At 37.1% G+C, this 144,179-nt stretch overlaps 2 protein-coding genes across 5 annotated transcripts; both read left to right on the top strand.

Moving 5' to 3' along the window:
* The first annotated feature begins 4,686 nt into the window (after nucleotides 1-4,686).
* On the top strand, nucleotides 4,687-9,962 carry nkpd1 (NTPase, KAP family P-loop domain containing 1). 2 transcript variants are annotated; one of them, XM_043251371.1, is made up of 6 exons: nucleotides 4,687-4,846; nucleotides 5,224-5,286; nucleotides 5,699-5,833; nucleotides 5,936-7,764; nucleotides 8,205-8,471; nucleotides 8,572-9,962. In XM_043251371.1, the coding sequence occupies exons 2-5, from the start codon at nucleotides 5,271-5,273 to the stop codon at nucleotides 8,451-8,453; spliced, it is 2,229 nt and encodes a 742-aa protein (XP_043107306.1). In that variant the 5' UTR covers nucleotides 4,687-4,846; nucleotides 5,224-5,270; the 3' UTR covers nucleotides 8,454-8,471; nucleotides 8,572-9,962. The 2 variants fall into 2 exon arrangements, with proteins under 2 accessions (XP_043107306.1, XP_043107305.1); XM_043251370.1 differs by having other exon boundaries at nucleotides 8,205-9,962.
* Nucleotides 9,963-70,798: 60,836 nt separating this feature from the next.
* cntnap5l (contactin associated protein family member 5 like) lies at nucleotides 70,799-136,207 on the top strand. 3 transcript variants are annotated; one of them, XM_043251273.1, is made up of 24 exons: nucleotides 70,799-71,024; nucleotides 87,045-87,155; nucleotides 93,284-93,477; nucleotides 109,441-109,588; nucleotides 110,010-110,213; nucleotides 110,827-111,011; nucleotides 112,675-112,818; nucleotides 113,946-114,216; nucleotides 114,593-114,742; nucleotides 115,382-115,553; nucleotides 116,992-117,098; nucleotides 118,275-118,394; nucleotides 120,673-120,873; nucleotides 121,729-121,885; nucleotides 123,082-123,209; nucleotides 123,381-123,551; nucleotides 123,911-124,129; nucleotides 125,635-125,871; nucleotides 126,776-126,994; nucleotides 131,244-131,377; nucleotides 131,659-131,746; nucleotides 133,511-133,723; nucleotides 133,844-133,918; nucleotides 135,017-136,207. In XM_043251273.1, exons 1-24 carry the CDS (start codon nucleotides 70,946-70,948, stop codon nucleotides 135,211-135,213), a joined length of 3,924 nt encoding a protein of 1,307 aa, XP_043107208.1. In that variant the 5' UTR covers nucleotides 70,799-70,945; the 3' UTR covers nucleotides 135,214-136,207. The 3 variants fall into 3 exon arrangements, 2 of the variants coding, with proteins under 2 accessions (XP_043107208.1, XP_043107209.1); XM_043251274.1 differs by lacking the exon at nucleotides 110,010-110,213; XR_006252030.1 differs by lacking the exons at nucleotides 133,511-133,723; nucleotides 133,844-133,918; nucleotides 135,017-136,207 and having other exon boundaries at nucleotides 131,248-131,377.
* The last annotated feature ends 7,972 nt before the right edge of the window (nucleotides 136,208-144,179 follow it).

Raw genomic sequence — 144,179 nt, 5'->3', positions numbered from 1 at the left:
TCCAAAATTAGTGCAGAAAATCCGGAAACACAGATTACCACCACACATAACAGAAGCTGAAACACAGCTTAAAATGTCAAATGTGCGCGCGCGGGCGTGTGGCAATTTTATATGGACATAGCTGTCCATGGAATAAAATAATAATAATAAATAATAATCTTTAAAAGAAAGCTTTTCTTCAGATTCTCCCATATATTTTAAAAAGTGTGTGGAAAATTGCGACTTAAATTAATAATAAAATAATTATTTTTTAGGCCTATTGTTAATAAGGCATAATTAAATGTGACCCTGTGTTCCTTGTGACTGTGACTTTTTTTTATAACACTTGAAATTTTGACTGGGTTAAAAAATAACAAAAATAAATAAATAAATAAAACAGCTAACTAACACAATAAAAAAAACATGATTAAATGAAAGATGTATCTGTTTTTGCAAATAAACTCTTTGCATATATTAGTGATGCGCCTTTTCGTGATTTTCCATGGTTCATTCCGATACCAATATTTTTTTACCTTTTCTCGTGGCATAAACGTACCTTGGTGCACTTTTTAGCGAGACGCGAAATACGTACCAATAAGTACATATCGCTTCAGTTTCCAAATCAAATTAACACTAGTGGTTCAATTAATAAAGAATATAAATATAAAAATAAAAAAATTGGATTAACAAAACAAAATCCAAACGAAAATGATACACACAGCACAAGCAGTTGCTTTTGAATATGAATTAGACACAGTGTACTTTAAAGAATTAAGGTAAAAACAGAATGATCTGACTTTAGGTATGAACTTAAGCTACGTAAGACATCTTCACAAAAACACAATTCACTCTCTGACGGCAAGAAGCAGCCTTAATAGTGTTTCCTTGGTTACTATTGTAAACAAAACAGCTCTTTGCTTCCTTTGTGAATACAGAATACATCTAAACTTTTCTGAAGATAATAAGTTCCCTTTCAGAGAAACATTCATATCAACCCCAAAATCAAAATGTATATTTCTTTCAGTATTTAATGCATTGTGAACAGTGATCTTGTTCTGTCTGCTACAGTATATTCTACCCTTTATGTTCACTTTTGGTGTCTTTGGTATCTTAGTAACACTAAGACACCAATATATATATATATATATATATATATATATATATATATATATATATATATATATATTTTTTTTTTTTTTTTTTTTTTTTTTTTACATTTTACTCATTTTACAGCTACTTTTATTCAAAGCGATTTTCTGCTGTAGCCAAACACAGCTTTGGACCCAAAAGCAGAACACAGACTAAAAAAATTAGTTTATTGCCAGAAGTCAAGCAACACAATCCATTTCTCATTTGCTGTTTAAGATTCTTGGCTGAAATGAGCTGAAAATCAAAAGAGACCAGAGATAGGTTGGTACAGCAGAGAGAGTAGCTTGTTGATCGGGCGTGGCAGGCAGAACACAGGCAGAACGCAGGCAGAACGCAGGCAGAACGCAGGCAGAACGCAGGCAGAACGAGATCACATCGGCAGACTGAATGATCTGGCAGAGAATGACTGAAAACCCAAGGTTTAAGTACTGGAGGCTGATGAGTTGACTGGCAGCAGCTGATTCACATTCAGCAATCAGCCCCAGAGTGCATAGCCATGCCCCGGGAATACACCGACTCACAAAAAAATTAAAATTTGAATAATAAGTGCTAACGTTAGAGGGTCCAATAAATATGGAAGAGATGTTTTTAGCCAATTCTTGTTTTTAGCTGCTCAGATTGAGTGGCAGGTCAGGAGGGAACGTTTAATGTAAAAGTCTGTGAAAGTGATTTTGTTCCTCTTACAGAACGTAATGTTCTAGAGGGGACATAAGTCTGAAGAAATGAATTTAGGTAAAGGGGTGCAGAGCCAGTGGTGGTTTTGTACACTCTCAGAAATAAAGGTACAAAAGCTGTCACGGGAGCGGTACCTTTTCGAAAGGTACACTTTTGTACCTATTAAGTTCAAATATGTAACATTTAAGTACTAATATGTACCTTTTAGGTACAAACATGTATCACCCAGTGACAGCTTTTGTACCTTTATTTCTGAGAGATTAGACAAACATTAATGCCTTGAATTTTATGCATTATAAGACGTTTTTAAGCCCACCCTGTCAATGTTTAGATAATACCCTTAACTAGAGTCTGAAAGTGGAATCTTTACTGTATTTTTAAGTTCTCAGCAAATGTCACATATTCTCAGCTGCACCGGTACAATTAAGAAAAAGATGCACATTGAATGTTGACCACTGGAAGCAGTAGCTCTTGTCCACACATCGCATCCATTCAGACAACCTTTTGTTTTGAACGCTTTAATGCCACTTTGGCATGCAACGTTTTGCAATGCTGAAAGTGTACCAGTGGAAACCAGGAGAAGAATCATTCAAGAAAAGAATAAAAACATTATTAAAGTTATAATGTCTCATTTCAGCCTATAATTGAGAGTCACGAGGCAGAACGAAGCAGAATAAAGCCTTAATTTTGTAATATTGTGGCAATTACGGAGGAAAGCTATGATGGAAACAGCAATCTGATTGTCTCAGATGATGGATGGGCTTATTTCAGAGTGATCTAGATTGTGGTAAACCTATGATTAAAACCTAAAGCGTGTAAAGAGACCTTTTTTAAACAAAAGTCCAAAATGAACAGCACCTCTCTGGTATGACTTTGTTCGATGAATAATAATATGCTCTTGATTCTGGACTGAAGCACCTTTTTCTTCAGTCACTCATTCAAGTGATTCTTTACTCATACCATTTTTTCAAAGAATGATGTTACTTTAAACACAAGTCTTTGGTTCGCATGCACAAAAGACCACTGGTCCCGTAATGACCCATTCAGGGAACATCCTCCGTATCTTACGCAGCAAAAAGCAAGCAGGATAGATTGTCCCTGCAGTTGTAATTAATCCTAAGGGAAACATTTAGGAGAGCTGTACTTCCAATTATCACACTTAATTTAGCCCAGGGAATCTAATTTGGGAAATCTATTTACAGAGATGTACAGGCTACTACAAGGGAAATCCAACACCTCCAAAAAAGACATAAAAAGCAAAAAATGCAAAAATGACTTTGAAAGAGTCATGAAAGCACAGCCAACTGTTATTAGCGCCTGACAAAGTACAGTCATTCATGCATTTTCAATATAAAGTTCGTGTTGAATAGAGCTGCGGTGAATTGGCTTGAGGCGTTTTTAAACAGGGTCTTCCAACAAAATGCAACTGGGGCTTTCAAAATGGTAATACCTTCAAATTTCCACATGATTTTGGACCGACCAGCAGGGTGGTGTGAATTGAGAATATACTGTCTGTCATCTAATACAATGTATTACAATGTATATAAAATTTTATTTATTTTAAAATGCCACAGAGCTGTCACTGAACATAGCACAGCATAAAAAAAGAGCGTTCAATTTTGTGCGTTTAGTTTGTGCTAAGCTTTATTTTTCTGATCTGTTTGTATCCCAGACAACTATGACTGATGCTCCTTCAAGGAAAAAAGGCATAAAAATGTTCCTTCGGTATATTGTTGTATTATATTCTATGCTGCTCTATTGCATCATGCTGAAGGAAATACGACACGCAGAAGCAAATGCAATTGTAGACTTACAACAAAATAGCTTTGAAATTGTTGAAATCATACAGTGATTAACATACATCAAACTATATTCATGAAATAATACTCATACTAGAGCTCCCAGACAACGTGTGGCGCTGAATTTTCTACACTGGCATGCTTTATCAGAGCCGATTGCAGTATCACAAGTGTCTCCAACAAGTTAATGATTCAGGTTTACAATATCTGAGCCTGATCACTTAGTTCAAAGTTCAGCATGATTTTTTCCAAGACATGATCTTGGATATACATCTTTTGTTTATGCTGGGTCAACATTACTGATCAAAAACATAGACAACATGAGGGCTACTCTTTTAAAATCATTCAAATCGTGTTTATTCGGAAGCTTGATCAAGCACGAACAGTTAAGTTACTTGAGTAACCTGACAAAAAAGAAAACTGTAAAGCTTATGAAACCCTTAAGAAATGTTGGAGAATGGAAAGCAGCTCGGATGTTGTTATAAAAACTATAAAAAAAAAAAACACATTCCGGCAATGGTCAAGTTTGCAAGGTACGCAAATCTCTATACAGTACAAAAGTACATGAGCAACATATCTGACATGCAGAGGCAAGGGGTAGATCCATCAGCTGATTTCAAACTCTGGCTTCCATCCTTTCTGAAGCCTGCTAAATAAGAGTAGCATTCATAATTGAAGTAAAGAAAGCCATGTTCGAGCAAGTAACATTAAAAAGTATCTCAAATTTTAATTGATAAAACAAATAAACAGACTAGAAAGGCAGACAGTGAAACAGGAACTAAACAAAAGAATTGGAACAGAATCAAACAACAAGAAACAAGCAGAACACAGACTGGGATTGTGGCAGCCACAATAGTGATCCACTTTATTTTATTATTATTTTTTTTGTTTCATTAATTTATTTTTTCAAATTTACTTAATAATTAAACTAATGTGATGAGATCACTAATAAACGTAGCAATAAATACATAAAAAACAGTTATAAATTACATTTCAGATATAATTACAGCGCCAAATTTAAGGTCTAGCTCAAAGTTCATCTACAACACCTCGGTTAATGTTTACACTACAGCAAACTCTCTCTTCCACTTTCTCTCTCTTGTATACTGCACCTGGTAAAGCAAAAGCAGTTTTCTTCTGTCTACATGAAATATCACTGAAAACGGAGAATGCATATTAGTGTACTAGCAATTTTTTCTGCAAACTGTGCCTGAAGGATTGCTTGCTAATTCTGCTTGGAATAGGTGAGACATTCTATTCCTCATTATCATATTTTTCATAGCGAGGGATTCAAAGAGCTTTGTGTGGTGGCTTCATTTCAAAAGTGCAACACAAACTTTTAAAGAGGTATATTTTATATACATCCTAATATAATACATTGCTGTCAGAATGTGCATTGGTATGCATTTGTAATATTTTTTGGTTTGCTTTTAATTTTTGATAATCGCTTATTAAAGTGACATTGCATGCCTATAGCGGAATTGGATCAAGACATCTATTGCTTCATTGTATTTGTTTTCATATATTCAGCTAGAATAAATTAGTGCTCATTTAAATCAACCTGAATGTATTACAAAACATTTTTTAAATGTAATTGCTTGTATTTTGGTTTTATTTTCAGGAAAAGTGGTGAACAAACAGGTTTTTAGTTTTGTGAATAGAGGACTGATGGCGATTGAAAAGGGTATGGGACACACAATACAAAAGGAAGTACAAACTCAAACCTCAAGTAGTTGAACATTCTTGAGTTCAGTCGTTTCATAAACAAACATTCTTTACATTCAGTTTTCCAAGCACTATCTGAAAGTCCTTCACCTATTATTAACGTAGAAACCATTATTCATTCTTTGTTTGAATGAAACAGGCACTTGTCTTCTGTGTATTTATTGCACTGTATTTAGTCGATTGTCTTATCTACATTTATGCAACCTGTTTCACGCACATGTACTAAATACTGGCCAAAATAGTTTAGGTATAATTATTCTTTGTGGTAGTAAAAGACATAAATCATTACATTTTTAAGATAACAGGAATATCTGTTACCAAAAGTTCAATCATTGAAAACTTTACAGCTTTTAACTGTGTTTCATTTCCAGTGACAGATATTCCTTCTGATAATGTGTATGCTTATGCATTATCAAAAACCCTCATGAAGGTCTCTTCTCCTGTGACGGTGGGATTGTATTCAGATTGTCACAACAGAATCAACATGGTCCTCAAGAACATTGAGGGTATGTGCGCGCACCTGTCAAACAATTTTAAATGATTGACCCTCCCAGATGTCTGCCAAAACTCATTTGACGTCTTTTCCGATTTATCTTCCTTTTTTTAAGTTCATATGAATGAAGAGGCCAAAAGAAGAGAAGAGAAGTGCAACAAGAAACCAAGGCCTCGCTCAATTACTCCCTCTATTTCTGATGTGCTTTCTCTGATCTTGCGACTTCTCTTCTATCGGCCTGTGTGGACAGAGCAGAACCAGAACATGAAGAATATTCGTTATTTGTTTGTGAGGTTCAGCGCTTGGCATTTTGCAGGCAGCGACCTTCTCTGGGCTGGACTGATAATGCAATTGAGCAAGGCTATTCAAAACAGCTTTGGTAAACTCCAGCTGGGCCTCTTTCGAATCGTCCAGCATGATAAGGAGAAAGATGCAGGGAAAAAGAAGATTGAGGATATTCCCAAGAACTGGAGATCCAAAAAGTTGGGCTGCATTCCCATTTGGGCGCTAATACTTATAGGATTCATTGGCTCACTTGTTCTTTTGGTTCCTCTCGTCATGTTTGGATTTCCTGATCTAAAGGGACACAATGAAGGAGAAAAGGTTGAGGAGTCCAGTGGTTATGGAGTGCTGGAAGGTTTCGCCATTGCTGTACTTGGTGTTCCTGCAGTCGGGGCTCTACGATTTATATTATTGTTGTTGAAGAACCTTATCTTTAACCAAGACCTCAAAATTAGACAAGGGCTGGACAACAATAAGGTAAGTCAGCAGCTGGGCCTAATGCATGAGGTTCGGTTGGAGATGAGACTGCTGTGCTGCTTCATTCACTTTATGGAGATATTTGAAAGGAGAAGGATCAGGGTGGTGTTGGAGATCACCAGTTTGGATCGTTGCACACCAAAGAAAATCGTAGGTGTTTTGGATGCTATCAATATTCTCTTATCTGATTCAGAGAGTCCTTTCATTTCTGTTCTTGCTGTAGATCCAGAAGTCCTGGTTAGACAGGTTCAGCAGGCAGAAGACTGTATAACCAAAAGAGATTCTGCATATGACTTTCTAGACCGTATAATCACACTGCCCTTCACTGTGCCTCCACTGTCTAATGCCTCCAAGTCCAGTGTTTTTGAAAACATTGTCCTCGGTCAGTCTGAGATCTCTGAAAATATTTCTCTTGTAGAGGCTGAAACATCTGCTTTAGGAGATCAACAGAGGACATCATTCTCTGTTGAAGATGAGTGTTCTGTAAAGTACAGTGAGCCTGAAGAAGAACAAGCCATTCCTTTCATTGCAAAAAAAAGAAACACTGAAACCTTTTCTGCAGCAGAACTTAATTTTGAAGAAGTGGATAAGCTGACTGAGTCTGCATTTTCCTACATCACCTCAAGAGATAAAAGCAAACTTTCAACTTACATATCTGGAGACACTATGTCGATGAGAAGGATCATTAACTCCATTCGAGTAACCATTATGATTATGGAGACCTCGAAATTGGAGCCTCCACATCCAGAGAATATTGCTGCATGGGTGATTTTGGTGGATCGCTGGCCTTGCAGACTAAGTTGGATTCTTCAATGTGTTGAAGATGACCAACAGAGTGACGAGATATGTAGACCAATCTGTGCTGTTGATAATACCAAGAAATTATGGGATGTGTTTAATTGCTATAGTCTGGAGCTCTCCATCATTGCATATTCAGTAGAGAATTTTCTGGAGAGAGATGGGGATCCTGAGCTCTTCGAGATGTTCTTAAAGAATCATTTCAAATTCACCGTAGAGGATTTGGAGAAGTTTAAGTTTTGCACAATGAACTTAAACTACTCCATCAAGAATGAGCTGGCCAGGATCCGTGGGAGCCGCAGACTCAAGAGGGCAGGGAGGAGTGCTTTCCAGTCACTCTCAGCACGAACTGTAATGAACATGGAAACAAAAGACATTTGTCAAGAGGTAGTAATATCTTTTAAGAAAAATGTCATTTAGTTTCAGTGTGTGTGTGTGTGTGTAAGTATGTGTATGTGTTTGTTTCCTAATTTATACATCCACCATTCAAACGTTTTGGGTCGGTATAAGATTTTTAAAGCCTCATAGTCTCACCAAGGATGCACTTATTTGATCAAAAATGTGTGCAGCTTAATATTTTTGCACAAAATATGAGAGTTTTCCATGATGAATAAAAGTTAATCTATTTGAAATAGAAATATTTTGTAACATTTAAATGTCTTTCACTTGATAGATTTAATGCATCCTTGATGAAACAAAATATTCATTTAATTAAAAAAAATTATAATTAAAAAAACTTTAAGGAACATTTGAATACAAAGTATATTTATTTTACAATTTTACAAATTATATGTACTTATATTTGTGTTTCTTTCCTTTTTTTGTAGCTGTCAAAGCTAAAATTTCCAGAGAAATATCTTGAAACAGTAAGGGAAAATTTCATAGATGGAAAAACGATTCTCCTCAGCGACCCCAAAGACCTCAGGCAAGTCCTGCAAATGACTCTGGGTGAATGGACGTCTTTTAAAATTCATTTCCTCGGGGTCATACCTTCTAATCATCCAGCACAGGCAAAAACTCTTCCAAACGCCACAAACCCTGAAGTGGTCATATGTCTATCTGGCAAAGGGCAGTAAGCAGTATCTGACCTTGAGGTTTGCATCACTGCATTTTCTTGTGCATGCTTTCAGTGAACTAAGAATGTTTCAGGAAACAAAACTGCATTTCTACAAAATACTATTCTTTTACGGCCAGGTTGTAAATGGACACCAGCAAATCAAATGCAACAAATGATGACACTTAAAAATGGAGCTTTGCTGCGCAGAAAACAAATCAGTCTTCAAACAGATCAAATTTTTTTATATGTATAATTTATATTAGGAATGAGAAGGTTTCTTCATTTTAAGCATTAAAGGGCTTTTTCCAATGATTCTAAATAAAATAAAGTACTGAGTGTTATTTCTGCATAAATCAAAATAAAAAAGGAAGCACCATTACCTTTTAAATAGCATAAAATGTAATGCACCTACATTCAAACTTATGTAAATATTAGTTTACTTAATCTTGATTAATTTAGCGATTCTATCCATTGAATCTATTGACTGATAATACAAACCTTATAGGACTGTGCAACCAACTAGGTTTAGCTAGTTTACACTTATTCCCAACACATCCACACCTGAGACACAGCAGGTCCAATAATAACACCATTCATCAGGTTAATACTGTCAGACCATTGATCCAATCTGTGAAGGAAAAAGAAACATAATTCCGTAAGACATTGGACTTTACAAAGCGACATTTTATGTTTGTAAATTGTAAGGCTTCGGTTCATGAAAACTGGTTAAAATCTAAAAAATCTTCCCCTCAGACAAAAAAGATAGATTTTTTTTAAGGGAGACATAAAGTCTAAAAATAAAACTGTATGGTATATTTCGAAAAGTATCTCAGAGGTCATTTGTACAAGGTTCATATCTACACACATAAAATGTTTATGGGCACCAAAGGTTCCTCTCGTACAAAAAGGTTTGTACAATAAAGCATTGCCACAAAACATTGTGCAACAGTCAAACAGCCTCATATTCCTTTAATTTACAATAAAAAATACTAGTATGTGCCATGTTGCACATGAACCATTTCTCATGGAATTTCCATGGCAGCTCCAAAGTTTCCGGTTTCATTAGGGCTATATCATTCTGAGTTTTTCCATACAAAAACTTTGGCAGTGTTCAGAATCTGTACTTTGACACTTTAGTTTTACTTTCTATAAAACTTTAATATAGGACTGAATGACAGCGTGCAGATGTTTTTTTAATCGCACTGCCTGTCACTGAGTTTTACTTTATGCTCTGTGGGAATGGGGCTTCTGAGAAAGCGGAGAAAATATATATCTCCCATGCAGCTCAGCGAAGACCTCCCACGGATCTATGGCGGAACATAAGACTAATGCAAAAGTTTGAATTATAAGTTATGGTAGTCAAATATGCACTACTGTGCAAGCAACATGAAACAACATCCTAGAAAATCTGAAAAAAATATTTTTTATATATACAGTCATGGTTTGTATATACATACATATGTTAGTGATGTCAAATGAGTAATTGTGATTAATCGAATCCAAAATAAAGGTTTTTATTTACATAAGATATCTGTGTGTACTGTATATGTTTATTATGTATATATAAATACACACACAAACAGGATATATTACAAAAAATATTGAAATGGATAAAAATATTTACATTGCATAGTTTATATACAAATATATATTTATTATATAAAATATATATGTATATAATATACACACACACACACACACACACTAATATAGATATATAAGAAAAAAAAATATTTATATATTAAACATATATTTGTATATAATCTGTATGAATATAAATATGCATCTAAATATATACTGCTTGTGTGTATTTTATATATATATATATATATATATATATATATATATATATATATATATATATATATATATATATATGTTGCTGAAATGAATCACATTAAATCCTGAAAACATTCATTCTGAAACTGCTTGAAATGACACCTAAATGCATAACAAGACGTGATGCTGAAACTGCATGCAGTTATTACAGTTGCTTTTATTGAATCTTCTCCTCAAGTACAGTCAAGACAAACCAATCGACAAAGAGAGGTCGGCCGGTGTGTGCAGGATTGAAATATGACTCTGAAATCGTGAACATCAAAGTGGGGGTTCATATGAAATCGATATCATGCAGACATATTAAGGGAATTTAATGGGCCAGGAAAGGGGGGGATATTCTTACCCCTCTCATTCAGAATCAATGCAGGAAAGCGTCCGTGGTGTAAGCAGAGGAAATAGCTACACAGTACATGGCGATGTGATTTTAAAATAAAATTGTATCGATGGATTCTTTACATGGAAAATGAAAACAACAAGTTCTGCTGAGAGTGCATGGGATAACATTTAGATGAACACAAAGAAAAGCCTTAAAATACGATACTGCATCATGCAGCATTTTTTCCTTTCAGGCTGCTTTCCTGGCCGTTAAGCACATAATGTGCATTTATGTTGAAAATGCTTGGGAACAATGCTCGCGTAACATATAGCTGAGCGATAATTTTTGTAACTAACAATAACGTCAACAATATTTGATATCGGAATGGATTAGATGCGCAATGTGACTGTGCCGGCAGGGCAAAGAATAAGCTGTGGCACTGATTACGGAATATGACGCATAGAGATGGATGGTAAACCGCCATCACATGCCACAAGTGTAGTGAGTTACACTCGGGCACGCGGAATATGGCTTTATGGCTTTTCGTTGTACAGGAGCTTCCATTTACATGTGGTTTTAAGAGCTATAAAGAGTGTTTTATACTGAAATTAGATGGGATTCCCTCATGTCAACCAATTTAATAGGGATTCTCCCCTCTCGATTCTGTGCAGACCACTCGGCGCGAACCCCATAAATAAGGGAAATTGCTTTTGATGGTGGACTTTGGCTATACAGAGAAAGGCTAGACAGCAGAGCCGAGCGCAAGCTCTGATTATATCATGTCTCCCGCCGTGAAGGCTGTAGGCTAAGGGTAAAACTAATGAGGAAGTATTTCCTTGGCATTTGCAATTTCTCTCCGAAGGCCAAGGTCGACAAACGCAGCAGCTCAGCTAACAGAGACATCGCTCTCAGAGCAAACCAAGCTAAACCGGGAGACGAACATTAAACTCCATGAACAGACCGACTGGGGAAGAAACAGAGGAGAGGCAGCCATTCAACATAATCATAGCTGTAGCTCAAATGAGGTTTTTAAAGCTAAATGGATTTTGCGATGCAGGAAATCCCAACACGGAACATACCGTGGCGCATTGACCGTGGATGAACGGCTTAATTTGTGCTAGTGTGAAATTATAGATCACATTTCTCACTGGCTGGAATGTAATTAAACATTCACAGCTGCATTGACTTTACTGATGGATATTCGCAGTTAATAAGCCACTTGTGGCTGACACAAATTCAATATGGGTAATATCTCTATTCTGGAAGAGATGGTGTAAGGGTCGTCTGTCACATCTCTAAACAAAAATAGCCGTAAACAATCATTCCCAAGTTCACAATCCTGATCGATCTGATTGTAGAGTACATTTAAAGGGAAATATAGAAGAAAAAAAGGCTCTAATTATTCACCCTCATGTTGTTTCAAAGGCAATTGATGTTATTTTGTCTCATGCAGCATTTGATACAAATTCGGCAGCTATTTTCCAAGCAACGTAGTGACCACAGAAAATATTCAATCTTTTTAAAAAGCACTGTAAGTACTATACAATATATTTAATTCTTCTACTGAAATAAAAATACAAAATACTTTCATAATTTCTTCTTTGTGTTTCAGAAAAAAAAGCAGCAATGCCATAGAAAAGAGGAACCAGTTCCTGATCCACACAGAACCAATCCGTCAAAGGTTCTTTAAAGAACCATCTCTTTCTTACTTTTTTACACCTTCTTTCACCACATCACCTTTGTGAAAAGGTGAAAAATTCTTTAGATGTTAAAGGTTCTTTATTAATAACATTCTGTACGAGAAAGAATAAAAAAAAATAAACACATACGTACAGACAGCCCAAGCAGACCATACGTTTTCAGTATTGATAATAATAAGAAATGTTTCTTAAGAACCAAATCATCGTATCAGAATGATTTCTCAATGATAACTGAAGATTGGACTAATGATGCCAAAAATTCTGCTTAAATGCTATTTTAGAATATGTTAAAATAGAAAAGAGCTATTTTAAATTGTAATTATATTTTTTTTTGTTCAAACAAAAGCCTTGGTCTGAAATCTAACATTTAAATGGTAGTGCAGATTTGGCTGTGAGAAAATAAAAGTAAGTGAATTTTTTTTTAATGCTTTTTATCAACATGTCATCAGGCGTGATAAGGAGCAGGCATTTTTACACTTGGAAAACAGAAACTACAGTTTCTAATTCAAATTCTAGTTTCCGATAAAATCACACATTGAAAAAAACCACACACTGGAATAATTATTTTCTCAGATTAGTTTTTGTAAATAAATGCACTTGAGAAGCATGAGCATAGCTTCCTTGAGATTTGCACTCTTATAAACAGCTTTAACCGAGCCTAACCATGCAATAGCTGTACAAGAAGCTAAATAATAATAATAAATCTTCTAGATCAAAAAAGAATACGCGGGTAGTAGACATTCTAAACCTAATAATAATGCACCCATTGTCTTAAATGAACTTCAAATATACGTTTTTATGACAGCAAGACCAACAGGGTGCGCACACTAAATAAAGCTGTGACATTGGATGTGCGTAGGTTGAGGGAGGTGTAATTTTAGATATTCAGTCAGGGTTTGCTCTTTGAGCTTTAGTACAACCAGCAACCCAAGCAAATAAGCCAATCAGATATGTCTGACAGATGAGAGGTATTCGGAGCAGTTTGTAATTGGACCGTTGATTGACATGTGGAGGAGGGGGACCTTAAGATTAGTCTCAAAATAACGGTGGTAATGTGTTTGCTTCCTGTTGCGTGTTAGTTGACACCTAGCGTCTGCAGCTCGGCAACACGAAAAAGACTGATAGGAGCGCGATCGTCTGTTTAGAAATGATAGACTAAAACAATCCCTGTTTGCCTGCAGCTCCCACGAATGATCGGAAACAATAGCTTCTTGATTGGCACATTGTGTGCTGTGAAATTAATGTCAGGTGCACAGGTGAATGTTTGTGTAAATGGTGTGTGTGTGGGGGCGGGTGTTTGTCTGAGTTTACCTGCACGCTGTGTGTATCCTACACAAGAGATCCACAATGCCATTACACAGAAACCTCAATCAGAAACACTCCATTTGAAGGTTAAACAGAATTTGCCCTGTATGTCAAAACAGAAAAACATAACGTGAACATGACAATAAAAACAACAGTGCATTGCATTACATGTGATTAATAACATCGCATATACATATACATATATGCATATACATGTTTAAATAAATGTGATCTTAACTCATTATTTCATCTGTGTCTGATTTGAAGTGGGCAGAACGCTAGCACTAACAAGCCATAACTGATGAAAACAGCCATCATTTTTGCATTTTTGGACAACATCATTAACAGCTTTAACTTGTCAACGCTGGCACATGGCCACTGTATAAGTGGCATAATGCACGGTTAGCAGTGCATTAAGCAATTTTAATGAACAACGTGGTGGCCAAAAACCACCCAACACAAAGCGGATTACCCCTTACTTATTATTTGAATAAATATTTGAAATAAAATTAGAGAATGAAAAATTGTTACAATAATAAATATTTAAAGTAATAACATTAGGAACCAGAATATAACTTTACAAAGTCTAGAATTATTTAAAAGAAAATGGGCAAAAATATATAATGTCATATAATATAATACAATATGTAAAGTCTAATATAATTATTATTGAACACCTTTACACCGTAAACATTTTAAAGCTCATAAGTTTTGGAGGAAATTGTTACTGAAGCCTGCATTTGCAGTTATTTGCGGAATTATTGGAGAGAACCCTTTAAAGACACACCTTAACCTTTCCTATATTATTCATAATTTTATTGTGAATTATTGACTTTTTTGCTATTCTGCATAGTTAAACTGTTCAGCTGTTCAGATATGAACATCTCACACATTGACCCAAATTAGCGAGAATGACCTCATCACTGCAAGTCATTGGCATCGTTAGCTTCAGGTTATGGTTTTATTATCTCACGTTAACGAGCCTGTTATCCCATTAAACTCAAATTTAGCTCTGGTCTCGTGATGCTTATCTGTACTTCAGAAAGCAAGAGCTGTCTCTCACTTCCACTTAAGTCAAGAGAAGCCTTTCCTATAGGACACAGACCACATATTAGCAGATATCATAAATGCTGACGAAAAGATCGGTTAGAAAGATAGCAAAAGCTTTTACTCCTTCAGTCCTGTAATACTGTATGATTCATTTACTGACAGATGCTTTTAAAAAGTGGGCAGATGCCAGTTATCAGTGCCAAAAATATGTGATTGTATGTGTTTGCTTCCAAAAGCTGCTTCTCAGGCTACCGCTAAACAGTGAAATGACTTCATTTATTATACAAAATAAGCTTGGTGATGTATGTTTGCTACACAAAATATCTTCAATAATATAAAACGACAAGTTTGCGAACAGAAAACTACGTGGTATGTCTAACTCTCTCTCTCTCTGTTGTTACTCAAAGCACTGATTGTGTGTGACTGAATTAAAGTAGTATTTTTTTTTTTTTTGACGTGTCAGTCATGTGCAATTACTGGTTAAGCTTTCGGTGAATGAAAGAAAGTGCCGCAATCCAATAAACAAACTAAAATTATCCTTAGTGCAAATAACACCTACAGTACGATGCTCTTATAGGCAATGTGCAAAAAAAGAAGCCATTTTCTAGGCAGTACATGGCAACAAAGCAGGTCTGAATGCACTGTTTATGTCACATGCTGTCAACTAACATACCTTCATCTGGCTAAGTTTTGAAGGGAGCACAGGTGTATCTTTCACTGCTTATTATATTCCACAACCCTGCTTGAGCGAATAAAAATGGCTTCTGAAAGAACAGTTGAAAGGAGTGCATTCATTTATAAATGTCAGTTGTTTCATATAATGTAACTCGCTCTCCCTTTTTCTTTAAACAAACGAGAAAGGCTTACCTAAAGTTGGTTTATCGCATTTATCACGATTGTTACAGTATAAAGGATGTAGTGAAAGTAACATCGTTGACATTTGGGCCTGGTATCACAGACAGGCCTTAGATTAAGTCAATGTTTGTGAGACTGCGACAATTACTAATCATTCAGATTTTGTATTGAATTCTTCTTTTATTTCACTAATTCTTCAGGGAGTTATCAAAAGTGTCAGTAAAGACATGTTACAGAACACGGTGCTTTATCGCAGACAAAATCAGTACTTCATGTGAGATTTTAAATATTGTACAGTCGCTTTAAATTGAGATGAGTTTTTTTGCTAAATTACAAAAAAGTGCTGCTCTTTTATATAATTTGTACATTTTTTATAATATTTCAGGGGAAGCGGTTGTTCACGTGTAGTTTTAAAGGAAATACCATTGAATTACTTGCTAAAAATGGTGAATAAAAGATTTTTTTTGCACTTGGCAGATGTTGCTCGGCTATGAAGACATTAGTAGTCATGGCATTGATACGGTGAGACTTGAACAACATGAGAACAGAGCAGGGTGTCTTTCTGGTGTCACCCGGAGCTGCATTGCTCAAGGGTGCTTACTTGCGGTGAAAAAAAGAAAAATAAAAACAGGAAAACAGCGAGGCCAGGAACCAGTTACGCATATCTGCTTTCTCATTTTCTCAAGGGCTCAAATGCCTCTGTGAATTAATCTGAGAGATTAGGCGAAAGACTCCGACCTCCAGGAAACGCGATGTTTCAGGAGGTGGAATGAAAAGCAATCCTGCGTTCCTCTCCTGTCAGGATTGCTAATTAAGCCCCCGTGATAATGATGAAGGAGATTCATTTGGCCAAAATGTCACCACACTTCATCCCTCTCTCTCCTCTGCTAATTTGAGATTTATTTATTTTCGGTTTGGGTTAAAGCTACTTAAACACAACTCTTAATAGACTAGCCGTCATAGCGCCCGTGATCTCCTTCCTCGCCACCCGAGTGAGCGAGTGACTCATTTACGTATATTTCTTCTGAGACTATGTACAGTCCGTTTAAATAGCTTCGAGAGAAATAAGAAGTATCGTTGAGGCAGACATTAGCATTTGAAAGCTGATCTCAAGGTCTGCTGGAACGGAGCCTAATTGGTGGCTCTTGGTGACACAGGTGTCTTAATGACCAGTGATGACCATGTGCTGGGCTGTAATGGAGCTAGCTGGCCAGGATCCTAATTGACCATTTCACTTTTGCGAGCTCTGATGATGCCAGAGAACCCTGGTGTGTGTTTGAGAGTGTGTGAGGAGTTTGTGGCCTCACAGTCATTAAGAGCACTGATGATCTTACTCGAAGACGCACGCTACTAATGGTGGCCATTTTTGCCATGGAGACAGTGTGTGGGAGGCAGATGAAAGGCTGTTGTGGTATCTGTGGTGGTGCTTTTCCCTTAATGAACACGGCCGGCCATTAACTGTAGGTGATACGTGAAGAGCTTGTTTGGAGAGACTCTAATGCAAAAGTAAGACCTCCATCGCCAAAGGATGAGGACAAATGAATCTGTCCATCTTCCCAGAATCTATAACATCAGGGCAGGGTTGCACCAGCCTGAGGTCTTGATTAAATTGGTTGAAAAGTTTGCACTGGTTAGTATGTATAACTATGTACTTTGTTTTGGTTGCAATATTTGGCAGCTTGTAGGTTATAAAGAAATACCCAACCAACTGGAGAAATGTACACTACATATGAAAATATATACACTCTGAAAATGTACAACTGTACAAATGAACAAAAATTCTCCTTTGTCCTTATATTTTCATTAAAAAAATGAAAAAAATCAGATTCTGTGATATGGCACTTTGCCTATTGCTATAATTATCATTACTTCGTTTTTTTACTAAAATTGTGACAGATATTGTTGCAGACATTCTTGATGGACATCCTTTATTTCGTAATGTAAAAATCAATCAATATGCTTAAAAGATTAAAGTCAATCACACAAAACATGAGCTCACTGATGTAATCCAATCAGCTTGTAAGTTTATTCCAATCGATCGAAAGCTTCGGTAAATATTTAGTTTATGCATGAGGTTGTGTTTCAAGCGATTTTAATAGTTCATCTCAACAAATATTTATTAGCATGCAAGTTTGGCTCAACTTGGGATTTGGAATGCCATACTATCAACTACTCTTACTATTTCTGCAGCATGAGTGCTGTGCATAGTATGCATGGAACTACTATATTTGCCAGAATCTGTTAAATGTAAGTTCACGGAAATCTGTACAGAAGCTGTGTTCAAAATGGCATACTACTATGCAGCTCCTACTATATTGCAGTGTGGTGTGTGTATAATTTGAATACTGTAGTATGTGAATTTTCTGTATGCACGAAATGGACCGGATTACTTGTTATATTGGCTGAAATTTGATGTATGCATCTGAAGACAATGCGTGGGAGACTGTTTCCCAGAACGCATTGTGCTCCATGTGATTTTCATCTTTTGTGAAAAGGAGACGGGGAATAGTATTAGAAATGTAACACTTACATGTACATATTGTATATCATTGGTAGAACACAAAATGTACTTTAATCTACTGCACATTATATAAATATATAAATATATTAAATTAATCCTAATATTGCTGAAATGTAATATATTAATAATAATAATTATAATAATTATATAATAATAATAATAATAATAATAATAATAATTATTATTATTATTATTATTATTATTATTATTATTATTATTATCATTAATACTATTTATATTTATTATTATATTTAAATTATGCAAACAAAAGAAATTCTTCTAAAAAGGAACATACTCCTTTTTCCATTACAAACCAGACCAGAAAGGCATTTATTTTTAATGAAAGAAATTGTAAATATTTGAAAAGAGGAAATAAAAAGTCAAACAAGTATGCTAAGATGCAGTGTTTTTGCCCCAACAAATTGGCATTCATCTAATAAAATGTATATGATAATTTACACTTAATATGCTATTTTATAATGTGCTACAGTACTGAAGTATAAATATCTAAATAAAATCCTGCTATTTTAGTGTAAACAGAATTTAGCATTATTTGCATTTAGTGCAACTTAAACATATCACTTTTTCCAATTAGTGAAGTGGAAATATAATTGTTCTTTTAAAGACAGCTCAGTGTTGATTCAGTTCTGTGAAAAAATGTCAAATTGATCAATTATGAAATTATTTCCAATTTGGAAATATTGCATTGTTTACTACTAGATTTTATTTAAGAAGCCTTTGGAAAAAGAACGGTGAGCACATTTGCTGTACTGATGTTTGTGTTTGTTATGTGATAATTAGGCATACTACTCTGGAACATTCATGTTGCTTATTGTATCCTGTTTCACACACTATTACTTAAAAAATATCAGGCAGTATACACTGTGTACTGGGCAACAAGCAGCAAGCAGTGAGCAAGTATGCCATTTCGAACACAGCCTTAGAAATGCCACGAGTAGGCTAAGCTTTAAATTACACACAGCTGGTGCAATCAGGCCCCACGGTTTTCTTGTTTGCTTCAGAGACTTACTCCCTCTATGAGAAGACAATATACTGAAGGAGCTTTAAAGATGTCAAGAAGGAACAAGCAAAGAAGAGAACATCATAAAAACACATAAAGGATAAAAATACAACACCTTGAGGGACACCTGTGCTTCAGATTCATGTCTGTAGCTGTAGGGTCCCACAGGTTTTGCCTGTCTTCAGAAGATGAGGTACATGAGAGCTTCTGAGAGCTCTCAGCTGCTTGAAGTAGGCTATTCACAGATCTGAAAATCCTCATTCTCTCTAAATACAACCACTGCCCACAGTGTGTACAATGCCAGGTTTTTCTCAAACACAAGCTGCCCTGCCGGTCAGTTAGTCAGAGTGGCTTTCAAGGCTTCGTTATGTAGCGACTTATGAGCCGTGAAAAATCACGTGAGCTTTAGAGATATCCAAGTGCACAAGGGTACATTAAACTGTACAGAGGTTATTAAAGAAATAATTCTTTTTTTTATTATTATTTTGCTGAAAACGCCAGGCTCTCAAGCTATCCAAAATACAGATGAGCTTGTTTCTTCATCAAAATAGATTTCAGTGAAATTCAGCATTACTATACTTGCTCACCACTGGGTCCTCTACAGTGAATGGGTGCCGTCAGAATGACAGTCCAAACAACCGATTAAAACATCAATAATATACAAGTAATCCACATGACTCCAGTCCATCCGATAACTTCTGGTGAAGTGAAAAATAGGTTGTATGTTTCAATAATTTTCATATTAATACTTTACAATAACACTTTTATTCAACATGTTACAACTAATTATTCAACAAATGATCTAATGTATTGCAAACAAACACAAATTAAGCGTGAACAAAAGTATATTTAGAATGAATCGCATTCATACAGATTACTGTAACGTCTCTGTAGAGTTTAGATCCATCTGCAGGTTATTGACAACAGAGGTGATACAACAGAGAGACAAAAGGCAGCAGTCGTGATCCAGTAAACGGGCAGATAGTCAGTTCAGGCAGCAAACAATCATAAACAATAAACAGGCTTGAAGGGTCAGGGCAGGCAGCTAGTATCAGGAATCCAGGTAACAGAATCGAGGTCAAAACACAGGCAGTCAGAAAAACTGGAAAAAACGCTCAGAAATGATCACTGCGGCAAAACAAGACTTCACAAAGCGTAATCTGACTGTGGAGTCTACAAACTGGAGAAGATGGTCGTGGTAATGAGCTTCAGGTGCAAGGTGATCAGTCCCAGGTATGCAGGCTTATGGGAAATGGCTACATTTTCTGTAGATCGTTTTCTTTGCTTCTCAATGGTGGGCACCATAGCGGCAAGTGTCTTATTGTAGAATGCTTTGGGCATGCATGGATTTCAGCGCTGAAGTTAAATTCTCAGTGTTAAATAATAAAATAATCTGTTAAAATGTGTGTTCTTATCATTCTGTGGACAAAATCTCGTGAACTTCGCCCTGACCTGTTTATGCAGATGTGTGCTCATCTGTTTTCAATGCAGCTCCTCGAGTTGCTTCAGGTCATCTTCTAACTCATTAAATTATGACAGGTCCTTTACTGCAAAAAAGACTGTCACTGCGACACACTCAAATAATGAAACTATGATGCCATATATATATATATATATTATTCAACAAATAATCTTTAATGCCCTTTACCCAACCAAAGGGCTAATAAAAGGTCATTTTCCCTGAAATGCACATCAGAAGCCCAAACAAGCCTTTGGTTTCCCGGCAACCAACTGATAACACTGGTTTATTGCTTAAAGAAATGTGGACAAAGCTGCTCTAACTCAATTTCCACTTTTTGGAAAGACACATAATGTTCTCAACAATAGACTTTTCTCTAAATAATTCACAGGAAAACCTTTCTTTAAATGAAGACACATATCCCTCAGGTCACTGTGTATATTGTGGATATTCTTGTATATTGTCTTTGGCATTGTATACTGTTTTTAAATCGCTAGTTAATGTCACCTCACTTTAGCCATGTTTGATCTCTATGAATTCATCTTCATGTAATCTAATTGAGAATGCATATTATATGTTGATACCTTTGCAACTATTGTTCTAAGAATCTCTTTGACCCACAAGAGGTCTGACCTCAATAGACTTCAAAAGGCCTCACTTCTGTGACCCTCCTCAGTCTTCTATTGTTCTGATCTCTTCCACGTCTCATTACTTCTTGTCTTCTAGAGCCAGCACAAAGAGCCTGGCAGGCTTGGAGACAGCCCCAGCTGTTGTTCTGTAGGACAATGACAATGTGAGAATTTGACCACCTCTGTAACCCTTAGGTTTTTGTACCAGCCATTGTAGCCTTGATTTTCCAACCAAAGATTGTAGGATCTCAGCAGATCTCTGGCTTAGCTCTTTTCACCTTCTACCTTGGAAGAAACTTCCAATCATCAGAGTCAGGGCATCTTTGGAGTTCATCATTATTCAGACTGGAAGAATTGCAAGTCCAAAACCATTAACACCATCAAGACTTTCATCTGAGACTGCATCTGGATCCTCACCAATGAGGCAATGCAAGTATTACACATTTAACTAAACTAAAGAGAGGCTGAATATGAGTTATAGACCCCGTTATAAATCTCGCTAATGGTTTACAGGTGGTTAACTGACTTTTCATTGCTTCACTCTTTGACTTTGCACTTTTCCCATGTATGAATGTATTTACGCTTGTGTTTGTGTTTTTTTATTATTATTATTTGACATCATGTATGCCATCCATGCCTCCTTATTTTCCTATTAATTTTGCTATTAAATGCTATAATTTTTAGAATGATTTGTTCTTCATTCTTTACTGATTCTTAGGTCCATTAAAACTTAAAAACTTAAACTAAATTTTACTTGTTTTTTTTTATTATTTTATATTAGGTATAGGCTATAGAATGGTGTATTTTTATTCGTTTTGCTAATTAACGTTCTATGTTCTGCATTGATGGCTGAATTGGATTCAAGCTATTTATATCAAATTGCTGCTAATGAAAAAAATAAAAGTAAAATGCAGATGTTTTTTTTTTTTAAACTGGGCTATTTAAAAGCAAATGAAAGGAAAATAGGGGAAACTCAAATTAACTAAAACCAAACAACTGCTTTTTACCGAATTGCTGTAAATTTAAAAGCAAAAGTAAAACACGCGAGGCACTTAAAGGCTATTTAAACCTGAAGGAAAAAGACATAAAACACAAACGAACCCCCACTGCAGTGATACCAGTATAATGTGTTGGTCACAACCCTAGTTTATATAAACTTATACTGAATGTTCGCTGAACGATTAGTTAATTGTAATTATTTATGTTATTATTTCCCTTAATGAGCTCATTTGCTATAACTCATAAACAGCTGAAAAAAAATTAAATGTATCAGAATTAAGCTAAAATTTTAAGAGGCCATGCAATTTTTACAAGCTATTTTAACTTGTCTCTCTTGATGTTGTGAGACATTAAGGGTATCGCATTAACAGCTTGGCCTCAAAACTCAAAAAGCATTTACACAGCACTCTCTCTTTTCTATAAAATAACCAAGAAAATGCCTTCAAAGCTGAATGTTTCTCCATTAGTTTGTGGAGACATATAAAAACTGCATCTCAGCAGAGAGGATGCACCACTAACATCTGATTTGGGGTGAAATTTTAGAACACACACCCTTTTTATTTAAAATGGGCCTGTCGTAATGCGGGCTGTGAGGATAGGTTAGTGTTATGTGATGTGCTGAAGTCTGGTAGTGTGGTGGATTTCAGTGGCAGTATTTCTTTACACTGAGGGACAGACTCCGGTTCTGGGAACTGTTTTGTTGGCAACACTGAGCTATTGAGGCTGAGGGAAAGCCGATGAAGAAACCTACCTGACAAGGCAGATAAGCGAGCGAGAGAGAGATTGTGAGAGAGGTGGGGGAGAGGAAGAGGAGGTGGAGAAGGAGGAGGAGGAGGAGGAAGGGTTGAGGTGAGAGGAGGCTGTGGTGTTTGGGTTGCCACTGTGATGGGAGATATTCAGCCTGCAGCCAGAGTGATCTGCAGGCAGGTTGGCTGTAGGCAAGACAGCTCTGCCAGGTTCCTTCATCTACACACACGCACACACACACACACACACACAATGTGTTTCTATCTTCCCTTATTTTCAAAAATTCCCTTGAGTGAGTCAGTCTGCCATACCAATGCACAGAGAAAAACAAGAGAAACAAAGAAAAGTAGGAGGAGAAAAAAAACAAAGAGCAGTGTTAAGCACCAGGCTACAATCCTTTGCCAATATATTGTAATTACTGCAAACAAGTTGGCAGTATGTATAACAAATATGTTGCTTAACAGACTTTATTTCAGTTAAAACTCAAATTCAATATAAAATTACTTTGACGGCATTACTATTACTAATCAAATATACTGAAAAAAATTCCTACACTACGTTAATATGCCATATTTTTGCAACAAAATAACATTTTCTGAAGCAAATACACATATTGAAGGACTGATACATCAGAGGATTGTTTTGAATTACTGTTTAATTGTAAGAAGTTACATTTTGATCACATTTGGGAATTTTTTCTCTGACAATTTCTCCTTTTTATTTAGTTTAACTTCAGCTTAAATCACACAAACACACACACACACACACATATATATATATATATATATATATATATATAATTAAAAATATTAATAAAAACTATAACAGTAACTGCAATAGTGGTGATGACTGCTGTAGCCTCATTCTCGCCTCCATTCAAAGTTTTACATCTCTGGAATCGATACTGTATTTCTAACCCAAATGACCCTCGTACCATCCCACCGACCTTAAAATCTTATGTTTGAACATGGAGTGTCACCAAAGAGATTACCTCTGTCTGACATTGCATCCTTGCAGGTCCATTAATCAAAGCGGCAGGACACCTCTGAATAATTTAAGTGCTGTGTGGGACCCATCTCTCTTTTGTTTTATTAATTAATTTAAGAGGGCAATGGGAGTGTTCATTTGCTTCCTCTTTGCCCTATCATTGTTAAATCTGCAGATTGATGGCTCAATTTGCCGAAAGATAGCAGGGGAGGTCGTTCCATTTGATTCAAGACTTAAATCATTGTGCTTTTGAATGCTTTTTGAAATTGTCATCATTCTGCAGAATTATGGTGGAATGCTCTTTATATGTGAAGCATGCATGCAGAGTTCTGTAAAATGATATACAAAGAAAAATGTTTTACTATTTGTTCGGCATTATAACTAGTGCTGGGCAATGATTAATAGCAATTAATTGTATCCAAAATATTTTTTTTGTGTACATAATATATATGTGTGTACTGTGTATATCCATTTTTTATATATAAAATAAATTATATGAATATAAATATACATTTAAATATTATATATATATATATATATATATATATATATATATATATATATATATATATATATATATTTGTATGTCTTTATATATACTTAATAAATATGTATTATAACTATGTACACAAAACTTGTATTTTTTATACGATTAATCACGATTTGTCTTTGCCTAGACCTACTCATAACTACATATTGCAATATATATATAGCAAAACAACAAATAAAAAAATTGATATACAAATAAAACTGATTTGAATCAACAAAGGTGCATTTTTCGGTGCAGCAACTCCCATACCTCATTGCGAGCATAAATAGGTAGCTTGTCTATATGTAAATATGTTTATCAATCTTTCGATTTTTCTCTGAAATGCACGTCACAACTATTTTAACGTGACAAGCATCTTAAAAAACGCAGTGCACCTGAAGTGAAACACTGCTACTGCCGAAAGCGTCCATTTAACGCACATTTACATGCTACAGTAACTATCTGCAAAGGCAAATCAACCGAAAACAGATTTCAGTCGATGCAACAAAGACAATTTAACTTTTTACGCAAATGAGCTATACCATGTGATGCTTCAATTACCGGTAAATGTGCAGACCGTGATCTGCTGCCTGATACAGCTGGATACAGCACTCAAGAATAAACACCTACTACAGACCAACAGCACGGACACTTGGCCACCTCCAGCAATTTAATCACTGTCAGTGTAAACACCCCTTTAGAAGGCAGCTGTCTATGCAGGCACAGATATAACTGCTGACCTTTCTGTACTGATGCTAATATTTATGTAACCATATTTACTTGCAGACATTTGAAAATGCTGTTACAGAGATTTAAACATAAATGAATTGGATCAGACCATGTACAATCAGGTTACTGTTATCGTTATGAGGAAAGACATGGATCCAGGCATGTCTGTCTCCTCCCCTAATAAAACAAACCATTGATCTCATTCCAGGGTTTTACTGTAAGCTATTGTTTAGCTACAGTTATATTACTGCAGAGCCGAGGTGCCAGGAAGTGCTTGGAACACATGCTGATAGATTGAAAGAGAAGGAAAGGGAGAGAGAGAGGGCAAAAAGTGAGTGTGTGAAGTGAGAAAGAGCGATAAAGGCACTTGCAAGAGACCAGAGAATAAGGGAGAAGCAATCAGGAAGGAGAAAAATGACATTGAACGGAAAGGTTTTGACTTTTAATCAGCACTAGAACTGATAATGACATAAAAATGCTTTCATTAAATATTACTGAATTATATACTTGCTGATGAAAGCACTGTTTTAACGCTGCAGGTCCAAGTAATATTGAGTGGTGTTTCATAATGGGTAGTGCACTGGTTAGAATTGAACAGAAAATGCATTTTAAATTCTAATTTGAATCCAATTTGAATTTAAGTAACAGACAGGATGCGGGTTTGCAATCTGAATGTAACTAGAATAGAATGACAATAATGTGTATTGCAATATCTTCATTTGGTGCACTGAATTAAACCGATGCTGCTGACATCAAACAGACGTCAAACTTCCACTGATGAAATGGAAATATCCTTAAATGCTAATACGGCACGAAACAGTCAAATATATAAATTAATTGGAAATGACTATGGATGATTTCAGAATATCTCAACCCATTTTATATTGTATAACCAACACTATGGATCCAAAGAGCATCTTGTATGTCTCGATAATATGCTGTATCCAAAGGACAACACTAGAGACATAACCTAGCTATCATGTTTCCTTAATAAAACCTTTTACTGGCAACCTACTGTCTTCTGTTCCCACGCTTTGTGTTTGTTAGCTTCCCCTGCTGCAGTATCTGTAGGTAGTAAGTCATCCTCTGCCTGTCTTCTGTACAGTACATGTGTGATGTATGTTACATGACTTGAGTTCGGGGTTTCCCTTCATCCAGGCCTTCGTAGTCGTGTTTGTGTGGGCAGGGAATACAGATTATGTAAGAAGCATTGATCATATCTGTGCTGCAGGAGTTAATTCTGCTATAGTTTTACTAACCAGAAGGTTTGGATCCCGAGGGATTCTGGATGGGTTTGGGGAATACTAATGACTAAAGGAGGTGTGGATTATATAGGCTTCCAACTGCTTGAAGCCTTTGACCAGATGCTAAAGTATGGTGAGCCATTTTAGAATGTTGTTATGCTTAAGACAGATATGTCTGATCTACACCACTGGTTTGGACATGCTCAACTGAATAAATATGGTTTTGTTTAGTTTTTTTATCTGAAGGTTTAGAATTAAATGTTTGAACTGAACAATGAATTAGACATACATCCTAATCTAATGAAACTAATGAAGACAGATAAAATACAAATTTCTATGTCTATAAACATCTAGTCTGCCTTCAAACATCTAGTCAATATTCAGTGTTTTTCTTGACAAGTTTTGCATTTGCAGTAAGACGCAATTATATACATTTCTTTGAATGTCCTTTTAAAGAAGGCTCAGTAGCGCAACACAAGGAAATAGCAACAACACTGCACATAGGACTAGTTTTATGATCATTTTGTTCTGAATGTTTCCATTGCGTTGAGGCTTGTTTTCATTATGAGAAGTGGTTCGTTTTTCATTTTGTCTTCGTTATGTTGAGGATTGTTTTTGTTAAGAAGTGGTTAATTTTTTCATTGCATTGAGGCTTCTTTTCATTGGGTTGTGGCTTGATTTTGTTGTGTTGAGGCATGTTTTCATTGGGTTGTGGCTTGTTTTTGTTGTGTTGTGGCTTGTTTCCAATGTGTTGAGGCTTGTTTTCGTTGTGTTGATCCATGTTTTCATTGGGTTGTGGCTTGTTTTTGTTTTGTTGAGGCTTGTTTCCAATGTGTTTAGACATGTTTTCGCTGTGCTGAGGCATGTTTTCATTGTGTTGTGGCATGTTTCCGTTGTGAAGTGGCTTGTTTTTGTGAAGTGGTTGGTTTTTCCATTGTGTTTAGGCTTGTTGTTTTCATTGAGTTGAATCATGTTTCCATTGTGTTGAGGCTTGTTTTTGTTGAGCTGTTCTTTTGTGTGTGTTGGAATTTGTGTACACTGCATTTTGTAGATTTGTACTGCCACTGTAACGGACATATCATTCATCTATAATCATTAGGTGCATCTTCTATTGAGGTTCACTACATGTATGGTTTTCATTCATTATCTTGCTCACTTAATCCATTCTAGTAAAATTTAGATTTATTTATTTGGTTGTTCGTGCCATATTAGCATTCAGTGATATTTTATCATTTGGATTCTGACCCGTTTGATGTCACCACATCACTCTCATTCAATAAAAGCATTGAAATATCTTTTCCACAGTCAGAACCGAATGGACACTCAGGTCTGAATCACGGCTAACACTTGCTTAATCTCACCTCCTTTTGAAGTTGGACTTGCTTCAGAGGGCCAGACTAAAGATTGTGCGTCAAGGTTAAACGTGGCTGTAGGATGATGAAAAGCAGGAAATGGGCCATGTCTGCCTTTAGTTATTACTGAGGTAATGTATGTCGCCCTGGCAACAACAGCTTTTAAGTGAGGCTCCATTAAAGAGAAGTGCTTCAGGTGAATTCGGAAAGGCGGACAGAGCTTCAAAACTATTTTTGAAAAAGTTACAGTCAGTAAAGCAAGCCTAGACTTCTTTTGTGTTTCTAAGAAGGTTGTCTTGGACCAAAATTCTGGCGTCCAGCGATCACGGTAAAACGAAGCTTCCAGAAATATCCATTGCTTGCAGGAGAGTTGTTGTTATCCTTAGCACTTAGCTCTTTGACTTAAGGCTAGACCCAAGGCAGACAGGACCCAGCAAAGAACTCAAGGCAGTCACACGTTAAAAATATAACGATAAGGAGAGGCTGAAGTCAGACAAATAAATGCATCCGAAAGCCTGAGTTTGCTCACAATTGTGACCGAAATAGTATGTGTCAGCCATGAATTGCGTGGTGACAACTCAGCTTAGATTTGTAGCAGCTTTTCAAGATAAATTCCTGGTGGAGTTCAGACTAGTATGATCGCGAATGGATTTTTTTTGCAGCTCAGAGGTCAAAAGTTCACACTTTTGCTTATATCTTTTTCTCTTATAAAGAATGTGTTGATGAGAGCTGAGAAAAAAAAAATGTCGAGCAACGGCTAAAAGTGGAGGAATGGAAAAAGCACAGGGGGAAAAAAATGGATAAGGGTGGCAAGCGAAGATGATAAATTTGTCTGACGCATTCCTGCTAATCTTGTAATGCCTGTGGTTGACGGGCCGCCCGTCATATCCCTCCGTGCATTGCTGTGGGGTCAGATAAGTGCTACACGTGAGGGCGATGACTGACAGCTGTGCCGGTGCTGCGGGGCACTTAAACAGGCTCCATTAACATATGCAGGCTTTGTTATCGCACAAATTCTCCTCTCAACTTGGAGAGCTCAGGGAGTGTGTGCGGACAGCTGATACCTGCTCTGGGGGGTTTAGATCGAATTATTCTCAACGCAATTACTGTTTTTAGTGGTAACAACGAAAACAAGGACCGTGTAGGGTCATAGTGAGGTATAAACAGAAATTATTTGATTCATGTGGGCATTTTATGCATGGAAAAATGTCCTAGGGTAAAAATATCCCTCGCACAAATATTGTAGATGCGACATGGTACCAACAAACTCTCTTAAAGACAAACCAGCAAAATCTCCTACACCGCTGTAATCTTCCCCTTTTGTCATATTCAATTAATTTTCTAAGGGTTACTGTACACCTCATCTATTTGTGTCAATAGATTTCAATTACAACACATATTTTTAAAGGCCATTTTCTCGAAATGAGTTTTTTTCTCCCACACTGAGCCATGACGTCGCCCTGGACGTTATTCACATATTCTTATTTACATTATGTAATGTTTCTTTTGTAAATTGCTGGCATTATTTTTAGAAATCAAAAAAGGTTTTATTTACACAAGCCTATGGAATGCAAAAACATTGAAGCTCGATATCTCAAAACTGTTTAGAATGCGGATAGAGCCTTATAATTCTAAGGCGACAATAAATCTCCACTTCAGTAGCACTTACACAAACCAAACTTTAAACTTTTAATACAAAACAAGTTTGCAATTATCAGTGTAATCAATCAGCTGGGTAAGTAAGGCGATATCTATTAGTTTTTTTTTGTTTCGTTTTTCCCCCACCTTTTATATCTACATTGTGTCGCCTTTTAATGTTACAAGATCCTTTGGAACCGATTTTCTGCTCCAAAACTTTTTTAACTCTTATCAATAACAATTTATTTTTTTCAGTATACTTTGTAATATAATAAAAATCTTTACTGTCACTTTTGATCAATTTAATGCGTCCCAGCATTGTTTTTAACGTAAGTATTATTTATCCTATTTCAAAAATCCAATCAATCAATGTTGTTGAACATAAACTTTTTAATGCACATATAATGTACATTAGGAAAAACAGGTGTTCAGAGATATTTGAGATGTGCTAAATATTAAAATGAATATTTCTATTATTATTGATGTTTTCAAAGATTAATAACTGAGTGTTGATGATGTCAGAGGTAATCTAAATGTAAAAGTAATGGAATATGAGCATGCACAATTAAATGTGAAATATAGATTGACACCAATAAATGAAGTCATCTCATATATCAGGCAATAACCAAAATATTGTGCATCTATGCAACTAGTGTACTATAATATTTAAATATTTCAGACACTTTGACAGAGCGGTAATTAAAGTAATAGCGTAGCAAAAAAAGCCTTGAATTTCCACAACAACCGTATTCACATACAGTTCCATGACACTAAGACAAAAACTTGATATTGATGCTTTTATACATTTATATTGTATCTAATTTCTCTTTTCCCAAATGTCTTCTCACCTGTCCTTTCTCTTCACTTCACTCCTCCCTTCTCTTCCTCCTCCTTCGTCCCTGATGACTTATCGATCACCTTCTGTGGTTTTATCCGAAGTCTCTCAAAACTCCCGGCTCTGTCTGTCATGCAGCCTGCTGAGGGATTGTTTTCGAGGCCGCCGCTCTGTAATTGAAAGCGTGGCCAGAAAGACGAATGGTCCCACCGGCAACTTCACTCTAGAGGAAAGCCGTGACCAGTTGTGTAAAAACAGTAACACACACCGCGTACCCGCCTTGGGGTTTCATAATGCCAAGTTAACGCTAGCTCGCTACATCGCATGTCAAGGGTGGCATTAGAATGTCATGGGACAGCCTGACAGAAAAAAAAACTGTCAAGTACCTTTCTAAATCCCTCAGTGGAGCTTGATGGAGAAGGTTTTCATGTGTCTCAAAGTAGACATCCCATCTGCTGGGTAAATCGGAGCAGGGGGAACACCAGTGGTGGGTTAGATAGTGCATTACGTAGTAAAAAAAAAATCACCTTTTTGTCCTCCACTGCTGTTTTTGAAAGAAATTATCTACTTTTCTCTTGTCTAAGATGCTGTCTTGTTCACAGCATATGTGAGGTATTAAAGCATGGTCTTAATGCATTCTCGGTGACGTGCTAACTTCCATCTTCACAGGCCTGTGTTGTTCAAACTCTAGCAGAAGCTTTTTCGCCACTCACGCGGAACTAATTTTTGAGAGCAGAAAGTTGTCATGTTCTTTTTTTTTTTTTTTGCAGCTCTTTACTTCTGTTCTGTGCTTCAGTATTCTGTCAGGCGTCTAGAGAGACCGTGCCAGTATGTTTTGTATTTTTGCAATCCTGACTGACTTGATCTGACACGAACTTCACATGCTGACAGCATCTGAATAAAGGCCATTTACCTCAGTCACTAATGTTTTTCTCATTCAAAGAACGCACAAGGTGATGTATACAAGTAGATCTACATCAGCGACCTTGGCAAACTGAAAACGCGATACCATCCATATAACAAAAATGCCACTGACCAGTAATTTGTTAATCAACGCTGAAAATAAAAATACTTTATTGTAATGCACAATTACGATTAAGTTAAATTTTAAGTGCGGAACAATGAGTTTTATGGGTATCAAATAAATATAGATGCTGAGTGAGGTACTTTGCTGAAATAAAATAGATATCTACAAAAAGAACAAATTTCAATTCAGGTCTCAACATTATGGATGATTCATCCAAAAGCCAGTGTGAAAGAGCTTGGGTTAAAATACAATTACCAAACAAAGCCCTTGCTTGATCAACTACAATTATTGGTCAGCACAGATTAGCAAAAATTGCTATAATTTGAGAAAATCGGTTGCCCTCCAAGAGCATTATTATATCTTTATTATTATTATTATTATAAATTCTGTGAAAATGTACACTATTTAAATAAATGTGAAAACTATTTTAAAAAATCTACATAAACTTTTACAAAAATACATGATACATTTTTTTTCTTTATATTTTGTATTTTATATTTTAAATTATTGGCTAACATAGATGTCTAAAATGCAAGTAAAAAAGTTACTGTGGTGGATTGCAGGACGTTCACTCCAAACCTGTTTGTCGTAATTTCATTAAAATTAATTTAAAATAAATTAAATATAAATGTATACTTTCATCTGAGTACCTAACCCCTGAACATACTCACTTCTGAACAATATAAACACACGCATGTCTCATTCAAAACCGTACCCCAGTCCCGTATAATGATGCAGTCGGTCACGGGACATACAAGAGCCAATCGCATTTCACAGCTAAAGGCTGACATATGGCTTCTTCTTGCAACATTTTTTTTTACATTTACACACAGAGACTGCAGCACAGGATGAGCTTCACGACGATCTCACAAGAGGAAGACTTGTAATATTAATACTTTTTGAATAAATTATCACCGTTGTTATATCAGCCTGTTATTTTTTAGCATTTGTTTTAATGGCAAATGGTAGGTTTAGGGCCAGGGCTGGGGTTATGTGTAAATAATACAATATAAATCAAATTGAAAAATCACATGCCAGAACATATGCAATATTGGCAATATTATAACCCAATGCATAATTTAATTACGACAATAAAATTCACAGTACTTTTCGCGTCACGGAGGAGCCAGCACGTCAAAAATTGATGCCATAGTGACAATATGTGATGAGATGAGAGTGAGAACGTGTTGCAATCGAGAAAAAAAAAACAAAAACTACTCAGATAAAGAAAACAGACTATGGTTTGCGCGACACAACAAAATCGCGATGCATAGGACAGATTTCATTGTGTTCCGGCTTGTTTCCATTGTGTTTTCAAAGTGTTGTTTTCTGAGTTTAGTCTCATTTTTGCATCTTTTTTTTCATGCCTGTCTATAACTTCAATATAATACTAATTGGACGCAAAACAGAACAAACTCTGGTTGGTTACTTTACCGTATTTCAGTCAGATCTTGACCATATAATCTTATATTCAGCTTATATATTCAGCTAACGTGGCTTTATGGGACTAACAAAGCATGTTGATCAAAGAGCACAATCTATTTTTGTAATTCAAATTAAGCATCAAGAAAATAACACTATCAAGTGTTTTTACATTACAGCCAAAAATACCCATTTCGTTTATTAGCTATTTTGAGCCCAGTGTGCATGACTGACACAGAACAGACAAGAGCGCCCAGCAGGTGCGTGCCTGCGTAAAAGCGAGCGAGAGAGAAAGAACCGGAGATTCTTGACAAGATAAATCATCAACAACCACATGAGCCATCTCTGCTCTAGCCCAGCCCTGCTGACTCCGAAGAAAAGCTAAGGTTGAGCTGTTTGCTGCAGCTCCTTCACCACATAGCCGTTTTAAGGGAGCCTCTGAGGGGCGCCCATCTGTATTCATCTGTCTCCATTTTCATTGTTTCCCCATGTTGCGGTAGAGAGACGCTGATGCAAACTGTACCAAATGCCAGCCATATCTCTGAGACTGCTGATGCTACAAAAACCCACTTTACCCAGAAGTCCAGTGCTTTGTCACGAGCGACATTCTGACAGAGGCCTGTAGATAACAAAAAAAAAAAAAGGTTATGTCACTACCTTTACCATGACCTCCAGGGTAAACAGGAAAACATCGCAGCGGATGCCAGGTTTGCCAGGTAAGAAATTTATGGATGAAATGACTGCAGCATTCATCTATCACAGAGCTCTGTGTCATTTTACAGCACAGCGTAGACATTGGCGGAGAGTTATCGCACGGAATATTTCCAAAACAGTGAATGATAAGGTAAAAATGACCAGGTGTGTGTGTAGGCTATGCTATTTCTCTATTTCTAATGCTTTCCTTCTCCCTCTCTTTCACCCAGACAAAAACGCTTTTCCCACCAGACTTTTCTCACGCCAGTTCCTACCTCTGTAAATGGTAGTGAAAGCGCAGTCTAATTGAATTCTGTGTCAAGCGTCTGGGGTTCGGCCATCTCATTAGCCTGCGGTTACTCGATGTCCCAGGACATTAAGCCACGGCCTGAAGTACTGAAAGAAAAAAAAAAGAAAAAGACAAAAAAGTCACCTTGTGAATCCCAGAGACAGAAATATCTCGCACAATGCTTTCGCTTCTAAATAAGTCCCAAAGGGCTTACATGTGTTCTTTAAAAATGAGATATTAGTGAACTTAGGGGTGGGCAGTATGACCAGAATCTTAACACATTTTAATTGCATCATGGTATCAACTGTATACTGTAAATCATGAAAGTGCTATTTTTGCTGCTAATTGTTAAAAGTCTCAGATTTATAATTTTTTTTATTTTGACACTGAAGACTGGACTAACGGCTGCTAAAATACGAGCACAGGAACAAATGACATTTTAAAATATATTTTAAATGATAATATTTCACAATACTACTCTTTTACTGTATTTGTTATTCAAATAAACTGAGCCTCTTTGAGCGTAAGACTTTTAAATGGTAATGATTTGCCCATATATAAATTTATATTACATTTTAAAAGACAGTTCAGTAAAACCGAAAGTTGCCAAATTGCACCGTTCCTCAGAATCCGTAATTAACTGTCTCAAAATTTACCACCCAGTCTTAAGTGGTTGAGTATGTTTGAGGTTATTAACTCGCATAACGACCGTGAATTCAAATCAACTTTACAATGCAAAGGCCAATTTATTGCCACCGTAGTCAAGAATGGACTGAATGCAAGGAGGAATCTAACTGTGCAGAAGTATTTACAGTTCCAGAAAACAAAAAATAGGAGACTGTTGAGAGTTGACAGATATACTGTGGTGTAAATATTGTAACAGAATACCGGTGTACAGTTTGTGCCATCATACCACCCAATGGTTCAGTCTTATGTTTGAGGCTATTAAGCCTTGTTCTGATGTCAGATCAGGGAGACTCTGCTGGCAGTAAAGGGGTCTTGCACCGTAAAGTCAGTTTGAACTGATGGTATAAGAGGACATCAGTATACGTTAACAGCCAATATGATTGCCTTTTAAGTGGCCCAAGAGCACTACACAAAGTCCGCTGTTTGTGTTAATAGGCGCCATTGCCCACCAGGAGTCGCCGCTGAAAGGCTCTGAATAAGTAATACTGCACATATGAATAAATAAAGAACAGTGTCAGTATGAGATTGGCCATCAGAGACAAGCCATTCCAGGTAAGCACTGCAGTCAAAAGAGTTTTGATTATTTATTTAATTACCTGCATGATCCCATATCCTCCGAGCACGTCCTGTTGCCCGCAGCAGAAGGAGAGGCCTGCAAGAAGCCACTTCCTGCTTTTCAACCCAGCAGGAAGAGTTGCATTGTGGGTCAGTTCCCATCACGAAGGCTCTGGGGGACATGAAAAATGCATCAGCGGTAAGAAAAAAAATCTGAGTGGAGGGGTAGATGAGGAAATGAAAAGATGTTCGAAATTATCCCTTGATCCTGTTTGTAAACACGGTTTTGCCATTTAGCTTGTGCGCAGCTTGCACAGAGGTGAACTCTTGGAAATGCTGTGGAGCTGGACCGAAAGGGTACGTATAGCACAAACCGCAATCACTTCATTCTGTGCTAATAAGCATAAAGGCTGTGAATAGGCTGTGGCAACGTGCCAAAAGTCGACAGGCAGTAAATAATTCAGCAGAGCTCAATAAAGTTTTTTTAATGATTTTGAATGAATTATTGAGGGAGCTCAAGCACTAGACTCCCCAGTAAGCAGACTTTGAAACATTGGTGCAGTTTTGGCCCCTTTTGCTAAGGACCCGACCAGGGTCAGACCTCCCAGCGAGAAAGTTAACATCAAGGTGCTTGATTGGCAGGATCAATGAGTAACGCTTGTGTGACTTACAAGGCAGAGGCAGATTCAGTTTCAAGTCGTCCCCGCAGTAATTTCTCTTACCTTATTTTGACGTTCCTGTCAGAGCTTCCCTTCAGTCTTGTTTTCTGTGCCGCTCCGACTAGATTGCAACTTCAATTTACCGTGGCTCCGTGAGCTATTCGGTGCTGACAGTAATGTGGAACGCAGCTCCAGAATGAGCCACATGGAGCCAACTAATTTCAATTCAATCTACTGTTATAGGCATTGCGCTTGTTCTCCCTTACCTTAGACAGTAGGATCTATTTACTCCATCAGCGGGATATGATCTGAAAACACACATACGCATGCACACACATGCACGATTCTACAACAAACTGTCACGTTTCTCACAACGCGCTCGCTCTCTGGGGGAGCGACTGCATATTGATCTGACGGCAAACTCTGTACACCAAAGGGCCATTAGGGCGACACATTACTTCCTGTACATCTCACTCTCCTTTTTTCCCTCCTTTACTTACAGCGGAGGCCTGAGTAAGAGATCCATTGTGTGAATGACACACTCGTGCTGTTTTGACTGGAGCTGTCATTCATAGCGCTGTCTGTCTTCAGCATCGCTGCTGTATGGGGTTGCACATAGCTCAGGTTACCAAGGACGGGGGGCAGAGACAGAGACAGAGACAGAGATGCACCGCGATCCTCAAGGCTGAATGAGATGAATGACTGGCACTGGGCAGGAATGGACTGAATGCAGGAAGGAAGCTAATTGTGCAGAAAGCATTCACAGTTCAGAATAAAATATGTCTTCTAAAAATATATATAGGAGGATAGTTGTCACCGCAGAGAGTATTCCACTGCTTGAAAGTTATTTTGTAAAGGCACAAAACAAAATTAATAGGCACAAAAAAATATTGGTAAAAAAAAAAAGCCAATTACTTTTTCCAGATTGCTGAGGTGGATGTCAAATTGGAGAGTCTATATGTTTTTAAGCTAAATTTTAAAATCATTTCAACTGTTCTGAGTTTGGGTTACTTAAAACTTGAATTTAGAAAAGCAATATGCACCAAACTTGTAATGGGAAGTACTGTAATGAGAAACCGGCTGTTGTCAACAAAAGAGAAGCTTTAAAAGCTCCCTGCAGTTTTCTGACAAAATAAAGACTTGATGGTTTAACTTGAAGAAAAGTCATAAAATGTTAGTACAACTATACTACATGGTTTTTTTAGTAGTGATGAAAATTCTTCTTCTTATTATTATTATTATTATTATTATTATTTTTGTTACATATTATTGTTATGATTTAATATATTTATAGATCAAGCCAAACATTTTGACTAAATTCTTAGAATTCTATTTGTATGTACACACACACACACACACACACACACACACATATATTCAACAGAGTCTCAGGACCAATTTGTATGTATTCTACAAGGTGGCTAATTCATACAAAATCGTACAACCTCACTCATACAACTTTGTACGATTATTTGTACAAAAATGAATTAGCAAAGCATAAAATATGTACGATTTGGCAAACTGTATGTATTTGTGTGAGTGATGTTGTATGAATTTGTGCGAATGGATGAATTAGCCACCTGTACAAACTGCAGTGAGATCAGGCTTATAAATTGTATGGTCAACCATCAAGCTTATTACCCTTCGAAATCGGAAGATGTCCAGCAGTGCCATCAGCTCAGAAGTGGCAGAAACCAGTAAGACCCAGAGACATCCATCTACTGTCCGGAGAAGTCTGGCCAGAAGTGGTCTTCATGGAAGAGTTGCAGCCAAAAAGCCATACCACAGATGTGGGAACAAGGGCAAGCGACTCAAGTATGCATGAAAACATAGGAACCGGGGTGCAGAAAAATGACAGCGGGTGTTCTTGGTTAGTTCTCCAAGATGTTTGGAACAACCTACCAGCCGAGTTCCTTCAAAAACTGTGTGCAAGTGTACCTAGAAGAATTGCTGCTGTGTTGAAGGCAAAGGGTGGTCACACCAAATATCGATTTCAGTTAGATTTCTCTTTTATTCATTCAGTGCATTTTGTTCATTCATGAAAATAAATGTTTAACACTTCCATTTTTGAAAGCATTCTTTGTTTACAGCGTTTTTCAAACCTGCCTAAAACTTCTGCACAGTACTGTGTGTATATATATTGTATGGCCCTGCATGATGTCATGAATAACTCAATTTCTTGTATGTGCACGCGCTTGAGGAATATATATATATATATATATATATATATATATATATATATATATATATATATTATTGTAATTGTTATTTTGCTCCATCCATGAAACGCCACCTGGGCTGTATCTGTCTTTTAGAAATCTGATAAAACTAAAGACTCTTCAGAGAAATTAGGTATGCAGTACTACTCTGTAGGCACTCAAGAGTGACAAGAGATAAACTGTCATATTCTTTAACCTCAAATCTTTGGCTAAAATGTTACATTAAACACCTAATGCTAAGTATGAAATGTTATGCTAGAGAACTGAACAATCTCTCTAAACTGCAGCTTGCTGAGTGGATGTGGTGTGCCGTTTTCTAAATGATATTTTGTAGGTATTTTACATAAAATGTGGTTATATAAAGTGTACTTTTTGTGTTCACTTTTTTACAAGCGCTAAAACATACAATACTGACATGTATCCGTCATCTAAACGTACAAACACTATGACCATACAAAACTGACATATTGACAAAATGTAAAATGAATAGGCTACTTGAATTTTGAAATCGCTGCATTCATTTTATTATTGTTATTATTTGGCTTCAGTTGTCATAACAATGAACTTAATTTCAAGTGCATTATTAAATTGTTTAATTAATATGAAATGATGACACTTCGTTCTGTTTTGTGTGATTTCTGCTGTAAGCTCGTCTTTAAGAATAGGCCTACATAATGTTAAACATGACTCCTTAAAATAAATAATATTTCGGCAAGCATTTAACCTTTGCTTCTCATGTAATTTACTTTGCCATGGGCCACAAAAGGCCTTTTCTCAGGAAACTGTTAATGGACCAGATGTGCAAAGCAATTTTAACCCTTCCCAGCATAAATCGTTAGATAGATAAGCACAAGCGTTTGATTTACAAACTCGATTGGTCACCACAAGGATCTTTTTGGACCTTGAGTGTTCTCTTTGTTCTCCCGCTTTCACATTACCAAAAGCGTGCCTGTTCTCTATAACAAAGAGAAACACGTAAACCTATATGGCTTGTATATGTTGTATATGTATATGAAATCATGCTATCTTTATCACATGCATAACTTGTTTAGAGAGAGCGTTTGTAATGTGTGAAAGATATTTGCAGTTTGGTGTTGATTAAAAAGCTTATGACATTTGCTGTTTGATTTGATTGTGAATGAGTGTTCGAGTGGTAGGAAACATTATGAAGTTTATAAACTCTTCACGTGGGACGGGAACACCGTGTTAATGTAAGGTAATTTATGCAAGAAAGATGATCCGTGCTGGGCGGGAACACTCCCTGCAGCACCCCAGTGATTGGAGGACCCCCTCGTGGGTAACTCCCAAGTCACTGTATTCTATGATAAAGTGTAATAAAGTGTATTCTATGAATTTTGAATTAGTGTAATCAAATCAACTCGAATCCTTAAGATTTGATCCCCCAGATATTAATTAAAGAGCTAATTCAAACCCTACATAATAATAATAATTAACTTAATTAAAATAAAAACTCATTCATGAAACACAAGAGGAACAATTTCTGTGTAAATCGTTTTTAAATCCATTCTCATGTAAATGACTCGGCTGAACTGAATGTGACTATTTTTTCAATAAAAGGTGTAAGTTATTCACGCAGAAATTTGCTCCGCTTGTGTCGCATGAATAAAAGCCAAGGTTTTTTATATAGAAATGCATTTGTTTTAAAAGAAATTAATTAATTTGTTTTAAATTCAAACCTACGCTGAATATGCAAAGCTCTCTATTATCAGCTAAAATACATCTATGAGATCCTTAACAAAGGAAGAAGATCAGATTAGCCGGAGACCTCCAGTCTCGCGAAAAGGTCTTTAGCTATACACCGGCAGCTGAAACATGCATATGTGTGATTATAACATTTTTTTTGATTGCAGATGAAGGGGTGGCTATGTTTAGACCTCTTTGAGAAGAAACATCTATTTCCCCCGCAGTTGGTTCCTATCTTGAGCAGATGGCTTCATTTGCAACACTGGAATATATTTAAATAAGGTACTATGATTTTATTATGATCAGTGCTAACATCGTCAAGCCAAATTGCTCTACCGGAAAGAACCTTGCTTTCATCTTTCTGGACAACAAGTTTTCTTTTTTTTGTCCTTCGCAAAGCACCAAACAGGGCAAGAGCAGCTTTTGACTTAAATATCAAAGAAGCTTAAATTACAACTATCACAGCATGCATAGAACAAAAGTGAAGAAGAAGAAAAGGAAGAAACGCATCCGCGCTTCATCTCAGACTGAATCGCTCCCTGCCAGCTCAGAGTGTCAGACTCCTGAGGAGAGAAGCTGGAGTGCAACAATACAAAACATCACAATGCCAAACGAATCCCACAGATCTACACCAAACACACAGCCTCATTCCTCTTAAAGAAGTACAGCCCCCTTCATCTCAGCAGACGCAAGCTCTCAAAGCTAGAGCCAAATGTTCCATTAATCAGACCCTTTGACTACGTTTCAGCGCTGACTGCTGAGGAAAAAAGAAACTGGTTAACATTCATGACTAACTATTCTTCATATAAATGGGAAGATCGGTAGGTGATCTACCGACAAAGCACAGATTAAAGACGCAAACCTCTCCTTTCCACGATGATTAAACGATCTACCGAAAGAGAGTAAATAATAACACTTTCACAGAAAGAACCAGTTATTCCTCTAGTTCATGTAAGCAGAGGACATACTGTATAAAAGTTGAGTCTGGGATTCTAGCCACAAGTTCGCATGACGAATGCTAGAGAGACCAAAAAAAATAGGCTTTGCTTTTGACAGAAAGCTTTGAAGTCCATCTGCATCTTTGAAATTGCACATCACAAATGTCAATCCACTAGACCGAGTGGGGAAAAAAATAACATGAAAAACACTAATGGAGCCCTGAGAGCATCTCTGACAGATTCTGTAGAGCACCTGGGTCAAGGTCTGTTGCTATGATAATGCCTACAACCGCCCTCATGGGCAAACACCTGTTTGCTTTTGCTTCTGGGGATTGAGGGCAAATAATGAGACACTGAATAGTGGTTTGGCTTTCAACGGAATGGAATACTAATTTCTAGAAGTGAATATGAAATTCTACTACAATTGTTCAAAAGAAACGAAAAAAAAAAATCACATCATAAGTAATTCAGTCAAACCATATAAAGGTAATAATTCATAAAATTCATGACCGTCTAACCCACTAATAATCCACTAGCATTTTCACCAGTTAAAAAAAAATCGGGTATCTTTTGCAATAGTGTGTGAGTAAGAAATATCAGTTTACATTTGAAAACATTCGTTTTGCAATTAGTTATAATATTCCAGTGAGATTTTTGCTTGCACGTGTGGAAAATTGTTCCATGCATATGAAGCATAATTATAAAGAGATGAACAACCTTACTCTCTATGAAAATCTGCATCTTATGTAAGGGTATATCTGTTGATCTGGTATTATAAATATCTGTGCAGTATGTCAACAAACTAGAAATACACTGTTGTAATTTACCCACTAATTAACTTTTTTTTTCTCTTTAAGTCCATTTTGTCATTTTGTATAAATAACAGTGATGTGTGTGGACAGTAACCAGTAAAAAAAATTGTAAAGCAGCATGCTTTTTTTCTTTTTTTAATTCAGAGGTGCATCACCGATCCAAAACTGATAAGAGTGCTTTCCACTGAACGCCTTTACATTTTTTAAAGCAAAAATAAAAGTTTATTTTAAAAGACTGTCAATATGAGAACTGTAAGTCTTGTAACGTGAGTCTTAATCGGTAACATATTCCAACAGCAAAAGTCTGTAATATGTGAACTGAACTTGTTTCCGTGTCGTTTTTCTTCACACAGGAAAAACAACATGTTAGAGCCGTACTGTCATTGCAGCAAAATGTAATGATTTTACACAGATAAATTTATACATCAGCTATACAACAGCGGGTGTGTGTGCGTGCATTTGTGTGATAATGTATTGTACACATGAAATACCACTTTGCTTTTTTCCCCTGCTGGGGCAGGACAATGTAATTGAAACCTTTATGAGAATGGAGGGACAGGCAGAGGAAAAGCCGGGGAATGGGGAGGGCTGGGTCACTGAATCCATAACTCAATTTAATGGAACTATGGACTTGTGGCTGCGGAAAGTAAAACCAGAACACACGTCTTTATTTTCATTTTCAATAATGGGCCGATGACGCAGCAAAACTGCAATCGATTTCATGGTCAGAGCTCTTGCTCTATCTCCGTCTGTCTCTCTTTTCTGTCTCACAGTCAAAAATAACAAAAGCACCAGTTCAGATATACAATGAATGCCTCTCTTATATGTAAGAGTGTGCTTGAATCGTTTAAACTTAATCACTTTTCTGCCAAGAGCACCATGCTCTGTCATGTATCGCAGTAGACTGAATCTCTGAAATCAGTCTTGTGAATGCCGTCTGCTGGAGAAACATGCCTCTTTTAAGTGCAGCATTTTGTTATTTAAAGTCCAAAAATTCCTAAAGAACCACTCACATACTATATGTGAAAAAGATTGAGACAGGGGCTTCTAATTCTTCGTTGACTCGACACTAATTCTGTCTGCAGGCTTTGATTCTAAAGATCAACTGAATGGTCTTTCATATTAATAATGTTGCTTATTTTTGCCCTTCATTAGAGAAATATTTGTTTTTCATTTTCCTTTTAACGCAGGGTGCTACATCATTCATCAACCGCAAGCTTTCATGTTTTAAGTATGAAAATATAACATGAAATATTTATTATGCCGCTTCAGTTTCTTATAATTCTTGGTTAACACTAAACCAATTTGGGTAATTATACTGAAAGTACTGCGCAAGGCTCACTGGGAGCTCAGTTGACAGCATTATAGCATAATATTGGTTACAACAATAATTAGGTCATCCCTCAGTTTTGTAGTTGCAGGCATATGATAGAAACAAATAATAAACTATTATTCTGAAAAGTTGAGCTAATATTCATGTACATTAGGTACTTATACATATATATATGTTCCTATAATCCTCAGATATACGTTTTGATTTTGTGTTACTGATGCAATTCCTGAAAGTTTCTGAAATCCTTGTGCAGTGTAGATATAGTATAAAAATCATGCAATCATTAATCCTACTGAAATTGCAATGATATTTGGTAACACTTTATATTAACTACAACTTTTCCTTCAATAAATCTTTAATTCGCTGGTTATTAGATTGGTACGGTAGTGTTGTGCTTTTGTTTTCCAGAGAACAGGAGATGTTAAAATATATTTTATGCAGAAGTCACTCTTTATTGAGAACTCGCTGTGCGTCGCTGTAGTCATCCAAGTCTGACGATAGCTTAGCACAGTAGAGTTTATACCTTTCAAGGGGGAGGGGTACATAAAGGTGGAGACGATCTCAAGAAAGCATGCAAATGCAGTACAGGATTCAGCCCAGTAACAGAATTTCCCCAGCCCTGATTTAATCAAAATAAAGGTGTCATTCAAATGCATAGGTGCTAATCCAATCATCCTGACAGTATCGCCCAGACCTTCATCTTATCATAGAAGCAAAAGGCACATATGTACCTTGAGCTTAGCATTCACACTTAACTTGGGAACCCGCTCTATGGTCAGGAAATGCATATAGACAAAAAGGTTAACGTCTCAGCGCCTTGGCTGCTTGAATTTACCTCAAAATGTAAAACACAATGTATTTTATTTTAGTTTTTCGTGTGATGCTCATGTCAGAACATAGGTTTAGCATGTCAGATTCTTACATTTGTAATACCACAATCCCCCCTTGATGCCTAAATAGCTGTGAAGACTGTTGTCTGTAGTCCATTTCCCACATAGATTCACTAAGATCACATCAAACTTGTTCATGGATGTCTGAGGTAATGCTTTACTCCAGGGTGCTGCATATGAGATGACACTGCATGCACATAAACCTGAAACACAAGAAAACAAAGAAACACCAGACCAGTGATATTCGTGCATAGAAGTTTTTAGACTTCTGTTGATTGCAGAGTAGTTTTAAGTCCGGGGATCGTAGTGGTTTTGTTGACCTACTCTTAAGTCATTTGACTTCAATGGACCAATAAGGTAGGGGGTTAAAACTACTGATAGGGGGAACCTATGAGCAAGTCTTGACCACACGGTTGGACCCCGAGGCCTGTTGCGGTTCTTCCCTGGGCTCCTCACTGGTCTTTGTGTCCTTTCCTATCCCCGTAGGTAATTTGTAAACTTTATTGTGCAACACCTTCATCCTCCAATGAAACATACGTCATAGCAAACATCATAACTCATAGAGGATGGGTGAGTGATTGGAGTGTGGTGAAGCATAGCTTTTTATAGCTAAGTTCACCAAAGTTAATCTACCCTCTCTTCTGATTTGTCATTAAGACTAGGAGGGGTACAGCTGTGGCTGCCGAGCATGCACATTTACTTATTTTCAGAGCCAACAATATAATGTGAAACCTATGAAAATGATTTTAAAGGGACAAAACACTATAGTTTCATTGCAGTGTCACAATAAAGCTCTTTTAGGATCTGTCATAGTTAATGAGTGAGAAGATGACATGAAGCAATGCACGGTTAGCTGCGTTGAAAACAGATGGAAGCACAGTTTATGGAATTCCGTCTACAGAGTGATTTTTTTTACGTATTATATTTAACATATACATTTTAACACTCTTACATTTTAACTGCTACACACCATTCATACAGCACCAGATATTCTTTCTTGTGCAAAAAACACATACTCCTTAGCTTATTACCATTACTGTGACAGCACAGCTTAACCCTCCACACAGTTTTATATTTAGGTATACAGAAAAAGTTTCAATTCCGTCGATCTTCTGAACCTTGTTGTTACACGGATTTCTGTAGTTCTCCAACAAATTAGCGGCTAGCAGAAGGGGCACATAATATCCGCTTTCTGATTAATCAAGTTCTTTGTGAACGGTCAATTGAGGGACTCATACCCAAGTGGGCTATTAGAACAGGTGGAAACAAGTTTTCAGTGAGTGTTTGCTTTTAATAATAGTTGTATGATTTCCCCAATTGTCCTCCAAGTTTCCCACACCTTGGTTAACTTCAGATTCAAGCAGCTTTCAAAGACTTTTCAGGTCAAATTCAAGGACTTAATGAGGGTGTCCACAGACATGAACAAGTTAGATGTAAGACTTTTTAATACTACCTATATAAAATACAGGGGAATACATACATTTAAACATATTAACCTCATCGGTAGGTTGTGGGATGCCTAGAGTCATTCATTCAACTGTTCACTAAATCATTCAGTATTATATAAAATCATTTCATGCACTTATTTGATTTAATTTTGTCTATAAATGTCTCTAAAAACAAAATAGGCTGAGCCTAAATAGCACTATAATACACTATTCATTATCAATTAATGTTTATGCTGAATGTAATAAAGTCATTCTTGCGTTTCGATGCTAAACTGTTGTGCTTTAGTTTTGTATTTTTTGTCGCTTAAGTTTTAATCGGGCTATTTGTCTGATCTTGCAAGTAGTTCTATAGCCATATTTCAGTAAACTTGCATTAACCCATTTTAAAATAGCTAGCTTACTGTAGTGGTGGGGAAGTCTTACTGGACAGTCAGAGTGGAGATATTTTTCGCAGAACTGAGACCTAAAATATTTAAGACCCATTAAATCTGAATTTAAGATATTTAAGACTTGTTAAGGCCTTTTATTAGGAAAACCTTGAGGCATTTTAAGTTTTTAAGATCCCGCGGCCGCCCTGTTTATGTTTATGACACATTTCAATTGAGAGCAAGGTTGCATTGTGTTACATGCATGAATGTTATGGTAACATACAACACAACACCTTACCTGGGAAACATTTAATATAACACATAAATGTGCATAACTAACGTAAATCAAGCAATATGTATAAGGCACTAAGTGTTAGCTAGGACTGGAGGAAATAATATATACATATACATATATATATATATATATATATATATATATATATATATATATATATATATATATTTTTTTTTCAATCACTTTAAAGGACCTATATCTATGTATGCTTATTTTCTTAGGGCCTTTTTTGTAATCCTCAAATTCACAGATTACAAGGAACAATGGAAAACATGAAAATTTTTCATGAGGACAAACAGACAGACAACTTGTTATCACTTACGGATCTTTCATCTTCACCACTATCACATTACATTTGCTATTCTTACAAATTTTGGTAAGCTAATATGTTGCGCACAAAAAGCACATATGAGCGCAGGCCATGCAGCTGAACGAAAACCAAACATCCATTCATTCTAAAAGGACATTCTCCATCTATTCATTTTAAAAAAGCCTGTGGTCTGAAGCAAAGTAAAGGAGAACAACAGCTTTTCTTAAATGTCCTTGGTGCCATTTAAAGATAATGGAAATTGTGTGCTGTGAAGTACGCCAGGTTTCTCCGTGGTAATTCCTCTTTGCATTATGGGTTGAGGACTCGGCACTTACCCGCCCTACTGCTCTGATCATTATTCATGGCCGTTGAAAGCACACTCACACACAAACACCCAGAACGCAGCTCCTCTCTGGAGGTGGGGAGGTGCAACAGAAGAGAGTCTGCCAGAGATCCATAGAATGCCACTATCAAAAGAGAGACAGACAAACAGACAGTGTGCTGGGGTTTATCTGTGGGTATGCATGTGTGGTTGTTGCGCTTCAGTGACCACTGGCTCTTTCTAGTGGTTTTTTTTTTGTTTTTGCTTGTTTTTTTTTAAAGAAATAGTTCAGCTAAAACAGACAAATCTGTTATTATTTACTCCCTACCTCCACAAACCAGCGTGCTGTTATTTTTGCAGAAATGGAGAATCTCTGAAAAAAAGACTCTTCACGCATCTCTCGTCTATATTACATCAGCTCACTGCTCCTAAAAGGACCATAAAAACGATAAAAGTAGATCAGCCATATGGTAAGACTGTCATGATGTTGGGAGGTTAGTAAATCTAGAATTGTCTACAAATTGTATGCACTCTTTTCGCTTCATATCCACAAAAAAGCGATTCCGTTGGAAATAAACAATAAAAAACTTTTCAGTCTTTTTACTTCAAATTTTACTTCAAAAAGAATGTGCGTATAAATAGTGCACCAAATAAAAAAGTATATACACATACACACACACACAAAAATGGATTTTGGTCATGTTATTGCTTTAAGGATTAAGGTTGCGAGGTAGATATATTATATTACGTGAAAAATCATTCATGCCAAACATGTGCATGTACTATTTATACGCATGAATTTTCACAGTTACTTGCCTTTTCACAGTTACTTGTTACTTGCCTTTTCTTTGCGTTTGTAAAACTTGCTAGCCAGTTAAAGTAAACAAACAAAGATGTTTTTTGCATCTGCATCATATTTCTTGATCTTTATTTATACTAATCGTTGTCTTTTTGCTATTGGTTTTGTCAATGCATTAAAGTGTTGGATTTAATTTTGTATGTTTTGTACGTTTGTTTCGTTTGTAGAGTATTGTTTTTCCGGTCCACCAAATCTGGATCAATGGTACTTTGGTTTTAAATCTGGTACAATTTGTCATCATTCAGTTGTTATCTGTATAAAAATCTGTATAAATGAAATTCAAAACATAGAAGATTGTGAGTGATGACTAATCTTGGTATTACTCACGCAATGCTCGTTTTAGAAAACCTGGAATATAGTACATTAGTCATTTAGACCACTACATTTTCTTCTTTTTTCCTGAGCCTGAACTATGATTGAACTGTTAATAAATAGAAAAAAATTGAATCAAAATAATGAAAAATAAGTAAAAGGATTCGATTTTTAGAACAGGATGCCAGAAAATTTCGAGGGGCTGAAGAAATTTTAATGAACATTCCCGATATGAGTAAACATAAACATAAACATGAACAATGGCTCATGGGAAGAGATGAAACGCAAGCACCTAATATGTTCAGCCGAAAAGCTGGACACCTGCTTCATTAATGGCTTTGACTCACTATATTGTTGTAGCTGAGGACATACTGTATCATGGCAACATTCACACATGCTGTAATGGATGTCAATAAATGTGCAGAAAAAAAAAATAGTCGCTCACGTGGGAGATCTCTGTACATTTGGCACCTCTAGAACAAGACGTCACAATGTCTTTTCAGCATGTGCTTTCAGAGTACGCCTCTAATTGCTCTCACAGTGTGATAGATCACCATGTAAGTGGGTGTCCTGCAAAAAGCAGCTACCAGTAATTCAAACATCTCCTCCCAAAACCTTTGTTCTTTCATCTTTAATTTTCATTTCCTTGGCACACAGTTCTCTCCATATGGCCGATCCCTATCAAAAGCGCGAAAGCATCAGAGAATTCTTAATTGGGCTTTAATGTCTGGTAGTAATTAAAAACGAGAGGAACAAAATATAATGGACACTCAGAGTGGTTGTCATCCTCATCAGAGAGCTTGATTAAAATTTGATATGTCTTAAACGTATTAAATCTAATGAAAGAAAATGTGGATTGGATTTTTCCCTACTGTTCGCGTTTTAAAACGTATTAATCAGTAATTTTGCCAAGATGGCTTGATTCTTACGACCCTCGTAGAAGTTTTAAAGAGTTTAACGACAGTCATCTCAGGCCCATTGAAAATGTGCCTCTAAATACAATTCTAAAAAACTGATAATATGTATCTATACATACAAATTTCAGTTTTAATAAAAACAGGCAGCAAAACTCTCACAAACTGTATTATTTATCATTTTATTACTGCATTACACAAAGTATGATTTGCATGTCAACAGTTTCGATTTATAACGCATAATTTTTACGTATTAATTTGAGAAATATCATGTTATGAATTAAAAACCGTTTTAACATTTTAATGACACTTTAATAACATTTGAAAATTGATTGTTTAGAATTTTAGCATCACATAATGTAAGCTAATGTAATTTGGAGTTTGACTTGAGAGGTGAAGAGCTCAGGTAAGGATACCAAGAGGTTTCACAAAACTGTTCAAAACCTGAGTATGATGAAGTTCTAAAGTTCAAAAAAATTTTTTTTATACAAGTTTTGCATTCGGTAAGACTATCGGCTAGGTTAAGGGTTGGGTTTGGTATATGGAATATTTCCAAAATACAATTTTAGAAGCACTTGGCACAAAAATTGAAAAAAAAAAAAATCCAGGGTCATGTATTGAAACCATTAAAACCTCACAACGTGCTGTATATAATAATCCCATGTGATCTCATGATAATTCATATGCATTTTACATAAAATGTTCTATAAAGCGTAATTTATATTTATATTATACAATCTATAATACTTTTGTCTGTTTTGTAGGTGCTAAAACGTACAAAACTGACAGATTTTTAGCATCTAAACGTACATATAATTACGTATTTTTAGCATTTAAGTGCACAAAACGTATTCGTATTCGACGTATTCGCTACACCTACATGGCATTATTTTTATTATATTTGTTGTTTTTTGTACCATAAATATGTTCTAACACCCCCCCAATAGTGTTAACAAATGTTGGTAAAACCATGTAATTTTAACTTCCTTTAATGCAGATTTGAACCGTTTTGTCAACCTGTGGTTACACGGGATTCTATCAGACCTTACATACATCTACCGGACAAACCTACCGTCTGTGAAAACCCATAGAATTTGAAGCTCGATACGTGTGATGCTAACATTCAAAAGCATCCATTTTCAAATATCCCAGCATATTAACATTAAAGTCATGACATGATATAGGTAACTTGTTTTTGCAGAAATGTATTTAGAGTTGCATTTTTCCAATGAGCCCGGGTTGTTTTTTGTCTAGTTAAATGCAAGTTGCAATGAATTCTCAGCAAAATGGCCAGTCAAAGTGGTAAATTTCAGATGACAGATGCCTAAAACAACTTCTTGGATTGCATCCACAAGCAATAAAACACATAAGCGTAAATTAACCACAATAACACAGCTCAGAGACAGCTGTGAAACTCAAGTATCTAAGTAACGGATGGGCTATCAGATGATTAGGGAATTTGGGAGCACTATGAAAAAACGCAAATGGTCACACTTTGTCGCTCTCTCCCATCATCGCCATCTATTCTGTAGCAGAACAATTGTAGTCCACCCACATACACCTGTCGCCGTTGTTTAAAAGGAGGAGAGTTTTGGCTGCAAAAGATGCATGGGAGGAATATTATGATAAAGTACGAGAGAGAGTTGAGTCATGCTTTTGAAAGCCGACTGACAATCTGCTGTGTTCAACTGTTAAAACAGAGAAGAAATTTGGCTTTGCAATTAACTAGAGACTTTTCTGTGTGTTGTGAGAGGTTAGGTCATGTTTCTGAGTGAGAGAAGGGAGTCATGAGACAGACACAGAAATTAAAGAGTGCTTTGAGCTTGGAGACAAATTGGCAGTTAACTTGATACGGGCTGTAAAATTTGGTTTCCGAGCAGCCGGACCTTGTAGCCTGAGAGTCGCCGTAGCGACAGAGGAGTTGTGCTAATGACTCGGAGTGTTCCAGTAAATGTTATTGGTTAGACGCCCAAGCCATCGGTCTCTTCCCAGTCCAGTGAGCACACTTTGTTATTAATCTCTCTCTCTCGATCTCTCTAGCACGCACACACAAATGGATGACAGTCGATAGAATCGAAAGTTTGGAAGACCAAAGACTTCAAGTCTCACATTCATCACTCAGGCCTGCAAACACACACACACTTTTCTGAAGCTCGCTAAAACTGGAATTATCCGTGCTGCAATAGTGATAATGCATCACTATGGGTTTGTTTTGAAACCAAGTGAGCTGCCTTGAACCCTATAAGTTGTGTTCTACTATAACCTAAATGGCACATTATAATTTTGCAACACTCTCCATGTACAATCAAATATCAGTTTATCAAATATTTGGTCTTTGATTTTAAATAATCTAAAGCAGATTTTTCCATTTTCAACCCATAACCAAATCATGTTCTACATTTGATCCTTCCTTACAGCTAAATTTATGTCACAGCAGATGATCTGTCTCTACATCTGTTTCTTTTCATCTTTGATCAGTATTTTTATTTCACTTTTTTTTTTTTACAAAAGATATTTTCCGAGATCCCAAATGACAACTAATATGTTGCTTTTATTAAATTGTGAGTATCATCAATTTCTTAGGATTATTCCATTTGGCTTAACAGACCTTAGATGGTCGAGATGATCTGTTGATCCTCAAACCAAGCATCAGAAAAGGGAAGAAACGTGACTTTAACAAGGCTTTTCATAAACTGCTGATCTACAAGGATTTCCAAACGTGACCATCTCTAGTGTTTCCAGAGAATGGTGACCAGCAGGTCTGTGGATGAAAAATGCATTGTTGTTACCAGAGGTCAGAAGAGAATGGTCAAACTGGTTCAAGCTTATAGAAGGCAACAAATAGCCACTCATTATAATCGAGGTATACAGAAGAGCATCTCTGAAGATGCAACACATTAAACTTTTAAGCAGATGGGCTATAGCAGCAGAAGACCACACCGTGTGCTACTCCTGTGAGCCAAGAACAAGAAGCCGAGGCTACATTTCGCACAGACTTACCAACATTCTGACGAGTCTGGATTTCTGCTTCAACATTCTGATGGTATGTTCAGATTTTGGCATAAACAATGTGAAAGCATGGATCCATACTGCACCGTATCGTATCAACCCTGTGTGGGATACTATCTTGGTACAGTTTGGGCAACTCAGCATTTTTTAAACGGCAAATTGTTTTAGTATTGTCGCTGGCCACAATCGTATCGTTTGCTATCAATGCAATATAAAAACAGATAAAGAGAAGACTTGGTTAGAAGGTTTACAGCTGAACAAAACTGTCCTAATAAGGATTGGAATTGTGTTAGTTAACAGCAAGAACTAGTTTAGCAGAAGCTGATTCCTAAAACCGACCCACACTAACACAGGGTTTGATTTAGTCTATCATCGTGGTGAAATGCGCTTAGCTCAGCACAGTGTATTCTGGGACTGCCTGTTAAAAGCACATGAAGATATTGCCTGTGTTTGGGAAGGTACATTAAGGTACATCAGCTCACTAGGTTTCGAAACAAAGATTACTAGTATAACAAAGGAGATGTAATCATTTTTCACAACAATAAATCAGCACAAAGGCTTTAAAATATATTTATGTCAACACTGATTAAACGGTCTAATATTATTTTACCTCTAAATTGAGTTGTTGCACATGATCCATGTGTGGTGTCTGAATAAAATTGCAATAACCGCGACCCTCGTTACAAATTTCCCATTCCACCCACCTTTCCACAAAATATGTTGTAGATAAGTGTGTGTGTGCGTGTGTGTGGGGCCGCTGTTCAGGTAAAGCAGCAGGGAGGTATGTTTAATACATGAAATGCACAGTTGGACACCTACTTGTCCAAATGAATACTTCAAATTATACAATATAATCCTCCTCTCACAATTTCAATTTCTCTTTCCCTCCACTCCATCACGCCCACACATAAACTCGAGCATACAAAATATGTTGTAGTTTTATACTTGTGTACACGTTGTTGCATCATTTTCCCCACAAAATTCCCCAATGGGATTACTCAGACTGGAATTACCTGATCTTAAGAGCAGGAGCTGGCCTTTTTTTCCAATTACATCTTGAGAGCATACCTGTGTGCAATAAAATGTACAAAAAAAACCCTTCAATAATACCCTGTTGGCACTCTCCATTTGTGTAAAAAGAAGGTGAAAAGAGAGGAGGGAAAATTCTCCATCTAAATTCTGAGGGATGAAGTCCTTCAGGGTAAGTGCTTCTCGCCAGTGTCATATAAAAAAACGCCGGGAAGAGAGAAAGGCTTTGATGAGAATCTCCTCCAAACAGATGGCAGTGATGAAGAGATGTGAGAAATTAGGAAACATGAAGAATTGCGTAGAAAAAAAAAAGATGTAGGATATATTAATTGTTCAATGGGAAGACAGGAAGTAGCACGACTAAGTCAGACACATGTATTTATGCCAGGGAATAAACATTGTAAATACAGCAAAAACTAAAATTTTACAAACCCAATTCCTAAATTGTATGTATAAATAAATAAAATGGAACTGCAAATAAAAATTTTCTCTGGTAACACTTCAGTATAGAGACCGATTATCTGTATTAACAAGTTGCTCCTTAGCATGCCAATTACTAACATGTTGGCTGTTTATTAATACTTATAAAGCATATATTCTACATCTCTAACCCTACCCACTGCTTAAACAAATACCTTACTATTAACTATTAGGGCAAATTATGAGTTTACTTGGGCAAAAGTCATTGTTAACACTTTGTTTAGGTCGAGGACTTTGAAATAATGGCCGACCTCAAATCATTTGCCATAAACACAGTCAACCAAAAGTTAGAGAACTGACTCCATTTTAAGGTAACATTCACAAACTTCTCACGACTGCCTGTGGAGAGTGTTGCAAATCAAGCCCGTTTCAGTTCGGATGGAGTTTTAAGCAGAAGTCACCGTTGTGCGCTGTGGACAGGAATGCAACCCACTAGATTTCGGTACAGTTAAAATATATATATATATATATATATATGCTGCCATCACTTCCATCACTCTCAGTTAATACAGACTGACAGAAGAAAGACTTTTTATCAAAAGATGCAGATGTTGTCAAACTACTCTTTGATAGTTAAACCACATGCCTACCAGTGTTTTTTTATTTATTTTTATTTCGGATCAGAATCTCTCACATCATTTCGCATGATTCCTCTCTCTCGCACATGCCCGGCAGGAAATAAATCACATGCTTCTCATGTCTGTCAAGATCACACACAGGCCTGAGGCACTGATTAAAGCTCGACACCAAGGCTCTGAATCTGACCGCCTGGTGTTGGGGGTGGGGGGTTGGGGGTGGGTGATGTCATACTGCCCTGACAGGTTAGGCTGTTTATAGGAGCCTCATTTAGATTCCTCCTCTAGAGGCAATGCAGCTCTGCCTGTCTGGTTCTGACTGACAGGTAAGTCCTTGTGGTGGCTGCTTGCCCATGGAGCAAAGGGCAGCGTGATAGAAACAAAACAGTCTGCGAAGGTGGAAATTTCCTCTAATGAGTGTTTAACCTTGATGACATGAGGTCATATAAATATAGCCTTAGGCCTAAATACATAAGGTTGACGGTAAGACTCCTCCTCATTACCATGCACCTAACAGTGGCATTGAGGATACTATTCTATGCTGGAAAAAAATTTGAAACTATTTTTACTCAAAAACTGCAAGCAGATTTCAGAAATAATTTACAAAGAAATCGCAAGGAACAAATGAATAAAAATCTAATGCTTAAATATTTTTTCTTGAAAAACACACCGTAATCTTTTTTTATATTGTATTCTATTCTGTTTAAAAATAACATGGTAATCAAACTCCGATTTATTAGTCTAGGTGCAAAAAATCTTTTGTTTCAATAAACAATGAATTTAAGAGAAATTTCTAAAAGTGAAAATTCTGCCTACAGTCACTGACTCTCATGTTGAACCCAACCCGTATAACTCACTTTATTCTTTGAAAGACAAAAACTTGATGTTAGCATGCTAAATATAACTTATTTTACTAAATATAACGCATGGGATGAAGGATAAAGAAGTGACTTGTCAATGCAATGACATGTATGTAGCCGCCCACAACCTAAGCACAAGCTCCACTATTCACAATGATAACTACCAAAAAGCAAACATAAAGTCTATATAAAAAAAAAAAACAAAAACATTTATACTTCAGGAAGAGTTTCCATTCAGTTAGAAACACAGTACAGTTTCAAAGTGCACTCTACTGATCTGGCACCATGCAAATAATGTTGCACTAGAAATCAATCTAGTTTCAGTCTTCAACAAAATTGACTCGTGTAGTGCCAACGCAAATAAACTGTACAAGCGGCAAAAATAAATAAATAAATAAAGTAAAATTTAGCATGAAGTGAAGTATTGTCAGAGGAATGAGTAATGTGCAGGAAATGTACTTGAAAAAAAAACAAATAGAAGAATAAACAAAGTTTTGCAAACTGCGAAGTCTCCACAAATCTCCAAAAGGCCATATATATACATATATGGCCTTTTGAAGATGTGTGAATATATATATATATTTATTTATTTATAACGTATAGCAAAGCCTGATCATGTGAAGCATCTTATCATCTGACTTATTGTTTCTCGCTACTAATTCTTTTGTATTATCTTTAGCAAGAGCCATATGGACGATTCCACTAAACAGGGAAAGAGAAGAAGTTGCTTACACATGGTCATGGACTAAACACTTTGATCGAATGTTTTGTGTTTGGCTCTGGCAACCCAGAATGACCCTCATTATTGGTTTTGGTTCTGCTTTTACAGTTAAAAGCCGATATTGTGTATCAAATGGTTTTATAAAATGACAAACATAATGAGGACTTCCCAGAAGTTCAGTCTATTTTCAAATGATGAGCCAGCAAAATTCATGCTGCACTGACTCCAGGTGCCTTGCGATTCAAGCTTATAATTAAAGTAAATAATGAAGCCGAAGACTTCTTCTTAATGAAATTGAGGATGCCTGGAAAAGTAATTGATTAAAATATCAAGTAAAAGAGTGATCGATCAAGCTATTGATGAATCACTTGTTAGGAAGCCTTGTCAAAGACGCAGAACCTCATCAGGTTTTGTCGAAAAGGCCTAGGCTCCATTGATTAAGCATTATTAAAGGAACGCATGCTCTTGTATTGACTGCCTATTAAATGCATATCAGCAAGCAGCGAGTATGACAAATGATCAGGGTGTTTAGAGACTTCATTATTCATAAGCCATTCCAGGAAGATGCTGTAACAATGTAAATAATGCTCCCCTTTCCTTCACCGAACCCCATGGGATGTGATCTAACAGTGTAGTGTAGTGGAAATGATGAGGAACTCTGTGTTTCAGTAGGAAGTAGGTGTTTAAATTCCTTCTATCAATCGCTGAGGCTTAAAGAGACAATCTGGAAATGCTGATCCCAGCAATTAGTGCTGTTTAATCACATGTGGGTGGAATCCCATTATACATTCAGATTATGAGAGTGCTGATATTTTGATGTACCACCAGATGCCGATTGGAAATAAAAACGTGTCACAAATGGTGCAAAAATGGACCTGCTGGACCACTAGCTGCACAAAGAATTATGAAACGTAATGTCAAATTTTGTCTTCAAAAAGATATTTGCAACCATATCCAAACAAAATGTGGCTGTTGATGTACAAAATGACCACAAATTATATAACTAAATCATAAAATCATTGGTTTAGTCTCATAAAGTCAAAAGTATCAGATTCCAGCATATCTGAATATATGAGAGAAAGAGAGAGAGAGTTATATACAGAGTTTGTTGTTGTTGTTTGTTTTAATAGAAATGTATGCGTTGGTCAAGCACATATTTCCAGGAAATATATATATGTGAAAAATTTTCCCACAGGTATGTGTTGTTTGGCTAACTGGCCTCATAATGTATTTGGTCCATATATCCATATGGATAATCATCATTGTGGTTGGTTGGTTGTGGTTTCTCTTTCTCTGTGTTTTCCTTATGTAAGCCCGTGCTTGATTGGCATGTTGATGTCCTGATGAAGCGTGTGATTGGATTTTACCACAACGACAACTTGAAGGTATGTAGACTTACTGTTGCTGCATATTCTTTTAAATCAGAATCAGAATCAGAATCAGAATCACTTTATTGCCAGGTATGTTTGCACATACGAGGAATTTGTTTTAGTGACAAAAACTCTACAGTGCAACACGATAACAAGACAAGACAGATATAAAGAGAATTATGTACAACATACAAAAAATAAAATAAAATGTGCAACACAGCAAATATAAAAAAAAAATATAGAAAAAAAAATAAAATAAAAAAAATAAAAATATATACTATAAACATTCAAGTGTAACAGGAATTATTTTTGTGCAGTGTTGTGTGCAATCTGTATGTTAAATAAATAAGTGTCCTCAAGTGTTCAGGACAAACGGTAAACGATTTTATTGCATTTCTCTAGGAAGAAATGTCTGATTTGGCACCTGTTGTGTTTAAAAATACTTTAATTCACAAACCACACAAAAGCCTTATTTTCCCAGGAAAACTCATTCGTACACACATGCTGATTACATGTTACCGTAGACCAATTTGTGCTAAATACAATGTAATCTGACTTTAGCCACAAATATGTTTATAAGAAATTGGAAAAAGCGCCAAAAAAAAACACTTTTTTGTACCACTTGTACCTGTTCATTTGTATTTGCTTTGAGAACCTACATTAATTTGGTGCTAGATTCTTAGCTGCACAGTAGGTGCTTTATGTTTAGAATGTTTCCTTTGTTTATAATCCATCTTCTTCTTGTTGGTCCTTGAATGTGGATGTGGGACTCATGGGGTGCAGTGCGTTGATGCCTGACTTTGCATGTGTGTGTTGTGTGGTAAGATTTTTGTGATATAGGAGCCTCGTGTTCATCAACATTAAGCTTACCTTCCATTGTTTCTTAGTGTTCTAGCCCTGGTTCCAGTCTCTTTAGGAAAATTAGTGCTTGATTGTTAAAATAAAGTTTAGCATTTTTATCAATGCCGCAGACTCCTGTGGCCTTTGTCGATGATCTGTCCATAAGTATTGATATTTCTCCTTTCCAACCATACCCCTCGCTACAAATGCATGACATACTGTGATATTGTGCGGCTCTCTGATCATTCTGGGCTGATGGTGTGAATTGCAAATTGTGAACTGAAACAGAACTGCCCGAGTCGAGATGAAAGAGCGTCATTGTAAGTGGCTGCCAAGTGCCAAGCAATGTCAAAATACCATGCAGAGATGACTTCGATGCTTTCTCCCGTCCTCCATCACACCTACAACAGATGCAGGCATGTGAATAAATGCTACAACACATCTTATAAATCTCAGATTATTGACTCCTGGATTTCCTGGACACATATAGTGGCTAAGTGACTTGCTCAAGGCCAAATAAGGATAGAAGCATAGCACTGGATTTTTTTAAAGTGATTCTCACCTTGCCAAAAATCTCAAGGGGATTTCATTCTGAAGTACATATCCTGAGCTGCAGAACACCATGAGAGAGAGCATGTGTCTGCCTTAGTGTATCATACACAAGGCAGCAGTGGTATGTGAAAGGTCTTGAGGCTTTAGTTCAACTTCTATGACGTGAATGACTGCGCAAAAACCTCCCTTTTCTTCTCCGCTTCGCTTTGATGTCAAAAGCACTGCTTTCTCTCTTTTTTTTTTCAACATTCTCTCCTCGTTTGCTTCAGGTATGTAAAGCTGTCTCAGTTGTTCAGTCTCTTTCTCACTTGCTCTCACATGTTAATGAGTCCAGCTGTGTGTGTGAACATCAGCGAAGCATTTATGAGCTTACCAGGGTTTTTGTAGGAAAAGATCCAGCTATATAAGGTGTTCAGCCATAATTCATATTATTCAAACCATCTCTCAGAAGCACTTAGTGCTCATTTCCACCTTTCATCACATCCTTCACCCCCTCTATCACTACGTTCCACTATCGCCGGCTGTCGATCATTGCTTTTTCTTTCTCTCTCTACTCAGCGTCGTCCTAATCTAAAAATCTCATCGGAGATATTTGAAACTGTTGGTAGACTTTGAAAACCCCATTTACAAGAACTTCAAACCATCATGGGCAGATGATAATCTAATAAAAGTGACAGAGGAAATATGTATATTAAAATGGGAACCGCTAATCATTTCATCAGCATGTTCCGGACTCTGTATGTTCAAAGAAAATGCTACATATCTCTATCCATCTTTCATTTGACGCCATGTCTGAAAGTCTCCATTTGACTGGAGCGAATTGAATGTTCTTTTCTGCATTTGATAATTTCCTTCAAAAATTTAAATCGTAAGGTCAAAGTAACTAAAATGGATCCTGAATAGATGCAAATGCTTCGTATCTCAGACCGAATAAGTTCCCGTCCCTTTAAAAAGCACTTAACATGACAGGTGTTTTCATTACGCTTGCTACCTTTCATTATGTTACTGCTGGAGATCACATGGGGTAATGGAAATTTTGGGTGATATTCACGGTTGTCCTTGAAGACAACTTTCTTTTCAAGCTGTTTTCACCTGTTTGAAGAGCAAACAGGTGCTTCCTGACAAACAAAGGGAGAAGGATGCCTGCATAAAGACAAGGTTTGCGCCTGTGCTGAAAGCTCAGACAGGCAGATGGGTAATTTGTGTCTTGCAAGAGCATAGATGTGAAGTTATTCTCTTTGATTCTCTCTCACACTGGTCGGTGCATCAGTGGAGATGTGGCAAATTCGTGCAACCTTAATGCATAAACCTTTACAAGAGATCAAATGCTGAACAAAATAAACAAATGTTTTACAGCTTCTGATATACCGACATATTTAATTTACAAAAGAGGGACAAGGGAAGGCTTCAGTCAATAAAAAAAAAAGTTTATCAGAAACTTTGAGATGGAATATGAGTTATTCATAGACATAAACCCAACCCAGGCTTATTGGAAATACGTGCCTCTACATACATTTTTGCAACCCCGTAATTATGTATCTTACTGCACGTTTTGTGCAGTTTCAAGGTGAAATGTCCAGAGCAATGCTGTATCATGTGAGCTATTGAGTGAATCTACTGAATTAGGGAAAGTATCAGTTTTCAAATCGTACAAGAAGGATTAAAAGTTTATGGAAAATGCAGCAATTTGTATGCAAAGGTACATTTTTCCCTTTTTTTTGTATGTGTAGGCATTTCTTTCCAATGAGCCTAGCTTAGGTTGCATAAACCATGTGAGAGATCTCCAGTCTTCAGTGTGGAGGTCGGTCTGAAGATCAAGGATGCACCTGTGTTTCTCTTGCCAGATCGGGGTTTGTGTGAAAGCTGATCCCCAGTCAGTTGTGGTCAACCACCGCAGTATTGGTTCTCGTCTGACATTTGTTCTCAGATCAGATTATTGAGGAAAAGCGTCCTCCCTTAGGAACTAATGGGGTTTTTATCTCTGTGGTAAGGTATGTGAAGCTTTCTCCACTGTCAAAGGCACCGCTAACCTGACCTATTGCTATCTAATACACATACCCACTTTCAGATATGAGAAAAGTGTTCTGTTCATGGACACACTCGCATAAATGTCTCACTACGGTCTGATTGGGCTCAGATTCTCATCTATTGTCCTTGCCGTTGTAACCATGGTTACATTTTCTACAAGTGTTGATTGTTCTGTTTTGCTCTCTGAATCAAACAAACTACTAGAACTATTGTAGATCCTGCATGCTTAATTTCTTTAGGGTCACTCAAAAAAGAAATTTCTGTAACCTTCATCCATCTATACACCTTTTTAATGGAACCTGCAATTAGCCGCAATTTGTGCGTGCACGTAGGGAGGGTGCTCCGAACTTCCGGGTTCGCGGTGTGTGCTACAGAGTAATTAGGACCGATAACGTCATCTAGCTGATGAAAACTGACCCGCCCTCCTTTCTGTTGCTATGCATGCAGTGCTGGACATGACAGGTTATCTAGCAAGGTATTCCTTAGCTTATTACCATTACTGTGGCAGCAAACGAAAATTCAAAGCATTCAAAGCAAGAAAAAGGTCTATAGATATAAATATAAATATACAGGTTTGAAACTGTGAATAATGCACATATTAAGCAGCTGATCTAAACCTGAGTATTGGCAAATAATTCCCTGCTGTTGACATAAAGAAAGGAACAACAAATTAAAAGCACACGTATTATTTCTGCTTTTAAACGCGAGAAGTTATTCAGCGCGAGACATGAAATGATGTTTTAGGATCCATATCTCACCGTCAGGCAGCTTTAAATGTGTCAAATATCGTATGCACGTGTGACGTCTGTGCAATTCACACTGTCAACACACACAATTAAAGTTGTCATCAACAATACATAAGTTTTCAAACAATGCTCAATTATAGAACTCCTTATTCATCCAGCTCCCTGTGTGCCCTTTTGTTTTTAGCATCTTTTGTTTCCCTTTTTTATCGAAGTTTTGTGGTCGGTCTCACTGCATTTGTTATTGATACAGCAGTGTTTGATATTGATCAACAAAAGCTCTAAAGCCACAAAGAAACAGATGTATGGAAAGATTCCCAAAGCAGCCACACAAACACAGCTATGAACTGTAGCTCTAACGTATTCATGAAAGCACAGATCCTAATGCGTGTGTTTATGCTACTGCAACAAGGCTTTTCGGCATTACTTCAAAAACTACATGATTAAACTGCAATACAATTGTTTTAACCTGTTTAAATGATGGATAAAATAAAGCCTATGCATCACACTACCAAAACAGATCAATCATGCTGCCTCAACTCGGAGAGTGTTAAGTGCCTGGAGATGAAGGCAGTATCAACAGCTACATTTATCAGTATTGATGAACCATTCTAACACATTTCTGACATGTTCATCACAGCCGGGTCCAAAGGAGCCTTTTTGAGCCGTTCAACTGAGCTCTCTGGATTTGTAGAAAAATTGTTTCATGACAGTGCTGTTTGACGCTATAAGAAAATGTCAGGTAATGGTAAAACACCGCATATTCTATTTTTATTTCATTTGAAATAACTTATTTTATGAAATGTGGCTTTACATATAACATACAGCATAACAAAACAGTAAACGTTTCTCTAAACAGTTTCTATTTCAAATAAATGCTGTTCTTTGTAAGTGTCTATTCATAAAAGAATAATGAAGAAAAAAAGCAGTATCAGTTTAAACGTAAAAATATTAAGCAGCTGTTTTTAACATTGATAATAAGAAGAAATTTTATTTGAGCATAATATCGGAACATCATTTTATCTTATTATAAAGACCGGAGAAATAAATAAAACAAATAAAATTAAACTCTCATTCGCAAAATTGATATACAAACCTAACAGAAAAAGATGCTACTGTAAGAAGTCCATTAAGGTCCTGCTTACCAGAATAAATCCACGGACATAGAAGACTCAGATTGTAGAAGATCTATGCAGGTGGAGCTGGGGAAGGTGGAGGGTTTCTGAAGTGCACTGCAGTTGTTACAGCAAGCACAAGTATTTGAATGTTGAGCAGAAAGCTCATTGGCTGTTGATAAAAAATAACTAATCAGCTCTGATAATTATGTCATTATGTCAGACTGAGTTTAAACTATTGGACTGTGCCCGAGCATCACAACTTGGAATGTTGTTTGCTTATTTGATGCTCTAATTAATCTCAAGATCAAAGCCACTAAACTTTGGTACGGACATGAAGAGTGTGATGTACCCTACTAAGTTATGAATGCGGCAAACTGCATCACTAGAAAGAGCAGGACTGATACCGGCGGTTAAAGAGAACATAGATTCTCTTGTTCTGCTTTGGTTCTCTAAATCAGGGCCAAAGCCCTTGGGGAATAGAGGGCAGCATGTCCTCTGGCCCCTCTGGATAAAGTATATAAAGTTTTATCTCTTACCTGTCTCTCAAAAACTACAAACTGCCTGGCAGAAATCCAATTAGCACTCTTAAGGCATAAGAGGCAGAAGGGGCTGACCTAATCACAGTGGAGATGCTGTCTAACAGATGGCATTATGGGATGTGGGGAGAACTGGGGGGATTTGTCAGTGTGCTGCTTGTTTTGCTCCTGGCTGATTCCGAAGGTGTTACTTTCAGGAAGCTGATGTACTGTGAGTGGTGGAAAGGAGGAGAGGAGGAGGAGGAGGAGAAGGAGAGAGAAGAAGAACTGTTTATGCTGAAGTGTGAAGCACAATCCCAGAAACCTACTGGACTGAATCTTGGGTATTAATGAGTATGAACTTATGAGTTAAGTTCAACTGGTGTATTGCACTATAAAACAATGGTTTAATTTTAAGCTCCGGGTTTAGATGTTCTGGGTTGTTTCACTCAGTTTAAAAGAGAGGACACACATTTAAAGCCCAATTCTTATTATATGGTATTGTACTGTTGAATGCATTTATCATTTTCGATTTTGAGCTTAAAACGTGTAAGTATATTTGGGGATCATTTGCACTGTTATTTTTAGCCTGCAAAATAATCTTTTTTTTTTTCCTTTTTCCAGAATGTCACCAGCCAAGATAGTCTCATTACGGGTATGAAATATAACTAGATAGATAGATAGATAGATAGATAGATAGATAGATAGATAGATAGATAGATAGATAGATAGATAGATAGATAGATAGATAGATAGATAGATAGATAGATAGATAGATAGATAAAGTAAATCATTGAAACATCATAGTACAGCAGCAAATAGTGAGTTGTTTCTCCTTTTAAAGATAAAGATAAAAAAGAGTCACGTAACAATGACAAAAAAATATCATGAATAAGAGAAGAATCAGATATGAGTGTTTAGACATAGCAGGTCAAATGTCAAGATATCAGATACATATTGGATTTAGAACCATGTCTGAAAACGGTCCAAATCGGATGCAAAAAAAAAAAAAAAAAATACAATTTCGTATGTAACAATATCCATGCTAGATATTGGTGAGGGGAAAAATCGTAATTGATTTACCATGTAAAATGCTGTTCAATACACTGAAAATAAATAAATAAAAGAAAAAAAATCAGTGTTTCTTGTTTAGCTTGTTTACTATAAAAGTATAGTTTTATGATAAATCGCTTTGCGATATTCCTTATTTCTAAATAACTACAAGCTGCTGCAAAATCAATTACATGACTGTTTAAGCTATAGTGCTAGTCTAGATTATCAATAATCATAACCGTGCTATTGACCAAATGTCAACCGGTTTGCAGGAAAGTTTAGCGGTTAAGCTAGTTAAAAACCTTTGAAGCGGCACCTACTACATGCATCATTCAAAATTCATACCCGAGACTTTTCAAAAGAGCCGTGTTCACTCTCGATCATCTGCCACATTAGCATCCGTGTATATATCTGCCATTTTCTTTGCCTGACTCCATTAGCGATGGCTGTATATCTTTGACTCCATATTGACTTTCTTTCATCTTCTGGAGGAAACTCTATAGCTGTAGATTACAGACTGACCCTAAGGCTCCCTCCTCAGAAAGGGAGAGAGAAACTCATGCCAGCTGAAGGTATAAGACGAACGCACATAGAAAAGCCTATGACAGTACGAGAAAATGCCGTCATGTTTCTCATAGTCTGAAAAGTGTCTAAAGCATTTAGCCAAGCACATGTTCCCTCACCCACTCAACACCGCCTCTTTCTAGCTTTCTCTCTCACAAACACACACACTCAGATATATATGTGTGTATGATCTCCTAAGAATGAGTAAGTCCGTGCTCTCTGGAGACTAGAACGGTTTATCGGCTTATCACTGCTGACTGACGTAGCACTCGTTCTTTCTTTCCATCTCCTTATTTTTCAGTACATTCAAACTGACTTATTGTCCTTCCTTTGAAAGACAAGCCTCCTCTAAACACCTGTTTCCCAGCGAGAATCGCAGGTATGGCTAAATACACTTCGCCACCATCATTAAGAAAACACACACCCTGAAGAGACCAAAGGATTTACACTATAGGATCATTTTATGCATTTGAATGTAAAAAAAAACCCCAAAAAAACGGTGTGTGTGTGAGGTTTTAGCGTCTAATTTGGTGCTACCTGGGCTCCATGTCCAGACACCCGATACCACGCACAGCTAGACCGGGCAGGTAGAGGAAGTGAATGGATCGATACACTTGTTAAAGATTGCAGATAATGAAAATATGGAAAAAATATATTCTTGGCCATCAATTTTTGATGAGAAGAAAGCCCATGGATGCAAAAAGACCCAAAAGACGCAAATGTAGAAATAGTATACTGGATAAATAATTGAATGAGTATCCTCATTGATTTGTTAGTCTTATTTATTTTTCATCGTTTCAACTCTTTTTTTAAAAGGCTAAAATATAAAACAATGGATCTGAAGGTCATTGCTGTGCATCATGCATTTGCATTCAGTTAGGTTTTATCTTTGTAAAGCAAGTTGTCAACGGCATTAAAGAGATAGCTTCTGTCATTCTGGCATCATTTACTAACTTTTATGTGGAACACAAATGAAGACGATGCACTGAAAAATGCATCAGTGTTTCTTATCCATACAACTGAACACCACTGAAACGCACTGACTATCATCATTCTTCAGAATATCGTCTTCCGTGCTTTGAAGCCTGAATGCATATAGGAGTCATACAACTTCAGTTTCACCCAAATTAACCAAAAAACACAAAATCAACCGGCAGCTCTTTTAATCCTTATTTATAATCTACAAGTTGAAAGTTCAAAATGGTAAACAAAACAAAGCTGTAAAAGAGTTACCCATAAATGAAAATGTGATGTTTATCTGCTTACCCCCAAGGAATCCAAGATGTAAGTGACTTTGTTTCTTCAGCAGAAAACAAGTGGAAATTTTCTTCTTGCTTAACGGCGGATCGCAGAGTAATAAGTGCATTACCATCTATCTCTCAAACGGACCACTGACATTCCTAACTGAGTTGGACATTGTTATGTATCGGGGTGAAGAAAAAGGTACTTTTTAGTTTCTTAAACAGACCGATCATTTTGTGCCTTTAAACCTCAAATGTAAAATAATGACCTGAAGGATTTCATTTGGTTTTGTCTGTATATGTTTTTCTTGACTCTCAAAGCATATATATATATATATAGCAAGGCTATATAACAAGGCTAGCTATTAGACACTAAGACACTTTTTTTTCTTAGTTTGATGAACTCATTCTTAATAACATTTTTTTTTTTCCCCCATTATGATATTTTGTGGTATGGAAAAGTTAATGGCACATTATCTTCATTGAACCATAGATGGTTAACAAAGAACCTTTATTTCTAATAGTTTCTAACCATGCAGGTTCGGAGCGGCATGAGGGTACATCAATAAAGACATCGTTTCCGTTCGTCAGTGAGCTGTCCCTTTAAAATTGTTGACATGAGAAATAAAAAAAGGCCCATTGATCTTGCATTTCATGTTTCAGTGCATTCTTTGGCAATTATTACTGCATTTCTGTGCTAGAAAGCATTCTGTATTGTCCAGTTGAGCATTAGACATGTTGCAAGACAGGCTAATTTACTTGAGTCTAGTTCTACAGATGCTTGAACAAGATACAAACAAAATACTTGAGAAATTACATCTCATCGTTGTACTATAAATGTTTGCTTTTAGATCTCCATGGGAACAGCATGAGAAATATGTCATTAGAATGCACCTGTTTCGCAGGCTTTCATTAGCTCAAGCTTAGCTTCAAACGCTAAGGGGGTTTAATAATATGCAGACCAGACGAAGCTCTGCATGAAGGCATGAAGGAGACATGTTGAGACTTGCATGGAGGCGTTGAAAATGTCTGCTGCTTCGTCAAGATAACCTTTACATCAAACAGAGTAACAGCTGAAACTCCCAGAGAGAGAGAATTTAGCATTCTACAGAATTTAAATATATGCAGAAACATCCTACACATCGCAAGGGGGGAGGGGTAATAAAAATAATGTGGAATAAAGCAGATAGACACTCATAATTGATTTCATGACTGTACTTCGCGCTCACACAACACACTTCATAATACTCCGAATACAATATATTCCATTAGTCAATTACAAAGTTCCTCAAGCTGACTGAAGCTAAAAAAAGAATCAAGCTGAGCTTTTATAAAGGTAGGTCTACAAAACCCAGGGAATCTTAAATGTGCCATATTTTCCTCATCATGAGCTGTCATGTGACTCTCTCTGGAGCTGAGAAACATTTACATCACGGCATCGTTGACACTACAAGAGCATTCAGTCCCAAGCCTTTTACTGGCCTCTATCCTGAGCTGTGAGGTCAAAGACAGCAGGAAAAATGTCAAAAATGTCCAAGTCAGTTTCACCCAAGGAAACAACGTCATCTTAAATTATTTAGAAGATCTTGTCAGAATATTACAAAAGCACATTAACTTGCACCATTGAGCATTGCAACAAAAGCACAATGATTCAGAGTGCAAGTCACAGATCAGACAAAATCAGGTTGTGCTAAAACATCTGCTATAAATATAACAGATCTTTTGAAAAGCTATCAATTTACAAAAAAAGTGCAATATAGTATAGTTTCAACATCTACTAGAAAGGACTGTATTAGGTTAACCAGCCAAACCTTGCCCTTTCTCTTTTAAAGCACTTTCAAGATCATAGTTTAAGAGACAGTGTGTAACAATCTATTTCTTGCCATCATACGCTATCAGTAATAAATGTGTGTTTATATGACTATATATACCGTAGATATTTTCTGCCCTACTTCCATCATCAGAATAAGACACATATATATATATATATATATATATATATATATATATATATATATATATATGTGTGTATGTGTGTGTGTGTGCGTGGCATAAAAAGTGTAATACTGCTTTAAATTAGTGTTTTTTTTCAACAAAATGTAAAATGTTTCCAATTAATTGCAATTTTGTTTTAGTTTTTCCGAGCTAAAAATAAATCTCACACCTTTTTCCCTGATTTACTACATTCACCCAATAAAATGTCAGGCATATCATCAACAAAAATCTGTTTATGACACATTAAAACACAAATTACTTTCAACCCTAATATTAATTAGTTGTACTTTCTTTCTTTTCACTTGTGCCTCTATCCTAGATTTCAACCCTTTTGTCAGTATTTTTTTTTACTCATTTAAAACAATAAAACGTAATATGCACCCTTATTCTTTAATATAATTTAATACGTACAAGTCAGAATAAGCATGCTGTTGGCATTTTTACTGAATGTAACATTATTTCAACCAATTAATTTTTCAGTCTGTTTTCTGTTCATATTTTAAAATGTAAATGATTCCTTGTGGAAAGATGAGTTTTTCAGCGTCATAACCTAACTTCAGCGTCACACGATCCTTAATGTTACTCAAGAAACATTTATAATCAGCGCTGAACACAGTTGTGCTGCTTAATATGTATATAGATTTTTTCAATATTCTTAGAGAGTTCAAAGTGACAACATTTATTGGAAAAATTCAAATAATAGCAATGGCGCGCATGAATAAGACGGCAGAACAGAGCTTGTGTAAATCATCACTTGCCTTATCACATCAAGCCTTCTGAAAATTAACCAGAGATGTGGAGGGCGGCGGAGTTCTTGCTTTTCCTCATCAGTGGAAACGATTCCCATGTCCGCCATTGAGTGAAGGGCAGTGGAGATGAGAAGGCAGATTATGCTAAAAAATAAAGGAGAGGAGAGATTGTTTGCAGCTTAAAGGGTACGCTTCATTTCTCTTCATTTACTCTGAATTACCCAGGAGTCCCTCGGGAGGCTTGTCTTGCCCGGTGCCCTTCAGTTCATTCTACAGAGCCTTGAGAAGTTCACACTTACTTTACCTTATAGGAAACTGAAGAGCCTCTGCGGGTGGAGGTTATGTAAAAGTTAAACGAGTTCCATCTCTACACCAGCTGTTAACCTGTGGTAGAAAACAGAGGGGTCGCGAGGGCGAATGTACGCGTTATTAAAATCAACACCGCAATTTTGCTGCGTCAAATGTTTTGTCTCATAACCAGAGACATCATTTCACTTTTTCAGCTAAATTATTCTCAAACACTGTTCCACCCGGGTTCTAATGTTTATCTAAAATTTAAAACTTCCTCGCGGCTTATTTACAGAATGCGTATATCTTTTTTTTTTCCTCCAGTCAAATCAGAAGTGCCGCCATCAACCGTGTGACATCCTAAATGCATACCTTTGATCTGATGTGCCTTTGATCTCCTCTCCGCTTTCTTCTTTGAATTGTAGGATATTCACTTTTGATTAGACGCAATACACGAGTTTTATCAAGAGCGCATATGGATTGAAAGGTCAGACAGTTGCATATTTATAGACTCAATCTTTGTAATTCAATGCTTACTTATTCATACACTCTTCTAGAGATACTGCCAACGCAAACTGTCAGCCAAACCAAACTTCTTCATTAGAAGATCCTACTCTGCTCTTCATCCGTACATCTCATCTTGAATCTTCAGTGCATCCGCTCAAAAATCGGTATACAGACGTATAGTGAGACTGTGAGAAGTTTATGTACGTGCCACGTGTTAGGGAAATGATGGCGTGACTACATCCAACTGGTAAAAAAAAAAAAAAAAAAAGCGGTCAGTTTAAAAAGCAATATCAACAAAAGATAGACATATAATAAAGACATGAAATGGGCCTTTCGTGTGTCATCAGATTTTATCTGCTTCATTTCCTCACTTCTGTTTCTGCAATATTGAAGTGAATTGAACTCCAGCATGGAGTGGATGTCTCATGGCATTTCTCCCACACAGCTAAATCGCCCTCTACTCCAGCTCCACAGCGGGAGTTCAGTAGGTCAGACCTGTTTTAATGAGACACGCAGACAGCATGCGTGAGAAAAAGAAAGACAGAGACAGTGTATTAGAAAGTCGTGTTCGCATCCTTGCCGCTCTTTACTCTGGAAGGGATCAAACAAACATGTCCTTCAGATATTTACTCGGTCTGAAGCTCATGTTTTCTCATCACACACACACACACACACACGTACACGCACTACTCCCCTGGTGTGCCAATATGTCATGGTGATTTCAATTCACTCTCTGGCATGAACTCTCAATATCACCTTAAATATTTGTTAGTACCTGTTCAACACCAGCTGAACAAAACAGACCATCACGATCTGGACCGTAAAAATTATATGCCGTATAGATATGTAATTCTGAATAATTACTTTTTATTGTTTTTGTGGGGAAAAAAGATACGTTATCCTCACCAGGTCTGCAATTATTTGATCAAAAAAATATAGTGGAATATTGTGAGATAATATTAAAAATAAAAAAAAATGTTAAATAAAAGAAAGTGCCATCTACTGTAATATATTTTTACACATTTATTATTGGCATATGGATGATATAAATCAGTTCATTTAGTGTGAGTTCAATAAAATTTTGACAAATAGGTTTTATGATTGATTCCCCTTTAAATATCAGGATCATTTGTTACAGTCATTAATAATTGTCACAAGCGTCTTGGACACTATGAAAATGTTTTGACATGCCTGACATCCTTGTGGATGTCATCCAGCTTCAGTTCATCAACTGATCTCAGCAAACGCAAGGAAAATCCGCCAATAAGCCAGAATGCCCTTTTTATCTAAGGCCATAAGTAAAATAAATCACATACATAGTTGTATTAATCATAACCGAATTTTATTTGTTTATTTATTTTTGCTTAAAATATGCAGCCACGAGATAAGGCTCGAGTCCACAACATAAGATTGCTGTTATCTTGACCGAAAATTGTTGTGGCTTGAAAATAGCCCTCGCATTCAGTAAAACTAACTGAACAGAACCTGTCCCCTCCTGGACTGCAGATCTCTGCCACTGAAATCTGGAGGACTGTAGATCTCCAGGAGCAGGGCTGAAGACAGCATGTCATACAGGTATCGCTGTTTTATCAGTTTTGCATTTTTGGACATCCTAGTACTTTGAAGATTTTTATAATTTATTGGGGAACTATGCCTATTTGGACACAAAATATGTATGCAAGCATGTATGTATGTATGTAAGTATGTATGTATATCTATACTGGATTATAGGTGAAAATAATACAATAATTGATCATTAATCGCAAATCCATTAAAATAAAAGAACAAATAAATAAAATAGAATGTTCAGTGTTCAAACGTCTGTTTGAATACATTCGAATTCTTTTCGTTTTTGATTTGCGAAACTCTCTATCGAAACAAGAGCTTTGCTTTGCGGAGCTGTCCGCGGTCCTGAAACCGACAGCGCGCCACTTGTATCCCCGTACAAATAGCACCCTTATTTCAGGTTTCTTGTTTTGGAAAACTGATTTAGGTCGTCTAACCTAACAAAGGCAAAAGAAAGAAAAAAATGAGGAGAAAAGAATCGCTCAGCTGGACCACATCGAGAGCGCGTCACCTGTATCCTGAAGCACATAGTATCCAAAGAGCATGAGACTGATATCAGCACAGAGTCAGAGAAAGAGAGAGTGTGAGAGACTGTGTGTGTGTGTGTGAGAGAGAGAGTTCGAAGAGAGAGAGAGAGAGAGAGAGAGAGAGAGAGAGAGAGAGAGAGAGAGAGAGAGAGAGAGAGAGAGCGCGCATCAAACAGAGCGCGCGCGCAAGTGTTGGATCAGTCCTTCAGAGGGATCTGAGGAAACGGCGGGAGGCGCGCGCTCATTCGTGGCTGCACCTCATTGTAGCGGGAGTCGAAGCGCTACCTTCACGAGACTTAACGCGTTTTCCCCTAACGGTTTTAACGGTCGGAGGTACCCCAGAAGTGCGGAGCAGAGTACTTTTCCAAATATGAGATTCCACAACGGCTTCGGAATTCTTCTCCTCACGACGTTAAGCGAGTTAACTTCAGTTTTATCGGCGAGTAACTGTAAGTTCGTTTATTTATTCTGCCAAGTACAATTGTTGAACGATATGTCGTTGCCTTAAGCCTAATCTAAAAACGGAGAAACAGATTTGAAGAAGAACAATGAGCCTGCTCACTGAATTTAGCGGTGTCGTTGATTTGTGAAGTAGTAACAAATGAACATGTTCTGTGTCTGTTGTTCATTATGAGGTTTGTATAACAGCAGATAACTTATCTTAAGACCATTGTGGCTTTTTGAAGTGACTCGACATTGTTTGGCATCACGATTTTAGTGCCTTCTCTTCGTTAAAAATGTATAATTTTATACACAAAAATAAATGCTAACTTTGTGTGGTGTGTTTAAGGGCATGATAGTTATGCTATCAAAGCTGCAAGAGAGGTAACAGTCGGTTATTCTGTAAAGATACAAAAATATTTCATATATATATATATATATATATATATATATATATATATATATATATATATATATATATATATACATATACACTACTCTTTTGACAGCACAAAACAGATTGTGGTATCTTTCATCTCTCGTATACACACCAAGTCGTGCGCGAGCAGATAATAACACTTCTTGAAAAGTCACGCGCTGAGTTGCTCGTTCTCGTTTACCGTTTTATTTCATTCCTTTGGAGGCAAGCTCGAGAAATGGGAGGAGTACCACAGGAAAAAAAAAATACGCTGGCGATGCCTGTGAAGATCTTCCGAGACCGAACAGCCTCAGACACTCGCACGAAAGGGCGCATTGTGTAGGTCAGGTGTTGTCCACGTCCTCTCGAGATCAGTTAGACTTGAAATCACCTACACCAGGGAGACTCGCGAATTGTGCTTTCTAGGAAAATTGCTTGTAAACGCACAAATCATGTCTTCATTAAAGATGTAAAAATGCAGAGAAGCGTATGTGAGAGTAAGGAAAAAAATATGATTAGCTCGGTAAACGGTAGAATGGCAGGAATGTAGAAGGCATGGCAAACTGTATTACAAGACAGTGTGTGTGTGTGTGTGTGTGTGTGTGTAGGTTTTGCTATAGCTGTGAGTGTTTGTTTGTATGTTTATATATTATAGAAACCTGACAAAAACTAATGTGGGACTTTTTTTCCCACTTGGAAACCCACACATATTTAGGTCTGAGTGAGGGTTAGTCTTTAGGGTTAGCGTTTAGGTTTAGAAAATATCTTCATATGAAAACCATTGGTGTCTATTAGAACCAGTACTGGGAAAGCAGCACATGCTTTGGGGTACACTGAAAGAGTTTTCAAGGTGCTGTAGAGCATTAACATGAGTTAGTGGCAGGGATTTTTTAAATTTATTCATACCAGATACCAATTATTTTGATTCCCTTATGTGTGTGTGTGTGTGTGTGTGTGTGTGTGTGTGTGTGTGTGTGTGAGAGAGAGCTTGTGTAATACACATAAATAATGTGGTTTGCTGGATAAAATAATGAGAACAGACATACAATTTAATTTGTGTAGACCATAGTTAAAGATGTATAATGTTGTGATCTTTTTCATTAATATTTTTTGTTTGTATATTTTATGTTGTATATACAGGGTTCAATCGGAAGGATCTTTTCTTGCCCTGCCAACTTTTTCATTGACACCTCCACAAAATATTAGATAGTTATTGTTATTAGATCTTTATTTTTGATCCATATTGCCTTGTACTCTCTATAATAATTAGGTTTATGTAATGCCAAAATGTTTGATTGCAGTAAAAATTGTTAAATTCTATATTCCAATTTTGACATCACAGCTAAAATGACTAGCCTAAAAAATATAAAATTCAAACATCTTTAAAAGACAAGCGAACAGAAAATAATGAAATAAAAACAAACAAAAAAAAAAAATTTAAAAGCAATAGCATAACTAAAGCTTTAGAGGTTTGTGGATGATTAGCTTGAAAATTGAATAATTAAATAGAAAATAGCATTTCATAGTATTCACTGTGTAAATTAATAATAGATTAATTCTTGTGAAAGTTAGGTTGTTTAGTCGAGCAGTGAGGGATTTTCAATATTTATTATTTTTTTTATTAACATTAAGGACAGTTAGTCTGTGTCACTTTAAGACACAGTGCTTGGGTGCAAATATTAGCTTTCTTTCCCAACTGAATGTGTTCATAACATAACCAAGACATAACCAGCATTTTTTGAAGATACTGTAGTAACCTAGAATATAATTTTGAAAGTGCTACTTTTTTGAAGGTGCACCAGTGGCCCAACCGAGCAGTTCTTCTTATGGAGCCCCGATAGCATAGTGTACAAACTGTGGGGAAGAAAGGGGTGATTTGTCAGACTTCCAAAAAGGGTAAATTATGGGAGCCCATTTAGCAGCAGCATCTGTATCTTTAACAGCTTAATTGTTTGGTGTTTTAAGAACAACAGTCTTTGCAATTGTGTTCACACAAAGCTTGCCAAGATTTCATTAGCCAAGAAGAATAGGGGCGAAAACTGAAAAAGCAAATAATAAGAACCGGAAAGAATTATGTTCAAATAGAACTATTGCTACAAAGTGATGGAAAAACCTCAGTGTTTACCGCAAAAAATGACCACAGAGAAGTTCAGAAAGCCAACATCCGTGAAAGAGCTGCAACTGCTAAAACTTTAATATCAGACGGCAATGCTAAAATGGAGAAAAGATGTCATGATCATGAAACCTGGACAGTTGGAGCACCAAAATGAACTTTGTTCATCTGACCTGAATATTATTAAACCACTCTGAGCAGTTTTGAAGAGAGGAGTGAGAAGCCGATCCCCCTCTTCAACAACCGGCAGATGTTCTGAAAGATGACACTGGAGACTGTTCAGAAGTTGTATGAATCTATTATAAGAAGGTTGGAAGCTGAAACAAAGGCAAATGCTGAACAACTTAAAGCAGTATTGCCTATTTAGCAGTTGTTTAAATATTCTGTAAAACCCCTGTGTTTCAGATTTATTTGCGTTACACTTTCACAATAATCGTGATTAATCACATCCAAAGTAAATGGTTTATTGTATATATAAATACATGCATACATGTATAATATCTTGCATAAGTACATTTTTTAATAATATACATATACAATGAATATAATTATAGATGTAAATGCATCCAAATATTTTTTTCTAAATATGTATGTATCTGTGTGTATTTATATGCACAAGTGCTGGGCAGAGACTAATGCTGGTGTAATATTTAGTATATTTATTATGTATATGTAAAGACACTTTATTTTGGATGCCACTAATATATACATAATAAGCATACACAGAACACATACATATATTACTCAAAACGAAAACTCTTATTGTGGATGCTATTAATCATTTGACAGCACTAATTAATTAAAAGGCTGCAAAATTAAGCGATCAAGCTAAAGGCAACCCAAATAAAAACCACAGGACTTTTAAAGTCGAGTGGAGTGTAGAAGCGTGATTGGTGTGCAGTAAGAGTAGTGCGTGAGAGTGATGAGCTTGCGAGTGTTTTGTCGGAGGAACGTGGAAGGCTGCTGTCTGCGAGCAATCAGTACCGCCCATGTCAGTCAGAGGTGCTGCAGCTTCTGTAAGACAGAGAAGTGGCGTTTAACTTGCTCCCTGCTGAGAACAAAAGCCCTCTGCGGTTTTCAATCTTGCTCTCACAGACGAACAGGTGTGTGAGTGATTGAACTCGTGGACCCTTGCCAGTAGAAAATAACTTTCCTTTAAATAAGTTACGCTGGAAAAAAGTGCTCCGAAATAGTGTGAGATCAGGGCTATATGAAGAATCAGACAAACCCCTAGAGTAAACCTAGCTGATTATGCTGGGAGAATGCTTTTAACAAAACTTTAGACTCAAAATGGCAGGCAGAAATGGGTTTTAGTCATTTTTACACCCTTTCTGCTTTCGGTAAATGAAGCAGCAATTATTATAAGCAGCACTTTCACTTTGTAATGTGACAATGACATTCTGGCATCATACCACAGGAAGGCAAATTGCAGCGAGTTGTGAGGCAAAGCGTTTCCCGGGTATTTGCTAGATGTTTACTTTACTTATGTTTATTTCAGGCACATGCGTTGTTGTCATTGCACTGATGCAGCAGCAGAACGTGCTTCCATATCGTACACATGTAAAAATTCTTTAGGAAACAGAAAACATGCTTACATAGGCTTCCAGCTGTTGATGTAGATTAAGGAATTTAGGCAGTCAAGTCTGACTGAATTATGCTCATGAGTCATGTGTTTACAGTCTTTTCTGCTGAGTGTTACGTGTGTCTTGTGGGTGTTTATTTATGGAGCTGTTTTCAGTTGGTTTTTACCACATTCATGAAATGCTGGAGGGACGTCTTGCTATATTTATAATCAGTTTTGGGCGTCACTCCAAATACTGAAGCTAGATTTTAAATCATGTAGCTTTTCAGCAGTGAAGCTATTTTATTGATTAGTAGCGGGGCAGAGCTGACAAACTCCACAGCATTACATTTTTCCTGACAGTGTTAAGGCGATCAAGTCGTGTTTTTTTCTCAGCTGTTTACAACTGGACTGGACTTTTTTATTAAGTAAGAAAAAAAAAATGTTTCTTAGAATTGTATTCATGTAATGTTTTGTGAATCCAACTCCAGCAATGCCTGATTCATGAATCTTTTGAGTCAGGTCTTTCAGGAAAACTATTTAGTTCAGAAATGTCTTTTGGACAGTTCACTGATGCACTGAATCATTTGGAGTGGTTTCTCACTCAGTAAAACTTGAACGTAATATATATATATATATATATATATATATATATATATATATATATATATATATATGAGCATATGCTATAAAGTGATGAACAAACCACAGGCAGATGTGAATTCTTCGGGACAGGACAGAGGTTATAGTCTCCTAATCCTCCATAAGGTATTCAATTAAAAATGGCTTTCACCCTTAATTCCAGGGCCTATATTTTATCCTCCAACAAAAAAAAAGTCTATCTATGAAAAGCTCCAGAACACACATTCAACTCAATTCAGAGCAGAGCTGTTGAATTAGCAAAGACGCAGTCTCTTACGTTAAGCATGAATGTTAAATGTGAATTAAATGAACAACGCAAATCCAAAGCAGGTTTGAAACGCCAGCAGCAGACGGGCATAAATAATGACAGAATGCCCTGTGTAACAATTCATTTGTTTGTGAGTGGCACTGACATCTGAAATAATCAAAATTCAGCTTGCCAAGAGATCAGCGTGATTGTTTTCTGCTGACCCTAAAGCTGTGGGTTTAGTCAGGGTTGTCTGCAGGATGGCCCAGACGTTGCTCAAATCCACACAAAAAATAAATCAATAAATAAATCTAAATACTGTAAAATTTAGGATGTTACATGTCAGAAAATTTGATTTGACTGTATCCTCATCATTGACCTCATCTAAACATTGCTTCTTTTTTGGGGAAAAAATTAACACACGTTATTAGAAGTGTTAATAAAAATGAACATGAAAACACAATTTTTAAGTACTGAAATGGCATTATCCTGTAAAAAAAAAAAAAAAAAAAAAAATCCAATAATCTTTGAGATCGCATGCCCCTGAACAATATCAGCACTATTTATCATCACTAGTACAGACTCATCTCATGTTAAGACAGTATGCAAGCTTGTCCTCCAGGTATTTAGAGTTAAGCATACATCACACAGTATGTAAGGCAGGCATGCTAAGTAGGGCTCCTTCCCGCTTGATGGCTGGATTACCTCTTGATTTCAGAGGAAGTAGCTCAGCCCAGAAACCGCAGCTGACAGGCTTGCCTCATTCTGTTAAAAATGTCAGGATTACTCAAAGTTATGTCTCCAAATTTTTTGAAACTTTGACGCCCAATAATGCACTAATGGATAAGAGAGAGGGCGGCTGAAAATTTAATTTGTATAATTCTCAAGGTGAAAACTATTTGTGCCTGCATGCATTTCATAACCGGCATTTTGAAAACAGAGTCAGCATAAACTGCTTACTATTTGCTCATTATAAGTTGGCAGTGTTTACATATTACATGTTATTTATTTTCTCCAAACACCTAAGACAAGTACAAGAATCTTGAGTGTTTTAAATAAACTCCATTACCTTCCAATCTCTTAAATTGCTCTTCACTGTCAGTAATATCAGAGCTGCATAGTCTGGGTTGTCCTAACAGCCACAGAGTGTTTGTGGACTTTCACAGGATCATTGAACAAGGTTCTGCATAAAGAGATGTGTTTGGTGTCATATACTGTCTTAGGGAATTGCTCATGTTAATTTATATTCAGTGGGTGGATTCTTGAAGGTTGTTAGATGCTATTATGTAATTTCTTTTTTAAAAAGGTTACAGCACTGCTTCTGTTTTAGCTGTTCTGTTTTGCTCTGTTTTGATCAATTTCAGGGATTCTCTCTCTCTCACACGGCCTGTGCAGTTCTTAGTTATATTATGCAAATGTAAATTAGCTTTTAAGGACATTTTGTTTACCTTAGCAGAGAAAAAAAACTTTTCATATTCTTTAAACTTTATAAACTGTGTAAACATCTAATCCTAATCTATTCTTCCCATGTGACTGGCAGTCCAGACAGAATACGACACTGTCAACAAATCATATATATTTCCCAAAGTTTAAAATAAAACAAATATTGATGGAGTATGCGTTACAAGATTTGTGTTTTTGTACCAGATTTCATGTGCCGCTTGCCATTTCCTTATAATTGTTTGTGACATTTACTGGACTAAATTTCATTTTCTAATTTAAAATTGTCTGTTCAATAAATGTACAGTAAATACCAGATACAGTTCCCAAAATACCAATAATAACAAAAATGAAATACACAAGGACTCAGCTTTACTATTGCTGGCTGCTCAGAAAGATAAAGGGGATAAAATAAGCACTCTTACAACCTTCTACTTCTACTATTGTATAATAATATAAATGCTGTAAACCTTGCATGATTCATCAACTGTAGATCATAAGCAATCTATTTGCAAGCATATTCATTAATTGAAACTACAAGCTCATAGATCGAGCAACAGACTTTCTGATCATACCCTGGTTGTTCCTTGCCATAGCTAAGTTGATTTCCTAGACTTTTTAGGCACCTGCATGGACTTTTTGTTATCCACAAATGTGCTCCTAAATGCTTTTTAAAGTTCACACACATCTATTTTCATCCCAAATGCTGGTGAAACACTTGCACTGTTGAGCCCTGCTGAGCTGCATGTGGTTTAGATATGAGGACATCATCCTATAGTCTCTTTCTTTCGGTCTCTTTCTGCTTTCGGTTTATCTCTGTACTAATCTTAGAGAAACATGATAGATGAGTTATTCTAAGGATCCGGGCAGGGTGGGGGAGTTTGGCGAAAGGGCCCTCCCTAGTCACACAAATATCGAGAGGACCCTCCCACTCACACACAAATGAAGATCAAAGAAGGCAGGCAGGGATTTACAGAGATTAAAGCAAAGTGAAGGACAAACAAAATCCTCCCGAGTTTTGATGAGGGGAAATTAAGGCCACGGCTCAGCATCGGATGAACGCAAACAAATAGAACGCCTGCCAAATGACACATCTCAGAAAAAAAAAATGATAATAATAATTTAAAAAAATGCACATGCAAATAATGTGATCTTTATAGCTTTGAGCAATGATGTCATTAAATAAACAATTGTCTATTTTGTTAAAAAACAACAACTGTGTGTTATTACAAAATGCATATTATTAGGGTCTGTTGTCACAAAAAGGGGATAAATTGCCATGTGGTGTGACATTCTAAATTCCATATAAAACTTTTTAAAACACTGATTATAATTTATATGCATTTTTATTGAGATTAATAAAGAGACCGCATGAAATATGTATACTTTAAAAAGTCCGTTTGTCTCTGCAGGCCAACTAGACTGAACTAGTGAAACATTAAAAGTGTTAAAATCTTGAAATCGCTCAGGAACCGTTGTAACAAATCCCTCTAGCCATTTCTGAAAAGAGATTTCAGATTCTTTTCCTGTGGTTTGAATCTCAAAAAATTATATCACACATCAGATAACTAAAGCTCAAGGGCCAAACTCAGTTATTTGTCAAGCAATCTTATCAAAGCTCCTATTTACACTGCAAGTACTGCTGTCATTCTGCTGGGAGATGATTTAAACAATGCCTGGCAGAAACACTGAGGAAACCCGTTAATCTGCCATTAATCTCCCACCTTAATCAGCGCTATCGTGGCGGCCCATCAGATGGGTGATCGATCCCACAAGCTATAAATAGCTTAGAGCAGTGCGGGCTAAACAACTCTCTGATGTGATGTACGTTCATTAGACCTGGATGCTCAGGGTGTTTAGCACCTCCTGTCCTCTCAGTGATGATCATAATCATTTCCTCTCTTTTTAATCTTTCACTCTATCCAGCCTTGTTTACAGTTCTTAAAAGATGTCCCGTGATTCCTCTATATAGGGGTCGGCAAACCTTTTTTACACGAAGTACCACATCAACCTCTGAATTAATTGTATTTAACAATTACACTGTAAATACAATATAAAATGGACCCAAAAAGTATAGGTGCATTATTTTGTAGACCACTGCACAAAATGAAGTTTTAATATTACATTTTTCCACAAGTTTTTGACTGACTGGTTCTAAAGTGATTTTGATTGAATGCATAAAATCAACTATAAATATTTTCCACTCATTTTTGACAACCAAAAATTTTTTTTCAGATTGTGAAGCTTAGCTCCTTGATGGGAAATGTTTTGCACAAAAAATAAAAAAATTTGAATAAAACACCACGTCCAGTTCTAGCACAACGCAGATCATTTTCTGGTCTGTAGGTTGCACAAATAAGTGGATCTCTGCGCTGTTCAGTGGGCTGTGCAAGTAAACAGATCTGCTCTCCAGTGATTCGCGCTGCGCGATTCAACCGAGTAGTGCAGTTTCGTCCCACTTTTGGAGCATTTTGGCTTCCCAAACAGCTTTATAACTCAATAAAACAGTCTGTGTGATAACAAAGAAGGGCTGCTGAAAGATTCATGCATATATGATTGACTTCAGCATTTCTAAAATAAACAACAAAAAATTATATTCGTAATATTCTTCTTATTGCCTGCGTGCCAGTGATTACACCTCCATGTTCGAATGGCGGTTTCCCAAAATCCTTTGCTGATCTTTTCACAGCCTTATTACCAGCATTCCCTTAAATTCATCCTCTCATTTCTCTCTGCCACTCTTCCCACTCTCTTTCTCTCTTTTGTATGTCCCTGTGACCACATGATTAAAGCAGTCCTGCCCATGCCACAGTGAGGCAGCACAGTAATAATGTCTGACCTTTTGAACAATGACCATGCGAATGCACTCTCAGGCAGGTCAGAATGAAAAGTCCTTCAGAGATACAGACCTGCCTGAAACATCACTGACTCAGGCCCACCTTTCTTAGGCCAAAAATTCCACATAATGTCTGTCATTCAGCTACTTCAAAACGCTGCTGCTCAGAGGTTATTTCCTGTTGGAAAAATATAATTATGTCCTTGTTGCTAGGCAAACACTTTGCTGGCTCTGTGTTTTCTGTCATCGTTATGTTCAGACGTGAGTGTGTGTGCGTTTATGGCCAAAAGGGAGCGAGAACGTTTTGAAATTGTGGATGTGTGATTTTTTTTTTTAAAATGCTGAAAGGTCAATGAGATGCCCCTGCTGTAGATGAAGAGGCTTGAAGAGAGGTGCTTTTGTTGTTTTAACCATGGAGGGCCATAAACCATTTTTATGAAAGATGAAAGCACGCAATTTGATTGGCCACGGGTGCAGCTAAGGATGCTTATGAAACCACCAACAATGGTGGACTTATAACATTGTTTTTGAAGAATAATATTTCATTGTTCTTTTTAATAGTTAATTGCATGAATTGACATCACATAGCTCAAATCCACTGAATGCTTAGTTATTAAATTGTCTTTAAAGGGCATCCATTTTGCAAACTTCACTTTCATATGTGGTTTGCAGTGCCACCCTATAATGATAAAAATCCACCCACTCTTTTTTAATATTCATCTTAATCAATGTTTATAATATTTATCTTCATGCTGAAGAAGTGCTTCTCCAAGTCTGGACTTTGGTCCCGATTTAGACCTGGACGGAATTTAATTTGGAACCACCTCCATTTCATATTTCAATAGCACTAATTATGTTTCCTATTTAGATAAATCCATAATTATATATATATATATATATATATATATATATATATATATATATATATATATATATATATATATATATATATATATATATATCGTATAAAAAAAAAAAGAAAAGAAAAACAACAACTTTTTTTTTTTATATTAGCATAGGTCAGAGAAAAACTCTCATCTGTCCACTTGTATTGTAACACTTAAATTAATAGTTTTGCCACTTTTGCTCTTGTTATTACTGAATTTTACCATTGATGAAGATTTAGTTACGGACCTTTGAACGTAGACTCCTGCAATAGAGCATTTAAAAGCACTCTAAGTAAGAAATGCCTTTTTATAGACTTTATTCAGTCCAGAGCAGTAAGTGATTATTTAATTTTATTCTTCAGGTCATTTTAATAGATATATAGACAGCAGGTACTATAGATTTTGCTGATGTCACTTAAAACACAGATCTGATACAAACATGTTTGTTTGAAAAGATGTTTACATTCCAAGACTGTGTTTTTGTCATTTGTAATGTGTGCATCGTTTCCCATACATTGATTTATTTGTGGCAGAGTGCCACAATATCAAAACTGACCACCACAAATAGATTTTTCAAAAGGCTTTGACTTTGAATAAACATATGCACTGCACGTTTTAAAATCGAAACCCGGCGAGGGTGTTTTTATATCACTATATTTTTGAAGGAAAATTCATTCATTTTCATTTCATCTTGCACTTAAATGTCTGATAAAGCAGTGTTTGTAAGCAGAGCCCTGTTTTGTGTACAGTGTTACCGGGGAAACCTAATCTCTACCATGACAACAGCACGTCCCTCTGACAATGAATTTGCATATATGCTGCCACAAATAAGGTGAAAGTCCGTGGGACACATTGGTGTGTAGGTTTAAGAGAACTTAGGTACTCACATGCCAGTGCAGCCACTTTCTATGTGTTTTACGGATGTTTGAGAACCCAAATCCATTTTCATTTAATCTGAAAAGTGTCTAAACAATAAAAAACACTTGACTTAAATAGATATAGCATGTGCAGACGTAACACAATCAAAACCAAGAAATCACAGACCGGGGACAGGGATAATACAAAGGCAACATGGTGGCTATTCATATAAAAAAGAAGGTTACATGACTCAAAATCAACTAATGGGAAACAAGATGACTAAGACAACCAATCAGAACATGACACAATGAATAAGAGGACCAATAGCAGGAATACAAAAGGGCAAGGGAAGCATGACACCAACAGCATGAATCAAATACAATACATGAAAACAAGAACATGAAACAAAATCCAAAACAGACCTTACAATGGGTTAGCATTATCTTTTGTGCTGCAGAGTTCAGCTTCAACCCCAATCAAATATACTTGAATCGGCTATATAAGATCTAAAAAAGCATATTAATTATTACAGTTGTTTTGGAGAAAGGCTGGAACTGAACTCCACAGGATAGTTAATCTCCAAAAATAGGATTAGGCAAAGTTAAAGTTAAAACTAAGTAACAACAGGTCTTTTCATCAGAAAACATAAGAAAAGTCTGTTGTTGCACTGAAAGATTAATTTATTGTGTTTAAAAATCACAGGGTGAAAAAAAAAGAAACATGCTTAGAAGAACTGCTCCAAATAAGATCAATAATATGCACTTAATAGATCTTATGCCAGCCATAGTAGAGCCTGCCCACATTTGCTCTCAGTTATCTGTCAATACATTGGTTTGTGTTGAAAAAAATGGTATAAACTGCTGTGTTCATCTCTGTGTTTGTTCTAATCGCTGTATTTTATAGCTTTCTTTGAAGAAAAATATTGACAAGAATAGTCCGTGATTAGTCAACTCTAAAAACTACAACAAAAAAAGCACTCACTGATACCTCTGTGGAAATGTCATTTTCAATGTTTTGAAACCTAAAGCCAATTATTTAGTTTTAAACAGGTTGCTTGAATGATGTTAATGTCAAATTAAAAATATATGACAGGATCTGTAAATTATGCATAGAATTTCAACACAAATTCACTCTATCAGCTTTTGCAGTTGCAATTGTCAGTTTCTCTCAAAATGGGTCAACAAGCGACTGAAGAAAACTACAGCATGATCAGTTTTCAGTGTATCGTGTCCTATTCTTAGCCCTTGTTTGTTTGTTGCCTCCACTTGTATTGTTTCTAAATCTTGAGTGGGATTATTAGTGTGAATATGTCCATCCCTAGTCTATGTTTACACTAATTAAACATTAGTCCAATTTTGTGTGCCCTTATCTTCCATAACATCTTCGGGTCTAGACTCTCCATTGGGAAATTAACTTTATTTAATGAAAAAAATCCTGTTAGAAATATCGCTGGAGTCAACAAGACCTCCAGTGTGTTTATAATCCTGACAGTGGCTGTTTATTAATTTTCCCACGCAGAAAGGGCTTGATTACTTTGAGGACATGCAAAAGTTCAGAAATATGCGCTTCAGTGAAATTTATAAGGTCCTTCTAGCGAATTCAGACATGAAATATTTAGTTGTACCCATCGAATGATGTCATACCCTTGAGGGTGTCACATAAACGTCAGGTATATCATTTGTAATCCCTGAGGTTGTATTTTCGGTGCAAACAAATCTACCTCAGGTGAACTTTGCAGAACATTTAGTAGGACATTTTATCGCTTTCTTCGGTGAACTTTCTTAAAATGTTACTTATTACAGTAGGAGTAAATCTAAGGGGGCTGCTGCGTGTCATTTGCTTAGCTGAGAGTGAAAGGACGATGCCGCAGCTGTTCTCTGATGCAGCGGAGAGCACTGCTGACTCAGATTATAGCTCCCTTATGGTGACAATAACGCATGTGAGCCCCTTCACAATGGCGAGACTTCTCTCTTTTCTCATTAAGTTGAAGAGAAAGTGGGAGTGCGTAGAAGTGTGAGATGGAGAGCGAGGAGGAGGGAAAACAGAAATTGAAGAGTGGGTGAAGAGAAAGATAGGCACGATTGAGGAGGAGAGAACAAAAGAGATGGAGAAATGGCCATAGGGAACGTCAAAACTGGGAGCAGACAATTCAATGTCAAATGAGTGATTGTCAGGCAAAATGTTGCCACAAATGCCAGGGCCCTCTAAATAAGGATATATTTTTACCCTGGTCCATAGAGAGTGCTGCAAAGTGCTTACGCTGCTGAAACAAGAGAGAGCTTTAAAATGCTCCCTGGACACAGCTAATGGCTCCCTAACCTGCTGTTCATTGTTTTGTTATTCTGACGATACACGCATATTTTGGAGGCTCGAGACTAATGTGTTCGGGCTGTCGAGCTGCGGTTCATTAGAGTTCCTTTGATCTGTGTGTTTCCATGGAAAAGGACACTGAAGGATGCAAGAAAAGCAAATTACGCCATGTTATTTACCTTTAAGGTACAATAGCCTTGCATCTGGTGCGGTCTGGGGATCAGTTGTGTGCTTCATGGTTGGTCGCATGGTTATCTGTATCTGTGATGTCTTTACATGGGTGATATATGAAAAGCAGTCTGTAATTGGTTGTACATTCCTCGCTTTTTCAGTCTCTTTCATCCAAACTGAAAAGGGCCTTGACCTTTAGCAAATGGGTATACTTGTCAACCACACTGAGTAAAAAAAAGACTAAAATTATCACTGCTGCAATAAAAAAATTAATAAATAAAGATTTGAATGAACTGTGTGATTTAGCTGGTACTGTCACAATGTACAGATTTAAAAAGTTCACACATTTGAACCCCCTTTTTCCCAGCTTTGATTTTGAATACCATTATGAAACTCAGGATCTTGAAGAAGAAGAAAAAACGCCTGCATTTTTTAAAAATGAAACATTAAAATTAATTCTTTAAAAAACAGACTGAGGTCAGTGACAGACTGGCACTCACAATGCAGGCAGATGAAAGGCAGGCTACATGTGACAGCTTGCAAGACTCAAGACTTTAATTAACTCTCACAAACTGGCCTTCTTTGCAGAGAGCAGATGTCTTTACATTACACCCTGCAATATGAGACTCCGCCACTGCAATTAAAACAGAGTTAAAGTTGTTTTGTTTCAGATTTGAACCCCATTAATGAGCTGAAATTATATTTTTAGTAAACTGTATTTGATAAACAAACAAACTAAATAACATAATATTTAACAAAAAATTATTGCATGCAATCATTTATTGTACTCATCTTGTAAAATAAAAAAATCATGCAATAATATTTATATAAGTTTGAATAAACCCTGCAAGGCTGCAATCAGATGCTTGCATTTTTTTTTTTCATTTTTCTTTCAAGTGCAACTTAATTTAGTTAGGAGGTCACGCTGCTGCGAGATCACCATATTGTCCATCTGATAAGATCTGCCATTTCTGTTGCATCTGAGAAACATCAAAACGAAACGAAAGAGGAACGAAACCACACTATTCCTTTGAGCTGTGCTGCGTGAACCATTTATGCAGTTTTAGCTCAAAACAGATACTTGCAGGCCACAGAAATCTTCACACTTTTTTGCACTAGTAACTACTCTAAAATAACTTTATTCTTACATTTATAAATTATGTTGATTTGTGGGTGATCGCTATAATAACCTAATAATGTAATATAACTATGCTTAATTAATTAACAGATATGCGTGTAAAGCCATAACTTATATTTAATGCGACTGATTTATTTAAGGTGAATTTAACACTGAATGTTAACATGAATAAAAACACTGCAAGCTCATCGTAACACTTTCATTGCACAGAAAGACAGCAAAGAACATTTTTACTGACAGTGTAGTAGTTCAAGCGCTCTCAAAAACTCCCATTAAAATCACTAGAGCTGTTTACGCTATGAAATTAATATCTTACAGATTCATAGACATCTGCAATTTGTTGTTTTTGACGAGAGAATTCAGCAGAACTATTCAGCCAGAGAGCGAGTGAAGAGAATACAGGCATTTCAGTGATGACCCACCTGAAAGCAGCTTGGTCATTGCATTCATAAGCTCAACAGCATTGTGTGTAAAAACTCATCTGTGTCTGGTTCAGCACCAGAGAACGAACACAGGTTTGAATATAGCAGCTGATGTTTTGATGCCCTGAACTTTCTAATCACGCGTGTGTATAAAAACATATTAATCAGCTATTTTCATCTTTTGGGAAGCTGCATTCAAAATTCACTTGGCTTAAAAATCTTTGTATGAGCTTTGAATGAGCATGATGCCTCCAAGTAGACTTTTGCTTAGTATTTTTAAAAGTAATTTTAGCAACTTTTTATTTTGAACTAACTTTCATTCGAATGTTAGTAGACTATCTGCTTAAGATCTGCCAAATATTTGTGTTTGACATTCTGCTGACTAAAAGTAACTTATCAAATTATTCTAAACCTAACCCTACCAGTCTACTAATACTGTACTAATGCTCTAATTTGTAGATATGTAGGTACAGTGCTAATTATAGCCAAGAGAATGGTTTAAATGATGTTTAGCTATAAACAAATTTTGGGAGGAGAGCACACAGATAATTAATACGGCTGGCTTCTCGTTTCCTGATTATGCCATTATCATTACCAGAGCAAGAGAGCCTCCTATAAAATTCATACAAGCTTCTTGCCCCGATATCTCGCTCATAGCATCTCTCTGCCACCCCGAACTCTGCTCTATTTCTACTATTCCCTCTCCGGGGGGCACTCAGGGATCGGGACCGGACACAGAGCTCTGTCCGCTCTCCGTGTTCAAGAGGGAAAAAACCCTGGGCTCGGGAGTCCGCCGAGCTCTGAGCCCTCTCTCTGCACAGCACACCAAACATTCTTACTATTACTATTATTAATTATAAACGTAAGTGCGAACCTGTAAAAGGACAATAAAAATAAAAGTTATTTTATAAGCTCTTTTGTTTTTCAAATGAACAGCCAAAAGGTTTTTGATTGTAATGCAAGTTTTTATTTTATTTTTATCCAGATTACTGCGAAGAACCACTGGTGACGACACTACCCCCAGCTTCCTTCCAGAACTCTTCAAAATTCTCTGACAGAAGGTCACCACATTATGCTAAACTCAACAGAAGAGAAGGTATGTACTCCTGTCTTGTTGTTCTCCAGGCCTGTTTGTACCAAATAACATTCACAGTTGTCTGTGTTTATGTGACTAGAGAATTAAGCAGAAGGGAAATTTGTCCTTGTCAGAGGAAAGTGTTGACGTAAAGCTTTTTTATGAATACCTAACGTAATGCGATTTAACTTCCACAAACACTGCAAAAAAGTATTAGAAGACTTTATACTTTCGTCGAAGGGAATGTAACAGTCTGCTAGTGTCCATGAGCGGTACTGATGTGAAAAGCTCTGGTGATTAGCTGTGCCTGAAGCAACATTTTAAGATTTTAAAAGTCATTTCTCAAGTGTGACAAGACATAGACAAACATAAATCTCTAATGACAGTATGCAACGACCATTCAAAATGTAAATTCTGACTCAAAGCAAGGTAAAGGGATTTTTAAATGTTTATAAGTTCTAGTAATCAAATGTCTTTTGTCAAAGGAGTTATTTTTTTCTCCCATAATGCTTGGTGTCAATTAATATTTAAATTCATGTTTGTAAATTATCATTCAGTGTTGTTATTGGCAACAATAAATACAGTGCTGGTGAGTTTTTCAAAATGCTGTCCAACATGAATTAAAAGGAAAATGTACTCAAAATGAATATTTTGCCATTATTTTCTCTCCCTTGTGTCATTCCAAAACTGTATGACCTTTACTTTCTACCATGGATAACAAAAACATTCTACTGCAAAAGATGTGAGTTTTTTTTTTTTTTTACAGTGCATGTTACAATTTTGTCCACTTTTTTGTTACAGTACCAACATTCTTTAAAATGTCTTGTGTTTCACAGAAAAAAAAAGAAAGCCAAATAGGTTTGGAATGTGAGTTTGTGGAATGTGAGGACAAAAGCAGCTCTAGATATAAGGAATCCAGAAGGAGTATAACGGCTGCCCTTGATTTGCTTAATGATCCTAAAACATTCATAGTCGAGCCAGACTGAGCTTTGGAAAAGCACAGGGTATAACAAGAGGGCTATATAAATTATGACTAAGCAAACGTGTTATGGTTTTTACTTCAAGGATGTGGAGAGCAGTTTGATTAATGCAACCTTACAATCAGCAGCTGATTACAGTTTGTAGAAGCACTTGAGAAAACTCCCCAGCCAATTAAGCAGTTAAGCATAGACATGTCATAAATACCAGCTTATGCTGAGGCCCTCTGAGAGCTTTGTTTTGTGAGCTGTAAGATGCTTGACCTCATGGTCCAAACACACCTCCACAACCTTCGGTATGATGCTTGGTGGCACTCACAAATGATCACACAACCAAACTCTAGTGGATTCGTAACTTTTTGGATCAGCTGTTTCTCCCAGTTGTAAAAAGTGGGGCTATGATACATCGTCTTGTCCCTGTCACCCCCAAGGCATTTCTTTTTCTCGTCATGCCTTTTGCTTAGTAACAGCAGGAGGTTTCCTTTTACTGTGAGACACAGACAGGCAGCCGTTCCCAGTCACTGCCAGCCTGATCCAAACGTGTACAGACAACAAATGTTGTTATCGTTTGATCTACCCATCTATTCATTATCCGCCTCTGATGGTCATTTGAATACAGGATCTGTAAGTTGTAATTTATGTCTGCGCTTATTATTTGTGTCACTTTGTCAATTATTTAATACATTAAATAAATTGCTCAGCCTAAAAATACATTTTCTGGATTCACATGCTGTGTAAGAATGTTTTATCTTCCTCCTCATGAAGACTGCACTGGAATGTAATGAGCTCAGAGTGTTCGTCCTGACCTTTTGCAAAAATCTTCACAGATGATATGTACCCAGTCACTGAAAAGCACCGATGAAGCATTTATTCTGACCATCTTGTTCTGACTTACCCCGAGGCAACCCTGTCACTCCTGACCTTGAGGGTTTCCTTTATTCACCCCAGCATGATGTCCTCTCAAAAAGCAGCTTTAAAGTAATAGTTCACCCAAATGTGGAAATTATCCCAGATTTTCTTGATTCAGACCAACATAAACTTTTCATTTTTGGGTGAACTATTCCTTTAAATTGAGCTAGGAGTGTGTGATATTGACCAAAAACATCTCTATATTGTCTGGGATTATGTCAATAATTAGATGATATTTAATTAACTTTTACATTATGAGGCAGTTGACTCATCGGTAAGACTCTCCCCTCAAACGCAGATGAGCCAATGGCACTCGAGTATCAATTGCAAGGAAAGTGGAACTCTGACATCTGTAGGTTTCAGGGCCATAGCAAAACATTGGAAAACCAGAATGTAACCCTTGTTTCCTGATGGAGGAACAGAGACAGAGAAATTTGGCAAGTGGTTAACTAATCTTGATCCCCTCCCTGTCATGCAGGTCTAAGTAGGCAACAGGTGTAACCACTTATCAAATTTGCTGAGGAGCCGACACGGAGTCATCTCTCAGTGATGGTTCGAGGTTGTGGCAAAGGGACATAACATCTCCGTTCCCTCCATTAGGCAACAAGGGTTACATATGTAACTGAGACATGCCCTGTCTGACAGTCACTACAAGTTACATTTTGACAACAGACTGGGGTCCAATGTAAAACTCCAAAACCTGAACCCGTTACTACCTGATAACACTGCATTAGTTGGCAAGTGATGCATGTCAGACTAGTGCCAGAGGTTGTAACTATCCCATCGTTACAATTCACTGACCCTGGTGCCCACAGGGGACCAGAGATGAGTACATAACTAGTGGAGAACCCCAACCCGCTGTTCCTGAGTTAGAAAAACCTTCTACCAGAGGGTCTTCCAACTTCCACTCGTGTCTGTGGCAGGTCCTATTCCAGGGAGGAAAGGTACGACTTGCAGCTGAGACAGACAGAAGACACAGGTTCACCACAAGGAAATCTTACCCTGGATGATACACATATAGGATCGCCATAGAGAATCAGCTATATGGAGCTCCTAGCCAAGTACATGGGCCTAAAAGAACCGGGCAAGCTACGCTGATACTGGGCCTCAGGTGTGGTCTATGCGTAGAGCTCTGACGGGACACAGCAACGGCAAGGCTGGATCTGCCTCCTCTGTTGGTAGTGCTTACAGGTTCACCAGCTGATCCCGAAAAGGCATGGTGGGAACCTTAGGCACGTATCCAGGCCAGGGACTCAGGACTACATGAGAATAGCACCAAAGGTCCACAACCCTCTTGATGGAAGTGAGCTCGGTCAGGAGTGCTGCTTTAGCAGGCAGGAACTTAAGCTCAACTAACTCCAGCTGCTCAAAGGGACCTTTGAAGGCCAGCCAGCACAACAGAGAGATCTCATAAGGGCACGAGGGGTGACCCAGGAGGATTTAACCTTCTGGCACCCACTAAAGGTACTTCACGATGAGATTGTGCTTTCTAAAAGACCGGCCATCTACTGCATCATGATGAGCTCCAATGGCAGCCACATACACTTTCACAGTGGAGGGTGACAGTCTTAGCTTCAATCTTTTTTTGCAGGAAGGAGAGCACTACTCCAATCGTGCACCTTCGGGGTTCTTCTCTACGAGAAGAACACCAGTTTGCGAACAGACTCCACTTCAGGACATAGGCTTGCCTCATAGAGGGAGCTCTATCCTGTGTAATAGTGTTCACCACAGCCTGTAGCAAATCACTTAAGTCTTGTCCCGTCTAGGAGCCACACATGGAGGATCCACAGGTCTAGACACGGGTGCCAAATGGTGCCAAGCCCCTGCGAAAGGAGGTCCTTCCTCAGAGATATGTGCCAGGGAGGGGCTGTCATGAGAAGATTGAGTTTGGAGAACTAAGCCCGGGTGGGCCACTGTGGCACGGCCAACAGGACCTGTTCCTCATCTCCCCTGACTTTGCACATACTTGCGTAGGGCCTGAAGCCAGCTATGTGCCAGTGTGTCTGTGCTGAGGGGAGAACAGCTGACAATGGGAAAATTTGCAAGAAGCAAATAGATACACCTGAGCCTCTCCGAATGTTTGTCTTGCAGTGCTGCGGAGCTAGATGCACTACCAGTAGCTCTAGGCAGTTAATGTGCCAAAGCAGACTTTCCAGAGTCCAGATGCTGCCTTCCCGTTGCATGTAGTGCTCCAGCCTGTCACAGAGCTATCTGTGGCTACGACCACATGCCGTGACACTTGTTCTAAGGGCACCCCGGCCCGTAGAATGCAAGGTCAGTGGGCTGAAAGTGCAACGACAAGCCGGCGTGATTGTCACGCGGAGTGTCCCACTGCGTCATGCCCATCTTAGTCCTCGGTGCTGAAGACTGCGGCTGCAAAAGCCATATGCCCCAGGAGCCTCTAAAAACAGTTCAGTGGAACTGCTGTCTTGCTTCTGAACAAACTCAGGCAGGTCAGCACTGATTGTGCACGCTCTTCTGTGAGGCACGCTGTCATACTCACTGAGTCAAGGGGGAGAGTTTGTGCTTTTCCAAGTTGACCCGAAGCCCCAATTGGCTGAGGTGCCGAAGTACCATGTTCCTGTGTTCGCACAACTTCTCTTGTGACTGAGCCAGAATGAGCCAGTCATTGAGATAGGCTGACACCCACTCCCCATTTCGTGGCAAGGGCACCCTCCACGACCTTCGTAAAGACACGCGGAGACAAAGAGAACCCAAAGGGGAGGACTTTGTGCTGCCATGCTCGACCTTTGAACACACACTGTAGGGTCAGTCTGTGGTGAGGAAGGTTGGAGATATGAAAATCTGAATTCCTTCAGGTCGACTGCTGTGAACCAAACCTGGTGCTGTACATCTGATGATGCCAGTCACCGTCTTTCTTAAGTACGATGAAGGGTTAAATGAAGGGTTACATTAATTTAATCATACACTGTGATACATGAACACTGGTGATCCTAAATATTGTTATCTGCGATCGTGATGACTGACTGTAATATGAGACTGAAATATGATCTGTAAAACCTTGCTTCCAGTTATTCATCTTATTTATTTACAAATATTTTATAAATAACTTTGTGGAGTATTTAATTCTCATTTAATGGGCTTCTGTGTCCAAAAACATCACTGGACAAGGTTTTCACACTGCAGCTGTCATTGTAAAACAGTGAAAAACTCGGTTTGTCCACAAGATGGATATAAATAAATATTAAATCATCTTTACGTTCAGTTTACACTTGCAGCATGTGTTGCTCAGAAGCACTGTGGTTTTATTTGGAAATTTTTGTTTGGCAATTTAAAGCAAAAACAGACAATCCTGAAATTGTGTCTAAATTGTAAACTGTTATCTTGTACTGGTTGTATGAAGTAGTTTAATAAACAGTGACACATGGCATTTGTGAAAAATGAAAATGGCCAAGCATATCTTGAACTTCTTTGAAATTCTAACAGTACAAAAATAAATACTAAATAAGTTACTATGTTACATCATGCAGTAAAAGCACACAATAAGCACAACAATAATTGGCTACACAAAGGCTGTAGTTTCTGAAGATGTTCTGCATCTGTTCCAAAAATTATTTTAGAAACCAAAATTAGAAACAAATTTTGCACTAGAAAACGTGGGCAGTTTTCTTTATCATTGTTCAAAGGTGCATGTCATTTCTTTGCTATCATGCAACCTCTAGAAATCAAACATAGGTCCTTTAATGTAACGCTTGCTCGCTCTCTTATAGATTGTCTTGTATGCCAGCATAATCCTTCCTGCAGGTACCATTTACTGCATTCTGGCGAAATAAAAAGAAAGGAAGTGGGGACTCTGTACATCTGCGTGGGTGAACAAATATTTCCAAGAATTCTGTGAAGTGTGTGTGTGTGTGTGTGTGTGAGTGAGAGAGAGTGTCTTCTTCCTGAACAATCGATGCAGGAAAAACTACAATAAGATGTACAAGTGCAGAAAAATATGCTGTGTAATTTCCAAATTGCCTTTTTTAACCGCTGCAATATTATACTGCGCTGAGGTCTGTCTGCTGTCCTCCAGGGATGGGTTGGTGATTTCTATCTCAAAAAGAGAGAGGCTGAGCCACCAAACTGCTGGAACAAATTTAATTCATTTTTCCCTCTGACCACTAAGCTTCAATCCTGTCAGCATGATGAACAAGAGTATGAAATCTTAGCGAGTGCTTGAATCATGGGGAGAGTTACGCCCCAATTCTGTTTCATTCCTCAGTATTTTTTAAGGCTCTGGCTCTTAATCTGTCCCTTTAGGTGGTGGGGGATGGTCTCCAAATGGAGAAGACCAACAACCTTGGCTACAGCTGGACCTACGGGACAGGTTGAAAGTCACATCCATTGCTACCCAGGGTCGGTGGGGCAGCTCTGACTGGGTGACTCGCTACCGACTACAATACAGCGACTCTGGACGGACCTGGAGACCGTATAGACAAGAGGACGTGATATGGGTGAGTGTAGCTCATTTCCAGTACAGATATTTTTATACATTGTTTGAATTACAGGACAAATGATAAAGAGTGAGAAATAAAACCATAGCAACAGTGACTGACAGATAAATCCTCAGACACACACATAAACGCAGCTGTAACAGGGCCTGTAATAACTCTAAAATGTCCAAATGGCACTACAGAGAATGCTATTAATGGTTTCATTTTATATATGAAAACTGAAAACAGTTTTAGTGCACTCAGAGCCAACCTGCAGGGCATCAAAAGTCACTTCTGAGACTGGGTCAGGTCCTTTTTATGTTTGTACCGTCATGTTTAAGATTAGAAAATGGTGGATACTGAGAGATGACCATAGGATATTCTTTGTATCCAAAGCTACAAAAAGTGTATTCTCCGAATTCAAATCTGGCTGAGAAATTAGTCCCAAAAGATCAATGTCATTGTTGCATAAAGCATCTAACAGATATTACACCATTTTTGTTAAAATATTTGTTTAATTAAATTTGTTACATTGAGACCTACATTGAGGGTGAGTACATGATGACAATTGTCATTTTTGGGTCCATTCGTACATTTGATTCGTTCAAATGGCTGATTTATTCGGGAGTGAAGTAAATGGTTCTCTGTGAATGGTCCATTAAATTATTAAGCTTGTTCAACTTGAAGCAGGCCATCAATATCAGAACGGTCAGTGTGTGACATCGAAGTACCGTGAGAACAATTAGAGAGCAGACGACTGTATAAACACACACACACACACACACACACACACACACACACACATTTATTAGGGCTGTCAGCGTTGGTGCATTAATTTTTTATTTTTTTTTTACGCAAATGCCATCATCTTGCCATCATCACAGCACTGAAGGTTATCTGTGTGATAAGGGTACAGCGAACCAGTGTTGCCAGGGTCATGGTTTGGCTATTTTGAAAATACATTTCAAAGTTTAAAGTAAGTTTTAAGTAATGCAGCTATAGAACAGGTGCAGTTCTTCTTCATAATCTGTTGTCATAATACTTCACGTAAGGTCACAAGAAAATGTTGTATTTATTTAGAAATATTTTGATAACAATTGGGTAAATGTTTACTGGGATATAAGTGTTGTGGCTCAGTAAACATTTTATTGGTCGTACAAAGGCTGATAATAGCTTAATAAAAACAAATAATGCTAAAAAACTTAAGATTATGTATCATACCTGGCAGAGAGGTGTGAAAGGTTCTGTTTCCTTAAATTGGTTTATCATGTATTTATTTATTGCAACACATTTACAGGTAAATCCAGATCCCAGAAATTGTAGGCAAATTAGTGCTCATTAACGCATGTGAAAATCATTCCTTACATTTTACAACAAACTCCTTGCATTTTTACACAAATATCTGTATTTTCAATCCAGGCTCATTATTTTAAATTTGGTGGATCCCCATTTAATAAAAAATCTATAATAAAGCATGAATGAGATAGTTTTGACTGGCAATTGTCCATCATAAATTTTAGAAAATGGAGTGGATCATAGAAAAACTACTGACCTGTTTATGTCAATTTCATTTGTAAAAAGGCTGTAGTTCTAGCAACTCTTAGCAGTAGCAGCCAGATGTTTAATAATAGTCTACTGTAAACTAAACTAAATTACTATCATCACTCCAAATACTGTATGATAAAGGATGTCATTATTATCTATAAAGTTACAGTAGTAATTTAGCAGACAAAATGTTTTAAAAAAAGTTTTTACAGTATGTTTAGAGAACAAGGGCAGATAAAAATAAAGCTTATGAAAATTCACCTAAAATCATGGTAACAACAAATTAACCATGGTTTGCGACATTATTAATATTTTCATAATATTTATGTTAATTTAATTTTGGTAAGAAAAATGTAATATACAGTATTAGGATTTTTGGTTAAAGATATTGTCATAACACAATCATTATTGCACTAATTTGGATATTTAGGCAATTTAGAAAGTGAAGTTTGTTTTTTTTATCTATAGTATTTAAGTCATTATAAGAGAGCACAAAACACAGTCATAAACTGAATTAAAACAAAGAATACAATGAGTTGGCTGTTTTGAAACCGGGTCGAGACTGTTCTGTTCGTAACAGTAAGATGACTCATGGAAAAAGTGAAAGGAAATTTGAAAAATGTAAACGCACACAAAGGCAGGTGTAGAGAGATATAAATGGAAAATGAAGAGACTGAAAAGGAAAAATAAATTGAAGGTGCAGTTCAACAGTTTGAGAATCTGATGTGGGTGCATGGGATGGCCTGGATGAGTGTGAGATTTCCTTGCCTGTTATTTTGTCCTGCCCTGTTCTACATGGTGGATGTTCAGTCATGATTCATTAATTAGCTAACAAAATATCAAACGCAAGTTATTTTGAATTAATGTGTCAATATGATGTGAGGTCCAGTTACCAGCTTGACACTAACAAAGGTAGTAATGGGTAAAAAAAAAAAAAAAAAGTTAATAGTTTTAATTTTAGTCATTGACTAACTCTGTAGAGCTTCTGTGGGCATTTGTTTATGGGCATAATAATCCAACATTATGATTTTCTCTAATAAGCAGTTCATGGGTCACCTGCGAAATTACTTTTTTTTCTGGATTCTTTTACTCCGTTTGACTGGCAAATGTTTTGAGTCAAATTACAAGGATCTGAATGCTGTATGCGACATTGATGCAAGATGCAGCGAAGCACAAGGCATTATGATGAACTGCGTTCGGTGATGGAATTTTGTTTGGAATATGTTGATAAATTATTCTCCATGTCTGAGATCAATAAAACACACTTCGGGTCACTTAAGACCTGTCAGTGCATGCGGCACATACAAATGATTCATTAGGCTATGTTAATTAATCCTGCAGTTCTCTCGTGGCTTGTTTCAGTGAAATGATTTTCCTCTCTACACCACAGAGAAGAAATTGAAATGGACTTGTTCTCTTATTTTAAGTACATTTAATTGTCATTCAGACTAAAATGTGAAGTGCATTGATAAATATGCCAGAAATGTCAGTCAATCTTGTGTTGCTGTTTATTCTCATGAGTTAAAGTTGCATAAAAACCACCAACTCGTAACTAACCTATTAGAGGGAGTATTAATTATGAATATGTTCTTAAGCATCTAGAGTCCTTTGTGACAATACTGGTGACACAGTGACTTGAGTATTAATTATTTTGAAGGACATCTTGCTAATTTGCTTAATTATTTTAGATTATTAATTAATAAGATGAATATTGCCCACTGGGATGACTTAATAGTAATTTGAGCAGGAAGAAACCCTATTGTGCGGAAAGCAACCCCTGTAGAGATGTAGACATTTGCATGTGATACTTATGTCAGTGACTTCTAAGATAAAAGAATTGACAGAAATTCAGCATAAAAATATAAAAAAGAATCAATCTATTCAGCCTCCAGCCTAACCATTGGGTTTCTTTTCACCTTGAAATATCAAGTCTGTCACCAACAGAGATGGTGTGAGCTATTGGTATGGCCAAAGGAATCATACGAAAGGCAAAGCTGAGCTTCTCCTTGCTGTTGGGCACACACTGGCAGTAGGACCTTGAATTTTGCTTGTTTACAGAGGAGCAAACCATCTCACAGAGGTGCCAGTCTGTGCCAAGGTGAGTTGCCATGCCAGCTGGAGCAGATGCCAATGAGTCAGACAGCCAGACAGACAGAATCCAATGCCATCTGTTTAATGCCAGAATACAGTCACACACTTTGCCTAAACTGAAACACCCTGCCCATTAGATAAGGGTCTCCTCATTACTAAATATTAGCCATTAATCTTGGTAAACATGAGTTTCCATCAGTTTAAATCCAAATGGTATTATTCTGTTACTTACAGACGTGGACAAAATTGTTGGTACCCTTTGGTCAATGAAAGAAAAACTCACAATGGTCACAGAAATAACTTTAATCTGACAAAAGTAATAATAAAATTCTATAAATGTTAACCAATGAAAGTCAGACATTGTTTTTCAACCATGCTTCAACAGAATTATTAAAAAAAAATAAACTCATGAAACAGACCTGGACAAAAATGATGGTACCCCTAACTTAATATTTTGTTGCGCAACCTTTTGAGGCAATCACTGCAATCAAACGCTTCCTGTAACTGTCAATGAGACTTCTGCACCTCTCAGCAGGTATTTTGGCCCACTCTTCATGAGCAAACTGCTCCAGTTGTGTCCGGTTTGAAGGGTGCCTTTTCCAGACTGCATGTTTCAGCTCCTTCCAAAGATGCTCAATAGGATTGAGGTCAGGGCTCATAGAAGGCCACTTTACAATAGTCCAATTTTTTCCTCTTAGCCATTCTTGGGTGTTTTTAGCGGTGTGTTTTGGGTCATTGTCCTGTTGCAAGACCCATGACCTGCGACTGAGACCAAGCTTTCTGACACTGGCTAGTACATTTCTCTCTAGAATTCCTTGATAGTCTTGAGATTTCATTGTACCCTGCACAGATTCAAGACACCCTGTGCCAGACGCAGCAAAGCAGCCCCAGAACATAACAGAGCCTCCTCCATGTTTCACAGTAGGGACAGTGTTCTTTTCTTGATATGCTTCATTTTTTTTCGTCTGTGAACATACAGCTGATGTGCCTTGGCAAAAACTTCGATTTTTGTCTCATCTGTCCACAGGACATTCTCCCAGAAGCTTTGTGGCTTGTCAACATGTAGTTTGGCATATTCCAGTCTTGCTTTTTATGATTCGTTTTCAACAATGGTGTCCTCCTTGGTCGTCTCCCATGTAGTCCACTTTGGCTCAAACAACGACGGATGGTGCGATCTGACACTGATGTTCCTTGAGCATGAAGTTCACCTTGAATCTCTTTAGAAGTCTTTCTAGGCTCTTTTGTTACCATTCGGATTATCCGTCTCTTAGATTTGTCATCAATTTTCCTCCTGCGGCCACGTCCAGGAGGTTGGCTACAGTCCCATGGATCTTAAACTTCTGAATAATATGTGCAACTGTAGTCACAGGAACATCTAGTTGCTTGGAGATGGTCTTATAGCCTTTACCTTTAACATGCTTGTCTATAATTTTCTTTCTGATCTCTTGAGACAACTCTTTCCTTTGCTTCCTCTGGTCCATGTCGAGTGTGGTACACACCATATCACCAAAAACACAGTGATTACCTGGAGCCATATATATAGGCCCAATGGCTGATTACAAGGTTGTAGACACCTGTGATGCTAATTAGTGGACACACCTTGAATTAACATGTCCCTTTGGTCACATTATTTTCAGTGTTTTCTAGGGGTACCATCATTTTTGTCCATGCCTGTTTCGTGAGTTTATTTTTTTAAATAATTCTGTTGAAGCATGGTTGAAAAACAATGTCTGACTTTCATTGGTTAACATTTATAGAATTTTTATTTATTATTACTTTTGTCAGATAACAGTTATTTCTGTGACCATTGTGACTTTTTCTTTCATTGACCGAAGGGTACCAACAATTTTGTCCACGTCTGTATATTCATGAAGCATGTGAATTGTGAATTGTGAATGTGTATTCATGTTTTTGAGTTGGTAATATGTCTGCATATGGATAGACAAAGTATACAAAAAATAATGTATAGACACTCCAGGGTTGAGGCTAATGAATGGAAGAGAACAGGAAAATATAATGGTGATACTGCAAAGAGACAAATTTGTCATGATTCAGTCAGCCTTTCAGCAGGGCTGCTGAACTTTTCCATTTCTAGTTCTTTTTGAATCATGGACTTCGTGGAACAGATAACCCTATCTCTGTCTTTCTCACCATCTGTGTGAGAGCTTTCTGGGACCTGGAGTACAGCTGAGGTTTTATTCCTTCTGGCACAAAGCATTTTAGTCCAACGAATGAAGGTGGTGCGCTTTGACAATTAAATCCTACATTAGCCACCATCCCCTCCATCTGCCTCCCTCCTTTACACCAGTCTGTACTATACCTTTTGTACCTGTCCTTTTGTTTTAATCAATATCTGTACCTTGGCATTTGCCTCATGTGAGCATGTGAGAGAGTAGAAAGAAATGTCTTAGAAAGAAGTTATTATATTAAAAATAATAATAATGATGATTAACTGACATAAATTATCACAATTACCATAACATTATTTACCACAACTGGGTAATTATTGATAAGTAATGTTTCTAGACAACTGAATCAACATACAAGAATGATTTTTAAAGGCTCATAATCTTTGCTATCACAGGAATAGATTACTGTCATGATCTGCACAAAGACAAAGATTGGGGATCCAAATTTAGTTAATTAGGGTTTCAAACCCATAAACCATATACATGCATGAGGTAGTGAGACATGCTTTTTAAGCACTGCTTCATGAAGCTTCAAACTTATAAATCAGTGAATCAGTCATTTCAAAAGAGAAACACAAAACACAAACAGTGATTTAGAGCACATATCAATCTGCCAAAGTCATGTTCAATAAATGAGGCTTCATTACGTTAATGTTTAAAATTTTCAATTGTTTGCCATAGAGAATCTATAGTTTTTACAAACCCTCTATAAAACAAACAAAACGTTACTTGACTGTAACCATGTTCCTTGAAAAAGTGGTAATGGGATGCATTGAAAAGCGCTAATAAGAACAATCTTTGTTTGACCGGTTGTAAAGCATACGCGTCAAACATGCCAAGAATTGCCTTTAATAACCTTGGTAGGTGACATTTGATTATGTGCTATTTGTAAGGACGCAGGACGTACACATCTACATGTTACACCAGGGGTGTCAAACTCAGTTCCTGACGGGCCAGAGCCCTGCAGAGTTTAGATGCAACCCTAATTAAACACACCTGATCCAGCTAATCAAGTACTTCAGACATGCATAGTATATGTGTTGTAGCAGGGTTGAATCTAAACTCTGCAGGGCTCCGACCCTCCAGGAATTGAGTTTGACACCCCTGTGTTACACCTTTGTCTAAAGAGAGACATTCAGGCATGCCTACAGTGCAGCAGAACAGGGTTACAGTCAAGTAGCGAGAAATATTCCCTTTCAAAAGCTACTCTCGATGCTGCACTGAAAAGCACAAATTGGAACGAGAATACTAACACCACTGCACTGGAGGTGTCTGGACCTCCAGTGTTGTGTGTGTGTGTGCACAAACATCAAAGAGTTCATGTGAGCCCAGATTAGTATGGACATCCAAGCTATGGAATCTGACAAATGTGAAAGAAAAGTTGCTTTGACTTACTTCACTGGCTAGTGTGGTCGACATAAATTGGCAGAGCATGTACTGAACACAGTAAGCAATGTCTTTTCTGCTCTTGTGTCATGAACAGCAGAGAGCAGAAGGTTTTAAGAATGACCAAATTTATGGTCAAAGTGACTATCCCTCTGGTTTGTGGCCTCAACTGCTGAACTCCATGAATGAAGTGGGTGACTGGAAGGTGCCTTTCCACAGAAACACCACATCAATCATAGGGTAGCAGACCGAACTGGTGACCACAAAGTCTCTGAAAGTAACAGGATGTGAGCCTAAGCACGATTTCTCTCACAGAAACTCCACCACTGAAACAACCTGGCAGTGAACTGGGTCTTCATGGTGTGTCACCAACTTCTGAAAAAGCACCATCCGAGGGCATAACTTCTAGTCGAGGGAGTCCTAGCAATACATCTACTGGAAAACTCAGTATGTCCTGTGGTCCACCTCTGGGGCAGGTTCCAGAACTCAGGCCTGGGATGAAATAGTGTCCTCTGTGCCGTCAAGGACAGATATCAGAACCAAGAACCACACTCTTGTCGATCAATGGGGTGCAATCTGTAATAAACAAGACCCCTGTTGACAGACCTTGGCCAGGATTCCTGGAAGCACAGCAATCAGAGGAAATGCCTAAAGACGTAGCCTGGGCCACGTATGCACCTTTGCATCCAGATCTTGGGAATCTGGAGGCAAGAAAGACCCACATCCTCAATTTTGTTTGAAGAAGCACTTCAACAGCGAAGGCAGGGACATTGCAATCTGTGGAAAAAACGTGAGTTAGGAAGGAGCCCTAACTCTCCTCGAGGGGACACATCTATTGTCCTAAACATAGTCTCAGTACTTCATTTAGTTATAATGACTGGCTTCATCTTTTGCTGTTGAGTGGTAAGAACGGTTACCCAGACTTGCAAGGGGTGTATGACTCACACTTCCTCTTTTAGGCTTTATGCCTCAGAGGAGCTAGAATGTTTTGGGACTGGGTGGCCAAAAGCCCTACACCAGAGCACTTTGGGGAGAACATTTTGAGCTTTTTTGAGCCAGTTTGCCTTCCTGCGCTCAGATCAGTCTGATATGCCTGCAGAACCACAATGGTGTGCAAGGCAGCACCAGCATAATCTACTGCATAAAACACTCTTCTTACTAGCGTAGATATTGCTCTACATGGCTTGGGAAGGAGTGTTGACTTTTCAAGTAATGATGCAGCCCCAGAGGAGACATAGCTCTCTACCACCTTTGGTATCATCATAAAACCATGTGCCCTTGAATCCACAATACTAAATTAAAGGTTGCAGGCACAAAAACACAGGACAAATATGGCTCAATCCAACAAATTTTCCCATCATAGGAGATCACCAAGGAATGGTAGAGAACTGCTGAATTCCCCTACCCTCCCACCAGACATAAACCTGTCATTATTTATTTGTATTTACACACTGAATGAGTCACCACCTCAAGTAACTTGCTTAATAATTATGGGAGAGGTGCTCAAGGGCAGTAATCAAGAGAAGCAGTAGTGTTTCCTATTTGCCGGGGGACACACTTTGGATGGAGATGTGAAAACCTGCCGATCTGGCAAGAGCACAAGAGAAAGGGGAGGACCTGTCTCTCAACTTCAAAGCCTAATGCGAAGCATGCGAATAGGAAGTAAACCAAAGTGGTCATGGTGCCCGCCCTCAACAAAAGAGCAACATGCTCTTTCCCCTTTCACTATAAACATTGCTTGTACCAGTCCTCCTCAGAGATAAAAATAAAGAAGCATGCATCTTTTTGCGGATAACTGAAAATAAGTTTTAACTTAAACTTTCATTTTAACTTTCAAACAATTATGACTTCAGCATGACACACACACAAACACGTTAACAGTGGACTTTTAAAAGCTGTTTCAAACATGTTTTGTTGCATTTATACACTTTTGACAAGGGGGCATCGTTAGAGTGTGGTATTTCGAGCAAATCATTTTGTAGAACAATTGATTCAATCAATTAATTTAAAGCTTTGAAAACATTTCCTTCACTCATCACTAGCATGAGGTCATAAACAAGGTAGTCAGATCAAATGGTAGCAAGCAGAGCGGAAATCTAATAAATAAAAATCCAACCACAACACAAAAACCAGAAGATACAGATTTAGAGAAGCAGTGTGACAACAGCCAACACCAAACAATGAAGAGTGAAAAACCAGACTTTAAATAGGGTGAGATTGATGCAGTAACAAGATACAGGTGAATGCAATCAATGCAATCAAAGTGTCCAGGTAAATGTTTTGAGTAGTTTTGAGAGAGTGACAACTGTGTGAGGTGGAGTGCTCTCTGGAGGAGCTACGTGCACTCCAGCCTCCAGTGGTTGTAATAATTACATTTGATAATATATTAAAATAGATTTAATATATTGTTTTAAATTGCTAAATATTTTACAGTATTACAGTTCTTGCTGTATTTTTGCTTTACAAAAAATCCAGCTTGGAGAGTATATAAGGCCTTACCGATCTCAAACATTAGTGTACTTTCCTGTACATCCATTTAAAAAGCAATTGAAACACAATAAACACTAATGGATTTTTATGCAGAATTTAGTTGAAGTTATGATGTGCATTCTTTTTGTTACTCTAAAATAAGTATGACTTACTCTGGAGTAATTTAGTTATTTAAATTCTAATCATAGAATATTTAAATAACAAATCCAGTGTTTACAAGGCCGCCGGGAGTCTTGCACACATTCTATCCTAAATTTAGAATAAATTTAAAGACACATTTATGAATAATTATTTTGGTGTGAAAATGTTAGCATGCAAATAAGTACACACGGTTGGTGAAAATGTGTGTGTGTTCTTAATGGCAGAATGTGGAAAACTCTCACTGTGGATGGGGTGTGTGTGTGTGTGTGTGTGTGTGTGTGTGTTTTACAGCACTCCACTGATACCTTTGCCACTGCTGTAGTGTAGTGTAATGAGGCATGCCATGAAGCAGCATGACAATACAGGAAGCCACATCCACTCTATATCTATATTCAGTATCCTTCTCAGTCCTTAAGTGCACACACAAAGTCATGCGCTCTACATGAGACAACGGCCAAGATATTACACTCCAGCTTTTCCCTGCTCTAATGGTCATGTTCAGGCAAGAAAGACTGAAGTAACTGTTTGATGGTCATATCCTGTGCACAGCAGCATCCAGGAGATGTAAACACCACTCTGTCTGGTGCACTGTATGTTTGGGAATGCAAGATAAAATGTTTCAGTCCAATGCAGAGGCAATACCAGATATGTTCCAGTCCAATATTGTTGAACACAATTTACCGCCTCATTGTCCCGGTGCATGCAGACCTAGTTTGGTTGTTTTTCCTGGCAAGGTGACACTACATATGTTTGCAAGCTGATATGAACAGCTTCAACAACAACTGCAGCCCTTTGTCTCATAAATGCTATCAAATGTGTGCATTTTAGCTTACATTCTTTGTTTTGTCTCAAATTTTTGGGTACATCAGCGGTGGGCAATTCCGGAGTTTAGCTCTGTCTTTAATCAAACACATGTATTCAAGTCTTCAGAATTATTTAAAAATTGCAGACAAGTTAATTTGATTAGTAATGGATATAATTGGCCCTATTATGTCATTTTTCTTTATAATTGGGTTTTCTGCATCTTAGTTTTCTGCAAGCTGATTTCCGTGTTATGTTTCCTACTTGTAGTAATGATGTTGTAATGATGGGTGCCCAACTCCAGGTGCACGTATACCAGGTGCACTTAAAGGCAGCATAAATTCTGCAGGACAGTGGCCCTCCAGGACCAGAATTGGCCATTCCTGGAACATATCCACTGTTGTTGTTGAGCAAAATGCATACAACAAGGAACTTATCAGATTTATCCTGGATATATTTTATGTGATATTACAAGTATATGCTATTAATCTAAGACAAATTAACAGCTATCGTTAGCTACAGAGTAACAACAAAAGAAAAGGAACAAGACAAATGAACATTCATGCCAGAAGACAGCAACTTTAATCACAGATATGTTAGTGCTAAGGGATTTTTAAAAATGTAGGAATAGATGTAGCAAGATGTAGCAATTCTTTCGTCAACAAAATGTTGGATTTTTGTATACACATTTGAACTGCTTGTATTTCCATCAGTGTTCCTTTAAGCAGTGCAGCTGTGAGAGATATTACTGGTGGAAGAATTCTCACTAGTCTATATGGAAAATGTTTAGTTTGAATCTGCAGAAATGAAATGTTTAAAATGTATTAGATGTTCAGTAAGGGATAGCAGTACAGTGTTGGCATTGGATTGCCTGCTGATGGAGGTAAAAGTTTTATATTAAGCACACTCTCCAGAAAAAAATAACAAAGCAGTATTTAAGGGATCTTGATTTAAGGAAGCTTCCTTGAAACATTGCTGGAAGCTACTAATATATATATATATATAATGGAAATTTCTGCATTTGACATTAGTTCAGCAGCTCTATTTTGCATTAGTTAGCCATGTACACACAATTTCTTAGTCACACACACTAACAGGCAAACTAACTAACCAGGATCTTACACATTTCAAAAAGGACTTGCACCTCATTTCCAGCTGATTTCATTACACCAGAAAAAAAAAGTTCCACCAGAAAGGATTCAATTTGGACTAAATTGCCGGCTAAACACAAAACATAGTGGAGAAAGTTAATACACAATCTTTCCTGCTGAAAGATTGTGTATTGATTTATGACCAGTTGATGTGACTCCTGCTCCCTGGGGTTGTGCATTATTTAGGAATACATCAAATGAAAAAAATTGCTAGTACTTCATTATTAAAAGAAATGCTCTGTGTAAAATTTTTAGAAAATGCAAAACCTGCAATTTTGAAAATGACAAATGAATAGAAAATACAACTGAGAATTGCTGCAACTCCAATGATCTCTATAATTTAACACCTGAGTTCTTTTAATGTCAGGTTTCGGAGTTTTCAGAGTCCTGTAAGACCTGGTGTTGACAGATCCAGTTGTCAAGATGGACAGAAGGCACTCTACAGATTTATTATTTGGATTACTATAGTGCCTCCCATTGACTCTAGTTGTCTTTTCTTTAGTTTGAGCTTATTGCGACATCTCTGAAATCGATTTCTCCTGCTCCTCTCCACCTCTGGTTTGTGTTCATGTGATCCAGCAGGTGTAAAGCCCCATTGCACAAACTTGCACAAACCCACACGTGTACACATTCACACAAAATCAATATATTTCATTCCAGAACTCTCTCTTATCTTTTCCTCTGTGCTTGGATTGGTAAAGAAGATTAACCTACACCTTTTCACTGAAATAATACTATTGCAAAATGCTGTGGAAAATATGTAAGTCCCTTATCTTGTACCATAAAGATTGACTGTCAGTTTCCTGTAAAATTAATACTTGACATCCAGCCTGAGCTTTTATTATTTTACTCAAATAATGCACTTGTTCTTAGCGAATAATTATGAGTGCTGTGTTTTAATTGCCATCAAGCATCTGCGATCTCTAAATTCATAATGTACGTAAAATCTGTGGTGGTATTAAAATAGTAGCGAATATAATTAGAAATATTTTCCAATTGTTAACTGTTTTTCCCCTCACAATTAAAACAAGAATTTGAGGTGGGATTGCAAATTTAATCTGAAGGAGCATGAAAAGGTCAGAGCAGCTGTGTTATGTGTTGTGCTTTAACACTGATCTCCAAGGCTTTTCATAATGTTTCTTTTTTATTAAGCGCTCTGATGCCTGCAAACCGCCCACTTTTTATCCCACATAATAAGATTTTGGTGTCCATTTAAAATCAGTGGCAATGACTGGGAGGAGTTTTAGCATAAGCCCCTAACAGCAGCTAATGTGGCAAGGAGGATTCATCACGTTGTGACAGATTCTATTAAACCACTCTAAAAAGGTCAATCAGTTCAGAAACGTGTTTATAGATATTTTCTCCCAGCCATTCTGGTATGCTGATCTGTCTCTGTCTGGCTCCAAAGTTGTTTTAGGTGTGGTCCAACATGTCTTTGTATTTCCACAGAGCTGGAGGTGATCATTGAAAATATTGATTATGTTGAGCTAAAGGCTTAATCAGATCATCTTACTGTTGTGAAGAATCTTTTAGCTGAAATGGCTTTGGCTGCAGTATGTTTCTTTTAGCCCTTCCTCTCTTTTTTGTATTTAAAAGACTCACTTTTTTTAAGTATTCAAATGCGAAATGAAGAGGTATGACTCAAATAGGATAATGCACAAAAACAATATAAACTCAGAATAAGCCAGGTGGGAATTTATAGCTTGAAAATGCACAGTGTTCCCAACTTTCATACCTCAAACAAGGGTCGATAGCTCAAAGTTAATTGACCTCCTTCTTGAACTTTAGAAACGACACAAAATGTCAGCTGTACCTTTAAAATGCAAAATAATAATGATTATAATTTAAAAATCGATGCCTGCCGTCTGTGTATTGACTCTGTATCGGGATGAAAGAGCATCACAGTGTTATACTGTATTGATTAGCTTCCCCTCACTTTAGTTCAGAGCATTCAAATAGCACCACATTGGCCAAATAAAGAAACAAGGTAGTTGCTAGACACCAATTCAGCTAGAATCCATATAAAAGTACATAGTAAACAATATTTTTCAGTTTTTAAGCTTGGAGATTCTTAGGTTGATAGATTCTTTGCATTTCCAGGTGAATATAAAGCACTCTTGGAGATACTGATATGCAGAAGGATGCGCAGCTGGCCTATATTTTGTACTTTTCAAGTTTTATGATAGATTGAGAACAATTTTCAGAACAGCTTATGTAATACAAATTTAAAGGGTTTGTTTGAGTTTTCTTTTGTAGTTCCTTTAACACACAAGGCTTGATTAATTTATAGTGAAACATATTTAATATGAAGGAACTTCACTTTGTTTGCATGTTAAACAAAGTACAATCTTCTTTTTTAATAGCTTTATTCAAAGCTTAAGAATTTAATTTAAGTTTCAGTAAGTGATATTTACAGTGCTTTGCTTAGTCCTCTGCTTTGTGTATCTCACTAATGAACCACTTTGAGAAGCCATTGTACCTGTCTTTCTTCCTCTCACTTTACCTATGCTAAATGAACACATAAAACTAAGCCTATTGTTCAAACACCTAGCTGTTCATCCTTGAGTTGAGAAGGTGAATTACTTGTAAATTAAGTTTTCCTGTCGTCGCCCACTGGGATGTTGGGAGAAGTTCAAAAAGCATTGTATCATTCCCTTCTTCTCTGAATAAAACATATATAGAGCATTGTTGAATTATGGATAGAATTTTTGTGATGCACTATTTTTTTCATGGTTATTCTCCCAAGTAAATTTCTGAGCACAAAGGAGATAGTATGGAAGTTGTTGCCGAAATATCTGAAGGTATGTCAAAATTGGCTATCCACATTAAACCAATATGTAGGTCATTCAAGCATGATCTTCCAGCATCCAAGATGATATTAGAGTGAGTGAGAGAGTATGGATTTTTCCAAAGACTGCTTAGAGTTTCTGAAAAGGTGAAATTTTAAAAGCTTTTCCTTTGAAGAAAACCCAAGGCTAGAAAATCACCGAACCGTAATTCTAATGATTAACAGTTGACGACCAGCTATGCTGACTCTCTTCACCTTTCTGGCATAATTGTGGTCTTATTTTTATTTCTGCATTTTAATAAGTAAAAGCAGACCATTGAATAGGCCAGTTCATATGTTGATTTACACCGTACCTCAGTCATGCTGCAGCTTGTCGTCAGTTAGTCAGAGGTTTATTCATCCTCACAGTCTGTGAGCAAGGGCTTAAAATTCACTTGGCAAACATTCCACTCACTCAGAAAAAAAGAAGAGAAAGATCTTTCCTTCTCTATATAAGTTTTCTCATACTTTCCCATTGTTTCATCACACCCTTGATCTTTCATTAACTTTAATGATGCAGACAAGATGAAGGAAATGAGTTTATTCTGGTTTGTATTCTGTCGGCATGCGTTAGCTTGGTGAAAGACAAACAGACTGGCCGCCATCTTCCAAAAATCATTTGGCAACTTCCCCCTTACAAGCTCAGAGAGTGATTTATTTTCAAGGATCCTTTTAATAAAAATGACAAAACAAAACAGCCCAGCAGAGATGAATCAGCACACATATGAAAGACTGAGAAGGTCAGAACTCATCAGAAAATCATTTAGTCTCATTTCATCATTGCTGGGGAGCAAAGAACCAAGCTCAGAGTGGATAATTTGTGCTAATATAATGTTTGCATCGTACAAAGCATTGTTTGCTAAATGGTGTCTGCAGGGCCTGGTTAGCTTGGCAGCTGTTTTGTTGAAGAGCCTTTAATAAACTGTCGCTGAACTTTATGTTGAAAGCACCCATTTGTTTTACTCTGTTTGACCAGCATTTTGGTGAACATCTGTGTTTGTCTGTTAGACAGGATGGAATGTAATTGAAATATATTCTAGTCTTTAATGCAGAAGTAAATGAATAATTTTATTAATCAAGGATGCATTAACATAAGTAAAAGTGACAGTAAAAGACAATTATAATGTTGTCTAATTTCTATTTCAAATGTTTCATTTTCAAACTTTTATTCATCAAATAATCCTGAAAGCCAATGTTTCACTGTTTTCACAAAATTATAATGCAGTGTAGCTGTTTTTGACATTAATAATGTTAATACATTTTTCTTGAGCAGCAAATCAGCATATTAGAATGATTTCTGAAGGGCCATGTGATGCTGAGGTCTGTAGAAATAATTTCTGTGTGTCTGTGCTTATGTTTACAGACATTTACAGGAAACAGTGACACAGACACAGTGGTTCAACACAAGCTCCCTCACTCAATCAGAACTCGATACATGCGTCTTCTGCCCCTTGAGGGAAGCCCCAAAGGAGGAATGGGTCTACGGCTAGAGGTCTATGGCTGCACATACAGTGAGTGATGCCTTACATGAGAGTTATGACAGATGAGAGTTAATGATATTTTTCTATCCCATACACCTAAACCACATCATTACATAAAACATTATTGTTATTTATTTATTTATTTATCATTTTTATTAATTAATTTATTTTTAGTAAAGGTTATTTACTATCTTTTCCACAATGCAGTTAAAACCTGGGGCACACCAGAAAACCATAATAACATCAATAATGCCATTTCATTGCTCATCAGTTTCTATTAGCATATTTTATACCATCCGAAGAAGTGAGCTGCATTCAGGCATTCAGCACAGCTTCATTTTCAAATCAACAGGAAGTATCAGAGCACACTGATCTTGGAAGGTCAGAGAAAGTGCAGAGAGCAGAGGGTCTTCTCACATTCTCTTTGATCTCCTTTTGCTGTCCTCCTCAGAGTCTGACGTAGCTGACTTCGACGGTCGCAGTGCCTTACTGTACCGGTTCAACCAGAAGTCTACCAGCACAGTGAAAGATGTGATTTCCCTAAGATTTCGGAGCCATCAGGCAGAAGGGGTTCTGGTTCACGGAGAGGGACAGCGAGGAGATTTCCTCACTTTAGAGCTTCAGAGAGGAAGACTCATTTTGCATCTCAATTTGGGTGAGAGACTGAAAAGGGGCGATTTAGATTGACCTTCTAGTGTCCTGATGGATCAAAAAGTGAAATTAGAGATTAAAGAAAAGTACCTGAGACGTAGTGAGATTAGATGACTGGCTGGATTCTTTACTTTTAAAGGATTAGTTCACCCAAAAATGAAAAATCTGTCATTAATTATCCAGCCTTATGCTGTTGCAAACCCATAAGACCTTCGTTCATCTTCGGAATTAAAAATGTAGGAATTTTTTATGAAATCTGAAAGCTCTCTTTTTTTTTTTTTTCTTGTCTGTATATTCTGGTTCAAATATGTAAGACTGGGCAAAAAAATTGCAAGTCATTCTCTCTGTCAAAATCCACAGGCATTTTTATGAAGCTTCAAAAAATTATGTTAGACTGATGTCAAATGGACTTTTTCAGTTAAGTCCATGCTACCTTTCTGGGCCTTGAATGTGTCAGTTGCATTGATGTCTATGCAGAGTCAGAAAGCTCTTGGATTTTATCAGAAATATCTTAATTTGTGTTCTGAAAATGAATAAAGTACTTAAAGGTTTGAAACGGCATGGAGGAAAATAAATGTTTGGAGGGACTAACACGTTCCTTTGTTGTCCCTGTACAGATGATGCCAAGCCTCAGTCTACTGGTCGCTCATCTTCTGTGATGTTAGGAAGTCTGCTGGATGACCACCACTGGCACTCTGTTCAAATTGAGCGCTTTAACAAACACGTCAACTTCACTGTGGATGGACACACACAGCACTTCCGCAGTCAAGGACAGGAGGACACACTGGAGATAGACTATGAGGTGAGAGCTGAGTGTAAATTATAATAAATGTGACCCTGGACCACAAAACCAGTCATAAGTAGAAAGGGTATATTTGCAGAAATAGCCAACAAATACATTGTATGGGTCAAAATTATACATTTGTCTTTAATGCCAAAAAACCATTAGACTATTATGTAAATATCCTATTCCATTAAGTTTTTTATTATTATTTATAAGTATATCAAATCTTAATTATTAATTAACAATATGCATTGCTAATAATATGCATTGCTAAAACCTTCATTTCTTAATATTTGTTTATTTTCACCCTCAGATTTCAGGTTTAATTTTTTTTCTCTGCCAAATATTGTCCTATCTTAACAAACCATACATAAAGCTTTTTATTCAGCTTTCGAGTGATGAGATGTATAAATCTCAGTTTTAAAAAATTTACGCTTATGACTGGTTATATGGCCCAAGGACACAAATCTGAATATAATGAATAATTTTAATTCTGTAATTTATAGATAAATAACTTTTTTTTATTATTATTTACTTGTACAACGCTGAAAATATGATGAACGGCTATCCCTAATACACTACAGACACAGAAACAACTGAATCTGAGTCTGAACCTCTTGCCATAACAGAACAAGACAATAATAAGAAAAGAATAAGATCTATTATTGTGACATGCATAAAGATATCCTGTTCCCTTGTTATCTGAAACCATGTTTCAAAACATTTTATTCAATCACTGTCACTGCAAACTTATGAAAGCCTGAAACAAAGTACCACAGAGAACAAAGTCAGTGATTCCAGGAATTTCAGCTCTTTGAAACACACTATCATTCAAAAGTTTGGGTTCGTTAAATTTATTTTTATGTTTTGTCTCTTAAAAATACTTTGATATCGAGAATTACTATTATAATTTCAAATGTTTTAATATTTTAAAAAGTAATTTATTCTAATGATAGGAAATCTGAATTTTTCATCTTTACTCCGTTTTTCTGTGTCACATGATTCTTCTGAAATTATTAATATGTTGATTCACTGCTTAAGAAATATTTATCATTCTAAATGCTTTTGTGGACGGCATAATGCATGTTTTTCGGATTATTTGATTAATAGAAATTTGAATGGAACAACATTCATTTGAAACATTAATTTTATTTTGTGTGTAAAAGTGAGTATTTCAAACATTAGAGCACACATCCCTCATTTTTTTTTCCTTTTTTTAATCATTCATTCTTAAATGATTAATCGGTTCAATACTGAATGAAAATTGATACCATTTATTATAGATTAACCTCGTTACAAACAGCTGAAATATTTACCACTTCCCTCGCTCTCAATGTTTTTTCTCTTGTTTTTTAAAGAGCTTCCAATCTTGACAAGGACAGCAGAGTATATAATTTTCTCATGGAGATTGTGAGTGCCTGTTTGGTATGTTGTACCATTACTATCAGGTCGCAGCACTCAAAATAACAAGCAAAAGTGCACCTACATATTGATTTTATTAAAAGCTGGTTAAAACAGGCCCCAAAAATTTGCCTTTGGAGCTTTTCTTTGCTTTTTTTTTAATTTTTGCAATTTATTCTTTGTTACTGATCTCTGGGATATTGGTTGTTTTGTGTGTTTGTGTGTGTGTGTGTGTGTTTCTGTGTTTGTGTGTTTCTGTGTTTGTGTGTCCTTATTCAAGCTCAGTTTCGGAGGAATCCCTTTGCCTGGTAAGCCTGGGACATTTCTCCACGAAAATTTCCACGGCTGCATAGAAAACCTCAATTACAATGGCGTCAGTGTTATAGACATGGCAAAAAGACGGAAGCCACAGATCTATACAGTGGTAAGTATGAACTTTTGATATAACTGTAAATTTCGCCTTTCATCATGCCCATCAATTTTGAGACTCAAATGGCGCTAAGTTTGAAGGCCATCAAATATCATTCTCTGTCAAGGTTGTGTGTTGAAATCTCTCTATTCACAAAGTAATGTGAGACCACAAAGGCATTTTTGCTTTAAAAGCATGAAGTATAACTTTATTCACACAACAAGCCTTTATATCTTAAACATACAGTAGCTGTGTGTGTATCTGAAGTGTGTTTCTGCAGTTGTGTGAAGTTGTGTGCATCGCACCATAAAAGAGCTTTTTTTCCTTAATTAACAAGCTGTGAAGTCTCTTCTTGTCCATTTCTCTCTCACTCTCTCCGGGTGGTCTAATACACTTATCACAGAAGGAAAAGAAGAGCAGTGCCACATTGTGATCTTTATTTTGTCTTTCCTTCCCCCTTCTCAAAGGCATTTTAAGATAAAGATCCTACCAGCTTATTACACTATACATGCTGAAGTCCATGCATAGATTGAGACATTCAATACACCACTGACTAAATAATGATCATGCATTGCTATGACTCTTTATTATTTAAACATTCAATTATTGTAGTACAATATAATTTAGGGCTCATTAATTAATTCATTTGTTAATTCTGATTAACAGTCTGTAAATTAAACCAGCATTGCATATTCTTTATGCAGATTGCACTTTTGCACATTTAAGAACTTTTAACTTTCCAAAGATCCTCAAAACAATAGTTAAATTATAGTTAAATAGTTCAAGTTAATATTTAAGTTTACAGCAGTACTGCATTCGGGGGAATTGAAGTATTGGTCAATAACAGGGTTTCTCAAATTTGATGATTTCAGAAGGTCATAAAAGTATCAAATGTCTTGCATAGTTCAGCGATTTTGCTTATAATTTTAAGAGGTAATGAATTTGGAGGAAAACCATATATGGTTTAATGCGACTATTAAACTTAAGAAAACTGAGTTTGTTTTGTATGGACATACATTGTTAATGTTATAAGTCTTAAAAACTCTTACATTTGTAAAAAAGAAAAAACGTTTGTTTAGTCCTTGGCTTTAAACTCTTTACATTTTGTTTCATATTCTTCTTCCCTCTCTTTCTTTACTAAGGGCAATGTGACGTTCTCATGCTCTGAGTCTTCATCAGTCGCTGTGACATTCCTCAGTTCCATGGGCAGCTTCCTGATGCTTCCTGCAGATTACAGCATGGAGAGTCTCTCTATACGACTGCAGTTTCGCACATGGAATCAGGAAGGGCTGCTGTTCTCAGTCCCGCTCTCTCGTGATCCTGACACCATTAACCTGCTCCTGCAGCTCAGCCAGGCTAGGCTGCACCTCTTGCTCTCTGGAGGGCCACAAAATTCTGCTCAGGTTTTCAGCGGTAAGATGTAGATTTTTATGTGGAATTCAGTCATAAAAATGGTCATAGAATTTGGCAATATTTAGATGAATAAAGCAAAGGCAGAGCTCAGAACACAATATGGGCTAGTGTGTATTGAGATATTGAAATATGAAGTCTGCATGTTCTGCATGTCTCATTTGGTCCACTGCATGATTTCAGTGTCTGTTGTCTCACTAAGACATGAAATCTCAAGAGCTGCTCTAAGAGTCATTTTGATAAACCTATTAATTTGATAAAAACTCAAAGGTCACGGCTACCTAAAAAATACTTGATGCAACTGTTTAAGTAATTCATTTAATTGATTTCATTTCAATCTGACGACTGCCTTGTTATGCTACACCTGTTTGTGTTTCAGGTCAAAATTTGAGTGATGGACAGTGGCACTCCGTAGCTGTCGATGTCAAGGGTCAGAAGGCATCTTTAACGGTCAACAACCAGAAGCCTGTCATTATGGAAATCAGTGGGCTAATTAAGAACATGCAAAGAACAGCCATCTTCATTGGAGGTATAGGTTCATAAATTGAATTAGCTAGTTTATCCTGATTCTTAGAAAAGGTTTTTGCTATATTCAAATCCAGAGACAGTAACTTATTTTGATCTGTTATCTACAAAGCTCAGTTGTGAACAAGCCTGATGGCTGCAGGCAAAATGTGGCTATTATCCAAAACATTTTCCTGAATGCAAGGGACAATTTTCTTCTACCTTATTAACTCTAACCTCCATCAAATGAACGTTCCTCATATTTCTGAATAAAATACAGGCTTGGCAAGCTGAGCGTATTCTTAGGGTCCTTTCATTTCACATGCATAGCTGTTATTCCCAAATCTCCTGCTTTTTTCTTGGAGGTTTTTTTTCTGTTTAGTTCATTCAGGCAGCTCAAACCACATTCAATTACTGTAGAGGATAAATGCAGTTTCTTTAAAGCTGTTATTGAAATCTTTGACTCAAACTTTCAATGTCTTAACTAAGACCTCTAAATCTCTCATTTTGCTTACTTCAGGGACAATGCAGTCCTGCTGAGATTTTATAAGCTGCTTTGCATGAATTTCTCAGAACAGAGATTTTTCTTTGTGCAACTTGGTATTAGTTGCGGATGTTGTTTTTGATTTGAAAGACAGTAAGTTGGGATTTTCCATTATTTTAGGCTGCCCTTTATTCCAGAGCGATTTCAACTGCGAAAACCCCAACAGAGGATATCAGGGCTGTCTTCGTCTGCTTTTTTTAAACAACCATCAAGTCAACTTCCTACAGATTCAGCAGGAAAGCCTGAGCAACTTTAGCCAGATTAGCTTTGATGTCTGCAACATACAAGACAGGTCAGTTTTCCCCATTGATTTTCTTGTGCTAACAAAGTTTTCTTGCCTAGATTTATTTCTCTCTACTCTGCATGTTTTCTAATACTTATGTAGTGATAAAATATGTAATTTGGCTTTTAGCTAGGCCCATATGGAATTTGCTGATTTTCTTTAACTTTTTAATACTATTTTGGAGAAAAACCTATTCTTCTTTGGAATGTGAATAGAATAGAAATGGGTTAAAAAAACAAAAACAAAAACACTCAAAGCTCAGGTGAAGTGATTTATAGCTTGAAGTATAATAGTCAAAAATATGTAAACCTTGTGAATGATTACTGTACTCTTATCTTAAACTATTTATACTCAAAAAAAAGTACTGTCAGTAAGCTGCATGAAATGAGTTGTCTGTAGCATAAACATGTAGGATAAGCTACAGTAGTATTCGTTTAGACTTACATAACAGCTATATAACTGCTGATAAGCCTGTCAATCTTAAATTCTGCAGTAACAACCTGCTGGATGTACATTATTCCACTTATTACATGGCTTCTTGCCACAGAAGGAAAAATTATTCGTAAAACCATGATCTGAGTTGAAATATTTGAAAGATCGAATATTCCGTGAAGCAGTGTAACAATAAAGGGTTCGTTTAAAAGTAGTCTGTGTCTTACTCTCTTCTTTCAGACTAATCCAATTGGAGTTATATAAAAAAAAATTGTCCTGGCATTTCTAAGCTCTATCATTGTAGTGGGCGGGTGTTTCTCTTTAACAGTCTTAAATATAGGGCAAGCATTCATAATAAAACATGCCTCAAATGTCATACAGGTGATAAATGTAGGCCGCCAATAGTGAATACATGTTTTGTTGTCAGATTTCTTTTTATATCAAACATAATAAACACTTTTCTATCACTTCTGATATGTATCATATGTGAAAGCAGTGCTGGTGGATGATGTAGGATCTTGATAAACTTTATTTTAAGTAGCTTATGCCTGTGTAATATTCTGTAAATTTAATGTAATTAGAAAGGTATTACATGTATAGAAGCACATATGCAACAAAAGTATTACATATGCACAAAAAGTAGCTGTGTAACAGACTCGGTCTGTTACATATGTGTAACAGTAGCTATTACATCTTCATAATAAAAATTAAGTACAAACTGTTCCATAACTTAGTCACATGGTAAGTACAATTTGATTTATGTAAGTACAGTGACTACTACTATGTACTTACTAGGTAATTACTCTGTATTGTGGACACCTTTAAATAAAGTGTTACAGAAAAATGTAGGTTACCTTTGAAATATGAATATTTTTCTTATGACAAATAGGTAGCTTAATTAACTCCAATTGGAAATTCTTTTTTGGGTGAACTAACCCTTTAAGCAATAGTTAGAAAATCACAATTGTTTAAAAACAGAAATGATCACTGCAGTTGAACATGTTCATCCCAACAGGTGTTTGCCCAATCTGTGCGAACACGGCGGTCAATGCATCCAGTCATGGGACCAATTTTACTGTGACTGTTCTGGAACAGGATACACAGGAGCCACCTGCCACAACTGTGAGTTATGCAAAGCCTCAAAACAGCTCATGCCTGCATGATTACTCAGATACCAGCTATTTTCACTGTTTTTATATATCTCACCGATACACTTTCAAAGTTAGAATTTTCTATGTACTAAAATATTAAAAAAATTAAAGCCTAGTAATTGTCATCTACAGCTGCCAGCATTGTGTGGGAGAGAGTGCCGTACTAAATGTTACAGTAACTTAAATTAACTTTGACTTCAATTAATTTTTATTATGCTTCAGTAAAGTTGATGAGGTCCATCTTTCCTCATATTGTTCTTTTTATCTTTCAAATAAACTGTATTTATTATTTAAAACAATATTTATTGGATTAGTCCAGTGCTGCTTACTTTTTATTTTTAAATCATTAAGATTAGAGTGTGTATAATGCATCACTTGACAGCTGCAAGTCTGCGTGTCATGTAACGATGGTTCGAAACTGCGTATTTACCAATTTATCCATTTTATTTTTGACATCTGTGTCCAAGAAAGTATTTCGAGTAAGCTGTAATTATTTTTGGCAGATATATTTTTACGGTTCCTTGCTGTAATCAAATTTGTTGGATCAATATGTTCTAATCTGCTGCCACATGCACCGTTTTATCATACGCTCATGACTGTACATGTTCTCTGGAGGAGAGAGAGGCACGACAATGCCATCTGTTAGACTTATTGCTTTAAAAGAGCGAGAAATACGATATTTCCTTTTTACAAGTCCTGCTGCGTGATTCAATGTCAGGAAAAGAACACGTGCAGAAAACAGCTCACTCTACCGCACAGAGGAGTTCTCTGTTTTAACGAACAGTTCCCAAGTAAACAATAATTACCTCTGTTTGCTAAATTAACTGTTATGCCATTGTGAGGAATATTATTTAATAGAATATCAACACGTTTTTATGTGTGACTTTATGTGTGATTTTACAGATATATACTATTAACGGTCTGTCAGAAAGATACCGCAAAATGGCAAATGTTGACATGTGTAATTTATCTTATATGATTACCCTTTAAACTTCAAGGCAAGAAAACATACTTTTGTGTTCACCTCCTACAGGCTCAGTATCCCTGTGCCAAGCAGGCAGATGCGCCAAAATGCAAACATTCTAAAATGAAGCACAACATAAAAACAGCATTTATTTCCATCATGTCTATGCTTCATCATTTTCAGCAATATATGAGCGATCCTGCGAGGCCTTCAGGAAAACAGGAAGCCAGTCGAGTGTGTTTACAATCGACCTTGATGGGAGCGGACCTCTAGACCACACTCAAGTCAACTGCACCGTGGCAGGTGACTGACCTAAATATGCATACTCAGCTTTGCACAGTTCTAGACGTATTATACACTGATGTTCATCATCTTTCGCATTATTGAATGATGAAGTTCGAAGCTCAGCACTTCTCATTTAAAAACTTGATTCAGTGCATGGACAGGTGTGACCTCAGCATGTGTGGGGGACTGCCTGGAGAAATCACACATCTCATTAAGTGAGTTTGGCATCTCGTGCGGCTGTCTAGTTCAGCAGGTTGGATCAGGGTTGGCCAACCTTCCTCTCAGGGAGTCTCCAGTGAGGCAGATTTTTTGCTCAGACACCACACAAACATCCCTGATTCAGCTAGACTGGATCCAGCGATGTAGATGATGAGCGTTCTCAAAACATTAAAATGGCATGAACTAGATGTTTTTGAGTGCTATCCCAAGACCGTGGGGGAATCATTTGCATCTACTGATAGCGCTGTTTATTTACATCGATGTGTATCAGATTATGAGTTTTCCATCAATTAATCATCATTTAAGCAATGACTCCTGCCATAATTGCTAGACACTGCACGATTGAGTGGTTTGAAATCAGGTTACAGATGCAGGTTTCTGATTGATATCAACAAGGAGAACAGAAGGGCTCCACAAGTCTAATGATTTTGACCGTATACAGTATTTGCAATTTATTTGTAGTAACCTTACATTGTAATAAATAAATAAAAATCTGTCCTTTGAGACATTTAGGAATATACTTACGTTGACATTCTCCTCACATGCAAATAAAACACATAAGCAGTTAACAAATAACAATAAGTCCACATACAGATTTATACAACCATTAGGAAATTCATAGAAATATTACAAAAAGATTTTTACCTTTAAATTGAGTGATGTGAATCTCATAATAATACAAGTAGGCCACATGATGAATGGGAGTGTGTTGTAATTGAACTGTCCATAAAACATGCACTAAGTACTAAGGCATAGGGTCATACACACATTTAAGAGAAAACAAGATATAACATTGAAATAAACCTTAACTAAAAGACACTAAAGATAACTTAAAAAGGAAGTAACAAAAATATAATATAATTATATAATGTTATTAGTGTGAATTATAATCAGAAAAATAATACATTTGACAATATTTTACAAAAAAAACAAATTAATTCAGTAGCTAAACAGTATCTTACATTTTGCCAAATAGTAATTTTTACTGTAGCATTTTAAGCAATCTTTTTCTATAAACATTGCAAGTTTTTTTTTTTCTTTTTTTAGCAATTGCCACCTAGAGATGACCTCTTTATAACTGGTTTTGATATAGCAAGATATAACACTTTATAGAACCTTACCAGGACATGTGTGGACAAGCCGATGCATCCTCTATCACCGGGAACAATGCATTTTCTCACATCTCCTGTCAGATTTCATCACCAATTTCACCGACCTTGGTTTTTGGCCTCTGACATTACTCTCTGCTGCATCAGATGCTAGACTGATCGGTCTCTGAGATAAGACTGTAATACATTATATCATCATGCAGGGAAATTCAAGCCCCATTATGTCAACAGCAGGGAGGAGCGCAGGTGAAGGAAGAAAAAAGTCAAGGAGCATGTCTGCCTGCAGAGACTGGCAGTGCGTACTAGATGCGACTGATAGCTTCATTTTTCTTAGTTTCATAGGCAGCGGGCTTTGGCTATGAGGTTATTGGAGCTGCAAGCTGAGCGGAGAAAAGTAAGCACCAGGAAACTGTCATACGCTGTGACCACCTGCTGCATGTTGGCACTGCAAAGCTGGCTTTATTTTACAAAGTTAGCTTTCATTGAGCTTTATCCAGATTGCAAAGTTAGCTTTGTCACGGTGAATGCATTAAAAGATCCAGAGTCCCAATACAAATAGACCTTTTCTCTCAGGCGACGCCAACAAGCACTGGCAAGAAAATCGTTTGAAACTGACCTCAATTACAGGAGCTATTAGCCATGCTAATTCTGCAAGACACGGCAAACCGGCACCTTTGGACATCGCATGCAGCAATTTCAATTTGCATAGGGAAAGGTGCTAGCGTAGACTACCATACTCTCATCATTTCACACTCTCCTGAATGAGTGACCTTCTGTTCTCTGCTTAATATTCATCAGGTATTTGCATACGACTCCATCACTCCGTTAATCTCTCATTTTCATTCGCGAGCACATACGGTCGATTGAGTGCAGACTTGAGAGGGTTGATACACGATCCGAGTCAATGGGGATTTCAGTCTTTTTTGTGTGTGTGTGTGTGTGTGTGTGTGTGTGTGTTTCTTCCACAGAAGATAAAGTTTGGACTGTAGTGGGGCACGATCACATGAGGCCCATCGACATTCGAGGATCCACTCCACGCAGCCCTTTCGTCCTCATCTTCAACTACACCATCTCGCCGTATCATCTCCGCTCGCTCGTGACCTCCTCAGAGCACTGCCAACAGGAAGTGAAATATCGCTGCAGGAAGTCTCGGCTTTTCGACACCTGGGGTTGGTCTTGCTTTATTACTCTAGTCTATCTTATTGTTTAGTGTACTTTAACACTGCAGTGTTGTCTTTCTTATGAAGTGTGTGATTTATGTTACCTCAGGAATTCTAATCCTCTAAATTCGGCTAATATGTTCCAAAGGAACAAAAATGTACCTCACAGCTAAATGATTCACAACAGCAGGTTATTACCACAGATATTAAAGGGGCTCAAGTGTGACATGAAGACGATACATGGTGAATGATGATGTTCACTTAAAAAGCGGTTAGATTGTAATTCTTGTCATGCAGGGTTGGTTATGGGACGTGATGAGAGCATTTGAATTGCAAAGGCATGCATAAAGCCTTAAAAAAGATTATACACTGGTATGCTAAATTATTCCATATGTTTTTTTTCCCACACCGCTTTAATACTTTCGACTTTGCAGGGTTGATATACTTAGGCTTTTAACTGAGTTGGAGCTAACTTATCCTCAAACACTCAGCTCATACTTTGGGTTCAATTCGATTTAACGGAATGAGATCCAGTGCAGCCTTTGAGCAAAAGATCAACCTTTGATCAAACAACGCTCAAATGGTGAACCTCCAGCACTAGACATCTTGCATATCTGATTGCCATTTGTCATTGGCTAAGCTCTTGGCCAGATCTCTGCACCGCTGTGATAGCAGATGTCTGGTCACGCACATTGTAGCAATACTATAACAGCTACATGACTGACAGGAGTCAGGAGACCAGATGTCATGATGCATGACTAAATTACATTAGACTCCAAACAGTCTTGTCATTATTTGCATAATTATTTACTGTCAGATAAGTAAAAAATATTTCTATCCTTTGGGCATTTTGTCCATTTTCAGATGGAACTCCTCTGTCATGGTGGCTGGATAGAGACGGAGTGAAACGGACATATTGGGGAGGATTTCTGCCTGGGGTCCAGCAGTGTTCTTGTAGTTTGGATGGCAACTGCAGGGACATGAATTATTTCTGCAACTGTGATTCAGACCAAGACACCTGGTAAATCTTAATTTCGCAGTGAATCACGGTTGCCAATTCTGTGTAACAAAACACAGAAGCCCAATGGCCAGTCAAAAATAGCCAAATGACCCTATCCCAAAATAAAAAAAATACATATCTTCCAGTATTCCATTATGTGTTCACATGGGTGTTATACACATAGTTATAAACATAGTTAGCTTTTTATAAAGGACCTCAAAAAGGTTGCATCATCTCTCAAAAAACATAACATATTTAAAAAATAACAGTATAATTTGTAGAATATGTATTATTTCAGTACAGGCACTTCAGTAACATTTTATCTAACATCTTATCATTTACAGTTTATTTAATGTCTACTGTTGGTTATGTAATGGTGTTAAGTTGTTTCATTACAAAATTAACGCATTAATCTGTTACAGTTAATGAGAAACAAATGTGTCAAATTACAGTTACTTAATAAAATTGTAATTATTATAAAAGGTGGTAACATCTCAATAGTTCTTATAGTATTAATATTTATTTGTTATTTCTTGTTTTCTTGTGCAAAAGATTTTGTAGTGGCTGCTCAAATTAAATTATTATAATTTAAATTCAAGTAATGAAGGGTTTTAAAAGTCTGACAGTCATCAGTGTTGTGTACTACTGTAATGTTAACCCTACCTGGTTTAAAATGTTTAAACATTTCTAATTTAGAAAAGCCTGACTTAAAGTAACACCAATTAGAAAAGAGCTGAATGAAACAGGCACTCTGCTCAGACTGAAATAGTTACACTACTAATTACATTTTAAATAGGATAACTAGTAATCTGTAACCTATTTCTTAAGTAACTCTGAATAAGTACAGCCCAATTTTGGACACAACTGGCAAAAATGTAGCTTTTTTTCTACTTTGTAAGTTAATAGGTTTGTTATTTTCCGTGAAACGAACGAAATCTGAGTCAGATTGCTGAGGTTTAGTCAATTAAACTGGTGTATAGGAACTGCACTTTGAAATCCTTCATTAGTTTTTCTGTTAAAGTGTCCGAGACGCTGCGGAAAAAGCTTAATACTCGCCATAGGGCAAGTATTACCGTTTTTTAAGCAACAAGTGATGCGCACTCGCTCCTTGGAGGGCAATCTTCTACCTCAGAGAGAGATTAAAAAGACTTTCTCCTAGCTTTTCACTCATTACCTCATCGCTTGCACATTCTCTCATTCTCTTTTTTCTCCTGCAGGGCAAATGATACTGGTGTGCTGTCTTACAAAGACCATTTACCCCTTAGTGAGATCGCCATTGGAGACACAAACCGGACAAACTCGCAGGCCGAGCTCCAAATTGGACCGCTGCGTTGCTATGGCGACCGTGGGTGTTTTGTTTACCAAATTTAAAAAGGGAATGGGGGGTAATACAGCTCTCTACTGAATATATTTTCATATTTCAAAATGCAGAAAAGATGGACCTGTTTTATCGAATTCAGCGCACAATTTGTTTTTCAACAAGCTGTGTGCTTTCTTGCCTGTCCCTCTGCTGCAGGATTTTTCTGGAACTCTGCATCTTTTTACCAGGAGTCCTCCTATCTGCATTTCCCCACTCTGCAAGCTGAACTGAGTGTCGATATTTCACTCTTTTTCAAAACAAGTGCTCTCTCAGGAGTCTTCTTGGAGAATCTGGGTGTCAGAGACTTCATAAGGCTGGAACTGAGTTGTGAGTGCTTTTTAAAATATTACTTTTTTTTTCAAGAAAATATCTACATTATAAATATAACTGTAGCAAAATTGCATAAAAAAATAACAGTTTTCTATATAAAATACCTTTATTTATTTGTCATTTTAATTGGAAAACAAGAGAGAAACAAATTACACAACAGTTCATTTTAAGGATAATGTATTGGGTGCATCTGACCTAAAAAACAAAAATAAGGGTTTCAGCTTGTTTGTTGTAAAAAAGTGCTTAGAGGCCCTTTCAAGAAATACATTCAGTGAACTTTCAATAACCTTCACAGTAAGACTTTTGTTTAAACCACACAGTGTGATTTTTATTTTTTTCCCCTCTTTCTTTCTCAGCTCCATATACAGTAAACTTCACTTTCGACCTAGGGGACGGACCAGTAATCCTTACAGTTCAGTCACCTGTTGTCCTGAATGATCGTCAGTGGCATTATATTCGTGCTGAAAGAAATGTGAAAGAAGCTTCTCTACAGGTTGACTCCCTGCCGCCAAAGCTAAGTGAAGCACCATCTGAGAGACCCTACCGGCTTCAGCTCAGCAGTCAACTCTTTGTGGGTGCGCTGACATGTAATCGAGCAAATGTCACTAATAATGAAAAAATAACACTGAGTGTACTTTAGCTTGAGCTAAGAATACCTCTGGGAACAGAGAAGATTGAGATAATTTAAATAGAAGGTCAGAAACCATGCTGTTGATAAATGTTGCAGGGTTGAAGATCAGGCAAAAAATATCATTAGAATGCAAGCATGTGTGCAAATAAAAAGTAAGTCCTCGCAGGTCCTTAAAAGTTTAAAAATCAGTTTAATCAAATTTAAGGTAACAAAAAGCCATACTCTTCCTAAACTGTATAAAAAATTCATTATTATTGTTGTCATTAACTGAGTTATGGCTTAAGGTGATTATTAAACTTTGACTGAATTGGTCTCTGAATTAATAAAATTAATGCAAGCATTGCATATTTTAAAGTAAAAATGCGGTCTGTCGTGGGTGTTTTGTATGTTTGCAGTTTTAAAACAGTGGCAGCAGCACATGTCTATTTCATCCTTCATCCGTCCACGTGTATTTTGGGCCCGTGTATCAAAATCCACGCGTTGCATAATAAACTGCAGCTGACATTTAAAATAAAAACAAATTACATAATTATGTAATAAACACAGTCTGAAGACAAAATATTTAAAAACCTAGTGTACTTTTTGTATTCAAATAAATAATATAGCTTGCAAAGGAAAAACGCCCTCACCCAACACCAAACTATTTGCAATCAGTGTGTTTTATGACAAGGACAATGCTTTTCTGTAAATATATCTGTTTTAAAAAACATGGTAAGGAAGTGTTATGCTGTCACTCCCTTAAATACAGAGTCAAAAAAGCAGATCATTCTTTTGAGAATATGATACTGATAATGCCATTGTCACGTTGTGGTTTAGTGTGAAGGAGCACTCGACGAGAATAAATAAACTTAAACTTTTTTAATCCTCTTCAAACGGACAAAATAATAATATACAGGTAGGCTGGCAGACAGGCAGAACATAAACCACACGTATAAAACTCGACGATCGGACAAAGGTGAACTCAAACACACAGGAATTAAATATACAGGGTAACTGACTAGATTAACAAGAAACAGCTGAAGACAGTAATACAATTAACAGGTAGGGAAGGTAGGGCACACAGAGCACATGGCACAAGACAAAAACAACAACAAAAGAGTCCAAAGACGTGACAACCATATTGTAATGCACATTTAAATGCAATAAAAGCAGGTAAAATTGTAATCTATAAAAGCTATTAATGTGTAGTGGGGATGAAAGGAATATGAAAATTGATGTAAAAGAATGGTTAAATATATGGTTAAATATCAAATATTTACATTTTTGTTTACACACTAAACGGAGTAATACTATCAAATAATATTATTTAATTCAGATAATCAAGTCAGCAGCAGGGACACACATAGTACATAAATGCAACAGTTTTTCTGAGAATGGTACTATTATACTATTACTTCAAAATCCTTTGTAGTTTGCCTGTATGACAATTATCACTGTTTTCCCCATTAGGAGGAACCGCTTCTAGGCAGAGGGGCTTTCTGGGCTGCTTACGTGCCCTCATTATTAACGGGGTTACCCTTGACCTATATGAACGTGCGAAGACCACCCCGGGGGTGAATTCGGGCTGTCCGGGTCACTGCACCAGTGACAGCGTCTGCCATAATGGAGGGAGATGTGTGGAAGAGAGGAGTAGTTACACCTGCGACTGCACACAGACAGCCTTCGACGGGCCACACTGCAGAATGGGTGAGGTTACAATGACCTCCGGGCAAGCTGTCTTTCATTGGTCTTGCTGCACCAATCAAAAACGAACTGAATGAAAGAGGCACTCTGGACTTAAGCACGCCTCAGAAGCTTGGAACTCTCAAACGCTCGTGTTGGCATTCCTGATGGCGGAAGTGTTTTTTATTGGATTTACGCTGTAAAATCACACAATTAGATCACGCAAGCCTACAGAGAGAAATTAAATCAGGACTCTATAGGAGTTGATTTAATATCTGTTTAATCCGAGACTTGCCGTGAGCTGTCGGAAATGGCATGAATCTCACAATAGGAGACATTTATACCAAAAATGTGGAATGAACAGCAATGGAACTCAACCCACTATATGCACTGTATGGAAATTTCTCAGTTTCATCTGTTTAGACAGTTTTTAGTTTTCTATTAGATCAGGAGGGTTGACTGCCGGTGGATGACAACTTGCCCTTGATGGTGTATTCACCTTGAATTCCTTGAGGCTGGGCTGACAGGCTTTGGCAGAAAAGCTTTAACTGACAAATGGAATTTAATTACAGCGGCCATTCGTCTGCCTCGTACCCATCCAGCAGCCTGTCAGTCAGATTAGTGATGTAATGGCTTTGTTTCTTTACAATGCGATGTCGCGTCGGGTCTGCTCAAGCCACGGCTGTTTACTGCTAACTAGAATAGATGACCAGAAAATGAGAAGAGACAGACAGAATCAGTGGGACACCTCTCCGCCACGGTCTCAGCTGTGGTTGGGGAGGAAACAATGCTAATGTTGTTGTTTTTTATAGCTCTAATAATGACAGATGAGATATAGAGTTCATTGCCTTTGCACGCAAACTGAATTTGCATAGAGATGATGATGATGTTCACCAGGGACTGCTTTGTCTCTCTGTGTCCATCACAGCTCTAGCAGCTTCCTTCGAAAGTGGATCTTCAGTCCTGTATACTCTCCAGGAGCCATTTTCTGGAATACTGAATGAGGAAGCCTGGTTCCACGATGCTGAAGTTATCAAATCTCAAGAGAAAGTGTCGTTTGGGTTCCTAACGCATCACGTGCCGGCCTTGATCCTGACAGCGCACACTCTGGACCAGCACTATTTGGCTGTCATGCTAACATCAAACGGTACTAAGTCATACGTTACTCTAAATCTTACTCTAAATAATTTGCTCATCTTGCAGTAACAATTTAATCCTCATTTGATAATCTACTTTAGACATTCTACTAACAGTAAGTAACTAAGCTACATGTCAGCAGCGGTCATTGGAGTATTAGTAGATTGTCTACCTTTAATTTGATGTGTCCACAACATACTGACTATGAGAAACATTGCAAGTATATGTCAATTTATTCTACTAATCCTAAACCTTTAGTTTAATTTCTTAAAAAGACGTACTGACCCAAAATGTCTATATGACAATATATGCAATATCTGTCTTCCTTTAAACTCTAAAAATTATACAAATGCTATGCAGATAAGTTTTTACAAAGCAGTATACATCAGAGTTTTTCCCTTAATTCTAAAAGAAGGGAAAATGCCTTTTTTCTTCAATTTCACAGCCTGTACCTTTTCTGTTTCACACCCTCTACCTTTCTACTGTTTCAATATGGCACCTCAATATGCCTGAAAATTACACATATCCATTAAACCGCATCATATGTACATATGCGTTTTGCTCTGTGTGCAACACCTACACCCTTTACCTAAAGAGCATAAGGCATTGAAATAGAATGATCTCGCAACCATTGACTCATCCCCATTTGCAGCGCTCTTTCACGCCTTCCAGTTAGTAGGAAAAAAAACTGTCACCATCTCATCAAGAAAACACATCGGTCGTTAACATGTCTTGCACAGCAGATAACAATCCAGATCAATATTTAACATCAAAGAAACACTGAGGAGAGGAGCAGAAAATGCAGAAAAGAAGGAAAGTACTTTTAAGGAAAGCCAGGAAGAAAGTAAATACTATAAAAATAATTAATTACAGAAATTTGTGTCAATTTAAATTGATACAGAATAGTATCCTTATTCAGCTCAAGTCAGTTAAATGTTGATTCAATTCAACTCAATTACAGAAGACAATATAGTGTCATTATTTAGCTCAACTCAGTTCATGTTTAGTTCTCATGTAGAGTCAGTGCAGTCAAATCAGTGTTATCGCTGAATGTTAATGGTCTTTTAAACCCCAACTGAGAAAAAGAAGTAGTAGATGGAGTTAGTCATGTTACACCAAGGGAAGTAATAATCAAAGATTACTAAGTCTTGTTCTGTCCTGTTTATTAGTAAAATTGCAGAACATTTAATTGAACTATTAGTTTGCAGTTGCACTCAGTCACACTATCTAAAATAGTTTTTTTTTTATGTCAAATAGATTCAATTTATGTTGCATTTATTTGTTCAAAAACACAATGAAGCAGTAACATTCTGAAATATGATCACAATTTAAATAACAGTTTATATATTAATTTAAAATGCAATTTATTGCTCTTATGCATTCTTGTGAATTTTAAGTACTGTTATTCTGTAATTCATTACTCCAGTCTTGTCACAGGAACCTCCAGAAGTCATTCTAATTATTTAATTTCTTATTATTGTTAATGTTTCAAATATTGTTGTGAAACTGATACATTTTTCAGGATTTAGTATTTGATTAAAATTCAGTAAACTATATATATTTAATATCAAGTCACATGAATGTATACAGTGCTGTATATAGATAGTTTTAAAGCACTTTCACAATAAAGAAGAGGAAAAAATAAGTTTAAATAAGAAATGTGACAGCTAAAAGTAGTTCTACAGAACTCCGGTGTCATTATTCAGCTCAAGACATTACAACACTGATTCAGTGAAGATTGCGCACATCGGGGGGCGCTATTATTCTGATGAGGTAAAATGGTTGCATTCAGTGAGCTAGACAACTCAGAATACACAACTCTGAAAATAAATTGATACTGATATGATGACCACAACACTTGAAAGAGTTTACAGAATGTGATGGATATAAGCATAGGCTTAAGCCAAATGCCATCCCACGATTTTTCCCCAGAAGTCTGAACACCCTGGATATTGAGGGAAATTTGTGATAAGAAACTACACTGGGAGTAAAACAGCTGGCAATGGGTGGATTCCCGAGAGGCAAACAGATCTGTCTGAGCCTCTCCAAATTGACTCCAAATGAGCTGGACCATCCCAGGGTGGAGTCTCCATTCCCCGGGGAGAACACATAGCAAACTGTGCCCGGCCCATCATGGAGGCATCTGTGTTGACAACCACATGCCTGACACCTGTCCTAAGGGCACTCCTGCCTATAGGATCGTAGGGTCTGACCAGATTGTAGGGACTGAAGAGACGGCGACACTCCTGGGTAACGCCAACCCAGAGGGCACCCTGATGCCATGCCCATCTCGGGATTCGGCATTCTGCCATATGCCCCAGGGGCCTCTGAAAGCGTTTGGAGGGACCGCCTTCTTGCCCCTGAATGTGGAGCACTGACTGTGTATGCCCTCTCGTGAGGCGAGCTGTCGAATCCAACTCCATACTGGGAAAAAAAAGCTTGCTAGTGCTAGTCCTTTTTTATATATTAATGGTTGGACCACTTAACATGATACTACATATTTATTCTAGTATAATATTACTTGCATCAACAATGTAAGAAGTGATCAGTTGACTTTACTTAAAAAATTTAGCAAACCCATTGCCTTGAAATTATAAAGTAAAGGAACTTTGTGCATAATTAAAAGAAAACAGTTCATTCAAAATAAAAGATGTTGTGGTCATTTTTTATTTTAAGTTGGACTAATTTAAATACATTAAATTGTGTTTACTTAAGTGTGATCTACTTAACTTAAAACTAAGAAGTTAACCTGAGATCTGTCTACTTATTAAATTGAGGAAAATTAAATAACCACTTATTTTTTATAATGAATATTCACTATTCAAATAGTGTCTCTGCAATCGAGTCATTAATATTCCCAAAAATTAAGTGTCTCCAAATAAGCAAGACTTGGTAGAAAGCAGGTTCAGTCAGGGGGCCAGAGGAACCAAAAGGTGAGGTGAGCCCCAAAGACAGATCCACAGTAAAGGCTTCATCTACTTGACATGGTCTCTGCTAATATTCAGGACTGTAGAGTTGTCGCCACCATCTTATCTGGATACGGACTGTATCCTGGCGGCTTCGGAGACCTTGGAATAAGAATAAAACAGACTAATATTAGCATAGAAGCCATACTTCTTACAATGTAACGAGTACATCAGGTGTTACTGACACTGTTATTTTTAGCAAACACCTTTGAAATAAGATTTGGCCTTTTGGGGTCTAATTTCACAGACACTTAACATTCCAATTGCACTACATTTTTTTTACATTCCTTTACATATTTCAATACCGTCAGAGTAAATGACTTACCACAATTTGACCACACAAAAGACTGTATAATCCTTTAAACAGTCCCGCGCTGACACTTGTGCCTGGAATGAGAGCCATTAACACAAAATAGTTAACTTGGATTCTTATTTAGACATAATTTATACTGCTGGACTAAATGAACACTCTTAGGCTGCAGTCAATTAAAACTTGCAAAACTCAAAGACACGACGTGTTTGTATAAAAATGACCAAAACAAAGAAACTTTGCTTGTCATACAGTGAATAATAGTTAGCAAAAAATGTTTTTGCAAATAAACTCTTTATATTTATACATCCAAAATAAAGGTATATATTTGGAAAACAGTATATACAGTATAAACAGTATATATTTAGAAAATATTTGCATTTATATACATTTATATTATATATACATATATTTAATATGTAAACATATTTTTAAACATATACATGCATGTTTGTATTTATATACAAAAAACACACAATATATGCACATTATGTAAACAAAAACTTATTTTAAAAGCAATTAATCGTTTTACAGCATGTTTATTTATTTATTTATTTAAAGGTTCACACTATTTGCAGTGTGAGGACCAAACCAAATCTCCATGTTGTCTTATGAGAACAAGGCTGAAAAACTAATGTGCACCTCTGTCTATAACACATGCAGAAAGGAAAGAAATGCTCAGCCTTTTAGTTAAAAGTTAAAAGTGCACTACTTTTACAGTGAACATACCAATTTTTTTCTTACCTAACTGAATGATTTCCACTTAATATTTTTTGCCCATTTATTTATTTCTTTGGTTAGTAGCCATGAAAAAAGAAATCCCAGTGGTACAAAAACACTTTAGACAATGTTGAAGTTTGTTCTGCAACCCATCACTCTATAAATGTAAAACATTTCACCTTGTCATATTACAACTTTGCATTTATTGTATCGAACAACTACCTTATAACTTGAAGTCAATAGCTTTTACTCTGATTTCCCAGGCAGCCTGCAGATACGATACTCGTTGAACAAAGAAAAACAAACAGAAACGTTCAGCCCAGTGTCATCCAGTCTAGCAGATGGACGCTTCCACTGGGTCAAAATCAATCGAAAGGGACAGGAGCTCCTCGTCCAGGTGAGTTTTAACACAGCGGCAAGCATCAGATTTCTAAAGGGTTTTTCTTGACCTCCTCTACTCGACTCTACAGGAAAAAGAACAGATGACTTTTATGCTTTTCTGATAACTTATCTGAAATTTTAAAGGTATTGTAACATAAAAATGATATTTCTAAAAGCATTACATAGAAACCTGAGATGTTTTTTTTTTTTTTTTTTTTTTTTTTCCTGTGACCGATTCAGATCTATTACTGGTATCAATCTTTCCCAAGTTATCTGCCATTATATGTCCCTTCCTAGATTGACAACACAATAACCCAGCAGTACAGCCTGTCTCCTGGCTCTGCTCTTAGCCCGGCGAGGTCAGTGATTCTAGGGAGAATCCAAGGTGAGTTTCTGACAGGGTTTTGAAGACAACTCCATTTCTTCATGTTCCTTGCGTGCTGTTTCACATATTTCTATTTCACCGATGTCGGTGTCAGGTGTTTGAATCCGGGCAGGTTAGGACAGGGTGGGTGGTTGTCTGGGTATAGGGAGGCACGCTTTTGACAGCGCAGTCACAGGTGAGTTGCCAAATGGAATGTCTCAGTGTTGCCTAGGAAACTGTTTCTTTTTACCTGATAGCCAATAAGGAGGGGCTGAAAGTGGCACGAATCCTTGTGCTTTGATAGAGGCCAGTGAACATTTAATACAAATTAGCAATAAAGCACTCACACAACTACAACAAGCCCCTTTCAGACTCATTAGTCATTACAGACGTAAAATAGAAAAGGAACCGGCACAGAATGTGCTGATTTATTCTGTTTTAGAAAGGCTTTATAGACACTGAAAAGGAACTTGAGTAATATAGTAATGAAGCTTGTTAAAAAGGTTATTAAGCAGATTAGAGGTTACTTGTGTGATTCTGCAGTCGGCTCCTTTTAAAATTAAAGCTGTGGAGTGGTTACATAAACAGTTTAACGGTTGACTTTGAATTCATTTAAAGGTGAAATGCATAATTACTCTCAAATTACTCTCCTTGTCTCCCATTAGTCAGATAAACAGCTAATTCCACTCCAAACTCATGCTATTTGTGGAGTCAAAGTCACTAACAGAGCCTTGTTTTAAATACTCTTTTCTCAGAATAGTAAACATAGAAATGTTTTACTTTTTTTTGTAAGAAATGAATGTATTTAGCTAGATGACATTACATTGATCAAAACTGACAGTAAAGACTTTAGAGAGTAAAGAATAAAAAAAAACTATTTCTGAAGGAACATGTGAAACGGAAGACATGGAGAGTAATGGATGCTTAAAATTCAGCTTTCCATTAAAAGAAAAAATTACATTTTATATGGCATTAGAAACTGTTATTTTAAATGGTAGCATTTAAATGCAGCTTTGATGAATATAAGAGACTTTCAAAAACATCCTTCATCCATCATTGTCTCTGCATATTAACCTGGCATGTATTTTAACGTAAATATTCTACCTGGTCTCATGGCATGAATGTACCTTGGTGCACTTTTTAGTGAGATATAAAATATGTACCAAGAAGTACATTTCACTGCAGTTTCCAAAAGAAGAGGCAGAGACACCTTTTATTCCTTTTCACACAAATTTACAGGGTTTCGATTTATAAAGCATAATTATCGCACAATTACAAATATCCAGCTTCATATCTATGGGTTTCCATAGCCAGTAGGTTTTCATAGCTTACAGAGTATGGAGATGTAGTTCTGGTTCAAATCCCATGTAACCATGATTCAACAAAACTGTTCAAATCTGTGTGAAAAAAAGCTGAAATGGAACGGTTGCATCAACAAATGTGTTTTTCGGTTTTGCCTCTGTTAATACTATCGGTTAGGTTAAGGGTGGGATTTAGTGTAGGGCATATTTCCACCATGATAGAGCATTACATTTTGGCGACTTGGGTATTTAACATAAATACAACAAACATAAAAACAAAGTAATACGTACCTATATCAATGTAATGAAAACATGCCACTCAGTGGACATTTCTCTTTGAAACTGCTGCAAAACGTGCAGTAAGGCACATAAAAATGGTGTTGCACAAGAAGTGCACAGAGGTAGATGTTTTTATGAGACCAGGTTGTAAATATTACACACATCACATTTAAGTTTAGTTGCTCAATACTTTTTCCTGTTTCAGGTATTGACATTACCGATAAGGAACTGGTTCAGGCTGGATTGAGAGGGTTTATTGGCTGCTTGTCCTCCGTGCAGTTTAATCAGGCTACCCCTCTGAAGGCAGCCCTGCAAAACAGCCAAAGCCCGTTAGTTACTGTTATCGGCCGCCTGGAAGCATCAAGTTGTGGGACGATATCCAGCTCAAACACTTTGAGCGATACACACACACTCTCAGGTAAATGATCCTTTTTAATAGTTTCCACACTGCAGTGAGACTCAAAAACGACAGTGTTTTTCAGCCTGCTGAAAAGAATCAGTTCATTGTCTTCCTCTCGCTCTCATTCTCTACTTGCAGATGACTCAGCAAAAAAAGACAGAGGCAAAGATCCACTGAAAAAGGCTGATCAAAATGACTTGGCACTAATCGGAGGTATAGATCCCCATGATACTGTGCTCTGGGAAAAACTTTTCAAAATAATACCCAGATCTGACAAGTAATAAACCATCCTTAGAAATGAAACCGTACAGCCTCATACATCTTTAGTTATATCAGAAGTTTTATTTCATGCTGTTCTCATTTGTTTCACCTCAGCACTGCATTGTAGAGCATTCAAAATACTAATACATCTTATTCCTAAAATGCATTTATGAGATCCAAAGCCTCACCATTGCATTCAAACCACATTTTAAAGGATAAAAATTTTCTGCAAATTTACTCACGCCCACGTCATCCAAGATATATGTCTTTTTTCTTTAGTCGATAAGGAATTAAGGTTTTTGAGGAAAACATCCCAGGATTTTTCTCCACATACTGGACTTTAATGTGAAACAATGAGTTGAAGATAAAAATTGTGCTTTCAATGTAGATTCTAAGAGCTGCTCTACACAGTCTCACCCCAAGCGTCTTATCTAACAAAACGATAAATCATTTTATATATATATATGTGCGTATATACTTTTTAACCACAAATGCTCATCTACTTTGATTAACTTTCCTGTTCGCGTAATAAAGGTCAGGTCATGATTATTTCTTGTCCATGTGGTTTAGTTCAAAAAGGTAGGGTATGGCCTCTCATTTTCTCCTCCAACTTCAACATCATCCGACATTGTTGCTATACCTTTTTCAGTAAAGATTGTACATCATGCATGACCTTTCCAACTTAATTAAATAATGTGCGCAAGGTTGAGCTGGTGCAAGACAAGCATTTGTGGCTAAAAAGTATATACTTTCAGAAAATGACTGTAAAAAAACGTATTCCTAAACTAGGATCGAGTAGAGCCCTTTCGAGCTACATTGCATCCGCAGTTCGGACATTCAATCCACTTATCCATATTGAAGTCCACTATATGCACTATGTGGAGAAAAATAACTCAATGTTTTCCTCAAAAACCTAAATGTCTTTTTGACCGAAGAAAGAAAGACATTTTGCATAACACTGGGGTGAGCGAACTGTTAAACTGAAAGTTTGGCTTTCGAGGAAATACACGTAAAACTAAAATCCCACCTCTTCGTTTATCTAATGAACAGGAGTAGTGGCTACAGTGGTGTTCATCACCCTCTGCGCATTGGCCTTCATCATCCGCTTTCTGTATCGACACCGACGGACTCCAGCTCCCCCCGTAATCACAGGAAAGATGCATCGACCCAGCATGGAGCATCCTCCGTACCGGGCTGCACTAGACCTGCACAAACCCAACCACAACAGCAAAGAATACTACATCTGACCTCGCCATCTCGTGCCTGGCCTTTAATCGAACGACCTGTCGCCAGTGTACATGCTAACAACCCTACCACTCTGTATTATCTACACTGCAAGCTGAGCAGCCGATCAGAGGCCAGCGATGACCCAACAGGCACAAGAAATTACATTTTGTTTGTTTGCTTATTTTCTACGAAGAGAGTCAAGCATACGTGAGAGTAAATTCGCGCCGGCCTCCTTGAAGACGACAGAGCTGTATATTGTTATTTTTTCCGGCATAATAATAGGTTATACATGCACAGCACACACACTTTCTGAGCAAACAGCACAGCAGGGGGGCTGAAGCATCACTCTGAATTGTCTTTATCCAGTGTGCCTGCTCAAACCTGTCTGTCTCAGAGCCTGCATATAGAGCGGGCTTAAGCTAATGGACTGAAACCCCAGCGGAGAAGGTTCTGAGAGAATGGTTTTGTGGCAGAGCGGCAGACCTTCCCAGATGTTGTTTTTAAAGGATCGATCATCGCTCAACGTGTCCAAAAAAAAAAAACAAAAGATTAAAGACGTCCGCATCCGACAACCCCGCATTTGATGTTGAAACTATTGACTGGTGCAAGGAGCCGCTAAAGGCTGGGATTAACCACCAAAGGACTATAAGAATATATCAGTGGCGGCTGAGGGATGGAATATGAGTCATTTGTGTGTATCCCAATTCCCATGGGCCGGGCAGATTCAGGCAGTTTAATTCTCCTCCCCACCGTAATCGAGCTGGTCTCACAACTGAGCGTACCCAGCGTGCCCCGGGAACGAAATATCGTCCTTATTCAAGTGCATTATATCTCCTGACTAGAAAAAAAACCAAAAACGAAAAAACACTTGCTTTCTATTGAGAATGAATTCTATGGCTGTTTTTTTTTTCTATATGACTACTGTAAATGAATGGTGTACATACATTTCATAATTATATTTAATAAATGGAGCTTTCTAAGAGCTTATGAGTGCAGATGACCGATGGTTTTTGATATATCTACGCAGAAATGAAAGCGTGCGAGGCAATGAACGCACTCAGGCTCAACATAAGGATTGTTTCTGCTTGTTGAAACGGGCCAAACTTTTCACCAGCTCCAGCACGTAAAAAATGTATTGATAATTAAATATTGCATTTTTAATATAACTGCAGGCTTGCAAATAAAAGAAGATGCACGCACATAACCGTTAAAAATATAATCAAAAGTGTAATACAAACGATAATGTGAAATAATTGTAATTTTCATCTTACATCTTCAGTGTCACACATTATAATCAATATAATATGTTTATTTGACACTTAAGAAACGTTTCTTATTATTATCAGTGACTATTGAAAATAGTCCGTTTTGATTAAATAAATGTTTTGTCGCTGAATAAATATGTCCATGTTCAAAAAAATGTTACAGATATATCAGCGACGGATATGTAACATCACACTTCCGTCAACTGACGCAAATCTCTCATAATGGCCCCAGGCCAGCAGACTATCCATATTTTGACCCCTAGTGGATTGCCATGCAACTCTCATTATTTCTGCAGTGTATAGTATGTTTTCGGTGCATAGCGTGCTATTTTTCTGTATCCGTGTAATACAACCTGGCGAAATGTGCAGCATACGACAGAGCACGTTGCGCTTCTACAGTGCAGTCTGTTTGACCTTCTATTTCCTTTGTGTCAAATAAACTGCTAGTAATATAAGCCAAGACGGAGAAGGAGAAAGAGAGAGCGAATCGATTGCCAACCCTTAGGATACAGTGGTAATGAAACAACTTCTCTTACCCATCTGCTGTAACAGGTAGGCTGTAGACAAAGCCAAACAACACCTCTCAAGGCAGGAAGCACCTGATTGTCTGACAATCACAATGATCGCACCTTAAAAGCAAGCCTTCTGTTTTATATGTGAACACACTCGACTGAAGTTAGACTACCAGTAAAAGTGTGGACAGGAGCATTTGTGATCTTAAAATCTTTGAATTAGCTGGACGTCCGTATGCTTTGCTTTGTAGAGTGTGTTGAAATTTATACAAGCTATTTATACAAACTTAGCTCAGATTCCCCTTAGCAAATAGCAGCATCATTTAAGATAATGCTATTAATCATACTTAAGTAATAAAGTTTATTTTAAAATACACAAATATCAGTTTCGATACTCTCTGGGACTGAATCGGCCCATTTTCTAGTATTTAAATGTACACTTTTCTAGATGCACCCTTTTCAGCCACGGAAAGCATAAGAGATTTTGTCTAAAAGCATTCAAAAACCTTAACTGCAAACCTTCGGCGGGGTGGTGTAAAATTGCGACCGTTTAGCATTGTGATCGGTAAATAACTCACCTTTTTATGATTTTATATTTTTGGCGAAAAACAAAAGATAAGGCTACAAATGCGCGGTTGAAGCATCTCCGTGCAGCCTACTGTTTCACATGACTAACTTGTTCGGCTTTTTCTCTGAGCCGGATAAAAGGAAAACCGGGCGCGTGGAGGAAAAAAAAAAAAAAAACCTATGAAGATTGAATTATCGATGAGCCCAAATTCAATTCGCCCCCGATATGAGTGGATATCTGGAGAAAAGTCTAAACCTGAAAATGCGGCATGTAGAAAAATGCAGCCGCGCTAACCTGTAAGTGGGTTTTCAGATGCGTTTTTAATCAACACCTCAACCCTTAAAGCAAGAAGAAAGGAAGAAAGAAATAGTGAAAGGGAGATAAAAAGAAATAAATTGCTCTTTCTTCTCTGCGTGGATATTTGCCTCAAAGAGAAGCTGAAAGATAGACAGAATACCTACACCTAAATGAATTTCTACGAGAGTTAACCAATAATAATTCAATTGTGCGTCATATTCATTTTTAATGCATTCGCAGATGCATTGTGCCAAAAGTACATTTGAGGTGGATGAAAGCTTTAGGCTGCGCAATATAAGTCCCAGTCTTTTGACTGAGTATGTCTGAACCACCCAATTACTATAAAATACAATTATAGTTCACATTGATTTTAATTGGATGCACAGTGGACAGTCGAACGCCAGGAGCGGAGACTAAATCACTGCTGGTGACTAAATCTCTTTTATTTAATGCCTTGATTAAACCCATCACCCTCCGCACTTAACAAAAGCAAAACAATTTTGATACAGTCGATCAGCCTCTGGGGAGTCCAGAGAAGCCAATTAACCTTGGCTGCCATTTACTTTGGGATGAGATCTGAGGGAACTCTAACCCAGTGTGTCATCTGTTATCTGCTACGTGATCTCATGGGGAAAAGCTGGCATAAACCTCATAATTAATTTTTGCTGGAACTGCCAGCATTTTTGAAAAAGTCAGATGGACCAGTGGGCTTGGGGTGGCTGGCATGAGTTCTGGCCAGAGGTCGTGAAGTTCGGGAACTTCAAGCATACTTGTGTGTTTTTAACAAGATTAATTGGTGGAGTTGGCAGCTTCGTCTGCATTGGCTTGAACGGGTGGTGAAAAGTGATGCATTGGCATTGAAGAAACTCCAGTGTAAACTCCAGAAATTAGATCATGCCTGCATATATATATACATATATATACACTGTATATCTGCAAACTGAAAAATAGCTTGAAAATGTCAAAAGAGATATTAATTTAGCTTTATTGACTTAATTTTTAATGATATCACTATACATTACAAACATTTGTCGACCACCCACTTATTGATGTAGTTGACAGATACAGACATGTATGCAGTTTGTAAATGTTTTAACGTTTTCCTAGTGGTTGAAGTTGCATCATTAATTTAGAAATATGCAATTAGAATTTATAGTTCAAAAAAAGTTTGTTTTCAGTGATTTGTTTTTATTTTATAGATTGAGAAACATTTAATGCTGATTTAAACGGTGTTTGGCTATAAACAGATTTCGGGAGGAGCGCGCGTTGATAATTAACGCGGCTGGCTTCTCGTTTCCTAATCACGCAATTATCCAACCAGAGCAAGAGAAGCCTACTATAAATAAAATCAGACGCCGAGCCCTGTCCGCTTTTCACGGACAAGAGGAAAAACCTCTGAGCCCTCTGCCTGACAGCATGTCAAACACGCTTACTTTTACCCTTACTATGATTAATTAAATGTAAGTGCGAACTCGTGAAATAGACATTATAATTTTACATTAACTATAATATAGGTAACATTTTGAATTATATTATTATATCATCACAGGAATTGTTTTCAAATATAACAAACTAAAACACAATACTTTCCATCATTGTAATATTTTTCCCAGTCCTTTTTGACGCAGCCTTTGTTGGGACAAGAAAACTTGAACGTTACATATTGAATTATTTTTCATTTATTTATTGCAAAACATGATGCCAGACGAATCGCTCGCATTGCCGTGTCTGCATTAACTAATTGAATGCGTGTCAAGAAGTCACACTCCCGTGGCGCAGGATCACATGTGAGGTTCCCTGAGCGCACAACACAGTTTTGTATTCTCAAGGCTGCTAGTAAATCTCAAATTGCAGCAATATTACCTGCGACTTTGCACGCTTCAATTTGCAAACTTGGCAGGGTATGGGAAATGAGGCTTCACTGTAGCGCAGAGGGGTACAGTCACACCTGTTCTCTCTCTCTCTCACACACACACACACACACACACACAGACTTTACATCTGGCGGCCATCGTTTTTTTTTTTTCTGCCAGCTACGAGAGTCATTGATTACTCAAGCAGGATAATTGTGTAAATTTACTGCAAAATTGCCTCTGCCCGTGCAGTTGAGTTACTGGAGCTTGGGTTTTTTTTTTTGTAATGTTGTTGCTGACAAGCTACAGGCTCTGTGCTCAGCATGTCTCTGAAACGGCTGGATGTGCTGGGCAGCATCTTTTCCCATCAGGCGTTCCCGCTGATCGGCCCCGCAGGCGTACACAGATGAACCCATCCGAGATGTGTTTTCTCCGGCCTCTGCTGCGCAGGGAAGCGTATTTATCATACGCGTTTGTTAGAGCTTAGAGTTTAGGGTGTAAATATTCATGATCTACAGTATCAGACAGTTGCCCGAGAGCAGTGCACCATCAGGGAGGTCAAATGGATTCATATGCAGAGTTTGCTGTTGTTTGTGCCGAGCAGCACTGCGAGAAATGTTCAGGGTTCAAGTTAAGCTCAGTCGACAACACCGTTGCCCTTAAAACACAAAATAACTTCTGCTCATCCTTTAGCTTAATTTCTTTTCTAAAATAAAGTGCTTACTGCGCGGCATCTTGAAAGTTACAATGCCGACATATTAATCCCGTTTCTGATAAAGCTTACATTAAAGCAACGTTTAACCCAAAAAATGAGCATTTGCTGAAAATGTGCTCACCCTCAGGACATCCAAGATGGAGATGAGTTTGTTTCTTATTACAGAAATTTAGCATTGCATCATTTGCTCACCAGCGAATGGGTGCCGTCAGAATGAGGATGAGTGAGCAAGAGATGTAACATTTCTAGAGAGTGTGCAACTGCGCAATTGCTTGGAGAAATTTTGGCTAGTGAACTTTTCAGGTTGTCCCTTGACATATCTGTCTTAAAAGCAGGCCTTTCCAAACATTACATTTCTTCGGCTTTAACCGCTAGACTTGTGTGTTATTGGATTGTAGGACTTACTTTTTTGTTGAGCTCCGGTTCACAGAATGAACCTTGACATTCTTCTGTATAAAGCAGTGTTTCTTTCGACCAAAGCACAACAAATTTCTTCTAACCTACGCTACTGTTTGAAAATTTAGGGTCACAAAGATAAGTCTTGTTTTCTTTTTTCTCATCATTTTTTTAAGTAAAAAAATTTAGCAAGGACACATTCATCAAAAGTGTCAGTATGTTATGTTACAAAATTAATGTCTCAAATAAATGCTGAAATAAAAAGTATGAAACGAAAATCTAGAAATGAGAAAAATTAATAATGGGTTCTTCGCTGCTTCAAAACAAGTGTATAGCAAACTCTTTTCAGTGTGTGTGTGTGTGTGTGTGTGTGTGTGTGTGTGTGTGTTGAAGGACTGGTGTAATTTACAAGATTAGTGAAGACTATAGAAATACAAAGATTTGTATTATTTTAATGCACAATACATAGCAAAATGAGAGTCGAGCGGTAGATTTTAGGCTTGGTTTCATGTATTATTTATGTGCTACTAGAGTTTATCACTCACTAAAAACCTGAAAAGGTTGACAAGCTTCCATCTTGTACTACACTTAAAAAGCAGAAGCAGCAAATATACACTTTCGCGAAGACATAAATGTTTAAAACATCAAGAGAGCGTGCGCTTTTAACATAAACATCAGACGGATCAAATAGCTTGATTTAAATGAAATGTCCTGCTGCAATAAAAGAGAAGAAGCGCTTCGACTGGAGTTGGTTTCCACAAAAACCAGAGGCAAGTGCATTTTTCTGACCTGCCACACGCTGCTCGTGCCAGTAAAGAAGAGATCAGTGAACAGGACGAAGCTCGGTGCTCTTAGAGGTGGAAAAATGTGTACTTCAAAGTCCATTGAACAAAGCCATCAGTGAGAGGTCTAATAGTGCTTTCACACAAAGCAGCGTTTCCAGACACTCCTCAGCTGGAGGTGTTCCCAGAATGCATTGCCAGCCTCATGCTCCTTTTAAAAAAGCGAAGCATAGCAGTCCCAGTAATAGAACATTTATTGAACGTCATGACAATTACAGTTTACATTCATTTTGGTGCAATTTTCATAAGCAACTATTCAAAACTCTTGGAACAAACCTCAGACAGCAGATCATCAGAAATGCACTTTTTATAAATATTGCTAGTTCAGTTGTGTTATCGCAAAACACAAAATATACTTTTGACAGGCATTCATTCGCGGTAACTGCCTTTCATAACGCTACGGTACTTTTCGTTTGCCTCTATTCATGTTCTGATTGGTACTTTTGACTTTAATCCAACTGATCAGTAAATCTTTCTATACAAATCTATACATTTTCATTGTACAACGTAGACTTGCATTGGAAATGTCAGCCTTTCCAATGCTGGGTGTTGAAAACGGTGTGCTGCATAAATCATTTGAAAAATATTTAATTTCTAATGTAATATCCTTACTGTCGTTTGATGTATCCTTGATGAAGGGGAGAAAAGGATATACAATTAGTCTACATTAGTACTGAATACTGCAGTATTTTAATATTATAATTCAATAGAGCATGGAAGGATTTTTGTCAGAGAGGACTGACGCATGCAGTAAAAAGATTTTGATGTGGCCTATTGGAACGCAAACTTTTGCAATTAATACTTGCTAGGCTACGAAAATAAAAGTGCTACTCAGATTTTGATCACTCTGTTCCCTTGATCAAAGAGTCGTGAAAATATAATGATTGGGGTGCAGAGAGAAATGTCTGAGAGACGTAGCACAGGGACTCATATTAGAGAGATTTACACATTTACATTTATTCATTAAGCAGAAGCTTTTATCCATGTGACGCGAACAGACAGTTCCTTCAGGAAATTTAGAGGATGAAGGTATACGCAAGGCTGTGCGTTTTGTTTTGTTTTTTCATGAGCACTGTTTCAGGCCTCAATGACAGAGAGTTGTACTATGAATAAAAAAATGTGTGTTTTTTACTTGCATACGAAGAACCGTAACAGCAGTGTAATGATCTCCGGTGCCCGCAACAGTTCATGTTGGTTTTTTGTTGCTTTTAGGTTAAGAAAAATCCAACATGAATGTCAAATCGGAGTGAAATATTGACAACAGCCTGATTTTCAGTCTCAACCAAAATGCAACGCCTGTCTGACATCATGTCCAATGTCAACCTGATGTTATATTGATGTCCTGTGCCTGCTGGGAACTGTTTATAGATTGCGAGGTGCTGCCTTGACTAACCAAAATTATGCGATTGCCGACTGTAACTTTCCAACACTGCATTACTTCACACCGAACAAGTTTGGCAACTCCATGCGAACGTAAAGCCAGAATAATCACAACTGTTGGTAAAAGACAGTAGCAAATATCAGTCAAATATCACAGCCAATCAGAAGTGTGTGAGGGGGGCTCGCTTTGAAAGCACTCTGAAATAGAAACTCTTTCTAAAATAGTTAGTCGCCATTGTGGTTTACACCTCTGATTAACATGGAAAATACACTTTTTAGCGTGCATAATTAACACACTGTGTTAAGCATGTAAAATGTACCTCCTGGGCTGAAAGAGGGTTAGAAGAACTCTAAACAGGTGTTAAAGGCCCTCTAGAAACTTGTGCATGGGCTTATTGACCAAGCCCAGGAAACCACCAAGAATAACCAGTAAAGACGGCACAGCAATGCATTACGGATCACTTATAATATACCCACAAAGTTTTGCATTAGTCACATTCCCCCCACCCAAAAAATGGAGGTAATTTTTAGTAATTGAAGCCTAATCAAATGTCCCTCTCCCTCTGAGAGCGCAAGCACCTAATGTGTTCATTGTGGACCACACATAAAAACTCAATGGCGTGAAAAGTAACAGTTACTACTCTACAATTAATACTTGTTGGAATTGCTCAAAATCAAAATTGATGAGGGCCCTGCATTCTGTAAACTGCTGGTTGGCGGTCTGTAAGGCTTGTATTTGACATAATGGGTTTCTGGGAATTTAGGCCATTTCAAAAGCGCGGTTATGCCTCTGGGGAAATAAAATCAATACTCAATTAAAGTATTACAGGAAATGGAAACTACATTAAAGTGTACTTTGAACCTGAAAATGCAGCACTGATAGTTTTAAACGACTAGCAACATATAGTTTTGCCAGGCTGTTTTATGCACATGTCAGACCTTTGTACTGGTTAACACCGTTACCAGCAGTGATTTTAGTATCTGTTTAACTCTACTAATATTATGTTATATATTTTAAAACAGTATATCTAAAAAGTAGTCAGGACACAGCACCTAAAACAAGTAACCTGCTAGATTATGTTAATAACTAGTTTCACCGCGCGATCTGTAATCAGTGATGGACTACAATTTGTAAGTGTCTACGCAAATCAGGTGGCT

The sequence above is a fragment of the Puntigrus tetrazona genome, chromosome 11, assembly GCF_018831695.1.
Source record: "Puntigrus tetrazona isolate hp1 chromosome 11, ASM1883169v1, whole genome shotgun sequence".
NCBI classification, from domain to species: Eukaryota; Metazoa; Chordata; class Actinopteri; order Cypriniformes; family Cyprinidae; genus Puntigrus; species Puntigrus tetrazona.
The sequence above is the reverse complement of the archived record's forward strand: the minus strand, read 5'-3'. Positions and strand labels throughout refer to the sequence as shown.

Excerpts from the sequence above, each read along its gene's own strand:
- nkpd1 (XM_043251371.1), top strand. Across the intron at positions 5,834-5,935 it reads GGTCCTCAAGAACATTGAGG|TTCATATGAATGAAGAGGCC; the intron begins GTATGTGCGCGC and ends CCTTTTTTTAAG. Across the intron at positions 7,765-8,204 it reads CAAAAGACATTTGTCAAGAG|CTGTCAAAGCTAAAATTTCC; the intron begins GTAGTAATATCT and ends CTTTTTTTGTAG.
- cntnap5l (XM_043251273.1), top strand. The coding sequence starts at position 70,946 with ATGAGATTCCACAACGGCTTCGGAATTCTTCTCCTCACGACGTTAAGC. Across the intron at positions 87,156-93,283 it reads TAAACTCAACAGAAGAGAAG|GTGGTGGGGGATGGTCTCCA; the intron begins GTATGTACTCCT and ends CTGTCCCTTTAG. Across the intron at positions 114,217-114,592 it reads TTCTGCTCAGGTTTTCAGCG|GTCAAAATTTGAGTGATGGA; the intron begins GTAAGATGTAGA and ends TTTGTGTTTCAG.